Consider the following 142,348-nt stretch of genomic DNA (forward strand, 5'->3'; position numbering starts at 1 on the left):
TCTCGATAAGTGTGTGTTTGTGGAACGACTGGAGGGGCCACGCAGCTGCCCTCCTGCCCCTGGTGAGCAGCGGCGAGGTTGAGGGCTGTGGCCGCAGCCAGTGGGGCCCGGTGGGTGGCCTATCCATCAGCTTGGCTCTGTGCCTGACCAGATGGCACGAGCCCCTGGGGAGGGGAGAGGAAGAAAAGATCCATCACCCAACCGGCTGGTCTGCGGGTGTGTGGGTGTGTCGCACCTGCCCCCCCACGAGATCCCCCATTCATCATGCTGTCCCTGGGATGCTGGGACAGGATGAGCAGGCGGCACCCACCTCTGGCGGGCTCTGTGGGGACCCGAACCTTCAGGATGTCATCAGAGCTCTCCCAGGGCACGGGGGAAATTGAGGTCTGGAAGAGGGTGGCCGAAATTAAAAGTGGGGAACCTGGGGCCAGAATGACCAGTGTTTGAGTGACAGCTCTGGGACCCACTTCTGTGACCCTGGGTAAGTTCTCTGGCCTCTCAGAGCCCATGTCTTCATCTGTAAAATGGAGACACAGTAGTGTCCCCTCACCCAGAAGAGGAGAGGCTTCCCGGAGATGAGGCCCCCCGGCTGTCTCTTACCCAGCTGGCCCCCGCTCCTCTGGCTGATGGCAGAGGGGGTAGGCAGTAACTGGCCCACCAGATTCAGGTGGGACCCGCTCATTGTCTGGGCATCAGGGAGAAGGAGACATTGATGGATGTCCCTCTGGGCCAGAGGGGCTGGGGAGGGGGAAGAGGGGCACTGAGTGAGGACCAGGTCCCTGGTGATTACAGCTCAGCGGATGGGACCAGCTGGCTAGGGGACATCACGCCCCAGACTCTCTCCCAGCCCCCCCTCAGCTGGTTTGCTGGGAAGTCACAGCCGCCCTCCTCCTCAGCATTTTAATGACAAAAGCAAACACTTTCTGAGCTAACCTTTCATCAGAATCGCATAGCAGCCTAGGGAGTAGGGTAAGATCTTGGGCCTTAAGAGCTTCATTGCACAGACAGGGAAACTGAGACCCTTTCCCTCACTCAGCAAATATGGACTGAGCTCCCGCCTACTCAGAGCCAGGCACTGCGCTGGGCACGGGGAAAGTCGGACCAGGTTTTGGCCACCTGCTTGCAGCCGGGTATTCTGGAAGTTACAGGTGGATCAGGACTGAGTTTGGCATCAGTGAGGATGTGGCGGCAAGCAGCCCTTCGGGTAGCAGATACTGCCCCCGGCAGTCACGGGGCGCACTCGGTGCCTGGCGCCTGAGGTGTATTGTCTCATTTCCTCATCCAAGGCAGGCACTGGCGACCCTGTTTTTCAGCCTCAAGAACTGGAGCTCCAAGCGCTGATGTGACTGGCTTGGAGCCCCCCAGCTGGGATGAAGCAGAGCCCACCTGTGCACCCAGACTTGGGTTATTTCCACCCTCCCCCCGGGCCCACATATCTGGGCCAGGCCTGGCTCAATCAGGAGTTGCCAAGTGGGGTACTCAGGAATGAACTAGCCCCAGGCATCCCAGCAGAGCTAAACCCAGCCCGGAATCCTCAATTCCTCCTGTGCCTTGGGGGGGCTTCCAGAATGTGATCCCACCCCCAGACAGCCCTTCCCACACCTGTCCTGTCCTGGGCTTGGCCCCACTGCTGGGTCCCTTCAGATAGCACATGGCCACCTGGAGGTAATGTAAGGAGGGGTGGGGGCTCTGTTCCATCCACTCTGAGCTGGGCCAGGGGGAGGAACTCTCCTCTGAAATTGAGAAGCAGAAAGATCCCAATCCCTGGCTGGGGAGGGGGGAGGGGCAGATGGGCATCCTGAGCTCAGGCTCCTCCCATCTCACATGGGGTCAGTGCAAAGGGCTCTCTTGGGGCCTCATGATGCCACCTGGTATGCAAAGTGGTGAACTTGGCCCTCCTGGGGGCCACTGAGATTAAAGAGAGAAACCCACGGGGCACCTGGGTGGCTCAGTGGGTTGAGCCGCTGCCTTCGGCTCAGGTCATGATCTCGCGTCCCGGGATCGAGTTCCGCATTGGGCTCTCTGCTCGGCAAGGAGCCTGCTTCCTCCTCTCTCTCTCTCTGCCTGCCTCTCTGCCTACTTGTGATCTCTCTCTGTCAAATAAATAAATAAAATCTTTAAAGAGAGAAACCCAGAACGCCAAGCCAAACACAGATCAGTGCTATCCTTTTCACACTCCTTAGTGTCTGGCCAGAGCAGGGTCTCAGAGGACCCTGTGGCCCTGACCCCAGGCAGACAGGGTCGGTCACTGCTGGGATGGGGTTTTAGAATTTGCTCTCCTGAGCCAGGCCTGGTGCTGGACAGGCCCGAAGGAGGTGGGGGGCTCTGGGAGGGGGCTGTGCTTGGCCTGTGCTGACTACCCAGCGGTGCAGAGCTGGCTGTAATGAAGTGGGCTAGCCCCAGGCTGGTCCTGATTTCACGTCTCGGTGGTCACTTCCCAGCCTATAAATGTCATTGGAGAGAGCAGCCGTGGCACCTGGCATGCGACTGGTCGGGGGTGGGGGTGGACAGGCTGCCAGAGGGGCCGGGGATGCCCGTGGAATACTGATGCTGGCTTGGGGTTCCCAGACCCTCCAGACACCCCTCCAGGTCCCAAGGGGCTGTGCCAACCAGCTGCAGCTGTCACCCACTCAGGCACCTTTACCACCACCAGCACCTCTCCAGAGTCAATCTACAAATGGCCTGAGCTCCAGTGCTGGGAGGGTTCCCCCCGACCCCCACCCCTGCCATTGGCCCCCTCCCTTCCCCACCCCACACTTCTTTGGGGTAAGATCAGGAGGTTTGGAGAGAGGCACAGCTGCCCAGGACGCCTGAGTGAGAGGCTGAACTCTAGGAGAGCCTCTTCCCGCCCATGACAGCCCCTGCTGCCCTGAGCTGTCTCCTCTGATCACTGAGTCTAGAACAAGCTAATAGTAAAGGGCTATAAACCACACGGTGACCGGTCTTGTTTAATAAACTCTCGCTGCAGCAGGCACTTGCTCAGAACCTGGTGTCCGTGACCCTGTTTGTCCCCCACGATGACCCTGTGGTCAGTGGGAACTGATTCCACTGTGCAGGAAAAAATGTGAGAGAGCTAAGGAATGTGCCACAGGAAGCAGGATCCCACCCCTCCAGCTCTGCTGTGCAACCTGGAGTCCTCGAGGTACCCTCCCTCTGCTCAGCTCCCCACCCCAGAGGAGATGGGGCTGTCTGCCTCGCATTGCCTTCATCTCCCCCTGTCTCCTGGGGTTGCCAGGAAGCAGGAGTGAGGATGGGAGGTAACCTGCTGTACGGCTGTTCCACCGCTCATCTTGGACTCTGAGCAGCCCTCAGCTTCGAATCCGGGCCAGTGAGTGCTGTGGGTAGGAAGACGGGGCGTAAGTCCCTTCCAGGTCTGAACCCAAGGAGGAGCTGGGCTTCCTGAAGGACTAGAAAGCAAGAAGGGCTGATGTGTCACCACTTACTGTTCTCTGCCCCGTCCCTGTGTCCCCTTTCTCTCCTAGAACCTCCTTTGAAAAACCACAATCTGTCCAATCCACACCCAACCTAGACTCAACATTTCCTGGGTGCACCCACCCTAAGTTGCACAGATGGGATCCTGGCTGACAGGACATGGGGGTGGCTGACGCCAGGCCTGCTGCTGGAGGGTCTGGGACCAGTGCGCCTGGGGCAGACATGTGGCAGCCCCTGAGTCAGGCGTGCCTGTAATGCTGTGACTTCCACATCGTGACTTCTGGGGCCCTTCAGCCCTGTGGGAGCCACCCCCCGAGTTACCTGTATTTCCTGGCCCCCTTCCCTGCCCAGGGAGCTCCTCCTCTGTGGACACCCATTGCCTTCCCAGGCCTCTCCACCCTACACCCAGCACTGGCTGGCCTCAGCAGAGAGTGGCGGATGGGGGTCCTGGCTTTGGCTCAGGGAGGGGGCTGTCCCTGGCACGGGGTAGTCTCTCAGAGCGGGGGATTGGGGGGTTAGGGGGCAGCTCACAGGCCTGCTTTGTGGGCAAGCGGTGCCCACTTCACCTGGCAGCTGGTCCCTGCTCCCCCTTCCACCGGTTCCCTGGACGCTCCCACATGGGGCGGGGAGCCCTGGCATCCCCAGCCGCTCTCTCTCTTCCATGGGAAAGAGGAGGGAGGAGAGAAAAGCCGTATTAATAAAAGAATAGGATACTGCGGACTAACTCCGCAGCGTGTGCCGCTCAGAATAGCAATGTGCTTTCTCAAGGCAAACAGAACTCCCCAGGTGTTAATGCAAATTCACTCCAGTTAAGATGAAAGAGGGTTGTTTCCCCCTTTGCTGGCTAATATGAAGGACTTAATAGATTCAGCTTCGGGAACTTCAGGCTGGGAGCAGGAGGCTGGGGGAGGGATGGAGGCGTGGGCGAGGAACGGAGGTCCCCATGGGATTCAGGGCACCGCGACTGCCACAGCGCAGCGGTCCAGCTCCTGCCGCCTCATCCTCTCTCCCTGAAGCGGACAAGAGCCCGGGCTCAGGAGGAAGCCCTGGGAAAGCCCAGGGGGCCCTGCCCCGTGCCCGCTGCCCTTCATATTAACTTGGGGGCTTACGCCACAATCGTCAGTCCTTCACTTGTGCCAGAGGAGCGTGGAGCTTGGAGAAGGGACCGACTGGGGCGAGCCTGGCCAGCTGTGCAGGACACCCGGTTCCAGGGTCCAATCCAGCTCAGTTGGCTGTGACTGCCCCTGTGGGAGAGAGGGTCCCTCACTTCCCATCAGGCTCCCTGGGTGGTGAAACTGGTTTGACAGGGCCTGGGGAGACCAGCCTGAGGAATTCCTTTAGAAACATGCGGTTTGAAGACTATTGGAACAAGAAAGGGCTTCACCAGAGTTCCTCTGGCCCAAACCTGACTTTTTATAGCTAAGGACTTGGAAGCCCAGAGAGTAGAGGGACTTACTCAAGGCCACACAGCTGCAAGCAGAGAGCCTCTCAAGGACCATACTCCAGACTCTGCTCTCCTGGAAGCCTGAGTGGCCCTTGTGGCACACAGTCTGGGGGACTCCACCAGCCACAGGCCCCTTCATCCCATGATAGAGGAGGGGAGAGTGGGGGCACCCTTCTCCCACCCCGGGGTCCCTGGGCTAAGCTGCCTATCCCAGACCAAGCAGATTTGGCACACAGATTTCCCCCAGAATCATCCTCCATTGAAAATTGCCCGTGGTCCCAGCTGGGCCAGTCCAGGGAGGGAACAGGGACACCACACAGGGGCTGGTCTGAGGCTGGGACCCTGAGAGAGTGTCTCCTGGCTCGCCGGGGACAAAGGGCAACTTCAGGGAGATCAGGAGAGGGCGGGTAGTGGGGGAGCGAGGCTGCCCCCAACCAATCCTCTTCTCTCATCTGCATTTAACTCCTTTCTCTCGGGGCAAATGGCACAGCAGGTTCCTGAAAGGAGACACCTCCGCAGCCTTTTCCCTTTTGTTTACGGACTTAATTCCTTCGGATCAAAGAGTTGCCCCTTCCTCCCCTAGCAGGCAGGCGGGGGAATTACATTATTTATATTGGAAATGGGCAAGACTCCATGGGGACTTCTTCCTTATGCCTGATAAGAGAAAATCAGGTCACTGCCATGCCTCCTTGGTGTCTGCGGTTAGGTTCTGACAGCTCGGGCACCCACAGGCTGGGGAAGAGCGCCAGGTGCGGAGCCGGTGTGGCCCACCCAGCCCCTCTCTTGCCTTGAGCCTCCGGTAAATTATTGACCAGAGCAGCGGGCATTAATGTGACAACACTAGAACATCCTTTCCATGCAGCCCCAGCCTGGGTTATCTATCATCTCCAGGGCTTTGCAGCTGGCACTGGGCAAACACAGCGAGGACAAACAAGCCAGATGCAAGTTCATTAAAGCTCCCGGCACAGGTGGAGGGACGGCTCCCCCCACCCCCAACTGGGGGCAGCTGGTGGGCTTGACCCCTCGAGCCACAGCTTCCTCTGGTCACCACTGCTCTTTTCTCTGCTTCCTCCTTACAATGCCCACCCCAGCTCCCCCAACGCCCCTCCCCAAAGAGCCACCCTCAACCAAGTGGCACCGTGCTAGGAGCTCTCTTATTAATCCCCACAAAAGCCCTGTAATTTGCTTAGGGCCACACGGCTGGCAAGTCGCTGAGAAGGGATGGGGACCCAGGTCTGAGTTCCAAGTCAGGAAGGGCTGAGCCCTTCAGCTCTATGGTTTCCTTAGCCCTCTCCCCGGCTGGGTGTCAAGAAAAAAAAAAAAAAAAGTGCCGCTTCTATTACTTGTAAATAATGGTGACACTGCCCCATGTCCTCCCTCTTTTTCTTAGAAATCTGAGTACTGCTCAGAATCTGCTCTTCACGTTATTCAGACAACATTCCAGAGGTACCTAGAGAGGTCACTGTCAACCCTCTTTTTAGAGGGGAAAGCAGGTTTGGAGAAGCAGAGCCCCTGGCCCAGCAGGGACGGCAGGGACAGGGACGGCAGGGACGGGGGAGCCTCTTCCCGCTCTGAATGCAGCACTCCTCACAGGTCTGGATTTCTTCAGCTTGGAGGCAAGATGCCAGGTGCTATTCTGGGGCTGCTGCCCCAGTGAGACGGGCATCAAGTGGGCACCGGGAGAGGACCAGGCGAGGGCTCCGCTCTGAGTCAGCTCAGGGGCTGGTGGCGCTGATGATCCGCCCGAGCCGGTTCCCTGCAAGCGAGCTCCCAACTCCCCAGCCCATCGGGGACTGGACTGCGGCCGCAGCCACCTGCCATAATGCAGTCATGACAGGCTGCCAGGGAGCCCCGTCGCGGCGGGCCGGCCAAGTAGGGAGAGGAGAGGGAGACAGAGGATATGCGGACAGCTCAACGCTCCCTTCCCCGGATGTGCAAGAAATTGGATTTGACGCAGTTGCACCAATACCTTTCCACCCAGCGTCCAGGATTCACCGTTGTATGTGGGTGGCACGCTATCCATTCCTCCAAAGCGAAGGCTTATGGGGCAGGCAGCTCTAGGAGCAGCCACCAGGCACTTGGCTCTCAGGCAATGACCAAAGGCAGACCAAGTGCTGGCGGGGAGGTCAGAAGGGGCCACTTGGGGACCCCAAGGGACCCTGCTGCAAACGCTTACCATTGAGCCCTTGAGGTCCTGCTAGCGGCTTTGGGTTTACAGCACAGTCAAGACAAACAAACAAAAAAAGCAGAGTAGAACTCAACTGGTGTCCCCAGTGCCAAAATACCAGGTAATGTTATTGCTCTCACCCAATTTAATGGAGCTTTCAGGATCTGTATGGGAATATTACTATCTTTAGGAGGTTGGCTTTAAAAGGTCAGGTAAAAATATTATCTGGGCAGCTTCAAATGACCAGTATTTACGAAGTACTTTCTCTGGCTCACACTATAAGGGGCAATCAAACTATTTCCAATCACTGAAAATAACAATCTACATTTTTTAAGAAGTGAAGCACCTCCATATTATTTAAGTCTAATTAGCTACTAATTTTATAAATTTAAAACAATAAATATTTTTGTGCCACATGGCTCGGCATTTCCTGGACTTGGGACACACACACAAAATAAATAAAAATTGTGGCCATTTTCTAATTCTATGCCTTCAGACATATCTTTCCAAAATAGATTTTAAAAACTATACTTATCTCCAACTCCTGAAATTTTTGTGAATTGTGATAGCTTATTTTCGGGATTGGCCTGTACAACAGAGACCTGAAATGTATTCCGATGTGTGGCAGGCCCCCGAAAAGGCCTGATAAGGCATTGTACTGCCTGAATCTTTCATTTTAGGCTGCATGATTTGAGATAGAGCTGTCCCATGGTAGTTGCAAGTCCTTATCTCCCACCCCCTCCTCTAGTGCCCAGAATGGGGACACCTGGATGCAGAAGCACCTGAAGGGGCTGCTGAGTCTAGCACCCTAGTTGTCAGGTCTGGCATTGAGGACAGGCAGGGAGGAAAGGAAACACAACGGGACCCTGTCCAGGGCCCTCTCCAAGACACTGAGTGCCCCACGGGGCGTGGTAGGGAAGGAAGGGCATTCCCAGGTGAAAGTACAGTAAGGGGTGATCTCGTCGACCCGGAAAAGGTGATCCTTCTGTTACAGGTGAGGTCCCTGGGGCAGGCAGGGAAGGTGGAGGCCAGGTTTCCTCAGCGCCCACAAGAACGAGCCCTGCCACACCCAGGCTGGGGCAGCAAGCAAACCAAAGAAGCCCAAGACACTTTTGACAGCTTAGAATTTTTATTAAAACAATCATTTAAATTACAACAATCCCCCGGAATAGAAAATAGCTTTCCGTGGTCAGGCCCTGACAGGAAACGAGACTCAGACCTCACTGGAACAAGTGTGGTCTGACATCTTTGAAAAGGGATAGAGATTCCTTGGAAGCCCACGGGGGTAAGGGGAGGGGCCTGCCTGGCCCCAGGACAGCTGGGAGGGGCTGTCCCCGCACTGAGGTGGCCCCTGCAGCCCCAGCCCTGGCGGCAGCAGCGAGTAGCACTCCGTCCCAGTCCTGGCTGTGGGCTTCTGGATTTGCTGTTCTGATTGGTCAGAGAGAAGAGAGGGAGAGAGAAGCCTGTCCCCAAGATTACAAAACACTATCACTTGAGAAGTGTTACATAATGGCACAGGGTGTTGTCTAGCGGGGCCTGGCAGGTACGTGAATAACTGAGTGGACACCACAGGTCAAAGCGCTGCTGGAGCTGACATAGGGCCCCGGTCAGGACGAACGAGGTGGTCTGTGCACAGCAGCAAAGGGCCAACGGCGTAGCCACAAGCAGTGTCACCAGTGGGGCAAGGACCGTCAGCAGCGGCCAAATGAAATTGCTGCGGCTAGGGCCCTGCTCTCAGGGGGGGCTCAGAGGCCTCTACCTAATAAGATCCCATGCCCCCAAAATGTTCACTCGAAAAGAACAGTCACCTGAGCCACAGGCACGAGTCCCTGAAAACCACATTCCTCTTTCATTCCTTTTCCTTCTGCTGTGGCTCAGGGCCTTTCGGAGGGCCATCACCCTCTCCGCCCACCCGTCTCTGGGAGGTACACGCCAGCTCCCGCCTCCAACGAGGGCTGAAGTGTTCCTGGTTGAGCGAGGCTCTGCTGCCCACCGCACCCCTCCCCCCAGTCTGCTCTTGGGCCCGAGGGTGCTCCTGCCACAGCTCAGATGCCAGCTGGCTCCCTTGTGGCCACATGGCTCGGCATTTCCCGGACTTGGAAGACACACACAGCAGTTAAATAAAAAAAAACAAAGCCCGACAGCATTTATATAAACCACTACCATGCTCCTGTGCCCACAGCCACTGTTACAGATTCAATTTGCAGGTCGGAAAGAAAGGAACTCGTCATGGAAGTTCAGGGGTGGGTGGTGAGGCCAGGGAGACAAAGCCTCAACACGAGAGCCAGGCCCTCCCTACATTACAAACGCCTCAGGACTCGCTTTACTGGGACCACATCTAGGGGGAAGAGGGTTTTGAGGGACAAGGAAACCCTGTCAGCCACAGCCATCCACACTTAGCACTGGAGGTGGAGTTCTACCCTGCATGCCCCAAGCTTGAGTACAGACACGGTTGCCTTCCTCAGGGCAAGGGGGTCCCAGGTGTGTGTGTGTGTGGGGGGGTGGCCAACAGGGGACACCATCAGGTCAGCCTGACTATGTAAAGAAGGCAGGATCTTTGTGAGTTTCTCGAAACCACAGAGGACAATCACAGACGCCCCCCTCTCCCAGGAAATCTCCAGACCCTCACTCACATGTCTACACTTAATAAGCCTCTTCTTGCTGGTTCTGACTTATCTCCTACTCTGTGTAATACCCCACTGGAGGGATTTGAATGGCCAGTGGGTCACAGCAGCACCACCAAACCAGAGAAGAGAAAGTGGCCCCGAGCTGAGCAGCACGGTGCCTGGGGTGGCTCTGGGACCCGCTGTTGCCCAAGCAGCAGAAAGCCATGCACAGCCGATGCAGAGCACCAACAGCGAGGGGACACCTGGCTTGTGCACCTGGCTTGTGCTGGGACCCCGTACGGCCCAAGGGGGACTATAAGATAAAGCCTGGGCTGCAAGGGCAACACCAAAAGGAGGCCCAGTACAATCAAGGCTTAGGAAGGGCTTGCTGGCGCTGGCCAGGACAGGTGATCTGGGTCAGCTGCACAGACGGGGGGCTCAGCAAGAAGTACCTGGGGGGACTCGAAGCCCAAATGGAGCCTGGCTGGGCTACCAGGGGCTAACTACCAGTGACCAGGGAGCTCCCCAGCCTGCCACAGGCAGGAAAGACTAAGGTTGAAGGGGGGTGAGGAAGACACACAGCTCCCGCCTGCCTCCCTTGGTCTGGGGCGTGAGCGCGTGTTCTGTGGAGTAGATTCCCACACAGCTCTGCTGGCCTCCCTGCCCCTCTGCTGGCAGCCGGCCCGTCATCACAGCCTCAGCCTGAAGTCTTCCCCCCGTCACAGCTGTCTTCCCCCTTGCCCACCAGCTGGCAGCCAGAGCGCGGTCTCGGGGGTGCCTGGGCTGAAGACCCATTGTGTGGCCTGTCACGAGCCACACGCCAGCTCGCCGGTGACATGCAGCAGGCAGGCTGGCAGGCAGGTCGCTTCGGGCCTGGGCCTAGGCAAGCCACACTTCTTTCCATGCCAGTTCCTCACCAGTGGAGATGAATGTTCTGGGACCCAGGGTGGGGTGGGGGCAGAGGCACCAGCCTCCCTGTCTCTGGGGCTCCCATGCACTGCACTCCCTACAGCCACTTCCCTGGGTTGGGGAGGTCAGCGCTGGACAAGGACCCACATGCCCCAGGGTGCCTTTGACAAAGGAAGTATGGAACCCCACATCAGATGAGGAAAGACAAATACTTCTTTAAAAATTTTAAAAAGAGCTAGAACCCCTTAAGAGAGCTCTCTGCAGGTCACAGTTCAAGGCAATTGCACATGAAGGGGGTTGGGCTCTCCACTCAGCTGGGGAAAGTTCCAGAGCTCCCACAGAAGCTCCAAGCCAGCACACCTACGAGGACTCCCACGGTGTCTGACCCATCCCTCTGGCGCTGGGAGCAGCAGACGTGACAGATCCTGGGGTGGCTGGGCACCTGCTAGAGCTCTTCAAAGAAGGCCACTCGGGACTTGGCGCTCTGCAGGGTGAGCTGCAAGGAAGCAGAGAAGAAGTTGAAAGGCAGCTGGATTCCTGCTTTCGTGACAGGTGCCGTCCTGCCTTGGGCACTAAGGGGTCCAACCTCAGGGCTGGTTTGGAGTGAAAGGGAAGACTGCTCAGAGACACCGAAGAAGCTGGCGGGCAGTCCCAAGTAAGTTTCCAGATTTGCCCAGGAGCTCAAATGAGGAAGTGACAAATGAGGACATGCCAGGAGGGACGGCTGGTGGACAGAAGCATGTCAGCAGGAAAATGTCGTCAATGTCATCTTTTCACAGAGGGCAGGAGCTCCCTGGACACTCTAAGAGTCTCACGTCCCCATCTGCAGGAGTCTCTAATGTGCCTCTGTGAGGCCCTGCCTATGGTCATGTCAGCCTGGGATGCTCATAGTCTCCAGGGCTCAGAGGACCAGCTTGGCAGCACAAGCCTCAGGCAAGGCAGTCCTGTGTCAGACAAGGAGGTGTGTGTCCCTTCCACTGCTGGTTCCCCTGGTGGCCCCAAAGCAGACTTGCCCGTGACCCGGCAGCTCAGAGTGGGTTTCCATCTACAGGCTGGGAGGCAATGATCTTTCTAGCTGAGGCTGGTTTGGGCAAGGAGGATGGTGTTCAAGGGGCAGTGCTCTGTCTGGAAACTACAAGACCTTCCCAGGAAGGCTGCTGCCCTGAGATGCACAGGGTGGGGAAACAGCAGAAGGGAAGGGGAGGATCAGGGGTTGAGCTCTTGGCGTGCTGGCAAAGGCATGAGAGTTTGTGACCCCCTGGACTACTAAGCCCCTATCCCCGGACTCAGGAAGCCACCTCCCAGATCTCCCCCAACAGAAGCATCCGACTCCTGACATCACCCACCTGGGTGAGACTGTGCTTTACATCCAGCTCCTGGACTTGGCAAAGGGGGTCTTTAGGAAAGGGGGACACTGATCACCTTCATATCCCCTAAACCCAGTTAGCTTACTGTTTCCTACCTAGTAGCAGCTCCAGTGTTTGCTGAGTGAATCAGACATAGGCTAGAAAGGGTGGGATGCACAGGAAAGGCAAGAGCTCCACATGGGGCTGAGAAGATCTGGGCACTAATTCTCCTCTGTCACCAGCTTGCTGTGTGGCCTCAGTGGACCTCTCTGAGCCTCTTCCCGCTGGAGTTAAACCACAGAAGCCAGCTGGATGGTCTGGCCATTGCCTCGAGCTTTGGCAGTCTCTAAATCTGAAAAGTCCTTGGTACTATCTCTGCTCCCTAAAGGTGGGGGAGGAAGGCTCGAAACCCATCGCTTCGCCATCAAACACAGGCAGCGTCGGTGTGCTCAGATGAGACAGCTTGAGAGCCGGCTCTTTAAACCCTGCCAAATCTTGTGGCCTTGAAGTTCCTGACTAACAAGCTGAGTGTAGGGAGGCGTCTGAGCTGTCTTCTTTGGTGGAACCAATTTCAGAAGCCCTCTGGAAGAGCCAGCTCTAATAAGACTGGAGAGAGCTTTCATTTCTTTGCTTAAATGGAACTCCCTCTAGAAGGGAGCCAAGTTTGGATGGGTTTCTCCCTAAATGCAGTCAGAGGAGAACGGCCAGGAGTTATGTGCTCTCTGATAATGGGACTCACAATGGTAACCAGGAAAGAACGAGAACCCGAGTCTCACTGGGACAAAATCCTCTCAGAGGAGAATTTAAATCAAAAGGTGTGAAACCAGGGGCACCTAGATGGTGCACTCATGAAGAGTCCAACGTGGCTTCTACTTGGGTCCTGATCTCAGGGTCCTGGGATTGAGCCCCGTGTCAGACTCTGCAGTCAGGATGGAGTCTGCTTGAGACTGTCTCTCCCTCTCCCGCTGCCTCCTGCCTCCACTCATGCTCACATGCATGCTCTCTCACTCTCTTAAATAAATAAATACACTTTTTTTTCCCCCCTAAAAAAAGGTGTGAAAACCCCGTGTCTCCACTGAGGTTTCTTAGACCTCAGGTGGGCTCCTCAGGGGGACAGGGAGACACCCACAGCCCTTCCCCACACTGAGTCACACACAGGCACAGCCAGGCTGCCTGATCCAAAGGCACTGACCAGCTGGGTGGCCCTGGGCGGGTCACTCACTCGCTGTGCCCTCAGCAGTCGGCTGTGAAGAGGGGTGGTGGCGCCCCTTCCTCACAGGGGGACACGCAGTTACTGGGAAGCACCGTGAGGCACTCAGCAACATGCGTGAGGTGTGCTGAGAACTCAACAGCTGTTGTTACTCATCACGACACCCCGCTTTCCCCCAGCCCTGGCTCTCCTTCCAGGGGGGAGCAGGGCAGAGTGCAGGCTGGAGGTGGTGCAGGAGAGGGCAGGCTCAAGCTCTGTGCCGGCCCTCACAGCCTCCAAGATCGGGCACGAGGCTGCCCCCAAGAGACCTGGCCACTTCCCCAGGCAGGAAGCCCAGGCTGCAGGGGCCTCCGAGAGCCTTCCGCTCGTTTGTACGATGTTGGCTCCAAGAATTCCTGGATCCTCTACCCAAGTTGCATGCTGGCTGTCCCCTTGAGGTGCCAGGGGAAGGTTTTGGCAGCTCCGGCAGCACCACATTCCAGTTACTCAAGCCTGTGTTTGTTGGGATGCAAAACCCTGTTCCGGTGGGCCAGAGGCTTCCCTAGATCCGCACCCGACACTGCAGGCCAGGGACGTGGCCTGACTTCTTATCTTGCAAGAGCAGAAGTGGCACCCCAGTCCGAGGAAGGGTTTGGAGTGAAGTCAAATACTCTGGCCACACAGAAGTAGGAAAGCACCGTAGACCCATGCCCTCAGCAAGAGGAGAGAGCACCACGGTCTTCCATAAGGCACTAGGCTGCTACAGTGACAGGCAGACCCACCAGACCGAGGTGGCTGACCACACTGCTGCCACTGAGGATGCTAGGAGCCTCCCGCATCGGGCACAGGCAGACTTGACTGTTGTGTGGCTCCTGGCGGTCCTAATTCCATTAGGGACCCTGCTGTCTGAGGAAATTACCTCCATAAGCCCACTTATCTGCTGCTGGAACCCATCCAGTCACCACCCTGGCCTCTGCCTGCTCCCCCTTTAGCAGCATTCTTTCTCTTAGATATCAAAATGTTCTCCTCCTGAGTCAGCCAGCCAGTTCTCCCTGTGCTCGTGCAGGAAAGCAGGTGGGGGAGGCAGCCAGTGAGAGAAGGGTCTGCAAGGAGAAGCCCTGGGGTTCCTTCCTCTGGGCGGCAACTCAGAAGCCCAGGGGCAGAGGTCAGGAGGACCTCCTGGACACTGCCAACAGCAGCTCCCAGCTGTGCTCCGGCCTGCTTCCTCTCACCTGTGGGATCTGTCACCACCTGCTATTTCTAGAAACCTCACTGACTGTCACGTTTACTGTACAGCTACAGGCAGGAGGTATTCATAAGAGAGAAGGGGAGGGTTCAGAGGATCACAGCACAAAGCAAGCCCTTCAGAAAACAAACGGCCTCTGTGTGTCTTTGTGTGCTCATGAGAATTGGCTAACAAGCGTCCTGGTTTCCCTGCCACCCGCTCATGCCCTAAGGTGTATGAGCCCACATCAATGTTTGGTCGGCCTTGTCGCTCAGTGACAGGACCGGCTCTCTCCTCACAGCACCACGGAGCTGGCCTGACGAATGCCCTCACCTCGCTCCTGCGGGTCAGCTCCCATGGGTCACACCGTGAGAACCGAAGCCAGTTTCTCAGCTCCCCCACCACCACCCTGCACTCTCTTTAGCGGCCCAGCGCTACCCCTCCTCATCCTCCTGCCTGACCTGCTACAGGACAGGGGAGCACTGCCTCTAGGAGCCAGGCAAATTCCCCAAGGGGCATGGGCTCTATGACCACACCACCACGGCTTATCTCCACGTCTGACCAGGAAGAGGTCTCCTCCGAGCTTCAGTAGGTGTTGAAGCAGAAAAGCCTCAGGATGCCTTGCAGACAATGGCTGCATCATTCTGGAGTGGGCTGAATCTGGTCCGCCTTTTCAGATTCTTCCTGAGTACAGGCGGCAAGAGCTCTGTCTGAACACAACTAGTGACCGTGTCTGCCACGTGCCATTCAAAAGTCACACTGACTCCAGACAAGGGTTAGCCACGGGGCTCTTGGAGGTCATGCCCAGTGCCTTGGGGAAGCAGTAAACCACACAGGCCCTGCGCAAAGCCCCCAGCCCGCAGTGCTCTTGCCAGTTCCCTGAAGATGACTAAGAGAACATGAAGTTTCCTCACCAGGCGCTGGGCTGACCCGCTTCTCTCTTCCAGCTGTCTCTTCACATCTGATTAAAATCAGCCGTGTGAATAATACAGGAGGAATTAAGTTCTCTCTCGACCGAACCGGCTGTTCAAGTCTGTCACTAATCCAATTCCACTCGGAGGAGACAAACTTCCTCTGCTTTCCCTGCCGCAGATCTATACAGCTTGGTTTTTATCTTACAGGGGCTCTGATCCACCTGTTGGGCCTGGACCCTTCTTCCTGCCCAGCATCAACAGCTTCGAGCCCGGTAGAGTCCCCCTCGCCTCCTGCTCATTCGTCCCTCAAACTGCCAGTTGTCTGTGGCCACCAGGCTGGGAAAGGGCAGGAGAGGAAGCCACCCAGAGAGCTACACCTCTTCAAGCAATCACAGGTGTGTGTGGTGTCACCACGTGGACACGTCCACGTACTCCCAAGTTCAGATTCGGCAGACATATATGCCTCCTTAAAGAGACAGAGGAGGCTGGCTGCTCTCAAGCCTCAGCAGGACTGGGTGCCCAGCAGGCGCTCCCTAACCTGGGCATGCAGGCCAGATGCAGACTCAACCGGTTCCTGCTAGGGTGAGCATTTCGGGCAGCCCCTTGGGATACAATGATCTGGCACTTGCCCGCTCCTGAGAAATGGCTCCAGGGTCTGGGGACACCAAGCCTGGAAGGCACCTGTGACAAGCCCAGGCTCACCAACCCCCCAACCCCCCCCCCCCCCCAGGGGAAGGCTCCCAGCTACAAAGGATCCTCCAGCATCATTCCCAATAGTGCCCCCTGCTGGAAAAACACAACAGGAGGCGATCTGCCAACTCTCCTTCCAGCTCTCCTCTAAAAGTCCTTTTGGGGGAATCATTTCCCAAAGTGATGGGAGGGTAACGAAATGTATTCCGGCACGGAGCCTGCAGCAGCAAGGCTGCTTGATTAAGAATGAATTACACTTTCATCAGCACATAGGGAAAATTGATTCACAAGACTGCATTGTGATAATCTTGTTCCTAAAGCAAAAAGGGGTGGCGTGGGGGTGGGCAGGACACAGAGCCACTTCGGCTATCAGTGATGAGAGAAAGGAAGTGCTACAATTAAGCTGGGAGAACAAAACTAATCAGAGCGCCAGGATTCATCCAACTCGTCTCTGGAGGCCTTGCCTCTATCCACGCATCCCCAGGGAGGAGAAAGGAAGGTGGGAGGGGGACCGTCTAATTCATTTTCAACAATAAGACCCACAATGCTGAACCCATTTTAGGTACTAACCTAATAACTCTAGGCTCGGAGACTCTGCTTGTCCCATAAAAATGCAGTGGAATTGAAATGCAAGCCCTAAAATCATGTTATACTTCCTCTCCGCCACTACATATTGAAAATGAAGGAGCGGGGGAGGGCACAGATTCAAAAGGACATGCAGATTCTCTGGCGCTGGGATCCTCCAGGAGAGAGCCAACTCTGGAGCAGAAAGGTGACAGCCAAATCCAGCAGCGGCAAATTCCAACATAATCTTTGGTTTCGGGTATAATCAACATTCCCCCTTCCAAATCAGAGCTGAGGGAGCAGGGCCAGGGAAAGGGGACAGTTGCTGTAAGGTGGCCAGATTGAGCATTTCTGTCATCTTGCTAGTGATGGCTTGCACCCAGATGCCATCTGGCGATGTGCACGGGGAGAGAGCTGTGCGCACACTTACCCCTAAGCAGGGGTGGGATAAAAGGCCAAGTCCATCCCAATTAACACATTCATTCAATTTGCTATTAGCTTCTTCATCTGCTCTGGAGAGAAATCGGCCAGGGAAAACCCTGAGGGCCTCTTTCATACACTAATCCTTTAGGGACCTAAAGCAGGAAGATGCCTGGAAACTGATGCATGCCTGTGTCTTGAGCTGCCCGTGTGATGCTGGCAGGGCCCTTTGCTACCCCGTTCCTCTGTCTGGAAAATGGACTAATCAGCCTGATTGACCTCCCTGGGCAGGTAGAGGCTAACTCACAGCTAAGGCATACTCTGAGCGCCAAGTACCTCTGCAAGAAGTTGCAGATATCCTGGTGTTGTTTTCAAATCGCCACTATCAGAAGGGAAATCACGGCAAGGATTTTAAGAACAGAACCTCCAGCCCGCAGAATGAGTTTGCAGCCCGTCTCTTCCCTCCCACTGTTGCAGTAACAAATCAGGTGCTGGAGGAGAGCTGCACTGAAACACATCTCCAGTGCTGAGGGACCAAATGGGATGTTTTACTGCATCAAATAAGGCCCAATAATGTCCTCCGGCACTTCCAAACGGTTGTAAAATATCCTAGGAGGGCAAAGCAGGTTTTGTAGGCTCCTCAACGCCTCCCAAAGGGCAACTGCTTGACGGGGTAAAGTCTCCCAACCAAAAAGAGGATCTAGGTCATGGTCTTTTGGAAGAGAGGTTGACAGAACCTTCTACCTAGAGAGCTACCTGAAACAAGCAAGAGAACAGTAAGCCCACCCCAATGGAGAGGCCCGTGCACATCTAGTTGGTGCATGTATGAGGTAGGAGTGGCTCTGCTGGGGGGGTGAGCCCCGGAGCATCCAGGGAGACCACATTCCCTGAAACCAGGCTGAGCTTCCCAGCGCCTTCCCTGGGCTTCCCCCAGAGTGGGGAGGAGTTCGCCACTGCCCTCTCTTCCATGTGTTTTCTATCCTGCCTGCTGCTGGGCCTTGCTAATCCTTGCTTCCACCCTGTGCCCACCCCCCTTTCTTCTTCTGCTCTGCTCCAGCCTCTGCCACCCTTCAACAACAGCAACAATAGAAGATTCTGGAGCCAGGGAGCCAGTGCGCTGCCTCTTATGTCAGGGAGGAGGATGCTGCAGCGGTCAGGGCCCAGTCTGCAAAGCAGGCAGAGCCACTAGGCTTGAGCTACCGCGGTCACGGAAGGGCTGAACACATGAACCACACACCAGCAACAGAAACTGTTCAGAGGTGGCTGACCAGAGGTCACCAGGGAGGCTCTGGCCGTTTGTTTTAATTGTGGGAGACGCCTTTCACGCATACGCAGTCTTGCCCTGTGATTTATCACTTCCCCGGGTGTTTTAAGTGTTCTACTTCACTTCGCCAGCCCTACGTCTCCAAGGGGAGTCCGCGCAAATTGAAGATGACATTGGACTTTTATGTCTTCCTGATTCAAGAGGCAGCTACGGCTTCAGAGTACTGTCGGGGCTCCTCATTCCTGCTCCTCCACCAGCGCAAACCATAGCTGGACCTTGAAGGCTCAAACCATTTTACTAATAAAACAAGTGTTCTAAGCTCTATGACCCCCATGATTCTCATCTATCAATTTCCTTTGAAATCCCATGCTTCCTTGGAGATTGGGGGCACAAAACTGATGACAAGTCTGTGGGCACTCAGATCGGCTCGGGATCAGGGGAGTTGAAATGTGTCCCTTGAGAGGAGATGAAAGCAAGACCCTGAAGTGTGCAAGCTCCCAGACTGCATTTTCGCCTCCCAAGTGTGCAGCACAGCTGGCCACTGCTCACCTCATTAGCACTGTGGCTCTGAAGCCCATGACACCTGTGTTCCCCTCACCCCAGTCTCACTGCTAGACCTCGCTCCCTCACTCACAAGACTCAGAGGCCAGAAATATGTGTCACTGTCGCTCTCCCTGAGAATGAAATGAATCTCGGTTCGGGGGTGGGGGAGATGGCTTTTGATCACTACGTGCCAATCTGGGTCAGGCGCAAATGTCAAACCAACTGATTGTCAGTTGAGGGGGAAAATGTAGGGAGTTAAGATCGGCAGGAGGGGCAAAATACACCCTCGCAAACTCAAATCAGATAGTAAAAGAACCAGGGAAGTTAATTCTGGCTTTTTTAAGTTTTTACCTACAAATTCCTGGAAATTAATTGCTGAAGTCTTATGGTGAGCTATTTCCTGTGTATTAACTCATTTACTGCTCAAAACAATCCTGGGGGTTAAGGACTGTTTCATTCACTTTTTATAGTAGGTGAGGACACTGGGCTTTAAGAGTAAGTAAGAATTATGGAGAAAGTAAGTGGCAAAGCAGTGGTAAGCTCAGTTAACCAGACCAGACAGCCTCTTGGCATTTCTAAGGGAACACGGTAACCCCTGAACCAAAGGGTAAACCCCTGGAAATTAGCACCCCCGAGGGTACTGCGCAGACAGTGTCAGACACGGAAGCCTCACGGTTAGGAAGAAGAGCACTGAAGGCGAGGAGGAGGAGGAGGAACGTGCCCGGATCACGGTAGGTAGGTAGGCAGATCCATTCTTTCCTTGAAGAAATCAAGGACCAGAAAACATTAAAAACAAAACAAAAAGGAGGGCAGGCTGCTTTGAACCAAGACTCAGGAGTGAAACTCTCTAGTTCACCACCAGCCAGCCTTCCATATCCCGGACTTTGCAGATGGAGCTTTGCCCTTTACATTCTCAGTGGTCTCACTTCCAAAGCCCACAGTGGTGTTTTTTCTTCAGTTAGGCTCACTTTGGCCCAGTTGGGAGCAGGCACGACCCCAGAGCTCCCTCTGAACAGGCAGGTGGCTGCTCGGCAAGTGTAGTCACTGGCCCCAGGGACTACCGAAGTCCAGGCAATGGAAAGGGTATCAAACTTCAGGTGTAGCAAAAACTCCATTATTTCATCTAGTGATCCTGAGATAAGTCCAGCTGTATTAAAAGCCAAGTACATGCTTTTATTAACCCTTGAGTAATCAGAATCCTTGATTAACTGGAACATGGCAGCCTGCTTTGAAAACAAGTTCACATCAAGATGTTTTTTAAAAAAAGGCTTCTGTGAATGTCCTAGGAGCAGTACAAATTTGACTACAAATCAAACCTCATTTGTCTATAATAAGAGCTCAGTGAGAACTGATGGTCAAAATCAGGCCCCTGAAGAATCTAACCGTTCTGAATCATTACAGAAAGAAGAAAAATGAAATCGTCTCAAGGTGGAATGGTAGGGTCATATGCAGGCATAGCTGACAGCACCGGCTGAGACAGGAAGGGACTTTCTGCTGGGCCCGGTGCCAGCCACAAAGTCCAGGAAACCACAGTGGATCCACCCCATGGTCTTCTGGGCACCACGGGGTCATGAGAACAGATGATCCCCCTGTCCTGCCTAATTCTGGGGTTCGGTCATATCGCCCTGCTCAGAACATGCACGTCTTGGTTCTGGGCCTTTGATGTCAATGTGTGGTATGAAAGCTGAAGAAACAGGAGTCTGCTAACTCAAAGCATCACACACAAATCGGGTTCATGCTATGGGATCTTGGAGCCACTGACAGATAGAATCCATCTTGTAATGCGATCCATCTGGGACTTTAATAGCGAACCTCTCTTGCTTGGATAATAACCGCAAATAAGATCTATCTTATGCCAGATCTCGCTTTTTGGTAGAAAGCTTCCAATGTGGGGCGCCTGGGTGGCTCAGTGGGTTAAGGCCTCTGCCTTCGGGTCAGGTGATGATCCCAGGGTTCTGGGATTGAGCCCCATGTCGGGCTCTCTGCTCGGCAGGGAGCCTGCTTCCTTTCCTCTCTCTCTGCCTGCCTCTCTGCCTACTTATAAACTCTGTCAAATAAATAAATAAAATCTTTAAAAAAAAAAAGAAAAAGAAAAAAAAGAAAGCTTCCAATGAGCTTATTTTATTCTAATAGCAGAAACTGTGCTGAGGACACCAAAGGACATGTCCTACGTGACCGTCGGGTGTCAGTGGACTCACTGGCTTTCATACCGCTGGGGATCAGGAGCACAGGGAGGGTGTTATGTTATTCTGGGCACTAAAATGCTCCCCTACTGCTGAGGCATGTTGGGAGGATGATGAAGCACTGCAGAAGGAAAGCAACAATCATTCCACTAATTCACTCAACAACCACTGACTCTGCTCATGTGCTGGGTGCCGATGGCTGTCCCAATGTGAGTTCGTGCTGGCCACAGCTCTACCCCAGGCTATGGCGGAGCTGAAGCAGAGATGGCCTTTATGGCGCCGACGGACAGACGGTCCACTTAGACAGACTACAGATCAGACTGCTGTGCTGGTGGTTTGCTTGACTTGGAAAGAAAGAGGATGTGTACAGAAAGGGGAGGCTCTAACGGGAAACAAGGGAGTGCGGGCAGCCCCTTCATTCCACCACCAGAAGTGGCCCGCTATGACCATGGGTCTTTGGAAACTGTCACCACATGAAAGTCTTGATCTGGAGTTAAAGATGTCCCAATTTATCCCGTTTCCATGCTCGGGCTATTTGTCTAAGGACTACACCACTGAGACAAAGGACTTTTAGACAGACCTCACTAGACAAGAAGCCACGACCATCCCCAGCCCAACGATAACACAAGATGTGAAGGACAGCCAGTCCTACAGCCCCATGACATGCTCTTCAGAACGAGGCAGCCTTCTGGACCCCTGGAGGCTGGTCTGGCCCCACAGGGTGGACGCCTGCTCTCAGACTCAAAGCATGCTGCGGCCAGTACCCAGGTACCACCTGCCCTTGGGAGGGCTCAGCATGGCCCAGGGACAGAGACAGGCAAGCTCATGCATGGGTTAGTATCACAGAGGGTAGTACCATCACCACATACAGAGTACCTGGGAATAACCTACTTTGAGGGCTCAAATGCAGATAGGTCTTCTGCCTTGGGCTTGAGGCTAAACCAGCAAAATAAAATGAAGAAAAACAAAAACATACCCTGTGATATCAACAATGCCACATGTGCCATTTGCAAAATGCTCAGACAGGCCTGAAATTGTGACAAGTGACTTCATTTGTTTGTGTTTATGGCTGGGAAACAGGTCTCTCCGGCTTCCAGCACTCCAGGTCCCCGTGGCTGAGGGCCCAGCTCACCACAGCAGCTGCAAAGATGAGACTGCTTCGGGGGCCCAGACAGGGGATCCGGGGGCTGGGGAGGGGACGGTACTGGGCGGACTGGCTCCTTCAAGGGCGGACTGGCTCACTGGCCCAGGGGTCATTTTACCTCTAGGCTCCCTGCGTGAGGCCTCACTTGACCTCTCCTTCTGCTAACTGTTTAATAATTTCATTTCGGAAGGGAAACCCAGTAAATGACGGGAGCAGAGGAAAGCAGAATGTGCACTGGGGTAAAGTCTTTCCTTTCCGGTTATGCTAGTAAAAGGAATTCTCTACCGGGTGCCAATACTAAACTGGAGTTCGGGAGAATTCCGGGCTCCTGACTATACCCATCAACAATGGCAAGGAGGTAAGGAGCCCTTGGGAGTTTTCAGATACAGCTCAACTATTGAAAACAGATACTCCTGGGGCGCCTGGGTGGCTCAGTTGGTTAAGCATCTGCCTTTGGTTCAGGTCTTGATACCGGAGTCCTGGGATCAAGCCCCACAGCAGGCTCCCTGCTCAGTGGGAAGCCTCCTTCTCCCTCTTCCCAGCCCTTACTCGTGCTCTCTCTTGCTCTCTCTCTAATAAATAAATAAAATCTTTTTTTTTTTTTTTTTTAAATAAAATCTAAACAACAACACCAGATACTCCTTAACCTGGGACACCACTTTAAAGACTAAGGTAAAGAATAAAAAACCTATCTAAACCATCAAGATCGAAACTGAATGAACAATCTAATCTTAATGACACCTCTTTTACAGGCATGTGCCTGACCCTGGGCTATCAGTCAGAAGCAGGTGACTAGTAGGATAGGCCATTTCTGCTTTGCCCAATGTGAGAGAAATACACTCTTGGGCTGACATGCCTGTAAAAGAGGTAATGTAACCTCCTCTAAAATGTTGAAAGCTCAAAGTATCAGTAGAGAACGATCTGAAACTACTAGCAACATAAATGAAATTTCACTTTTTAAAACGTTAAGCTTCTTTTAGATAGTTACATGTTAAGTATGAAAAAATGTTAAAAATTCAGGATTTAGGGGGCGCCTGGGTGATTCAATGGGTTACAGCCTCTGCTTTCGGCTCAGGTCATGATCCAGGGTCCTGGGATGGAGCCCCGCATCGGGCTCTCTGCTCAGCAGGAAGCCTGCTTCCCACCCCCCTCTGCCTGCCTCTCTGTCTACTTGTGATCTCTGTCTGTCAAATAAGTAAATAAAATCTTAAAAAAAAAAAAAAATTCAGGATTTGGTTTCTTTAAAACAAGAACAGAATTTTTTTATAGTCCTTGCATTTAAAAACCCAAAAAGACCATTCTCAACAGCCTCTGTTTCGTTTTGCTTTCTCAAGAAGTAAGACAGCTCCCTGGGCAGAACTCCCCTTGGCTTAAAAGACAGAATCGCTTTACTGCTAAATGATGGATCAAAACCCATCTCGTAACAGTGATTCATTTCATCTGAGCTTTTAACACAGGCTCCCCTTCCATCAGGCCAATGGGTTCACAGTCATTGGTGGATTAAATTCCCTTTTTGGCATGAGTTAAAAAATTTCCTCAAGTACATATAAAAAATGGTAACAGTCTAATGACTCGGCTGCTCAGGAAACCAGATGCCAACCTCACATTTCATTAACAACCGTCCTGATCGGAGAAGGAATGGAGACTCCATACCTTTTTGATGGTATTGTGCTTGCTGCTGGTGCCACCCCGGTCGGAGTTCTCATTGTGCAGAATATCCAAGGCTGTCTCCCTCTCTTTGAGTTTCAGGGCCTCGATCTCAGTCTTGAGTTCATTTAGCTGCTCCTGCAAATGCTTGCTCTTCTCCATGTACTCCACTCTGTCAGCAAAAGGACAGTGTGTGTCACAGCTTTTGGTGGCCCTGAAACATGGGATTCAGGGGCCCATGCAGTCCAGGGTCCACGTCTCTGCCTAGCCACTCCCAGGCTGAGAGAGCCTGGGCCCATCACCTAACAGGTCGGGGTAATGCTCACAGAGTTATGGTCAGAATTAAGTAAAAGCAAGTGCAGGAAAGGCCTCTGGTAAACTCTCATAAAGTAGTCTCTACAAATACCCATGACGGCAGAGAGCTTTGAGTTCTGCACAAGCAACGACACATGAATCAACACTCCTGGCAACCAAGACAATTTCCTTGTCTCAGTCCTGCTCTGGTAAGTGATTCTGTTCAAGTGACCTCTTCTGATAGGCCCTGGCCACATCCCGACTTGTTTTGCGATGTCATCTCCTAAAGAGCATGCAACCCCAGGAAGAAAAAGATCCCCGCCATCGCCTGCAAGTAAATACTCTGTATCTGTGACGGTGAAAATCTGGAAATCATCCTCAAAGTGTCCGCCTTCAAGGGCATCAGGCAAACCACGCAACACAAACATAGGCACTTTCTGTAGCGATGCCCATGGCTGGCATGTGGAGTCTGTCATGTACACCGGTAATAAGGAAACTCAAAGTATAAAAAAACAGGACTCAACAGAAAGTAGCCTCACCTGCTCATAACCATGTAATGCTCCCTGTGCCTGGTCATCGGAGAAAGGCTGGAAGGGCAACTGGGACAGCAGATACCACAGATAAAGAGGCCATGGCTGCTCAGCCTGGGCCCCAAGGAGACACTGTCCTGAGAGAGCAAGCCCAAGGATACTGGACAAGGTGAGAACCTCACACAGGCCTCACACAGAGACTCACATAGGCTTGGAGCTGAATCCTCGTTCTGCCCCTCACCAGCCCTGTGATGCTGGATGAGCTCATTAAACGATGTAGATCTCATTTATAAATGTCACACTAAAACCTACCTCTGATGTCAGCTTGATGTTCGTTAGCAGGAATGAAATGAGACAATGCTAGAAAGCCCCGCCACCCAGGCACTCTATATGGTTCTCCAGCAAGCCGTGGCACAAGCGGCCAATTTGGGGGTATAGCTCAGTGGTAGAGCATTTGACTGCACAAGCGGCCAATTTACCTATGGCTGGGAACTGGGGGAACTGCAGCCGGATTTCTTCTGCAGCGAGACTCTTTGCTTGCCTCGGTTCCACCAACCGGGAAAGGAAGGAGGAGCGCACAGCAGAAGCCGCTACGAACAGGGCAGGCAGGGCTCAGTTCAGGGCTGCCCCAAGCAGCAGGGCTAGCCTGACCCAGATGTTTGCTTTCCTCCGACCTTGAACCCAAGTCTCTTCCCTGACCCTCATTCTAAACCTGGGAAGTGCCACCCGCGCCTGTCTCAAGCGCCAGAGAAGACAACCAGGAAACCTGTTCTGTTCCCGTGTTCGGACATTATCACAGGCTCTACCTCCATGCAAACAGCAGTCTGACTGACTTGGAGATCCCTGACAAGCAGTCCTAGACTGTAGATGAGGTTTCAAGCCGCCATAAACTCCAGGTCACCAATCAAGGATCATTGTTAGTCCTTCACTTCTGATGAGGAAATTCTTCCTTCAGAGGGTGGGAACAGAGCAACCCCTGCAGGGCTAGTGACAGGCTCCTATGGTGACCCTCCACATTCTCCAGGTCCAGATGGCCCCACTCTAGCTGGGGAGGGGACAAGGTCAGCGGGGAGGGGACAAGGTCAGGGGGGACTACGTACTTTTCTTTCTCTATCTCCATGGAAAGCCGCTTCATGTCAGTATCCTTGAAGTCGAAAGACAGGCTGTCACCAATGAGGTTGAAGCTTGGTATATCAGGAGGCAGTGGTGCTGGAATTGGGTTCATGGGCTATGAATGAGAAATCTCCAGTTAGGAGGGCCAGGTTCTATGAGAACTGAGTCACTGCTGTGTTTACCATCCCCTTCCAGCAGCCACAGAGGCAATGGGCACAGCTCGGGCCCTGCTCCCACCCAGCACCACCATGGCCTCGCATCACCACTGTCACTCATTTCTCCTCCTCCAATCTACCCATGTTGGCTGCTGCCAGGTGATAGACCCCAAAGATCTCAGATCCAGGTAAATCATTACATTCCTCTCCCCTCAAATCTTTAACAGCTCTTCGTGCTCAGCCAAATTGAAAAACAAACTCCTACTCACTTCTTCGTTGAAGAAGACCCCGGGCCCTGGGCTAGGAGCTGGAGAGGCAGAGAACAAGACAGAGTCCCTAGCTTGGAACAGCTGAAAGTATTATCCAGTCAACAGAGGTGCTCATAGACCATCATGGTTAGGTAAGAGAGATGCTGTAGCCAGAGAGTAAACAGTGGCCAAGGGAGCTGGAGAAGGCTTGCTAGAAGAGATGCTGCTTCTGCTGGCACCAGATGATGTGCCAGAGGAAAAAGCTTAACTGGCAAGAGGCATGGAACTGGGCAGCACAGAGAAGGCTCAGTGAGAACGCTGACGGAGGCAGGTGGGAGACAGAACCAGACCCTAAGGAGCTACCCTGCATGCTGAGGGGCTTGGGTTCAGATGGAGACAGAGGAGGGCTTGAAGCAGAGGATGAAGGGATTAGATGTGAGGACTTTCTCATCCCAAAACAAAGGGTCATCTCAAATATGGTCCCAATCTAGTCTAGCTTTTCCGAGGAACTGGTTGCCCTAACCAAATGTGAACAGTACCATTTCTGTTCCTTTGCTGAAATCACTGCTCTCCCTATACACAATCTCTCTTTCAAGGCCCTTCTCAAATACTAGGATTTCTCACCAAAGCCTTTCTAGACCCCTCTTGGCCAGATGGCAACTCTCTGCTATGCGTTAACATTGTGTTTCTGGTTCTGTTAGGGCACTTCCCTAACTCCGCCCTGTAAAAAAAAAATCCCTTTTGGCTATGTCTTCTTCCTCACTGTTGGCAAGTTTCCTAAGGGCAGGAAGATCTGCCTCTCTCTTCACCCTTGGATCCTTGGCTGAGTCTGGGACGGCATCTGGGAAAGGGGAGAGGCCCCGAGTACTCATCTGAGACGATGACAAGGCCTGAGGCAGACTGCCTGCGTGGGTGTTGAAGGTGGTGCTGAGAGGGGGCTTCTGGGGTACTAGAACGTTCTGTTTTCTGATTTGGGTGCTGGATGCATGGGTGTATTGAGTTTGTGAGAATTCATCAAGCTGTACACTTATAATCTGGGCACTTCTCTGTACATACGCTATAGTCCATCAAAATTTCCGAAAAGATGGGCACAGAGTGCTGCACTGTGGGTGAGAACAGACACTGGTACGACCCCTGTGGAGAGCATCTCGACGGAAAACCTAACCCCACGGCTCTATTTATGAGAAGTTATTCTACCAGTATATTCACCGTATGTGCGAAGATTTGTGCTCAGGGGTATTTTCTGTAGTTTTGTTCACAACTGCGGAAGAAAACAGACTAAACACTCATCCACAGAGAACCACTTAAATGAATTACAATCCATCCGTACTGCGAAATATGATTAAAAGACTGATATGAACTCCTCCACAACTTATTTATTTACTGCATGTAGAGTGTATACAGTTTGCTCCAGTGTGCGTTGTTTTATTTATTTCTAAGATTTTATTTTTGAGTTATCTCTACACCCAACGTGTGACTCGAACCTGCCATGGCGAGATCAAGAGTCACATGCTCTTATCGACTGAGCCAGCCACGAACCCCCCACATCTCAGGTGCCCAGCCCAGACAGTGGCAACCTGCGGCAGGACCAGCAGCCCACTCAACCCACCGGGCCGTGAGAGACAATAAGGAATGGCTGGCTTGGGGTAACCTAGAGAACCGGAGCAGATGACAGGAGCACACTGCTCACATTTCCCTCCACCTCAAACCCTGGGCTACTTCAGTCGCTGTGCACCTCTTCACTGCCTATGCCGTACGAGTGGCCAGTGCGTGTGTTTGTGCCTGTGGGTTACATGTGCACACCTGTGTGGTGGTTGAAAACACCCCCCCAGTCTCTTGCCCACCTAGCTCGTTCTGACATCCCCTCTAAGAGCCTGCCCAGGTGCCACCCTATGCCTCTCCTGCCGCTCCTCAGGCTGGGCTACATTCTCCTCCAGGCCCCTGTGCACCCTGTCTGGGTACAGACTGAGCATCTGCCTGGTATTACATGGAACAGAATAGTCTACTGAACTGAATGCACAGAGGAAGGGGCAGGGAAGACTTCTCTATTCACTGTGTGGCCCTGTTAAATTTAAGTCTGCCTCCTTGTCCCAAAATTGAGTCTGGAAGCTTGTTTTTACGTGACAATCATTCATTCTGAGGTACATGGGGTACCCCTTCCCAGAACTACAATGACAATATATGGTATATGCAGGTAGCTGAAGGTTACATTCAGCTTGGCATCCAGAGCCTATCCTCTTCTGAGGATAACCTGGGACTATACTACTTAGAATAAGAAAAACATTTCAGAGCTGGGAAAGGCCCTGCTGCCTGTTATCTAAGTAACTGGACAGGTGACTTGTCCAAGGCCAGACGGCAGACCAGGCATCCTCTCCAGTCCCCAGCTGCAGGCCCACAGCAGCACTCACTCTGCCATGGCCACCCAGGGAACCAGAGAAAGCAGGGGAGCAGAAGGGCTGGGAGGGAAGGGAAAGCTGTGAGGTCTGCAGCAGCTCAAGGCTGGCAGCCCCCAGCCAGGCTCACCGGGTATGTGGGCTTGGTGGTGATTTCCAGGAGCTTCTGCTTGGCTCTTCGCTCTGCCTCACGGGCTTCCTGCAGGTCCTGCTTCAGCTGATCAGCCTCCTTAGCCCTGCAAGGAAAGGAGGAGCCAGTCAGCAACACGAAGGCGACAGGTGGCAGAAAGCAAGCCCTCTGCGCCACTATTCCCCTGGAAATGAAGGTCATGGGTTAATCCTGAGGATGGCACCAGATCAGGCAAACAAGGCCAGTGGCTATGGGGGCATTTATATGAAAATCAGAACTTCCAAAGCAAGGACAACATTCCTGAGTTCTGTTCATTGCAACAGTAAATCTAAACCAGAAGAGCAGGGAAGCTAGTGGGCAGAAGTCAAGTTCAAACCTTTGCAGTTGGTGGAGTGGGAGGAGAAGTGGGGGAGGAGCTAGCAGCTTCCTCTGCTTCACTTCTGGGTGAGAGTGGGCTGGGCAAAGGTACAGTACAGTGGATCGGAGGTCTTATATTGGATTCTGAAGGGCAGCATGGGAGAAAACTGATTCTTCACAGCCCCTAAGTAAAACACCTGCAGGCCTGGGGCCAACCTCAAGCAAGATGACGAGCACCAACGCTGAGGGCGTCACACCTCACCCTGCAAGACACAGGACCCAGGGGGCCCGGCCCAACATGCATCAGTCAGCAGGGGAAGTGACCTGCACACAGAAAGAAAGGGGCCCAAAACAGGGCAGGAAACCAAGAACCATATTCCCAGAATGACATGCAAAAAGTGGAGAGGAAACTGTAGTGAATGCACCTTGGTAGCAAAAAGCCAAATTCAAGTGCTCTGAATCAACAGAGCCAAACACTGTGGGGAATGCGCCAGTGTTAATCTGAAGATAACAGGGCCAGAACAATCCCGAGCCTAGAATAATCTTTGGGAAGTAGAGACTACAGTTGCATCCTTCAACCTGGTTGTGAGCTGGCCACAAAGAGGATCCTGGCCCTCCCCTCCTATCTGCCTCAGGAGCCTTAGCACCAAGAAGGGCTGCAGGGAAGGGGGTTCCTCCTTACTTCGTTAAAGGTAAATAGCTGCTGTCTCCCCACAATTCCCCTAAATGAAAAGGGAAAAGAACCACATTTTTTTAAATATAAGAAGAGCCTGCTTACAGCTCCTCTGCTGAAAGCAGCTGGCGGCTGTGCTTGATGGCTTTCCTGCCAACACAACTATCAGAGGGACGGCGGTTTATCACAGGCCCAAGCATGACCAGAGGTCCACTCAACAAGAGAACTGTGTTCCTGAGCCTTTTTACTAATTCCAGCCCTCAAACCCTCTATCGGCTTAGGTACCAGTTCTCACCAACCTGTCAAGGGAGGAGCCTCCCCCCGCCCCAGAAGATGGAGAAGCGGCTTGCGGACAAGTGCAGTCAAGCTCTGCAAGACCGGATGGGCCTTCGCCTGAGCCCCAGGGCCCGGGACTCCCGACCTCTCACCTCCTCTCTGACTCCTCGGCCATCTTCAGTGCCAGCACCTCAGCCTCCAGCACCTTTTGCTCCATCAGGCGCTTCTCCTCCTCTGTCCGAATGGCTGTAGCCTTGATGCGCTGCATTTCCTGTTCAGCCTCTGCAGCCTTCTGTGCCAGGAGTTTGGCCTCCTCCTCTGTGATTTGGGCCTTTTCTGCCAACAGGTCAGCCGTCTCCTCAGACCGCATCTGGAGAAGAGCACTGTCAGCTGAGACGGGGACCACGTACCCATCATCCCCCTCCAGCTGTGGCCTCAGACATTCAGGTCAGCGAGAACCAGGGTCTCCAGGGCCCTGCCACTGAATGTCCCGTCAGAGGACACTTGGGCACGGGATGACAAGCCACACTTTCAACTGTTTGGAAAGGTTCTTCAGGTTCTGCCTACAGGGAGCAAGAAGAAAGTGCCTTTCTGAGTGTCCACTTGAGCTGAGGCATATGCTGTATGAGGAAGAAAACCAACTTTACCTTGTTTTTTCCTTTTAAATCAGTGGTTTAAACCAGTAGAGACTGCTCCCCTGGGAGACAGGTAACAATGTCTGGAGGCATTTTTGATTGTCACAGTGGTGGGGGGGGCCTGCTACTGGCATCTAGCGGGTAGGGGTCAGGGACACTGCTAAACATCCTGTGAGCCACTGGACAGCTCCCATCATAAAGGGTGATCTGCCCTAAGTATCAGCTGAGAAGCCCCGCTTTATTTATTTTTTTTTTTTTAGAAAGATTTTATTTATTTGACAGACAGAGATCACAAGTAGGCAGAGGCAGGCAGTGGGGCGGGGGTGGGGTAAGCAGGCTCCCTGAGAGCCCAATGTGGGGCTCGATTGTGATCATGACCTGAGCAGAGCTGAAGGCAGAGGCTTTAATCCACTGAGCCACCCAGGCGCCCCAAGAAGCCCCACTTTAAAGGCAAGGCCCAGTCAAAGTGGGGCTTGGCCGCACATGAACTTCACCAGTCCGCCTCCGCCGACACAGCTGGAAAGAAAGGCACTGATTTTTTTTTTTTTTTAGCTGAAATGTCAAAGCATATGTTAATAATCTGTGGTCGTTGGGAGGCTTAATTTCCTAAACCCACGCGAGTCCCCATGTAGCCTCCAGGGGCCCAGACCCCCAAAGCAATCACCAGAGCTTCGTTGGCCATTGTCGCCTCTTCTTTCATCTGCAGCAGCCTCCTCTCCAGCTCGTCCCTCGTGCGCTCTGCCTCCTCCCTCATCTGCTTCTCTCGAGCAAGTCGCTGCCGCTCCATCTGAGGGCCAATGACAGTGGCCACTGAGTCACGGAACCCATGGCTTGCAGTGCCACAGAGGCCCGAGAATGCCCAGTGTCCAGAGTCCCCCAAGGAGACCCTCTTCTCTCCCCTTTACTTTAGGTTGCCAGTGTCATTCTTGTCACCCGCCACCCTTTGTCCTTCGAAAATAGCTGCAGGATCGAAGGCTGTGTCCCTTGAAAAAACGTCTAGAGGTGAGAGAACAAACACAACAATAAAAAGGCAAGCCCTGTCAAGTGTACCCAGATCGAAGGTGCCATTCTTCCACACTGTGTGCTGAAATGGCCACCCTGCCAATATCCCTTTTTGTTGGGAGACCTCACGTGGCTCTGCCCTGCGGCTGACAGGACACAATGCAGGTCCCTTCTCCCTGAGACGGAGCCCCAGAAACACACCACTCACTTCTGGCTGGAAGAGCCACTTTGCCATTTCTCTTCCACACGGACCCCTCCCACATCTCTAATTTCTTCCCCAGTCGCTCCTGCCGCTGACCCACGGAGAAGATGGAATGGTTCTACGTGAGACATCGGGAGTTCACACAGTGTGTGTCATGGTGGGGAAGCTGCAATGCCACCATACAGGGGCCCAGCCTCACGCAGAGGCAGCTCCTGGCCAGGACTGTGACAGGAGGGAGCTGAGCAGGGAACACAGCAACCTCCCCCAACCCCGTCCTTAAGGCACTGGTACAAAGCCACTGCTGCCTCCCATGCCTTCTGGATCACTGTATTAATTGGGCCACATGCAGAGCTTAATAAGGGGAACAAGCACAGGACAAGTGCTATTCTCTGTGATCGCAGGGTATTAACTGAGTTCAGAAAGCAGAAGCCAGAAGTGACCACAGCTCTATTTTCTTCCTTATATAGAGCACATTTAATTACTTCTTGCTTCAATCTTCTCCCAAACACAAGATTTTTAAGACTGCTGCCTTTTCTAAACACTGAGCCAAAAAAAGGGCATTGGGCCTCGAAGGAATAATGCAAAGACAGCAATAAAATACTGTAAATTCTTCTCCAATTTTCCACCTGCAGATCAGTGAAAAGCTTGGCCAATTTTTTTTTTTTCCTAATTTCCACTGCATTATGATTTCCATTAGGTAGATTACTGTACCTCCATTATTCTCCACTTGAAAAAAATCCCAGGAAACCACCTTCTGTTCCCAGCACTGCACTTTCCTGAGACCGCCACCCACTAATAAGGGGCCTCCTGCCTACAAGGTCGTTTCGGTCTGCAAAGGCTTTCAGGGGCAATGGTCCTTTGATCTGAGACCGAGAAGACATACCATTAGCTCCACTGGACAGATGGGAAAACTGAGGTCTGGGAGGTAAGTCATTTACTAATGTCACATACTAAGTTTCCCATCTGGCTCCAAGGTCTGTGTCTATTCCACTGGGCCATGAAGCCCTCAGCCTGTGGCTGCCAGATGCCAGGGACATGTCTCTGGTGTTCTACAAGCAGTGCAGGCCAGGGCCGTTTGCATTCTATTCTCTGCCAACAGCTCCGAGGCTGTCGCACTCATTGCCATTTTCAGATCTCTCACTTCTAAGCTTTGCTTGTCTGAAAAGAGGTCAAAGAAGGCTCTTCTTGAAGTTGCCACCTAGACCTGTGCTGGCTCAGGAGTATTTCTTTGTCCAAGAAAACCCACTCCACCACCGTGGCCCCCCAAAGCAGCCCAACAGTCTGTCGTCTCACAGAGCAAAGGGATGGAACGCTGAAGGCATGCTGGCTAAAACTGGGCATTTCGTTCCAAATCTCAGGGCAGGGAGCCAGCCTCACTGGAGTTCCCACATCAGAGAGCTGCACACAGACTAATGATTACACCTCTGAGCCTACAAGTCCTGAGGGCAGCTGACTGCAGCTGCTGCTACTCTGTCTAGGAGTTGGTCCAAAACCACAGTGGATATTCTCGGCAGCGAGGCTCAGATTAGTTGTGTGGATTTCGGTGAGTCAACATGATTTGTGAGTAGAAAACAATGATGCGGACTGTCCAGTCTGCTGATAAGCACTCCCAGCACCTCCCACCATGGGCAACATGCCGCCTGGGCTGACCTGTGGCAGGGAAGTGGGGCCGGAGTCTAATTAGCATTCCCTCAGCAAGCATGAGACGCTGCTGTGCATTCTATCACCATCTAATTAGAAAAGGACAAGGCTGGGCAAAGGAGACAGGCAGGCAGAAAGAAAGCAAGCTAGCTAGGTGGACAGACTATGGGTGGACGGATGGATGGATGGATGGATGGACGGACAGACGGATGGACAGATGGATGGACATAGGCTTGCCTATCCCTTCCCAAGCCTGCATTAATCACACTTCACTTACTTAAGTGGGGAAATACTAGAAATGTTTCTTTTACATATGCTGTCAGAGTTTATTCCTCCTTTCAGAGCAGACACCCCATTGGCTGGGCATCAGCCAGTGAAGATCCAACAGAGATAAAATGAGAGAAGGTGTACCTATGGCTGAACGACACCTGTCAGCCCATGACCGCTGCTCACCTCCCAGGCCAAGACCATGAAGCAGCGACAAGGGTGGTTCAGACACGGTCTTGCTCACCTGCTTTCTAGCCTTCTCCTCCCTGGCCTGGGCTTTCATCTGCTGAACTTCCAAAGAATCGGCCTTCCTTCTCCTCATAAAAAGGTCATGGTTCCCAATACAGAGCTGGAGAATCTGTGGTTGGAAGCAGTGGCAATGTTAAAGCCAGAAGTTTACTTCACTGCCTACCAGCTCACTAGCCCTATGGCGTATTGGTTTCAGGGCTCTTGGGGTCAGCAGAAAACCTGAGAAATAAAGCACGTAGTGAAACACTGAGGCCCTCCCTACTACCGGCCTCCAGGGCTCTCTGCTCCGGAGATAGGCAAAACGGAGGTGCCTTAAGGATGCCAGGGGGGGCAAAAATCACAAGTGAGGAGAGGAACAGATGACACTTCTGCATGTCTTCTGGCTGCATCTCATTCTCCTAAGATGTAGCTCTGCAGAGGAGGGAGGGTAGGAAAGTTCATTCAATAGTTTGGGCTGGGACAACAGGTGATTCACATGGAGAAAAAGAAGCTGGGCCCCTCCCTTACACCATACACAAAAATCAGAAGGATTAAACATTTATTTATTTTTATTTTTTAAAAGATTTTATTTATTTATTTGACAGAGACACAGCGAGAGAGGGAACACAAGCAGAAGGAATGGGAGAGGGAGAAGCAGGCTTCCCTCCAAGCAGGGAGCCTGATGCGGGACTCGATCCCAGGACCCCGAGATCATAACCCGAGCCGAAGGCAGATGCTTAATGACTGAGCCATCCAGGCATCCTGGATTAAAGATTTATATATTTATTTTATATTAAGATTTTATTTATTTATTTGACAGAGATCATAGGTAGGCAGAGAGGCATGCAGACAGAGAGGGGGAAGCAGGCTCCCTGCAGGCTCAATCCCAGGACCCTGGGATCATGACTTGAGCTGAAGGCAGAGGCTTAGCCCATTGAGCCACACAGGTGCCCCGGATTAAAGATTTAAATGTGAAGACTAAGCCCTTGAAATTTTTTTTTTTTTTTTTTTTTAAGATTTTATTTATTTATTTGACAGAGAGAAATCACAAGTAGACAGAGAGGCAGGTAGAGAGAGAGGAAGGGAAGCAGGCTCCCTGCCGAGCAGAGAGCCCGATGTGGGACTCGATCCCAGGACGCTGAGATCATGACCTGAGCCGAAGGCAGCGGCTTAACCCACTGAGCCACCCAGGCGCCCAGCCCTTGAAATTTTTTAAGAGAATGTAGAAGAGGGGCGCCTGGGTGGCTCTCTGCTCAGTGGAGAGCCTGCTTCCCCTTCTCTCTCTCTGCCTGCCTCTCTGCCTATTTGTGATCTCTGTCTGTCAAATAAATAAATAAAATCTTTAAAAAAAAATGAGAGAGAGAGAATGTAGAATATCTTTATGATCAGAGGATAAAAAAAGATGTCAAACAAGACACAAACAGTACAAATGATTAAGGAAAAGATGTATATATTTGTCTATATTAAAATCAAACATTCTTTGTTAAGACCTTAAAAAGGGAGGGAAAACAAGCCACAGGATGGGAGAAGGTATAACCAATAAAGAGTACAAACATCCCTGAAAATGATGACCAAAGGGCATCAAATGCTTGACAAAAGAGACAATGAGCTCAGGGAGGGCATGTGTTGTAATAAGCACTGGGTATTATATACAAGACTGATGAATCACAGATCTGTAGCCCTGAAACAAATATATGTTAATTATTACAGACAAATTATATGTTAATTAATTAAATTTAAAATTTTTTAAAAAGACAATAAGCTTGATCAAAAAATATACAAAAAGATGTTCAATTTCATTAGTAAATAGATAGATGCACATTAACTTGCACTGAGATACTATTTCATATGCACAAGAGTGACAAAAAAAATGTTAAAGGCTGATAATATAAGCACGGAAGATTCAAAAAAGGAAGTTGCACCCACTGCATGGGATCTGCCAATTAATTCACCTTCTTTGAAAAACAACATGGTGTAATCCTGAATTTGGACATACACTACAGCCTTGCATCTGTACTCCTAAGCAGATACTCTCTAGAGAGACTACTGCAGGAGGCAGGTACAAGAATGTTCACAACAGCCTGGTTAAAATGGCAGAGAACTAAAAGCAATTATTCATTAATAGAAGAATGACAAATACACACACACACACACACACACACACACACACACACACATATATCCATAAAAGGAATACTATATAGCAATGAAAATAAAGGGATCGTATCTTGAAGCATCAACAGAGATACACCTCAGAAAATAATAATGTATGAAAAAAGGTGACAGAAGAACACAGACAGTTGATAGCACTTGGTATACTTCAAAAGGTCACAAAACTTAACAGTATATTCATTTTGCTATATATGAAGTCAAGTTCTGAGGAAAAGCAAGGGAATAATAGGCACACAGCTTAGAATGGTGATCACCCTTGGGGAGGTGGGTGGGGGAAGCCAGAGGGATGCTAACATGAAGGGTTCTAACAGTACTGGAAGTGTGTGGTTTCTTAAAGCTGGGTAGTGGGTACATAGATGTTCATTTTTGCCCCTTTTTATACCTAATACACATACTTATCCTTTTATATGTATAAAGTACCTCCATAAAAATAATTTTTAAAAATTTCACATCATGGGCACCTGAGTGGCTCAGTTGTTAAATGTCTGCCTTCGGCTCAGGTCATGATCCCAGAGTCCTGGGATCGAGGCCTGCATCAGGCTCCCTGCTCAGCAGGAAGCCTGCTTCTCCTTCTCCCACTCCCTCTGCTTGCATTCCCTCTCTCACAGTCTCTGTCAAATAAATAAATAAAATATTTTTTAAAAAACTCCACATCATAAAATCTAGGTTTGACTTGTTAGGTTAAGCTAAAGGGAAGAGTCTTTCAAGGTCTACTGGAAAAGCGTGTAGCAGGTGAGGTATCCTTCTACACTTCACTCGAGGTTATGGGGCTCTCTGCTCGGCTAGAAGCCTGCTTCTCTCGCTCTTCCACTCCCCCTGCACTCTCTCTCTCTGTCAAACAAATAAATAAAAATCTTAAAAACAAACAAAAAAAAGCACTCAGAAAAAAGTATCTCAGAAAAACTACAGTTATCAGTAACAAAAACCGGGATCTCAACTTACCAGCTTATTAACACGAAGCTTTGACGAGTTAAATTTGAAGACATCGATTTTCTTATCCAATGGTTTAATAGTAAACTGAAAGAAGGAAGCAGAAAACAGTTTCAGTCTCACAGCCTAGAGTGTGAGCACCAACTGGGAAATTCCACAAAAGCAGCAACCAAGCTGGCAAAGATCCAGCATGAGGCTGCTGTGCCTTGTCCTGGCTTCCTGGTGCCTGGGCACTAAACCATGGTAAATTATAAGCGGCTGAGGGCGCCAAGTCTGGGGCTGTGGAAGTCCAGGATCCTGGAAGGTGTGCTGTCAGCACCATCTTGGGCTTTGTAACTTGAAACACCAGCCTTCAGTGGGCCCCACTGTGAGGCCAACAAATGGGAAGCCTATTGCAGAGCCGCAGGCCCAGTTCTGCCTTCAGGAAGCTCAACACCTAGCAGGAACCAGACTAATGACGGTCAGTTACTCGAGAAATTACATCATCTATTAGTGCCTCATTGGGAAGCACAAATCACAAATGTCATGGGGGTTCAGCATCAACCTACCATAAGTGGGAGGGGAACTTCAGCTGGTCAGACACATAGAGTATGAGAGGGAAGTTAAAAGGTTGGACGGAGGGCCATTCAGGACAGGGCAAGCAACAAAAATGAGGGAGAGATAAGGAAATGAGGTGTGTGTGTGTGTGTGTGTGTGTGTGTGTGTGTGTGTGAGAGAGAGAGAGAGACACACACACACATACACACTATTAGCTCTCTGATGACTAGCTGTCATGAGCTCAGACTGGGAGGAAGGCAGGGGTAGGCTGGGGTTTGATAGGGCAGCACACAGGTCATCACTCCAGGTTCTGAACATGGGGATTCTCAGCTAAAAGCTATTAATAAAAGGAATAAAGTGTGAAGAACAGACTGTGGTAGAAGAGGGAAACTGGTCCTGAAATCAAAGGGGAGAGAGAGCTGAGTAAGGACAGAGTGGTAGCCAAGTAGGAGATCCCAGGACCAGACTGCTAGGCACAGAAGCATACGAAGAACAAATGGTAACCGCTGTTCTCAACCATTCCTGATCAGACCAGTCGGATCCTCAGTTGCAAAGATGCACTGAGAAAAATGAGTACCTATTCCCAAGAAAGATGTGCTAAGCAGATAAATACGTCTGTGAAGATAAATTCTTGGGTATGTCTTTTGCATGTTATTTTGTCCGGGGAGGAGTCAGCACATGGAGGAAAATGATCCTTCGGTTAGCTTTTGGTCAAGCCAACTTGGAAGCACTATTGCTTTCCTGTAGGTTATTTGTAAATTTCGTGAGCTTATTTTTGGCTTTGAAGTCAAACCCCGGAGCTGTCAGTGGGAAACCACAAGTAGTGGGGAAACCACAGGCTATGTGCTAGGTCCGGACATGCACAAAGAATCAATGGATCACTTAAAATAAACCAACATTTCTGTTTTGACAGCACAGCTGTCATGCATAACTACTAAGACTACTTCCTATTATGTCAAGTCAGCTTGAGGTCCTCTTACTGCCTGAGTTATTGACGTGATGGAACATGATGGCACCCTGCCCCTGGAGAGGGTGTATTAGGGTTTATTGTGTCAGGCTGTACTAGGGGAGACTTTAAGCCTTGGATTCTGTGAAAAACGAGTGTCTTGGGAGCCTTTGTTGGCCTTTAGAGATAAAAAACTACCACACCATAGCATACCTACTGCTTTAAGTCACGGGGATCATTCAACTGAAGTACTTTAAAAAAGAAACACCTAAGTGCTGCTCTTCTGGGCTACTTACAGAAAATTCGAGAGCCAGCATGTTTTGAATTACGCAGCTCGATCTGTCTCATCAAGCATGGCTGAGGAGATCTCAACCACATTACTGGAAACCAGGGGCCTGGGGTTCCCTTTCTCGAGTTACTATTAGGGAAGGGAAAACAGGAAATCTGTTCCGGTGGGGGCTCCACACAAGCCGTCACCGTTCCTCACTCCACATTTGGCTTCCCAGCTCTGCGGGTGCCAATACGTCACTGAGCACCATCCGGGCCCGCTGCCTTCTGCCCAGTTCCCTGTGTTCTCAGGACTCATGCTCTGCACCCCCACTACCAAAGCCCCCCACCCCACCCCGGGGCCAGGACTTCAGGGAACATGGAGCTCAGCCCCTGCTAGTCCCTTCACAGATCACAGCTTGCCTGATTCCTCTGCAGCTCCGCTCCCTGATACAGCACAGACACCCCAAACCCGGCCCCTAATCTTGCTGCATGTTTTTAGGAGAAGGAATCAGAGTTGGGGTGAGAGCACCTTTGAGTGGTAAAACAGAAACGTACTGGGTCACCATCACCTGCACCATCAGTCAGGGCCTTGCTTGACTCTAACGTCCCTGGGGGCTGAGACTAGATTTCCTATATCTTTGTTATAAAACCTAACACAAAGCAGATGCTTGATAATTCCTTGAAAATTAACAAAGAACAAACGAGTGAAGAACTGAACATAAGATGACAGTGTTTGGGAAAGGTCACCATTCTGCATTGAAATATCTGACTTCTAACTTAGCATGTACAGCCAAGTTATTCGAACTGAATTATTCTCAGATAAGTAGTTCTGATAGCCTTATTTGTATCATTGCTGCGACACACAGAGATAGACAGGTGGATAGATAGATTAGATAGATAGATATCCCCACATGTATCAAGCACGGGACACTGAAAGAGGACTTAATGTCCCCCACACTTAAATGCACATAGCGAATTTCTCACTAGAAATAGCAAGGCAAGTAACAAGAAAAAGTTACTTTCTGGTTTGTTCACTATTCTTTGGAGGTTCTTCTGGACAAGCTGAGCTCCCCAGCCTCTTGTTAGTCAGCAGGAGGGGTTTAGTGATGCCAGTTGAATAAAGGATGCTGATACCATTCTCTAAACAGAAAACAACAACCCCAAACCCAAAGCCTGGGGATTAAAGGATTTTACTGGTAACAAGGAGCAGTCTGGCTGGGGACCGCTACAGCGAGGAGAGATGGGAAAAGCCCCAGAGCGGCACTGCTGGTGGGTCTGCATGCAAAGCACGTCCTACCTCCTTGTCGCTGTACGAGATGTTTCGGATTTCATTCCACGGGAAGGAGATCTTGGGGGTCAGCCTGTTCTCAGGGTCATAGATGTGAAGCCCCAGAGCATCCACTCCAAGCAGCAACTCGGTGCCCTTTTTATTCTGTAGATTTAATCAAGAGCAGCTACCATCAGCTCCAGCGGAAGTCTGAGATTTTATTCAACTTCCCAAAGAACCTGGCACACACTATTATATGTGACGAGTTCCAAGAGGTCCCAACAAAAGTCACAGCTGCTGTGTAACCCAGGGGGCCTCCAGCTTCCTGAAACTGGGGCAGGCAGAGACAAAATACCATTCTCATGACTCGTGTCCCAGAGAGGGATCACGGGGGGCTTCTGTTACTGGCTCAATGGCTTTAGTCGCAACCTAAGCACTGTTACCTCCAGTTAAACACAGTGGTCGTCCCCAGCCCCCTTATCTGTGGTTTGGCTTTCTACGGATTTGGTTACAAGGTCTGGAGGCAGATGATTCTCCTTCTGAGTTACTGTCAGGTCAGTAGTAGCTTAATGCTGCACTGTAACACCTAAATCAGTCATCTCACTTCATCTCATCACGTAGACACTTTATCATCTCACATCATCCTAAGAAGGGTGAATACTACAGTAAGATGTTTTAAGAGAGAGAGAACGCGGGCGCCTGGGTGGCTCAGTGGGTTAAGCCGCTGCCTTCGGCTCAGGTCATGATCTCAGGGTCCTGGGATCGAGTCCCGCATTGGGCTCTCTGCTCAGCAGGGAGCCTGCTTCCTCCTCTCTCTCTGCCTGCCTCTCTGCCTACTTGTGATCTCTCTCTGTCAAATAAATAAATAAAATCTTTAAAAAAAAAAAAAAAAAGAGAGAGAGAACGCGTTCACATAACTTTTATTAGAGTACACTGTTATAACTATTTTTTATTGTTATTGTTAATTTCTTACATTGTGCCTAATTTATAAATTAAACTTATCACAGGTGTGCATATATAAGAAAAAAAGCCATAGTATATATAGGGTTTGGTACTATTCACAGTTTCAGACATCTGCGGGGGAGACTATTAAAACCAGGTTATCATAGATGTAGAATAAAGACCTGTAGGATTGAATCTCTCTTACATTAAAAGAAAATATTGTACTACCAGAAAGAAAATTCTTTTTTTTTTTTTTTTTTTAATTTTAAAGTATGCTCTATGCCCGAAGTGGAGCCCAACATGGGGCTTGAATTCATGACCCTGAGATCAAGACCTGAGCTGAGATCAAGAGTCAGAAGTCTCAGGGTGCCCGGGTGGCTCAGTGGGTTAATGCCTCTGCCTTCAGTTCAGGTCATGATCTCAGGATCCTGGGATTGAGCCCCGCATCAGGTTCTCTGCTCAGTGGGAAACCTGCTTCCTTCTCTCTCTCTGCCTGCCTCTCTGCCTACTTGGATCTCTGTCTGTCAAATAAACAAATAAAATCTTTGGGGGGAAAAAAAAAAGAGTCGGATGTCTAACCAACTGAGCCACCCAGGTGCCCCACCAAAAAAAAAATTGGGATCAAAGTGCTGGGATCAAATGGTTTTATGTTAAAATGTATTCTCAGTGTGATAAAGCAAATATAGTAAAATGTTAAAGAACTCAGAAGTGGGTATATATGGGTATCCACTGTAAAATTCAACTTTCTTATATGTTTGAAATTATTTATAATAGGATGTTGGAAAAAAATTTAAAAAATGAATTGTATATAAATGATACCTTGGGGTGCCTGAGTGGCTCAGTTAAGCATCCGACCCTTGGTTTTGGCTCAGCTCATGATCTCAGGGTCCTGGGATCAAGCCACAGGTAGGGTTCTGTGCTCAGTGGGGAGTCTGCTTGAGATAGTCTCCCTCTCCCTCTGCTCCTCCCACCATGCTCTCTCTCTAATAAATAAATAAATCTTTAAAAAATAAATTATACCTCAATAAAGCTCTATGAAAATTTAACTGCTGGCATATACATTGGTCGGCAGTCAGAGTAGACAGAGGACAAGTGCCCTTCACCCTCAGGTCACTGACCCAGCTGTGGGCCTGGAGGCTACCTCCTCAGGCTGGAGGCCCAGTCACCTATGCTGTGTAGTGTGTCCCTTGTGTGGTGGTGGAAGGAAGCTCCCTGCACAATGACCTAAAGCGCCTGACCCATTGCTGACAACTAGGACATCGAACCAGTTTCAAGGATAGCAAAACAGGTCTGCAAACCAAGAAGATGCTCAGACTGTGATGAGAAGGACCAATCGAAGAGCAGAGGTCAGGTAGACAAGTGAGCGCTCCAAGATACATCTTTTAGTCCTTCTAACACTCCTTAAGTCAGGTGCTGTTACCAAACCCTAAAAGAGATTCCTCTTAGTCTGCAAAGCTCTTAAAAGTACTGCATTTACATAAGTGAGGCTTTGTACTTTTAAGTGCTACAGTAAATTTTGGAAAAGGAGATATTTCATTATGTTTGTGTCTGGTTTAAATTATTAAAAAAAAAAAAAAGGGTTCTACCCTTTGATTCCTATCATGACCCCCAACACTTCTACAGAATAAACAGAGAGGCAAAGTTCAAGCAGTCTCTTCAATTGTTTTAAGCACTTAAGTTCCTTAGTTGATGTGAAATCACAGGAACTTGAACACAAAAGATACTAAAATATCTACCAGCTATGTCTACTGTGTAACACAAAACACACACACAATTGTGTATTTTAGTCTGACTACTGAGAAAAATTTCCTAATACACTGTTTTTTAAGGGCTGTAAAACACTACTTTTCTAAAATCTAGATGGTAGACATATGGGCCAAGAGGAGTTATGTTGCCAAAACCACAGAAATGTGTTAAACTAGCCTGCCCTTAAACAAACCAGACAATTAGCAAATAGAAATTAGTAAAACTTAAGAAAATAAGTTTTGCATTATTATCGAAAATCTTTTTTTTTTTTTTTTTTTTTTTTTTTAATTTATTTTTTATTTTCAGTATAACAGTATTCATTATTTTTCACCACACCCAGTGCTCCATGCAATTCGTGCCCTTTATAATACCCACCACCTAGTACCCCAAACTCCCACCCCCCACCCCTTCAAAATCCTCAGATTGTTTTTCAGAGTCCATAGTCTCTCATGGTTCACCTCCAAATACCCAACTTTTGTAGCAGTATTATCGAAAATCTTTTAGGCACTTGTTTACTATGTGAAATAACAAAACTTACCAGTGTAATTTTATACAAACTAATCAGTTTTTTAAAAGTCTATATTTAGAAAACAAATCAGGGGCGCCTGGGTGGCTCAGTGGGTTAAAACCTCTGCCTTTTGCTTGGGTCATGATCCCGGAGTCCTGGGATCAAGACCCACATCCAGCTCTCTGTTCAGCAGGGAGCCTGCTTCCTCTTCTCTCTCTGCTTGCCTCTCTGCCTACTTGTGATCACTGCTGTCGAATAAATAAATAAATAAATAAATCTTAAAAAAAAAAAAAAAAAAAGACAAATGAGGTAGAAAGCTATTATTTAAAATGTATTACAATTTACTCAAATTTCATACAAAATTTTTTTTAAGATTTTATTTATTTATTTGACAGAGAGAGCACAAGCAGGGGGAGCAGCAGGCAGAGGGAGAAGCAGGCTCCCGACTGAGCAGGGAGCCCAATAGAGGGCTCAATTCCAGGACCCTGGGATCATGAGTTAAGCTGAAGGCAGATGCTTAACCCACTTTGCCACCCAGGTACCCCTCATACAAAATTTCTGCAACCCAAAAAAGGAAAGCAAACCATAACTATGGTGAGAAAGGTGGACCACAGGGGCACCTGGGTGACTCAGCTGGTTAAGCATCTGACTTCTGATTTTGGCTCAGGTCATGATCTCTGGGTCCTGAGATTGAGGACCACCACCCTACCCCCACCCCATCCCAACCCCCACCCCATGTCTCTGCATTGGTCATGGAGTCTGCTTAAGATTCTCTCTCCCTCTCCCACCCACCTCCCCACCCTAAAAAAAAAGAAGGAAAAAAGGAAGGAAGGAAAAAAGGAAGGGGCGGGGAGGGAAGCAGGCCAGCCACTGTGGGCAACTGTTCAACATCTACTTATCTGCAGTATGGAACCAGCAAAGAAATGGCTGAGCCAATGGCCTGAATTCCTTTAGAGGGAGCTTGTAGGTCCTGCATCTAGCAGCAGAACCTTGGGAGAAAGATGCTGAAGGGGCCCACCCAGCCAGGACTGAAAACTGAAGCCTCTGGTACAGAAGCAGTGGGCTCCCAGAGGACAGTGGGACCATTAATGGTCGGAATAGAAAACCAATTAGCCTGCTAGTGAGAAGGAGAGTCCCACCCACAAATCAGTAATCTATAAAAGCAGCTTTACTAGCCTTGTGCCCTGGAGGAAGAAAGTATTTACAGGTGCTTCCTGTGGGCCTGATCTCACAGAGCCAGAAATAATCAAACATTACACTCAGAGCATTCAAACAGGTTTCTGCTGAGCACCGGACAGGCCCAAGTCCCCCTGGGGGCTCAAACGACAATTAATTATCAAGGATCTAATTAAAGTCCAAAAATAGAAAATGAGGCTGTAAGACCCTCTCCCCTTCCTCTTCTCTTGTCCTCCACTGAACCATTAAAGAGTGTCACTCTGGAATAAGGAAATAACCCACTTTAGCTGTCTGCCTCTGATTCAGTTTCTGTTTCTACACAGGGAACTCCAAGGGGCTTCAACACACCCGGATTGCAAAGTAGTTCACACCGTACATCTCCAGGTCCTGAGCTATCTTCAAATATTCCATTTCAGCTTCGTCCCTGAGAGAAGAACGAAAGACAGTGTCACCAGAGCTAAGTGAGAAAACAGAGGGCGGGGGCACACCAACCTGCACGCCGGAACATGCCAGCCAATGCAGACACCAACACGGCTCTTCCGAGCCCTGAGTCTATGAAATACACTGAGGTCAAGCAGAATTTCCCATCCCCATAAAAGCCAGAGAACAGATTCATTACAGCGTCTCTTGGCTTCAATTTCACGCTTTGCCCTTGGTAAATAATGACACCCGGCTCAAGGATTCAAGAAAAGCACGTGGTGTTATGTTCTTCCCCGGAATGGATTTGTACATGCAGATGTGATTTAAGTTGTTGCTTTATCTGATCGTGAACTTTCTTCACCTAGGTTTTGGTATTGAAACAATTCTCTCTGCAGGCTACCTGAGAGCTACCTTCCTGATTTCATTTCTTTGGGTGCTGTCAGAGGTCAGGCCAAGAGCTATCTGGGCTGTAAAACTCAAGCCACATCACCTACTTGTAAGCTGTGAGTCAAATTTAAAGTAAGCTCTTAAAGCAGCAATGACTTGCAGAAAACTCCCAAATAGATACACTCTTGAAATATTTTAACTGGATCTCCTGATGACCTTGCTCTTCTCTCTCTCCAGTCTCAAAATGCTCTCAAATGAATTTTTTAAAAAATTCAACCTGAGAGAGAACACACAGTGTTGGCAAGCATGTGGAGCAACTAGAAATCACACACACTGCTAATGTAAATTGGTACAATTACTCTGAAAAACTGTTTGCTGCTATTTATAATAGCAAAAACCAAGAGACAGCCTGACACCCTCAAGATCCATCAACAGTGGAGTGGACAATTCATGCCTTAATATAGTGGAGTTCTGCACAGCAATGAAAATGAACATTTCATTGCTGTTACATACTACAAACCCGAATCTCACAATATGATGAGTAAAAGTGAGACACAAAAAATAGAGGCTGCCCCCCTGCATTCATGTAAAGCTTAAAACAGGTACCACTACTCTGTGGAGTTAGGGATCAGAAGAGTGGTTAGCTTTGGGGAGGAAGGATGTGGAGTTATGGCTGGTGGCGGGTGGGGGGGGTGTCACATGCTATCTTGTCACCTGGTGTTACACAGTGTTTTCACTTTGTGAAATTCACTGAGTGGTATGTTTATGTATTGTCCACTTTTCCCTATACATACTAGGAAGTTGATTTGAAGAAGAGGAAAGTATTTTAAAGGCTAATGAAAAGATGATCAATTCCTACAGTGATCAGGGAAATGCTAACAAATACTTAAGATACATTTTTTAGATTACAAAAATTAGATTGATAAAAATGAGTGTTGGGAAGAGAAACAGGGGAGGGGGGAAGACACGCACATACACTGCTGGTAGAGGTAGATAGGTATGACCTTTACCAAGGGCAATTTAGTGGCACCTGTCAACACAAAATGCTCACATCCTTTGACTCAGCAAGTCTTGTAAAGAATGTATCCTCAGAACTACTCATCTAATTATATAACAATATTAGATTGTATACTGCAGGAAGCAACAATCTATAGCTACTGCAAATGTCATCAGTAGAGGAATAGACACAAAAGCTATGGGATATCCATACATTCTAATTCTTAACATGAAACTGAGTCACCAGTGGAAGCAGTGGGGCTGTACATCTGGACAGGCTGTGCTCCTGCCTATCTTACACCATATGCGCTTGAGGGAGGACACACACAAAACTGAAGAGAGAGCTACTCCCAGCTCTCCCTTTTCCTTCTAACTACCTCGGGTACTGCCTTTTGTTCAACAAGCATGTCCTAATTTTGTAGTTCTTTGGAGAAAAAAAAAAGCCCATATGGAACTGTAAACCGATAATGAAGCAGCCTCACCTGGCTCGTCCTCGGTGCTCTGCATACCAGGCTGTAATTCTCTCCTCCCACATTTCTGGAGTCATTTGATACAGATTTATTACCTACCAAAAAATAGAGCAAAATAAAAAACCCACACACAAAAAAGTTTGGGTATTGTTTGCCATTTTTATAATTATGCATCATTTTTACAGAACAGCAAAGCTATTTGTTACAAAGCCACATACAGGAAGAGCCAGTCACATTGCAGGGGTGGGCGTGTAAACAAGGGCCATTCAATATGAGTCACAACTTAGAAGGGTGTACCCTTCCTTGGGCCTAGGTGCAACCCTCACCCAGCTGAGGCCCCTCTTGCCTGGGCTGCATGTCCCAGAGGGAGGAGCTCGGCCAAGCGGAGTGTGCTGCTGCTTCCTCCCGCAGGAAAGCCATCAAAGGACCAGGGAAAGTCAGGGAGAGGTGAGAAGCAGGGCTTCATTACACAAAACAGATGAGTGGGACTATAAAATCAAGAGGAGTCAAAGGGTGGGAAGGCCTGCTTCTGCGGCTAATGAACAAGATGAACAGCACCAAGGATTAAAAACTACAATATCCCCCAATTCATCTCTTACCCTTTTTGGAAGCAATTCCTCTTGGGCCAAAAATCCACGCTTGTGAACAGAGGGGTCGTAGTCACCGTACTGGAAGGAGAAGAAAGGGAGGGCAAGCGATTGAGATTCTCGAGACAACTGCCATTTCTGAAAAGAGCTTGACTATGTCTTATCCCCTCCTGGCTTGGGGAGCAATTCCATTACAATTCAGTTCCGATGACAAATCAAGATTTCAACCTTGCTAGTTTGTTATCCTTGAATGAAAATACAAAGCTGATTATATCTATGAACAGCGTTGCATAATCCCAAGAGGGATGGATGGGTGATGTGCTCATGTGACATTTGTATGGAAATGTAGCTGTTTTCTAACCCACAAAGAAAGCAGTCACTGCCAAAACATTAGCTTTTGAAAGGAAATAACAAAACACAACTGTGAAAGTTGTAATTAGCAATGTGTGATAAGAGTCTTACCTACAAATCCTTCTAAGTGGCTGGTAATTGGAGCCAATTGCTAGGTTGGGAGTTGGTAATAACGCAGGCAATAGTTTTAATACCTTTCATTCAGGCTCTGAAAAAAGCTTTGGAGAAATCTGATGCCAACGTTGTCATTCCCATTGCAAAGACAAAGAAACGAGTCAAAGGTTTAATGAGTCAAAGGTTAACTGATTTTCCCAAAGCTGCAGAGCAAGTCACTACTGGGTCCAGAAATGGGCCCTGTATTTGAAGGTACCCACCATTTAGGGATAATAACTTGGAAATTTGCTTTCTGATTTAAGAAAAAATATCCTCTCTTTCCTAGAAAACTTAAGTCTGACCAGGAAATAATAAAAATGAAGGGATCTTTAGCTCTTTCTTTTTTTTTCAGAGAGAGAGTGAGTGTGTGCATGAGCTTGCAGTGAGGAGTGGGGGAGCAGGGAATCTTAGGCAGACTGCATACCCAGTGCTGAGCCCAACACTGAGCTCAGTCTCACAACCCTGAGACCACGACCAGAGCCAAAATCAAGAGTCAGACACTTAACTGACTTAGCTTCCCAGGCGCCCCCTAAAATAAAGCCATTTTTTAGAAGAAATTATAAACATATAAATGTAAAATCAAAGCTTATCTCTTGGGATAGAACAATGTTTATCAGCAACTTTAAACTGTGCCTCATTCCCATACCACCCTGCTAAAAAAGCACTGTAAATTTAATGTTTTTTAAGAATCTATGGGCGGGGGGCGCCTACGTGGCTCAGTGGGTTAAGCCTCTGCCTTTGGCTCGGGTTGTGATCCCAGGATCCTGGGATTGAGCCCTGCATCAGGGCTCCGCTTGGCAGAGAGCCTGTTTCCCCCCACCTCCGACCCCCGGCCTCTCTGCCTACTGCCTACTTGTGATCTGTCAAGTAAATAAATAAAATCTTTAAAAAAATAAATAAATAAGAACCTATGGGGGGGCGCCTGGGTGGCTCAGTGGGTTAAGCCTCTGCCTTCGGCTCGGGTTGTGATCTCGGGATCCTGGAATCGAGCCCCGCATTGGGCTCTCTGCTTCTTGGGGAGCCTGCTTCCTCCTCTCTCTCTGCCTGATCTCTGTTTGTCAAATAAATAAATAAAAATCTTAAAAAAAAAAAAATCTCATCATTATCTTTCAAATAGCAGAACTGCACTGCATCATTTTTTGTGTTAAACCAATTAATTCACCAAACTTAAATATTTAAAATATGCCAGTTTCTGTACCCCTGTCTAGGCACGTCATTTAAAAAAACCTGAAGGAACCTGGCCTCTCTTGATTTCCCAAAGGCCTAAGGGATGTGATGAGTTAAGTAACTAGATGGAGTTTTAAGGGCACTCTCTCAGGATGGAGCTGCAGGACACAGGTAGGAGCCTGACTCTGGAGGCAGGCTGCGAAAAGTTCAGTCCCAGCTTTTCCACTTTTCAGCTGGGACCTTGGAAATTTTTGTGTCTCGGTTTTCTCATCTATTAAATGGGGGATAATAACAGTATTTGTCTTATAGGACTCTGGGGGGATTAAATGAAATAATACCGATTATTAAATTAAAATTGTGAAAATATGCTTGACACAACACTCGATACAACCTGATACCAAAAGACAAAAACTCAGATTGTATTACCTCTGAGTCTGTTTCCTCATCCATCACGTAAGAGCATCAGTCATAGCGGATTTTGAATGGGGAGATGCTCTGGTATCCCTCTGAGGCCTTAAGTAAGGATTCCTCTCTCTCAACCTCAGCTTTCTCATCTGGAAAGCCAGGGTCATAAGCGTGGCTGCCTCCTAAGAGGGTAACAAGGATGAAGATGATCTGGAGAAGCATTTTCCATACTGCCTGGCTCATGTAAATGTACTAGCGCTACCCTCTGCATTATTTATGACATTGGTCACTGTTTGCTTCTCTGATTTCTGAAGGGGTAGGATGCTAACGCAAGCCCTTGTTAGTCACATTTGCAAACCTCTTAATGGTGCTGACCAAACTCTAAATGCAGAAGTAAGCAGATATGCAAAGTTAAAGTTGTAAATTTAGGTTTCAAAGGCTTACGAGATTAACGACCCACATTATCATACTGAGCTCCCAGCTACTTCAGTGATCAAATGATGCACATCTGAGCAATGCGGAGGCAGCAAAGACCCTGCTTAAAGAACTTCTGCCATTGGACTAACTCCACTTAAAACTTTAAAGCCTCCTTGATGCTTGTGTCTGCTCTCAAATGTCTCTTTAAAAAATAAAAGAAGGAGAAAATCCTTAAGTGGTGGCAGTTGGTTAATATAAAAGAAAGTCATACCACTCCATAGACAGAGATGGCTGTTCCTCATCCTCGCTGTACAGATACATTCTTATAACATAACCAGGAGTGAATTTATTTATTTATTTATATTTCTTAAAATATTTTATTTATTTATTTGACAGAGAGAGACACAGTGAGAGAGGGAAACCAGGGGAGGAATGGGAGAGGGAGAAGCAGACTCCCTGCTGAGCAGGGAGCCCAACATGGGGCTTGATCCCAGAACCCTGGGATCATGACCTAAGCGGAAGGTAGACATGACTGTGCCACCCAGGCACCCCATAACCAGGAGTGAACTTACTTTGAAACTAATGAAGTTTGGGTGTGAGGTCTCTGTATCTGTGTGGGCTTGACCCTAATTTTATATTCACAATTTGGTATTCTTACATTGAAAAGAAGACCCCTAAGTTCTATCAATGTCAGGCACCACAAAACCTGGATCCACCCCTGATATAAACCAATTGAATTTAAATTCAAGAAGGGAGTTCACCATTTAAAGGACTCTTGAAGTCAATTCTTAGGTTAAACAGATGCTCTTTCTGGTTATGAAATACTATCCTCTGCCAAATACGTGAAATATCAGACCAAATGCTCTGAAAAGGATTTCACAAATCTTTTAAGATTTGATCAATACATACACAGAGTAAATAGTCAGATTCCTACCCACGCACCAGTCTACTAAATTCCAGGTGGATTAAAGGTCCAAACCTATAAATGAAAATCCATAAAAATACCAGAACAAAATACAGGGCATGTGTATAACAAAACGGCTGGTGAAACCATTCTAAAATCACTCAAAACACAAAAATATTGACAAGTCTGATACGTGTAAGAAAAGACAAAAGGTTAACACCCATACTATATGGCACTCCTACAAATCAATTAGAAAAAGATAAACAATACAGTATAAAAATGGGCAAGCTGCAAAAACTTGATGCACAGAGGAAAGAAATACAATCACCAGTAAATCTGTGAAAAGGTTCTCAGCTCACACGGTTATCAGGAAATAAATACTTAAAAAAAAAAACCTGTCAGATTAGCAAAAATTTTGAAAGACTGATAGTATCCACTGTTGATGAGGATGTAGAAAAACAGGTATTCTCACATGCTGTTGTTAAAGGTTAAATTAGGATAAAACTTTTCAAGGACAATTTGGCCATACATATTTAATGTTTTTCATTCTGATAAATACACAAAATTCACCATTTTAAGCAAACAATTCAGTGGGTTTTAGGATATTCAAAATGTTGTACAACCATCACCACTCTAATTACAGAATATTTCTATCACCCCAAAAAGAAATCCCATACCCATTAGCAGTTAAGTCCTGATTTCCTCCTCCTTCCAGCCCCTAGCAACCAGTAAATCGACTTTCTGTCTCTATAGATTTGCCTATTCTGGACATTTTATAGAAGTGGAATCACACAACAGGCAGCCTTTTGTGTCTGGCTTCTTTCATTTGGCATTATTTAAATTTTAAAGGTTCTTACCCTTCGGCCCAGTTATGCCATTTCTTGGTATTCATCCTAGAGAAAGACTGTTCATATGTGCCCAAAGAGGCATATGCAAAGATGTACGCTGCATTCATTTAAATAATAGGAAGAAAAACAAACGTACATATCTACCAACAAAGAGACATTTAAATAATCCAGTCCCTCCTTTTCAGGAAATACTGTTCGGTACTTTAAAAATGAAGTGGGACGATCTCTTTTGATGGTTTTCAGTAAAAATGACAGCTGTATGGGAGTTCCTCTGGAGTAGCCAGAGGAACTAGAACCAGAGCTAGAAGTGGGATTTCAGAGACTCGGAGATGGGGTATCCCCTCTTCTGATGGGTTCTTACTGCATCCATCACTCTACAGAGGTCATGCCAGTTCATAGTCCTTTTCCACCAGCACATGAACTCAAATGCTGCTCTCCTATTTAGAAATCCTGTCAACCTTATGGGTTTGAAATGGTATGTTGGTGAGGCTTTTAATTTTTCTTTTTCTTGAGTACCAGTGAGATTGAAAATCTTTTTGTATTTACTGACCATTCTCATGTTCTCTTCTATAATGTACCTGTTATGCATGCCCTTTGTACCCACTTTTTTTGCTGTCTTTTTCTCATATACTCAAGAGTTCTTTATATTCAGGGATATAGCCACAATTCTGCTAGTAGAAATCAACCTTAAGCGGAGAAAGCTTTTGCACATGTACACAAGGACTCATATAAAATGATTTTCAGTAAAGCACTGTTTATGATAGGAGGAAAAAGGAGGAACTAAACCTACCTCTTCCTTAAAGGGGGGATGGATCAGTAAATTAGGTTTACTCATCAATGTCCACCACATAACAATTTAGATCAACGTACATCTACACATACAACATAATACATCTCAAAATCAATGCTAAGTGGGGAAAAAATGTCAATGTCTAAAAGCACAAGCCAAAAAGTGGGGAGGGATATGCAAAGTATAGCACCATTTATATTCAACTTTTACATCCTGGATATTTTCAAGTTGGTCTCCTCCCATCCAACTGAACAATGCCTGAGGTGCGACCCCAGAACCTCTTACCAGTTCGACCACGATATAGCCTTCTAACAGGTCTCCCTGCTTCCAAACCTGCCTCACTCCAATCTGTCCTTCACAGAGCCACCAAAGGGTCTGTCTAAAATATGAACCCTTCACTGACTCTGCACCACCCACATGATCAAGTTAAGACCTGATCATAAGACTTTATGACCTGGCCCCTTACAGACCTCTCCAGCCTCAACTCTTCACCTATACTTTACATATACCCAACCTTTTTTTTTTTTTTTTAAAGATTTTATTTACTTATTTGATAAAGATCACAAGTGGGCAGAGAGGCAGGCAGAGAGACTGGGAAGCAGGCTCCCTGCTGAGCAGATAGCCTGTTGTGGGGCTTGAACTCAGGTCCCTGAGATCATGACCTGAGCCAAAGGCAGAGGCTTAACCCACTGAACCACCCAGGCGCCCATATACCCAACTTCTTAATTGCCTTTTGGCACTCTGTCCCTAACTGGCATCAAAGAGTACCAAGAAACACTAAGCCTCTTCTCCCACCATTCATTTCTCTCTCTGAACCCTAGGAGTCTATAGGCCAGTGCTACATAGAACTCTCTCCCAAAGTCATTTTTAATAAGAAAACATTTCAAACACCAAAATCCAACAGGTGGCTTAAAACATTGCAAGATGGCTTGCTGTGTCATATCAATGGACCCAAAAAAACCCCCCAAAAAACAAAAACCAAAAACCCAACAAAACCCAGCTCAAACATTTTGATTCAAACATTCAAACATAACTCAAACTCTAACCAAGAAATACGGTTCTTGTTAACTGAACCATGTGATTAATATTTGTATTTATACTTTGAGGGTAATTGTTTCTTTATGCCTTGGAATTAGCTGTGTCTGTATCATTCGAACAGCTGAAATACTGTAATGAATACATTTGTGCATAATTACATTCCATGTGTTAATGAGCCCGATTCCCTTTCCGCAACCACACTTCTAAAGTTCCTTTCTGTTTCAGAAAGGTTGTGGAAGAAAACAAACTGAATATGATGGAAGGAAACCAGTATGGTTTGCTGAAAAGTTTGGATTTATGTGACCCTATAAATGAATTGGAATTTGGTACGAGGCAGTGCGTGCTTCCCAGAGACCTCCCTCACACGCTACACAGGGAGGCAAGAGCCGAGTGCTGAGTTAGGCAACCCGGATGTTAGGGTTCTCATCCTGGCTCCACTCTCACGTTCCATTCTGCTTCAAATCCTGTCCATCAAGAAGTGGGCTATAAATTCCATTAAAAAGGAATTAACATAAAGTATTATGACATTAGACAAATTACTAATCCTTTCTGAGCCTTCAATTCATCTGCAAAACGGGCATAATAGTCTCAAGCTGCGGCTCATGGAAAAGACGACGCTGAGTACAGCACGAAATATTCATGTGTAACACTCTGTAAAACTGTAAAACATTACAGGTGCGTCAGATCATATTAATACTGTAATCAGAGGCACCTTTGTAATATTAACCAACAGTCCTAGAAACCGGAAGCAAGCTATAATAATCTTTTGCAGACTTGAAGCCATAGATTACCTTTATTTGTAAGATCCTGAAAATTTACACCGGAAAAAACAGTTAGAACATCCTCCTCCATATGAACCACATATGCTGTCTGTGAATCACTTTCATCTCTAAATTAGTAGGATCCAAATTAGTAGGGCTTTCCTACAGTGAAATCTGTTTAAGCAAACATCTGCTGGTTCCCTGAAAAGTTTTTTTTTTCCCACAGGTGGCCTTTGAATTTGTGGCCCAAAATCCATGCAAAGGAAATGTAGCCTTTGAGGCTGAAGCCCTTCAAAGAGAGGTAATGTCCTTGAGAGTTTGGGTCTCTTCTCAGCTGGGGAGAAAGCGTGCTAAAAAGGAACTCGGTTCTGGGCCAGGAAGTGCTCGGATTTGATGAGAGTGACAATGACTGCTTCATCACTGTCGGGGCAATACTGATTGAAAGGACACATTTTTCCTGTTATTAATATTCTTAATCAAAGCATAAAAGGAAGCATATGTTTTAGTTGAATCAAGGCCCATTTTCTGTTTTTTCAATTACTCATTTTTCTGGGCAGCAGAAGAGGGGAGGCACAAAACACAATCCCAAAGCCATGAATTCTGCCCTTAGCATTACCCAAGATTGTCCAAATGACCTTGGGCAAATTGCTAAGAGCAGATACTCGCTTTTGTGTCTGTATCTATGACAGAGTCAACAATCCCTCCTCAGGCCTGATGAATACTCAGCAAATATTAGACGAGTCATCAAATCATTGAATTGATTCTGGTGCTTCTGTTAGTCTAACCAGCATGAACAGACTCTTTTTTTCCCCCCAAATGACAGGCCAGTCATTTCCTGGCTTTGATCTGAAATTTTATTAAGCTACCCTAAAGAAGTGGGCTAAGAAGTTAAGAGTGTCTTACTAATTTTTATAACGCCCCAGGGAAATGGCTTTGTGGACACCTCTAACAAAAAAGGAAAATAAAAATGGAAAAGATTATGCAAAATCACAAAAGTAATGAAAGTGCCCCAATTCTGGGGACCTTTCCTTATGCTGCCGTGGGAGACAGGAAGCAGCAGAACCAAATACAAGGGGTACCTGAGGGACGTGAAGCGCCCCTGACTGCCCCTGCAGTTGGTCTTTTTTTTTTTTAACTTTATTTTTTATTTACTTTTATTTTATTTTATTTTATTTTTTGAAGTTGGTTTTATGAAAACAGAGAGGATAAAACACAAGAGCGGTGTGATCCTTCACAACTCCCAATCCGTGGTTACTTCTTCTCTGTGAACAACACCCCGGCAGCTCCACTGGGCTCAGGGCATCAAGGGGCCTGCCGTATCCAGCCAGGCAAGCGCGTCCGTCAGGGACCGATGAAGGAGGGCATTCTCTAGGCATTAGTGTGGTTCCCGCATACAGGGTGGCTGGTCCTCGAAAGATGAGTTTGGGGCCTTTCTGACCTAAAGGTTATAGTGGGGCCCAAACTGGAGACCATAAGTTCATTTTCCCTGGTTAATAAAAAGTCCTGTGACTGTAATTAATCACATGTGCATAATGAGATTACACAGACAGACTTCTCACAAGAATTCTCACAAGATTACACAGAATCTGGGACAGGGATAATGGTTTCCCCCAGCCCACAAGTCCTAAACCTCTCCCTCCTGCAGAAAGTTTCTCTGAAGCCTAGAAAACCCAAAGAAACAAAAGATTCAGTGATTCCCATGACACACATTAATGCCAAGGAGGGAGGCACTTGCCTTCTTCAAGCCTACCTTGGCCTGGACGGCGTAAGAAGCCAGGAGCACAGAAGCCTCAGGAGGGCAGTAGATCTTTTCATCTAGAATCTGCTTCTTTACCTAAAAGGGGCAACAAGGGAGACATGACACTATGTGCGCGGAAGTGAGCTGTGCATGCTGGTCACGGCAGATGGCTGCAGGGTGTTCTAACGAGGGCTGCCAACCCAGCCTGTTAATGATTTTCTGACAAAGGGTACAATTTTTTTTATTGCTGCAGACAGGTTGGGAGTTCAGGAACTGAGAAGTTATTGGTAAGATGACTACGCATAAGAAAAACCCTTATCTCTTCTGTGCCTGATCAAATGCTGAAGAGGAAAAACACTTTTCTGTGGTTAAAACAGAGACTGATCTCCGGACTATGACAGAGGGGAGCTGTGAATTCGGGAAGTGTGAGGAGCATCTCTGGTGGTGATTGTGGCCTTGGCCCCTGCTGAGCGCACACAGCACTGGAGGAAATGGAGTCTACTTTAAAGTCTTAACATAAGAGAAAAGTCAGCAAGGCCACTGAGTTATGACTGCGGGGTGGTGGTGGGGAAGTCTATCACATTCAAAATGCCTGCTCTAAGGAAAAAGGAAGCAATAAAGTTTGATTGATTAAACTTTTAAGTACATGTGAGGTCCAGGAAATATAATTCTTAAGCTATAACGTCGAATTAACATATCTCATTGCATTTAACTTCTTAGAATGGGGCAGCGTGTGATGTTCCAGACACAGAGGCAATGAGAGCCTCATGGCGGGGCGGGGGGCACAGTGAAATAAACACAACAGGAAAGCCAACTTCCTTGTTACAGATGTCAACAGTCACCAGATTCCTAAGAGTAATAAATTTTGCCTTGCTCAGCCACGAAAACACTCCAGTTTTTCAGTATGAGGGAAAATTAAGCCAAAGTCACATGTGGGATGGGCACTGCTTCTAAGGAAGCACTAATAAGAAAACCATCTCTGTAACGCTAGCACATTCTGGGGCCTAGGAGATCATTATGTGGTTTTAGTCAAAGCACTGCAAGTTTCTAACCCCTTGGTTTCTTTGCAAAGGGGGAAAAAAATCCATACTACAGAAAAACTGCAAGGGTATCCTTTTGAAGGAAAATATCAGGGAGAGGGATGTATGCATATATGTGTGTATATGTAAATATATATGCACTTGTGCTTTTTTTTTTTTTTAATTTGACAGACAGAGATCACAAGTAGGCAGAGAGGCAGGCAAAGAGAGAGAGGAAGGAAAGCAGGCTCCCTGCTGAGCAGACCTGAGCCGAAAGCAGAGGCTTTAACCTCTGCTGAGCCACCCAGGCGCCCCACTTGTGCTTTTTTTTTTGCAAAATAAATTATTTGGGGGTTTTACTACCTTTAACTTAATATTTACTGGACGTAATAATCCAAGGCTCAAACTAATTATACGAGGACTCTGTGACAACACACATACATCCACTTTGGGAAGTCATGTAACTTACGCCCCGGGCAGTCTTTTCTGTCACTGACAGCAAGCACCTTTGGGCACACGGGCAGCTCCAGCATCAATCACTACAACTACCCATGAAACCGGAGCAGCGCTCTGATCAAGCAATAAGAACACCAGCAAAACTGACAGGGTTTTCATCCTCCCACTAACGCCCACTCACTGTGCCCCCAACGGCCAACTAGCAGTCTTTGAACCCACAATTACAGAGCTCCGCCTTTCTTCAATTTGGTTGAGCAGTTACTTCTGGAATGCCCACTGGGCACTCGGTGAGCCTTGCCTGTAAGGGGCTTACACTCTAATGAAGGAGCGGGAAACGAATAAGACATTTATAGATAATGAGTGGCATTAAGCACAGTGTTTGAATTTCCACCATGTGTGGGATTAGCCATATGGAGTTAAACTCCAGCTTACTGGCATTGTGAAGTCCTGTTTCAATGACAGCAGATTTCAAACTTTTGGAAGAACTACTCTTTCTAAGACCCTCTCTTTGGACTTCCTTTGTCACTCCCAGGTACTTTCCACTCAGTGACAAGAAAAGAGGAACCATCCTCAAAGATGCTTCTGGTCAGGTACCCCTTCGTACGTCACCACGGTTTTGCCATCTCCTCTGACACCTATCAACATCACTTGAGCATAGCTCTAGCCTGAAGACTCTTCCCCATCACTACGGAACCAAACGGACTGACTTCCCAGAGGCAGAACATCTTCACACCGCAAAGGAGTCTGTGGTCAGCTCTGAGGGAGCCATCCAGGCTGTCCTGGCGACCAGGACTAGGGGAGTTCTCGCAGAATGAGCAGGACTAGCATGCACTTGTGTACCTGCAAGAAGAAGAGATGCTGCGTGATCTCCTGAACCAGCTCCTCCTCTGCATTCTCAGGATAAAATTTGGCCAGGAAGTGAAAAGTGACCGGCTCTTCCTTTGAAACATCATGATCCAGTACCTGCGCGGTTACAGAGCGAAGGAAGAACAAGCTGTGTTGGCACCTGTTCCTCCCCTGCCACCACCAAAGAGCCTTTTACAGGGAGCATATAAACATTTTTCCCTCTCTAAATTCATCACATTTCCCAAAGGTTATGATCTTACGGTTTGAACCATTCACAAAGCCATCTATAACAAGGGGGAATGTTCACCTCCCATGGCGTTTCTGAACCAAATTAATCAATATCCCCGAGGGGTGAGTGTAACTGAGATTATTAAGGCACAGATGTTCTCAAGGCCACAGAGATAGTTAAAAACTAGAAATTTTTAGCTCAAAGGTATTGGGCACTATCTTTTATAGTAGAATGAAGGGTTTTTTAATTTTCTAAACTCATGGAATCTTCCTTTTTTCTTTTTTCTTGCTGCTAACCCCCAATGTTTAGGTCCATATTGGGAGCGAGCTTAGAGATGATGGACCTTATCTTTGTGAAATCCCCTAAACATTAAGTGAGCAACAAAAGACAAACGTGTCCGTGGTGGCAACCCTTTGCTTCAAGGAACCTCTAGAGATGCCCTACGAAATACTTGAGCACAGTCAATAAACCATGCTGCCTTTAATCTTCCAACAACTTCATCCACCCACTGAAAAGCCTGGACCATCTGCTCTCCAGAATGAATTTCATTTCAGGACATAAACATGCCATGTGACAGGCTACAAGGCTCCATTAACATGTGTCATAATTTATTTCCTTTGAGCAGCAAGGTTCCATGGCTCCTGATGCCCCCAATCTAATATCCATTTGGCCAACACTCAGGTATGATTTAAAATTTACTTTGCGAAAGAATCACAAAAACATACAGAAAATTCTGCTGTCTTAGATAGGTAGCTCTTTGTGCCCCTACCCAAATTCTATGGGGCAATGTCCAAGAGACCCACAATAAGCCAGATCTAGGACACGCTCACTGACATTGGCACATGGTGGCACTCTGATGTTCATGATCGTTGGCAATTACCATAGGAAATTTATTATCAGCGGAGAGTCCAACATGAAGATTCAGATTACTGTGTACATATGGAAACACAATTTGAACATTTGAGCTTAGAGTCAAACTTGTAAAAAAAAAAAATAGGAAGCATTCATGGTCTATCATGCCATGCAGCGGTTGATAAAAATCAATTGCTGATGGTACCATTTGGGGTAAGGATTAGACACTGACTTACTTTGAGAGGGGTCTTTTAGTGGCTACTAACAAAAACAAATGGCTCCATTCCCAAATATCTTCCCGGTTAGGTAGGCAGGTAAGTAGGTAAGTGTGCCTCTGTGTGCACATGTGAATCCACACAGACAGCAACAATTCCCTATTCCCAGGCAATATCCATTTTTAAGCCACATTAGAACTGCCAGGAGCTCCAACTTGTCTTTCAAGCCTTAGAAGCCCCAGAGAATAATAAAGAAAAAATGGATAATTTCTTTCTTCACCACAGGAACCAGGGCACTCTCTATTCCTTAGATCATGTGAATGACTAAATTGAGTTGGGCCACAGTATTTCTCAAAGACTTAAAAACATTCCCTAAAGAACATGAGTCCCAAGCAAACCTTTCAAAGATATAAACTATTAAAAAAAAAAAAAAACAGGTTATCATAGTAATTTTTATTCATAAAATCTGACTAGTGGTTCAATAAATTGAACAGCATAAAGCCAGAAGCTTTAGTGATGATGAGTAAAGAAGCCAGGGAGGGCAACAGTTTCCTCCTGGTTGGTTCTGTGGGCCTAGGAGAGTGTGTGAGGAGCAGAAAGCCTGTGGCGTCTCAGGGACCTGTTTTCTACACGACTTACTTCAGGACTTGCCCCCTTCTCTACTGGGTGTTCCTAGTGCCCCATGATGAGCAAAGAAGCTAGGCATATGCTCAGGGAAAAACCGGAGCACACACTAGCCTCACTGATCTCATCAAGTTCCAGCCCAACCTTCTTGTCCATTTTGAGCCAGGCCACGGTGTCCTTGATCGTGTACTGCAGTCCAAAAAACCAAGTTTCCCGAAGCCCCAGAGTCCGGCATACCAAGTCGAAGAGGTCCTTCCCTTTCCACTTCATCTGGAATGTAACAGACCAAAAGGGAGGGTGTTGTAAGCAAAAGTCATAATCCACTTGAGCAAAAACCTTTTTTCTCTGCGCTCCCTGCTCTCAGGTTCCAAAACATGGGGATGACACTAAGACGAGCACAGCAGAATCCCTCAATAATTTTAAAGCTTCCTACACAAACCATGAGTGGGGAAAATACCAATTAGAGCTTAATGGCTTAATCACTGCAAAGCATACACAATACCTCCCTTGGATAGTTCCTTATAGATCTTAATATCCCCAAAGCTGCTAATTTAGGAAAGCTGGTAAATAAGCACCTTCATTTAGGAGAGTCCAGCCTCTTGAGTTAACCCAGGGAGATGGCTAGCTTCTAGGACATTAACTGATTATTTTTTTCAATTGATTAATTGATTTTTTTTTCCCTTTTAAAATCATGACACTGTCCTTTGATAAAAAGCTACCAGGGGGACGCCTGGGTGGCTCAGTTGGTTGGACGACTGCCTTCGGCTCAGGTCATGATCCTGGAGTCCCGGGATCAAGTCCCGCATTGGGCTCCCAGCTCCGTGGGGAGTCTGCTTCTCCCTCTGACCTTCTCCTCGCTCATGCTCTCTCTCACTGTCTCTTAAATAAATAAATAAATAAATAAATCTTTAAAAAAAAAAAAAAAAGGCTACCAGGTTTTTTGTTTTGTTTTAAAGACTAGACTTCCTGCAAGTTTTTTTTTTGTTTTTTTTTTTTTTAAAGCAACAGAGGAGAGGAAATGGTAACTGAAGTCCTAAATCATGCACAAAAAGAACCATTAGCGACCAGTCAGCCGGACCACAGGTCTCTCCTAACCCAATGAAGAACTGAGGCTAAAGGAGAGGGGACTCAGCCACAGTCACACAGAGCAATTTCAGACTCTTGGTATTTAAACTTGGGGATGAAGAGACACCAATATACTGCAGCAAGCTTACCCCATAGCTTCACTTTCAAAAGAACCTAAAGCAAGCCTGCTAAACCCTTTTCTCAGCTTCAAGCTGAGAAAATGGAAAAGCAAGTTCAACATCTCAATAAGAGAGGAAAATGCCCAGCCGTCTTGGTAAATGTTGCCACCTTGTGGTTTCCAAGTTCAATCACGCAGGATGTTCCCACACTAGACCCAGGCTTGCCCCTGAGCCCCCAGCTCCATTCCCAACCCCTCCATCTGGTGGACATTCAGATACACACCAGCTGCAGCTGTGAGCACATGAGACACATCCCAGAGATGGAGGTCACAGAAAGAATAATTTGGGGATTCAAATGCAAAGTCGCCAGACACCGGAAGGGCAAGACCACTTGGGTGCAAAAGCATCTCTCCTTCTGCCCTCATTAGAAATCTCCCAATGTCCTGGCACACGGAAGATGCATAATGAAAAGGACTGGGAGAAAATCTAGGGGTTAGAGACAGGTTATAAAAGCAAAAGGAATAAGTAAGTTAGACCTCTGATACCAGATTGACTTTTGCCAAAACCTGATTGTACAGATTTTTCAAGTAGGCCTTCTATTTTTAATATATATGAATGAACAGTGTCTTCTTTATGAGGTACTCAACAGGAAAGCCCATCCCTTCTCTGTGTTTACAAAGAGCAAAGTAGCAAGAGAGATGGAAGGGCACCAAAACCGCAGCAGACAAGTGGCTGAGATATGAATTGGCTTTTGTCCTTCACTGGGGCCATTTCTACTGTCTGCCCTTCCAGCTCCGCCCCATCAGCTCCCGTGACTTCAGTGAGGCCCCTGGAACACTATAAAGGTTGAGGTCTTTAGAAATGATTTTGAGTAGAATAAAATAAAATAACAAGTTCTATGTATTAAAAAAAAAAAAAAAAGATCTGCAAGGCTACGTAATGTTGGCACACCCATTTCTCCAGTTTGATAACAGCCCAAAGGGTTTTTTAATTCACGGCAGGTTTTAGTACCTACAGGCAGACTTCACTGAAGAAATGTTACTTTGGAAAACTAGAAGCTTCGGGACGCTGATTATCCTCTTGTCTCTATTTTAAGCCAGTACATAGTACATAAATTATAAATGACTACCTTTCTACAAGATAATGTAGCGCTAAAGAACAGACATTAACTTGGAGAAGTTGAACACCCAAGGGCCAGGAAGCTCATGGCGTCGATTCCCAGGCTGCCATAACTCACAGCCACAGTGGGGCCCAAGCTCGGCCATGGAGGGGCTGTCTGCAAGCAGGACGGACACTGCATCTCAATCAAGGCTTCAAAGAGGATGAGTGAGTGAATTTCTTGACATTGGGGGAGTTTAAATTCTCAAGCATAGTATCATATGAATGCAGTTTTCCTGTATTCCTTTCTACTTCTTTGTTTTTAAAATGCAAAACAATCCCTGCCAAATGCAAACAGACAAAGTCTTTGTTCTCAAGAAGCTTCCAATACTGGGGGGGGGGGGGGGGATTCTCCCACCAATTCAGAATGCCCTATTTAGATTCTTAACTTTGACTCTAAGGATCACAGAATGTCAGAGTCAGATGTGACAGCCAGAGTAATTACCTACTGTTAGACCCTTCCCTTTAATTATAAATAAGGAAACTGAGTCACAGGTTCTTTGGCAGCTTTCTGAGTCAGACACTGGTCTTCTCCCTGGTGATCTAAGGTGGGCAACCCCTCAGTTCCTCAGTGGCCTCTCTGCCTGCTCTGAAGGCTTCCATTTGTCTGGCTCTCCACCAGCACTTCCCAACCACCTTTTCCAGTAAGAAACTCATGTTGTAAACTCTTCTCCTGCCCTGAAACCAAACCCATTCTTGGAAGAGCCAGATACTGCTTCTTTACAGCTCAATATGAATTAAAACCTCAGCTATCTCTTACTCTTTCAATAAGCACTACAGAGCCCGTCCTCTGTGCCCAGCAATGCCAGACACGGAGAATGCAAAATGTTGGACTCATGGTCCCTGGGAGACACAAGGAAGGACACTTAAGTGAGAAAAGGTGTTAGAGAACAAGTGAGAGCTAGACGAAGGAGGGAAGGAAAGAACTCTAAAAAAGAAAATCATGATATCTACAGGGAAATTCAAGTCATCTGATAGAGCTGAGACAGACAGCCTGAACTCAACATGGGGTGTGGTGGGAATTCGGTGCCATGTGGGGCCAGGTGGCTCGCCATGGAGTCCTTGAAGACTCTTGGGAAGAGAGGTGATGGGATCAGATCAGCGTTCTGGAATGTGCCTCCATCAACAAGGCAGAGAATGGGTTGGAGGAAAGGAGCCTAGAATCAAGAAAAGAAAAAACAGAGGCCAACTCTGCCTGGATGAAGGAAGTGGGAGAGAGGGAAGACAGACTGAGCACTGGAAAGGAGGGAGTCGCCGAGCTGACTCCTGAGTGCCGGTGGGGACTGAGGGAACAAGAATGACGAGTGACACCTGCATTTCTGGCTTGAGCATGAGAGATGGCAAACAGGAGGAACTACATGTTTCAGGGGGAATAGATAAGCAACCAAGTGTTAGGTTAAGTTAAAGTGCTGGAGGAAACCAGGTAGCAATGTGCTAAAGACTTTTGATTGTAACTCTTATTAGCTCTACTTATAAAAGAAGATGCTCTATCATTAAGTAATTACAAAGTTTTTCTTTTGGGTTAAATCTAACCTCCAACATGTTGTGTAACTACATGAGCTTCTACTTTTCAATATGTCCTTCCCCAAGTGTATGAGGTTTGCTTAGTCCTCCTAATTTGGGCTTCTCCTTCTTCACAAACAAGAACCACTGGTCACAGTTACTTTAGGTGGTTCCCATGACACTCTGTGAAGAGAGGTCCTAGGTTGTGAATGGGCTTCTCTGGTGCCCGCTGACTCACCAGAATGTGACCGTGCCTGTCTTTACAGTTTTATCAGTGACCCCCTGCACTGTGCTGATGCTGTAACATGATCTGAATATCTCCTAAGATTGTAGGCGCCTCAGAGCAAGAGGGACATCGGTCATCCTCTGTTGCCCACAGCACCCAGCTGATTTTGTATATACAAGACACAGCAACCAACGACCATCCAACAGAAGACTTGTCTAATTCAAAAACCCAAAGCTCAAAAACTTAAAGCAAAAATTAGCCCCCATAAGGGACACCTGGGTGACTTAGTCAGTTAGGTGTCCGACTCTTGATTTCGGCTCAGGTCTTGATCCCAGGGTCATGAGACTGAGCCCCACATTGGGCTCCACACTGGGCATGAACCTGCTGAGGATTCTCTTTCTCCCTCTCCCTTTGCCCCTCCCTGGTTCCCCTCCCTCACAGCTCACACACGCTCTAGGCCTCTCAAAAAAATAATCTGGAGCACCTGAGTGGCTCAGTAGGTAAAGCATCACCTTTGGCTCAGGTCATGATCCCAGGGTCCTGGAATCAAGCCACACAATGGGCTTCCTCCTCAGTGGGAAGCCTCCTTCTCCCTCTGCTCTTCCCCCTGCTTCTGCTCTTTCTCTCTCTGTCAAATACATAAAATCCTTTTTTAAAAAAATGATTTTTTAAAAATCCTTCAAGAAATACTTGGTGAACACAGATTGTGTCTAAGCACCACCCAAGGTACAGGAGATAGAGAAAGAAGACAGTCTCTGCTCTTACAGAATAGGACTAGAGCATGAGTCAATCAGGAACAGATAATCACCTCCCTCACCCTACACACAATAATCAACTCCAGTTATGAGAGCCAAACAGGGACCCTCAGAGGGTGTAGGGACCCCTGAGAAAGAACCCTCTATCCTGGAGGGGTGGGAAATGGTATCTAAATCAACTATCACGGTAGGAGAGAAGCATCAAGTGAACACTGGGCTTGGGGAAGGAGCGAGCCGGGTAGTGTGTTCCAGGCACAGGGAATAGCATATGCAAAAGTCTAGAGGCAAAAAGCTCAGATGAGGGCACCTGGCTGGCTCAGTCAGTGGAGCATGTGATTCTTCATCTCAGGGTCGTGAGTTCTAGCCCCACACTGGGTGTAGAGATCACCTAAATGAACTTAAAAAAAAAAAAAAAAAGTGGGGGGGCATCTGGGTGGCTCAGTGGGTTAAGCCTCTGCCTTCCGCTCAGGTCATGATCTCAGGGTCCTGGGATTGAGCCCCACATCGGGCTCTTTGCTCAGTGGGAAGCCTGCTTCCTCCTCTCTCTCTGCCTGCCTCTCTGCCTACTTGTGATATCTCTCTGTCAAATACATAAATAAAATCTTTAATTAAAAAAAAAGAAACAGCTTAGATGATCCTTGTAGGAAATGAAAGCATTTATAGTTCAGTTTGACTGGAGAACACTGCTGTACTTCTAAAAAGACCAAAAGTACCACCTAAAACCAATTCTTTGTCAAAAAACTCCACCTCTTGTTCTAACCACAGAAAGTGGTTACCTACCAAAAAGTTATTCAGGTGACTGTTTTCTCCTTTTTTTCTTCCAAAGGATGGAATATAACCATATCTAGATATTCTAGATACACGGGAGAGAAGTGAAATCATTACTAAGATGGCTGCCTCTGTCTACTAGGGTTTAATTCTTTCCAGGAGCCGGTCTAAGAGGCAAAGACAGGCGATAGTTACCTAACATCAGTATGAATCTCAGCGCTGTCACTGTGTGACCTTGGGCAAGTTATTGAATTTCCTTGTGCTTCGCAACGGGGCTGATAAACAGACCCTGTCTTAGCAGACTGATCTAAGGATTAAGTGCATTAATATATTTTAGAAGCCTAAATGCTTTAGTAAATATAGTGCCCAGCCCATGGCAAATACTCAATAAAGGCTGGTTATTATTCACTCTAAGCCCTCCTCCTCTCCTTACATTCTCAAGTGGTGCCGTGTCAAGCCTCCCGGTCCTGTTTCACTCCAGGGATGATGGATGACAGATCAGAAAGGGCACCATCAATTCTCATCGAGCTACCCATGCTATCACTCATTTGACAAACATTTATTGAGCACCCACTACGTCCTAGTCATTGTGCTCGGCACAAGAGATAAATGACAAGACACTGTCCCCATTCATGTCTGACAGGGAAGAAAGGTAGGTAAATGAATAACGAAAACGCACCCTGGGAAATGCTAACAGAACAGGGAACACAGTTCGAGCCTGAGGGATGGGGGTCAGGGGCTTCACAGAGGGGACACTGTCTGAGCTGGGTCTGGGGAGCCAGGCAGTAGCTGGTACCCTGGTGAAGGGGCTAAAGAAAGGGAAGTCATGCCAGCTGGAGGGAACAGCATGTCTGCCACTCAGGTCCAAGCTGTTGCAAAGTGAAGGAATGTTCTTTGCACTTTTCTGGTATCTGATGAGCAGCCTAATTACGCTATCTGCAGTACTGAATGTTCAATGCGGTACTGAACATGCTTCTGCCCGATGCATGTGACGCTTCGGACTCCACAAGTTGATGGCGAACTACGCTGCTCGGTCCCCGTTCTGAACAACCATGCATCCCGTAACAATACCCGCCAGGTCTCTAAGGAGCTATGGCCAGGGGGATGAGGCTCATGTTTATTTTGTTACTAAAATATTTCCTTACCTGATACCTTTTAGCCCATAAGCCTTTCGGGATTTGCACTTAACACTACTTAAAGGTCTTCTGCCAAAAACAGAACAGCTCCTGGGTCTATTAAGTGTTCACTGAGGCCCACGTCTCCACCTGGCCAGAGTGTTTGAACTGCTCCACACACACCAACACTGCTCCCCTCTCAGCCCCTGAAGAGCAGGGACGCTCACAGGCTGGTGATCATTTTGCCGACAGAAAGAGAGAGACAGCAGGACTGAGAAAGGCGATCTGCAGGGAGAAGAGCAGGGAGGAGCGCAAATCTGGACTCCACAGTGTGTCAGCTCCAGCTCCGTGGGCCTCGTCCTCAAGGTGCCCTTCAAGCCGGAGGGGGCTAATGGTAGTGAGCCTGGAAGTACAAGGCTTCTCACTTTGTGCCTCTGCTCTCCCATTACTTTAACAGGCTGCAGTGCTATTTCATAGATATATACTTGTGCCTGTATCAGAGATAGATGCGTATGAACTTTATAAACAGGACTAAGTGCTATCAGCTTGTTATTTTTCGTAGGGGCTGGATTTATGAGCTTTACCCAAAGTGAAGTGCTTATAATTTATCAACCTAGAATGTTTTAAGTAAATAGCACTAAGCACTCACCCTCTGCAGCAGGGAACAGAGAGCTTTTCTGCTGTAGGAAGCAACTGGCATCAATAAACTACAGTGCTGATTGGGGTCTATTACCCCAGGAAATGTTATGAATAGCAACCACAACGGTCGTCTTACAGTTGGCCAGGTTTGAACACACAGCCCTAAAATTTCTTTCTTTTGAGCCTTCACACTGCATTCTCCCACTCCTTTCTCTGGGCCATGCAGCCATCAACAATCAAATCCCTCTCCTTCTTAGGGATAGAACCAGGGAGGGTCAACAGGAAACCAGCCAGCCACATGGTGGGAAAAGGCCATGGCTGAACAACACGATTAAACGACAACTTTTTTGAAGAAAGAGAATCGAATTTGGCCGCCATATGTGAAATGCCCGAGAATTAGGCCACAGAGAAACTTCGACTTTACAGAGAAGACTCAGATCTGGGAAAAGCTACAGAGAAACAATACTCCATTTCATAGAGGTCTGGGGGACTACATATTTTGGCCACACAAAGAATGCTATTCGATTAGCTATCTATTACACAAAAGATGAAAGAGAACAACAGACCAGACAAACCCAGCATTTACTTCTTAGGGTTTAGCTCACAAGCTGCCCTAGTATTTGCCATAAAAACTGTAAAGAGGCTGGCCCCCTTACATATAGAGTGATGAAGGAACTGGGTCTCTCTGTGCTCAGGATATGTGCCACGTGTCTACCACTTTCAGAAACAGAAAACCAAGGATGACTGTGATTTCCCCTCTCAATATTTATCCCTGACCGACTTCTGCAGTCATGACTAGCCTACAAGAACTGGTTTATAAAAGTCTAGAAAACTTAAGATGTTACCCTAAAACAACTTTTATTTAACCATTTTGGAGGGAAAAAAACCTAGATGACAAATACTTCTATTTATAAGATAAACAAAATGGAAAAAGTTACAAAAAGGATTCTGCTATGCAGTAAGTGAATGAGGAGCTCCATTAACATCTATTCTGGTTAATCAATGAGGATAAAAAAGTGTAGTAATGCAGAGGTAAAACCGACAGGACCCATTTCAGGATGTGGTATCATTACACTACAGAAGCGGGTTCTTGTGTTTCATGAGCTGAAATTGCAAAACTATCAAGTCATGTCTTGGCACAAGTAAAGGATATCCCAAGCCTAATCAGCCATTATTTCCCAACACAAGGGAAAGGGGGATCCTCCAAAAAAGAGACTAATTTCTTTGCTCTATCAATCACAACCCCTACATCCCTCATCTAAATCCGAGCAAAAACCTCTTTGCAAAAAACCCCACCTCCAATCTCTTGCCTGTCAGTTTCTGTCTTAACCCCAGCCAGTAAATTTCCTCTCCCAGTCCTTAAATCATCTGCTGTTTGCCAAATCCATTTAAATTAATGGTTTCAAGGCCCTCCACCAATTACTTCCTCCCTGCAACCAATTACCCTGCTTGTTAAAACCCAGCCTGTGCCCTCCCCAGTCAGCAGACCTACGTGCTTCCATTTATCCAGAACCAGATTCTTCTAAAGTCCATCCCTCACCTCACTACTGTCCCCTCCCCCATCCAACTCCAGATAAGAGAGTCAGTATGTACTTTACATACACAGAAAAAGGAGGTGTTTGTCTTTCCCCAAGGTTCCTGTCTTTCCTCCAGTCTTACAGGTCACAAACTCCTTGAAGGCAAGGGTTACTACGCACACATCACACAGACACACACACTTTAGGTCTCCCAGAACCCAAGCAGGTGCGGCATAACCTGTGGCCACCCTGTGCATGCTTCCGGTTGCCTGATGATGTTGATGGTGATGATGATGATGATGACCAGATGAGGCTTCTGAGGGGAACAGTCTTCTAAGTCATGATTGTAATGAAGAAGCAAGAAATTTATGACACTCCGTGTTAAAATTCAAACTGCAGAATTGGGCCTTAAGGTATGTATTTTCCCCCCTTTGGTGACACATACTAATTTCTTCTCTCTAAAAATTCCTTGGCAAGGAAATCCAAATCTCAGAGAACCAACCAAGAAAAATTTCCACAGAACCAAAGAAACGAGTAAGAAACAAGTCACAGACCCTTGGGAAGCCACAAAATGGAGGTTTTAAACCCTCAGTCTTTTGAAACTAAATGAATGATAGTTTTCTAGGGGAAAAAAGAAGTCCTTATTTTTGTAGCTTCTGGCATGTTTCCTGCTACAGTGGAGAGAGGTTATGTGAGCAGCAGTGAACCTAGAGAATGGATCTGGATCCTAAACTCCCTCCCTTTACCACACACACAAGCCCATATATAATCCTGAGTGAGCCACACAACTCCACTGGGCTTCGGTTTCTTCTTCTGTCAATTTCTTATGCCCCATGCAAGGCCCCAATTCTATGATGTTATGAAAAAAGATGAGGCATTTCAAAGTCAGCTGACAGATGACAGAGCGAAAAGAAACAATACAGTTATAGTGTTATAAAAGCAATACAGTCCCCCAAAAGCCAAGGAGACAATCTCTATCTTTGGAATTTAGCTCACAACATGAGAGCAATCACAGCCTTGTCAAATAGCTACAAAACCCCCAAACCTGCTGTGTTGGGAAAGTCACTTAACCTCTCCGGGTCTCAGCTTCCACAGTCATCAAGTGGTCTTGGAGGATTAACACCCTCTGAGTCTATGAGCTCGAGATGGTTTTGTATAAACCATGTGGCACTTTGTCCACTGCTGTAATAATTTTCTGGGGGCTTTTTTTTGTGGTTTTTTTTTTTTAGATTTTCTTCATTTATTTGAGAGAGAGCAAGCGAGAAAGCATAAGCAGGGGAATGGCAGTGGGGAGGGAGAAACAAACTCCCAGCTGAGCAGGGAGCCCTCAATGTGGGGCTGGATCCCAGGAGAGGATGCTTAACCAACCAAGCCACCCAGGCGCCCCAATACTTTACTTTTAATTCTGTAACATTCCATTCTGTATCTTAAAGTCATTTCAGGCATGTAAATGACACTTGACACTTAATTTATGTGTGCTTTCTATGTGCTTTTTCCTTACTTAGGTCCTACTATTGCTGCTGTGTTTCTTACTCATAATAATCAAGAGCTGACTATATTAAGAATAAACTCTCTAATGTAACAAAAGTGGTCATTGTAATGCTGCTGAAAAATAACCTTCTTTTTTAGCACCTAGCACCCTGCTGATATTCAGCAAATATCAACAATCACAAATGTTGAAATACTGAGAATAATTCCGCAGAGAGCTACAAATAGGAAACAATCGTAGATTCAATGCAGGTAGACACAGAGCTAAATTTTAAATGTCTAAATAGGTAAAACCAACAGACCGAAATAAAACCCATGATAAAGTATCAACCAATTGATTAACTCCTCCTGCCCTGGACATCACAAAAATTACAGTCTATATTTAAAAGAACATTCTTTCAAAAAACTTCCCACCAAAACAGAGCTAGAGCATTAATCCATTCATGCAAACAGGCTCATGAAGAACCCCAGCTCTAGCCTGGAAAGAAATTTTTTAAAAAGATTTTATTTATTTGACAGAGATCACAAGTAGGCAGAGAGGCAGGAAGAGAGGGGATGAGGGAAGCAGACTCCCCCCTGAGCTGAAAGCCCAATGAGGGGCTGATCCCAGGACCCCAGGATTACAACCTGAGCCAAAGGCAGAGACTTTAACCCACTGAGCCACCCAGGTGCCCCTGGAAAGAAATTTTAAACATTTGGGTTCCATCTCTAGGTTGACTTTTTAATTCCATTTCATAGTCATTGGCGATGTTGACACTGGTGTAACAACGCTGGAAGGATTAGGTATGAGTGCACAGGGCTGGTAAACATGTCTGCAAATGGATGAGAACTACTGTGAGTTGTAAATTTCTTTAATACATTTATGAGACCTTTTTTTTTTAAGACTTTTATTTATTTGACAGAGGGAGACACAGCAAGAGAGGAAACACAAGCAGGAGTGGGAGAGGGAGAAGCAGGCTCTCCGCTGAGCAGGAAGCCCGATGTGGGGCTTGATCCCAGGACTCTGGGATCATGACTCTGGGACTCAAAATGATGACTCAAAGTCCAGGACTCTAGGATCATGACCTGAGCCAAAGGCAGACACTTAACTGACTGAACCACTCAGGAGCCCCTCTGAGACTCTTTTTTAATCTCCAGTCAATCGCCAATCAATACACTAGATAAAGAAACTGTTGCTGAATTTAAAACTTTAGATCAGTTCAGATAAGTTTAATAATGACTCTGGGCTTTGGTTTTAAGTTTTACCTGAAAGTCAAATGATCAAAACAACTACAACTAGGAGATTAAAACTGGCAAGGTGGATGGGGAAACTGTAAGTAACGTAACTCACTAACAGAGAACTTTTGGAAATTTCCAACGCTCAGTCCAAATTTGGCAAAGAAGGAAAAAGTCGGATGGTAGTGAGGGCTGGAAGAGGAAAAGGACCCAGTGACTTTATAATGTGCTCTGACCCCACCTAGTGGCGATTGGAGTGATTTCTAACACCTTCAGTCTCCGCACTAGTGACTGAAGACTTGATTCGAGATTTTTTTCCTCCTGAAGTCAGCACTAGTTTGGTAATAAATTTTTACGTGCTAAAAATGTACTAAAACATGTGGATTTAGAATCTAAATTAAACAAAGCATAGACAGGAGGATGGAACACATCATCCTGTAACAAACCAGAGAAGCCTCATCACCAGCTGGCTAAAAAGATTAGCAGCTCTGAGAAAACTCAATTCTGGGTTTTTAAGACCTCAAATGCCTTTAACTTCTAAAATTGAAAATAAACAAGCACCAAAAATGTTCTTGGACAAGAATGCAAAACTAGCAGGAATAACTGGAAAAGTCATTAGAAACAAAAAAAGGGGGGGGGGGGAATTGACACACTGGGGACAAAAGAACAGGGAGTAAAAATGGCAGAAGAGAATCCTGCTATCACAGTGGATATCAAGCTAGACAGAGATCAATTACAAATAAATCTTTAAACAGAAATATGGTGTCAGGGGCGCCTGGGTGGCTCAGTGGGTTAAGGCCTCTGCTTTCAGCTTGGGTCATGATCCCAGGGTTCTGAGATCGAGCCCCACATCGGGCTCTCTGCTAGGCAGGGAGCCTGCTTTCCTTCCTCTCTCTCTGCCTGCCTCTCTGCCTACTTGTGATCTCTGTCTGTCAAATAAATAAATAAAATCTTTTAAAAAATAATAATAAAATAAAATCTTAAAAAAAAAAGAAATATGGTGTCAGATACAGTTTATAATTAGAGTCGAAGAGTCTACAATTGCAAAGGCATGGATAATCTGAAAAAGATTCAAAGAAAATGAAGATGATTAAAGGAGAAAATTTAGGGGCGCCTGGGTGGCTCAGTGGGTTAAGCCTCTGCCTTCGGCTTGGGTATGGTCTCAGGGTCCTGGGATGGAGCCCTGTACTGGGCTCTCTACTCTGCGGGGAGCCAGCTTCCCGACCCTCCCCCTGCCTGCTGCTCTGCCTACTTGTGATCTCTCTCTCTCTGTCAAATTAATAAATAAAATCTTTAAAAATAATAGTAAAAATTAAAAATAAAGGAGAAAATTCAGAGTGCCTTTTAACATGAGAGCCTTCCGCTTTACTCCCACACTCCCATCTCATGATAACATGAGAAGCTAGTATTTACCAAGAGCTTCCTAGACTCAGGCCCTGGGATAAGTGCCCATAAAGGTCCACCTCATTCATTCACACTTTAAACAATCCTATATGAAAAATGGTATTTTTCTCGTTTTATAGATGTGGCAACTGAGGCTTAGAGAAGTAAGTCCAAGATCACTCAGACAGCAGGTGGCAGTGGTAGGACTTAAACTCAAACCAACATACCCCTTCTATTGGGATGCCAGCTCTTGTTCCCTAAGCAATATCCTTCCTGTCCTCCAGCAGATTTTTCTCACACCTACATGCTCAAATCCTGAGATGGTTTCCTACTAAGAAGGAAATATGAAAGGGGGAGTTGTGCAATGAGCTTCTTCCGCCCAGATCACCTAAAATAGGATGCTAAAGCAGAGGGCCTTTGGAAATCAAGTTCTTTCCTCTCATTTTTCAGACTAGGAACTGAGGCCTAGAGTTGGGGGAAAGAAGAGACATGGCCAAGATCACACAGAGGAGCTCTGCCTAGAAGCTAGGGGTTGTTCAAATACCAGTTCAGGGCTCTCAACGGGTTTATACAAGTAACATCCTGATTACACACCCAGACCAGATACAGGAAGTGTGCTGACCTCCTGAGCACTATGCTGGGCTAGGCTTGACTGAAAAATTGCCTCCTGCTTGGCTGGCCTTGAGGCCTGAGGACCGGCTCTAGACCTTGGTACCGCCTGAATCTGGGGCCTAGAGTTCCCCTACTCATTCTTTGTCACAGAAGGCCCTGATCCCTGGCCTCATCCTCCTAGTGCCCAGGCCTTTGGATTCAGTCCAGTTTTGTCCCAGGCCCTAGCTAGTTCAGGTTTTGGCGTGACACCTGGCCCAGAATGTTTGTCTTCTAATTGGGCTCTTTGTTTCTAAACTCTTCCCATTCCCACCCCCAAACATTTCAAGTCAATCTGCATGGAGACCACTTTAAATCACCATGATCACTATGGAAATCTGGGACCTTCCCTCTTAAATATCTTTCTGTGTGCCGGAATGCCTTAAATATTGGCTATTCTAAACCTGAACTGAAGCAGGGGGTGGGGGAAAAGGAGGTGGATTTCAAAGTTAAATAACTTTTCAAAACACATAAAAGGTCTCAGAATAGAGAGGTTAACCAATTGCTATTTATGTGCACACACCAAATTTAAAAAAATATCAGGCTGAATAATAGGGAAGAATATTTGGACCACAAAGCTTATTAAATATGCAACCAGATAATACTGAACTGTTGCAAAAGAAGGTCAAAGGCAAGGAATTTTAAGCCAAAGGCAAGGAATTGCAAACAGGATCATGGCAAGTGAAAAGGATTCACTTATGGAAAGTGTCCATCTGATTCAAAGGAAAACCAGACACTGATCCAATGCAACAGAGGTCATCAGTAACATCATCCACTGGCCAAAATTTAAGTCCACTGGCAAGTTCACAAAATGTTTTGAAATGGTATCTTATGGCAAATGCAAAAAAAAACAAATAATAATGCCATAGACAAATGATTGAGTTAGAAAGTCTAAGTACTTTACCAACGACTCAGTTTTAATCCCTGTAACAATCCCTTGCAGGAAGAATTATTATGCTCCCCATTTTACAGATGAGGAAACAGGCATCTGAAGAGGATTAAGGAACCTGTCTAAGGTCATTGAGCTGGTTAGGGCAGAGCCAAGGATCAGGCTCCTGAGACCAAGCTCTCCCCAGATGCTCATAACCTCCAGGCTGTGCTGCCTGTCTGTCAGAGTCCAGACAAGTAAACTGGAACTTGAGCTAAGACCTCTCCAACTAGGGCGCCTGGGTGGCTCAGTCATTAAGCATCTCTCAGGTCATGATCCCAGGGTCCTGGGATCAAGCCCCGCATCGGGCTCTCTGCTCAGTGGAGAGCATACTACTCCCTCTCCTACTCCCCCTGCTTTGTTCCCTCTCTCGCTGTGTTTTTCTCTGTCAAATAAATAAAAACCTTAAAAAAAAAAAAAAGACCTCTCTAACTGACTTGAAAACTTCGTTGTGAGGTTCAAATAAGCACTGGTCATTAGTGAGATTCTCCCGCTGCTGTCTAACAGTCCCTGTCCTCTTCTTTCTCTTTCAGAATAGACAGTGGCTCTGCGGGGACTTTAAGCAAGCTATGTACCCTGCTGGAGTCTCCAATTCCCACTCTGAAAATGAAGCCAATGACAAGACCTCCATCCTAAGTAGGTCTTGATCACTGCTACGTCCACACGGGTACTCAGTAAATATCTGTTGAATGAATAAGTGAACGAGTCTCTGTTGTATCAAATGAGATAGTATATGTAAAGCATTTAGCATGGGACCTGGCACACAGTAACTGTTACTCCCTAGCCCTTCCTCCTACAAAAGAGCAGACATGGGGACCAGCAGATGGCAGCACCAGCCAGTGTATGTCCAGCTTCCTTCTATCTTCACCAGCACAACTATATCCAGCATTCACCTGACTGCCCATGTCCCATATCCGCAGACCCAGGCCATCTGCGGGCATGCAAAAACCCCATGGGAGAATACGGATAAGGCAGAAACAATCTTTCTTCTGAAATAAGAAAAAAGGTTTCTCGGGGAACCTGGGTGGCTCAGTGGGTTGAGCCTCTGCCTTCAGCTCAGGTCATGATCTCAGGGTCCTGGGATCTAGCCCCCCATCAGGCTCTCTGCTCAGCAGGGAGCCTGCTTCCTCCTCTCTCTCTGCCTGCCTCTCTGCCTACTTGTGATCTCTGTCAAGTAAATAAATAAATAAAATCTAAAAAAAAAAAAAAGAAAAGAAAAGAAAAAAAGGTTTCTCAGTGCCCTCATATGGAGTCCCATTACTATACACAACTAGCAATGAAATGACCACCACTGCCCTCCAGAAGTCTGCATCCTTAGAAGGGAAGCATCTGCCTAAATCTTCAAGTGTCTGGGTTGTAACATCTAACTGAAAATACCAGGGTCGTTCTTTCTGTTTTCCCCTTTCAAAGGTTTCTACTTTTTGTCCACTTGTATGTTGGAATGATCTGTAATGCTGGTATTTAATCCAGTCATATTCCCACTTGGGTATGTGAAAACATTTGGGATGTCAACCAACAGAAGAAGGAGGCTTTGTTTCCAATATAAGATGGTATTAGAATCTCTCACAACTCAATTCGGAGAGCTTTTTCATATTTGGCTCTTCTTACTGATAGATTGAATTATTAGAGTAAAATTCCAGCCTAGATAAGAAATAACATAACCGTTTAGCCTCCTGGCAAATTACGTTCAGCACCCACTTTCTCAAAATGACAAATATCAAATCTCTCAAGTGGAAAAATCCTCTGAAACAACAAGCCAACTGTGCAATGCAGCAAGTAGTGCAAGAAAGAGATTTATTCCCTATCTCTGCAGCAAAAAAGTCTGAACTTATTAGCATAAGGTAACATGATTCATATGTTAACTACCACTGATTCTGAAATTGAATCCTTAGACCATCACCTACCCTTGACCTCAAAAAAGTCAAGAATTCATCAAATAACATCTCTCCTCTTTTTTTTTTCCAAATGCATCTGTCATCTCCTTGCATTAGTACCTTCCTCAGTTAATATACAACATAAAACTAGCAAGAGAGAAAGACTGATAGTTTCTTAGAGCTCTATGCTCATAAATCAAACTACTGTTACTGGCTTTTTTTTTTTTTTTTTTTTTAGATTTTATTTATTTGACAGAGAGAGAGAGAGAGAGATCATAAGTAGGCAGAGAGGCAGGCAGAGAGAGGGGGGAAGCAAGCTCCCCGCTGAGCAGAGAGCTGATGCGGGGCTCCATCCCAGGACCCTGAGATCATGACCCTAGCCAAAGGCAGAGGCCTAACCCACTGAGCCACCCAGGTGTCCCTACTGTTACTTTTTAAACAGAATATTTGAACATACTCATTTACAAACAGGTATTTACACTGAAAAGTCACTGAAATGCAACGGCTTGACAAATCATAACAGGGCAGTAACCATGGTGACCTGAGCTGCCTCCTACTTTTAGCCAACTATAGTCCCTTCTAGTTCTTACTTTCTGCCTGGCACTATGCATTCCATGAATCCTTATAAAATCTTGCAAGGCCAAATAAATAAATAAAACAAAAATTGGCAGGGTCAGTATTACTAGTTCCATTTTACTGACATGGAAACTGAGGTCCAAAGAGCTTAGGTATCTTATCTAAGCCAGGAGTAGGTTAGCTGGAATTCAAGCCCAGACCTATTTTATTTCAAAGCCTATACACTTTCCACTAATGCTTTGCTACTCAAGGGGTGGTCCCTAAATCAGCAGCCCTGGCATCATTTGAGAATGTGTTAGAAATGCAGAATTCTCAGTCATACTATAGAAGTACAGAGTCAGAATTCTCATTTTATCAAGATCCCAGGTCATTTACTGGCACATTTAAGTTTGACAGACTCTAAGCTATACCATTCTGACTCTCTAAATATCACTACTCTTACCTTCTTCTATAGATTAGTGGTTCTCAACACGGTGGCAGGGAGAGGGGGAGAAGGAAGGGTACTCCTCCCCCCCAGGGACACTTGATGATGTCTAAAGACATTTTTGGTTGTCTCAGCTGGGAGGGTGGGGAGGTGCTACTGGCATCTAGCGGTGCTTCTAAACATCCTACAGGGCACAGGACAGCTGCGGCCCTGACAAAGAATTATTCAGCCAAAATATCAATAGTGTCAAGGTTGAGGGGTGCCTGGGTGGCTCAGTGGGTTAAAGCCTCTGCCTTCGGTTCAGGTCATGATCTCAGGGTCCTGGGATCGAGCCCCGAATCAGGCTCTCTGCTCATCAGGGAGCCTGCTTTCTTCTCTCTCTGCCTGCCTCTCTGCCTACTTGTGATCTCTGTCTCTGTCAAAAAATAAATAAATAAATAAAATCTTGGAAAAAAAAAAAAAATAGTGTCAAGGTTGAGAAGCCCTGCGATAGTTGGTAATATTGTACATTCTCTTTGGGTCTGGGGTCTGTTTAAAGAAAAAAAGAAGGGTGCCTGGGTGGCTCAGTGGGTTAAAGCCTCTGCCTTCAGCTCAGGTCATGATCCCAGGGTGCTGGGATTGAGCCCCGCATCGGGCTCTCTGCTCAGTGGGGAGCCTGCTTCTCTGTCTCTCTCTGCCTACCTCTCTGCCTACTTGTGACCTCTGTCTGTCAAATAAATAAATAAAATATTAAAAAAAAAAAAAAAGAAGAAGAGATTTTCATGGTAGAATTGTGGCTGAAGAATTCTCATACAAAATCCCTTTCCCTACCGGTCAGTCTCTCATAATCTCTCACAGCATTTGCCAAACAGAAACTTGGATCAGGGGGTCAAATGGCTGGCTCAGTTGGTAAAGCATGTGACTCTTGATCTCAAGGATGTGAGTTCAAGTCCCACACTGGGTATGGAGATTACATACATACATACATACATACACACATAAATAAGATATATTAGGGATCAGCAAACTATGGCCCACAACACAAACCTAATTTGCCCTCTATTATTGTACCATCTGAGAGCTGAGACTAATTTTTCCATCTTTAAATGTAAAATTTACTCATTTATTTATTTTTAAGATTTTATTTCTTTATTTGAGAGAGAGAGAGCACAAGCAGCGGGAGAGGCAGAGGAAGAGGGAGAAGCAGTCTCTCCGCTGAGCAGGGAGCCAATGTGGGGCTCAATCCCAGGACCCCAGGATCATGACCTGAGCCGAAGGCAGATACTTAATGACTGAGCCATCCAGGTGGCCCCTTAAGTGTAATTTCTGAAACGTTTCATCACTTGTGAAAATTATATGAAATTCAAATTTCAGTGTTCACAAATAGTTTTACTGGAACAAAGTCATGTCTTTTGTTCCCATTTAGTCAAAGGCCACATCTTCCTTAACACAGCCTGAGATTTAACTCATGTACCTTAAAAATTCACCTATTTAAAATGCACAGTTCAGGGAACCTGTGTGGCTTAGTCAGTTGGGTGGCAGCCTTCAGCTCAGGTCATGATCCCAAGGTTCTAGAATCAAGCCCCACATCGGGCTCCCTGCTCAGTAGGGAATCTGCTTCTCCCTCTCCCTGACTCATGTTCTCACTCACTCTGCTCTCTCTCTCTCATAAATAACCTTTTTTTAAAAAATGCACAATTCAGGGGCACCTGGGTGGCTCAGTGTGTTAAAGCCTCTGCCTTCGGCTCATGTTATGATCCTGGGGTCCTGGGATTGAGCCCCGCATCAGGCTCTCTGCTCGGCGGGGAGCCTGCTTCTCTGCCTACTTGTGATCTCTGTCTGTCAAATAAATAAATAAAATCTTTTTTTTAAAATGCACAATTCAATGGTTTCTAGAATATTCACGGTGTTGTGCGACCATGGCCCCTGTCAATTCTGGAATATATTCTTCACTCCACAAAGAAACCTTGCATCCCCTGGCTATCACTCCTGTATCCCTGTACCCTTTTCCCAGTTCTAAGCAACCACAAATCTACTTTTCATTTCCCTACATATCCCCACTCCAGACTTGCTGATGAATGAAATAATAAGTGCACTTTTGTGATTGCTGCTTCCACTTAGCAATAATGTTTTCAAGGTTTATCCATTTGTAGCATGTATTTATTATTTCATTCCTTCTTAGTGCCAAATAATATTTCATTGTACTGATATACCACCTTTTATTTACCCTTTCATTAGCTGATGGACATTTGGGTTGTTTCTACCTTTTGGCTCTTATAAATGTTGCTATAGATACCTGTGTACAAGTTTCTCTGTAGATACACATGAATTTCTCTTGAGTAGATACCTAGTAGTGGGATTGCTGGGTCAGATGATAACTCTATATTTAACTGTTTGAAGGAATGGCCAGACTGTTTCTCAAAGTGGCTGTACTGTTCTACAGTCCCATCATCAGTGTATAAGGGTTCCAATTTCCTCATATTCTCACCAACATTTATTATTATATGACTTTTTTAAAAGATTTTATTTATTTATTTGACAGAGATCACAAGTAGGCAGAGCAGCAGGCAGAGAGAAAGAGGGGGAAGCAGGCTCCCTGCTGAGCAGAGAATCCAGTATGGGGCTCGATCCCAGGACCCTGGGATCATGACCTGAATCAAAGGCAGAGGCTTAACCCGCTGAGCCACCCGGGCGCCCCATATTATATGACTTTTTGATTCTAATCATCCTAGTGGTTGGCTCTTATTGTGGTAAAGTGGTATCTCATGGTGTTTTTTATTTTCATGTCCCTGAATACTCATGATGTTGAGCATTTTTCATGTGCTTATTGGCCATTTGTGTATCTTCCTCAACAAAATGTCTATTCAGATCCTTTGCCCATTTTTTTAAAGTAAACTCTATACCCACCATGGGGCTTAAACTCACAACCCTGATATCAAGACTCATGCTCTACTGAAAAGCCAGTCAGGCACCCCTCAGTTGCCCACTTTCTAATTGAGTTATTTGCCTTCTTATTACTGAGCAATAAGAGTCCTTCATATATTTTAGATAGAAGAGCCTCATGAGATACATGATTTCCTAATATTTCTTTTCAGTTCTTTTTTTTTTTTTTTAAAGATTTTATTTATTTATTTGACAGGCAGAGATTACAAGTAGGCTGAGAGGCAGGCAGAGAGAGAGAAGGAGGAAGCAGGCTCCCTGCCGAGCAGAGAGCCCGATGCGGGGCTCGATCCCAGGACCCTGGGATCATGACCTGAGCCGAAGGCAGAGGTTTTAACCCACTGAGCCACCCAGGCGCCCCTTCTTTTCAGTTCTTGATGGCATCCCTCAAAGCATAAAAGTTTTTAATCTTGATGAAGTCAAGTCTATTACTTTTTCTTTTGTTACTCATGCTTTTGTTATATCTAAGAATCCTATGCCAAATCCAAAGTCATGAAGGTTTATCCCTATTTTAACGGTGTTATAGTTTTAGTTCTTATGTTTACATCTTTGATGCATTTTTAATTTTTGTATGTGGTATGAAATAAGGGTTCAACTTCATTGTTTTGCATGTGGCTCACCAGTTGTCTCAGCACTGTTGGGAAGTCTATTCATTCCTCCATTGAACAGGTAGTAAGTTTTGAAATAAGGAAGTAAGAGTCTTCCTACTTTCCTCTTCTTTTACAAGATTGTTTTAGCTATTGTAGATCCCTTGCAATTCCATAAATTTTAAAATCAGATTTTCAATTTCTACAAAGAAATAAACTGGGATTCTGATAGGGATTATGCTGAATGAGTAGATCAGCTAGGGGAATACTGCCCCCTTAACAATGTTAAATCTTATGATCTATGAACAAGGGATACCTTTCCATTTCTTTAGGTCCTTTAATTTCTACCAACAATGTTTTAATAATTTTCAGAGTATAAGTTTTACACTTCATTGGTTAAATTTGTTCCTAAGTATTTTATACTTTTTGATACTATTGTAAATAGAATTTTCTTTTCATTTTCATATTGTTCGTTGCAAGCATATAAAATTACAAGCGATTTTCATGTATTGCTCTTGTATCCTGCCACCTTGTTTAACTCATTTATTAGTTCAAATAGTTTTATAGGAAAATCCCTATAGGGGATTTCTTAGGGTCTCTATATGTGATCATTATCTCTGAATATATTTTTATTTTCTTCCTTTCCAATATGAATGTCTTTTATTTCATTTTCTTGCTTAAGTGTCCTGGCTAGAACCTCTAGCACACTGTTGAACTGAAGTGGCAAGATAGAGGCGCCTGGGTGGCTCAGTCAGTTAAGTGGCTGCCTTTGGCTCAGGTCATGATCCCCAGTCCTCAGATGGAGCCCACATAGGGCTCCCTGCTCAGTGGAGAGCCTGCTTTTCCCTCTCCCTGCCACTCTGCCTACTTGTGTCCTCTCTCTCTGTCAAATAAATAAATCTTTTTTTTTTCAAATAAATAAATCTTTAAAAAAAAAAAAAGTGGCAAGATAGGGGCACCTGGGTGACTCAGATGGCTAAGAGTCTGCCTTCAGCTCAGGTCATGATCTCAGGGTCCCAGAATCAACTCCCACAGCAGGATACCTGCTCAGCAGGGAGTCTGCTTCTCCCTCTCCCTCTGTCTCTGTCTTTCCCCTTGCTCATTTTATGCGCTCTCAAATAAATAAAATCTTAAATTAAAAAAAAAGTAGCAAGATATCCTTGTCTTATTCCTATTCCTGATCTCACTATTAAGTATGATAGTTAGCTGCGGGTTCTTCACAGATACTCTTTATCAGGTTGAGGAAGCTACCTTCTATTCCTATTTTATTCAGTGTTTTTTTCATTAAATGCTGCTTGATTTTGTCAAGTGCTTTTCTGGCATGTATTGAAATATGTGATTTTTTTTTTATTCTATTGATATGCTGTATTATGTTAATTGATTTTCAGATATTAAACCAACCTTGAATTCCTGGAATAAATCTCACTTGGTTATGATGTACGATATACATATGTAGGTATATCATATAGATAGATAGAGAGATGCTAGATTCAGTTTGCTAATATTTTTGTTAAGAATTTTTGCTTCCAGGGGTGCCTGGATGGCTCAGTTAAAGCCTCTGACTTTGACTCAGGTCATGATCCCAGGGTCCTGGGATCGAGCCCTGCGAGCCCCTGCTTTCCCCTCTCTCTCTCTGCCTGCCTCTCTGCCTACTTGTGATCTCTGTCTGTCAAATAAATAAATAAAATCTTAAAAAAAAAAAAAAAGAATTTTTGCTTCCAGGAGTACCTGGGTGGCTCAGTTGGTTAAGCATCTGCCTTCAGCTCAGGTAGAGATCCCAGGGTCCTGGGATTGAATCCTGTGGTCCTGCGTTGGGGCTCCCTGCTCAGCAAGGAGTCTGCTTCTCCCTATGCCCCGCCCCCCAGCTCATGCTCTTTCTCTCTCACTCTCTATAAAATAAATAAAATTTTAAAAAATAAGAATTTTTGCTTCCATATTTTTTTCTAAGTAATCTACACCCAACATCGCTGGAACTCAAAACTCCAAGATCAAGAGTCACATGACCTACTGAGACAGTCAGGCACCCCGTTTTGCTTCCATATTCATAAGAGATCTTAGGCTCTAGTTTTCTTGTGATTGCTTTGTCAGCTTTTGGTATCAGGGTAATGCCAGCCTCATAAAATGAGTTGGGAAGTAGTCCCTGCTCTCCTTTTTTTTTTTTTTTTTTTTTTAAGATTTTATTTGGAGCGCCTGGGTGGCTCAGTGGGTTAAAGCCTCTGCCTTCAGCTCAGGTCATGATCCTAGAGTCCTGGGATGGAGCCCCATATCGGGCTCTCTGCTCGGCAGGAAGCCTGCTTCCTCCTCTCTCTCTGCCTGCCTCTCTGCCTACTTGTGATCTCTGTCTGTCAAATAAATAAATAAACAAAATCTTTTAAAAAAAAAGATTTTATTTATTTGACAGAGAGAGATTACAAGTAGATGGAGAGGCAGGCAGAGAGAGAGATAGAGGGAAGCAGGCTCCCTGCTGAGTAGAGAGCCTGATGTGGGACTCGATCCCAGGACCCTGAGATCATGACCTGAGCCGAAGGCAGCAGCTTAACCCACTGAGCCACCCAGGCGCCCTCCTATTCTTTTGAAAGAGCATGTGAAGAACTGCTATTAATTATTCTTGAAATGTTTGGTAGAATTCAGTAATAAAGCCATTTGGGCCTTTAGTACATACAGTCTGGACATTTCTTTGTGGGCGTTGTTATTACCAATTTAATCTCTTCACTAGTTATAGGTCTGTTCATATTGTCTGTTTCTTCTCGAGTAAATTTTGGTAGTTGGTGTCTTTCCAGGAATTTGTCCATCTCATTTGAGTTATCTAATTATTTGGGGTACAGTTGTCATTTTATTTTTGTTTTCTATGTGTTTCATGTTTTTGTTTCTCCATCCCTCCTTTACTACTTGTTTTTACATTAGGTGAATATTTTCTAATGAAGCATTTACATTTATTTAGTGATTTCTTCATCATACTTTTTAAGTGTTTGGGGGGAATTTTTTTAGTGGTTGCTCCAGGGTTTACCAGATAATCTTATCAGAATCAGCTTGAGATTTATACTAGTTTAATTCCAGTGATATATACATCCTATATATCTATATATAGAGATCCTATATCTATATATACCTATATATCCTTTCACTTTTCACCTTTTTTGTAGATTATTTATATTTGAATATTAAAATTATATATGTTGACAAGTTTTTTCTTTGAGCACTTTAAATATGTTATCCCATAGCCTCTGGCCTCCACAGTTTCTGCAGAGAAGACAGCTGTTAATCTTACTGGGGTTTCCTTGTATGTTATAAGTCCTTTTTCTCTTGCTTTCAAGATTTTCTCCTTGTCTTTGACTTTCTGCAGTTTCCCTTTTTCTATTTGTGGATCTCTTTGTGTTCATCCTCCTTGGAGTCTACTGAGCTTCCTAAATGTCTACGCTATTGTTTTTCAATAAATTCAGAAAGTGTCAGCTACTGTTTTTTAAAATATTTTTTCTCTCTCTTCTCCTGGTATTCCCATACATATGTACACTTATGATTTCCCACATTTTTCTGAGGCTCTGTACATTTTTCATTGTTTTTTCTATTTTTCAGCTTGCATCATCTCTATCATTCTATCTTCAAGCAGGCTAATTCTTCAATCTGCCTGTTTGAATCTACTCCGAGCCCCTCTAATGAATTTTTAACTTCACTTGTGGTGCTTTACAACTCCAGAATTTTCATTTGGTTCTTTTCTGTAATTCCTACCTTTTAACTTGATCTTCTCTACTTGATGTGAAAATGTCATACCTTCCTTCTTTAATCATGCTTTCCTTTAGTTCTGAGAATGTATTTGTAATGGTTATTGGAAATCTTTTCTGCTAAATCTGACATTTGGTCGCTCTCATGGCAATTTCTACTGCTAGTTTGTTTCCATCGTCTGGGTCATATTTCCCTACTTTTTTGCAAGTCTCACAATTTTTTTGCAGGAAACTGGACATTTTAAGTAATATATCATCTAAATAATATAGATACTGGACTGGTTCTCCCTACCCCAGCCCCAGGGCTTTTTATTGTTCTTTGCTTATTTAGTGATGGGCTGGAATGTTTTAGTGAAATCTATTTCATTCACACAGTGTTAAGGCCTATGATGTTGTTCCTCAAAGACACACAAATTGTGGTTTCAGCGGGGCACTTTCTCTTCCCCTGATCACACCTAGCTGTTAAAACTCCTTTAATGGTGTCTTACTATTCTATTATTTTCAACCAGACCCTGGGGCATAACTTGGTCTACAAAATAATCCAATCAAAGGTGACTCTTTTGAGGGAACAGTTTATTCAATCCCATGAGGGATCTTCCCCACCCCATCTTAATCTTTGACTCTCTCCTGCAAAGTAGTGGGTCTACAGCCTAGGCTGTATCTTCATTATAGCCATAATCTTCTCCCAACTCCCCTTTTTGTTTGTTTGTTTGTTTGTTTTCAAGATTTAATTTATTTGACAGAGAAAGAGAGAGACAGCGAGAGAGGGAACACCAGTAGGGGAAAGGGAAGGAAGGCAGCTTCCTGCCCAGTGGAGAGCCAGATGTAGAGCTCAATCCCAGGACCCTGGGATCATGACCAGAGCTGAAGGCAGACACTTAACACAGACACTTAACAACTGAGCCACCCAGCTGCCCCCAAATCCTCCAGTTTTTAAGAGTTCCCTTAGTCATAAACTTCTCCACATTTTGTTGCAAATGAAGTAACTGTCTTTGGGAAGAGAGCAGGAGCCACAGGTTTTAAAGCCTTCTTCTCCTTCTAGGTAAAATCTCTGAATCCTTGATGGAAGGGGTGGGATGGCACACAACAGCCTGAGATTTTCTCAGTTTGCCTCCTCTGGCATGGAACCACCATTATGCAAGCTGGGTCTGGGATGAGAGCAACTGAGGAGCCCCAGCAGTCATGTGCCATGCTCAAGGCACAGCTCCCATTCTGTGAGTAGGAGCTGGATAGAAGAAGGAAGACTCATATTTCAACTACACACACCTGGGACTGTCTCAGCAACAAGTAGGCTTGAGCAGGATAAGAAACACTGAAGTACTGCTCCTCCTGGGAAGAAAGTGGTCTGACAGGGAGCTAGGGGAAGAGGGAGCCCTGTGTTCTGGACTGCAGCAGTCTGGAATGGAATCTCCACCTTGCTGAGTTGGAAGTGGGGAAGAGAGGTAGCAGCCTTGGTTCAAATACTATAGACTCTCACCTTTCTTAGCAAATTTTCGGATTTTCTTGAATAGATGTTTAATTCGTTTGCCCTTAGTGCCATTTCCAGATGGTTTAAATTGTTGAGTTTTTTTAAGTAATTTTCACCAGTCTTACAGACGAGCAACATCAATGACACCCCTCACACTGTCATGCTGGAAATGAATCCTAAGCTGCTTTTGTGCTATAATAGCTGAGCTGAAGAGCTAAGTGGTTGTAACAGAGATCCCATGGCCTGCAAAGCTGAAAGTATTTACTACGTGGCCCTTCACTGAAAAAGTTTGTCAATCCCTGACTTAGGTCACTACTGTCAATGCTGCTGTTTCACAGACCACTTTGTACTAGCCAGGACTTAAATTACTTGAGAGACAGTACTTTTGGCTAAAAGTTTGACTTAAAATCCCACTTTGTCACTTACTAGATGATATATGGTTTGGGGTACCTACCTCATTGGGTAGTTGTGAGAATTAAATGTAGAAGCATCTGACACTTAGAATATATTCAACAAATAGTAACTGTTAATCATCATGATGTAAACTGCATCAAAAGTATTAGTCATCAACAGTTTCCTTTAAGGCTTTTGGAAAAGGGAAAGAAGTACAGACTTTCCAATATACAAGATGCAACTTTTAATGCCTGGGGCACATAACAATATCTAATGAAGTTAAATAAATAAATAAATAAATAAACCCACAGAGCTGGAACTTAAGCCTGACACTGGAAACCAGAATTCGCCACCACGGATGCTTCCAGCCTCTTGAAGCAACAATGAATGAAAACCTTCAGGAAGTGCTTCCAAACCCAAAGCCCTATGAAAAATGAGCAGCAATTATCTTTAACGTGAGTGGGCCTAGATGGCTCCTTCCGGTTCTGGTCACCTCTGTCTATGCTCAGAGATGATATAAACTGAATCCCTCAAGCTTCCACCTTGACTGTCAACGCGGCAGGGGCGCCCCAGTTGGTGCCCGACCCACGACGGGGCCCGGCGAGCGGGGATTCCGCCGGATTCCCCCAGGCTCCCCCTTGCCGCAGCCCGTCGGGGCTGCCAGCCGGTTACCTCGCAATTGAACTCCATCTCGGCGTCCATGGTGACGATCCGCACGGTGAACGTCTTGGGCTGTTTCCTCTTGAGAGAGCTGAAGCTCATACGGGAGGCGATGGCCCCGGCCATGGCGCGGGGCTCAGACCCGGGACCCTCGCGCCCCGAGGCCTGCGCTCTGGACCTGTTAGCCCCCCTGGAGGAGTCGCACAGGCCTCAGGGCCACCATGGTAGCCAACTGGCCGGCCTGGGAGCTGTCTGGTCGGCACGGGCCCCCAGCGGCCAGCATGGGCCGTGAGGACCCTGCCCCGGGAGCGTAAAGGGGAGTTGGGGGGCGGGCCCTTATGGCCACGGAGACGAAACACGAGCCAGGACCGACGGGGTGGGCTCGGCCCGGCGCTCAGGAACTCGGGCCCGGGACGCTGGGGACGCCCCGGGACGGGGCCCCTAGACGTAAGCAGCCCAGCCCCCGCGCGCCTCTCAGCAGCTGGTGAAGGTCTCGGGGCCGCGCTGCGGCCAGGCGCGCACGTGCGCGCGTGGCTGTCACCGTCTCCGCTCTGCGCGCCCGCAGGAAGCGTCCCCTCCCCACAGACCCCGGCCTGCTCCCCGCCCCGCCCTCAGGCCCCAGATCATTACACACAGCGCAACCGAACAGGCGGCTGCCGCCCGGACTCTCCGGTTGGCCGAGAACCCCTAGGGGGGCGGGACTTTTCCCTCCCGTCCGCCCCACTTCAGAAAGGCCTCACCAATTGGAAGTTCCGCTGTGATTGGAGGCGCGGGCCTGGGCTAGGCGTTGAGTGGTCATAGCGGCAGTCACTCCGAACGCTTTTGTTCGCAGGGAGTACGCCTACTCTAGCAAGATTGGTTGAGGCATCGGAACTCGGCGCGCCTTCTCCCGGGAACCACGTAGCGGCTGGTCAGCAGTTGCGTGTAGGTCAGTGAGGGACTGCCGGTCAGACCAAGTACCTGCCGAGTGTGGCGCCCCAGCAGACTGTGTTTCGGACACCCGGCGGATAATCCTCCTTGGCACTTAATTGCATATACTGAGCTCTGTGTTTCTCAACTTTTAAATCACGTGGAGGCTGCTTAGGTTGCCGGTGCTCTCTCCCAGATCCTCTTTTTGGGAGAAATTGTATTATTACCAAGGGAGGATAATAATTTTACCTACCTCGTGGGGTTGTGGAGGAATTTAAGGTAGTTAAAACATATAAAGCTTTAAAGCGGTGGCTGGTACTTACTAAATTGAAACCCATGAAATTGCGCTTTTTTGTAGGTATAAATTGGTCGAAAAATGAAAGCTTTTCTCGTTTTGTACTCTGACTTCCATTTTCAAACCATATATGTGTTTTCTTTATTTCTTAAGTGTCACCAAGTTAAAATGGGTGTGTTGTGAGATGGGGAATATATAGTTTTCTGTATTTAAAAAAAAAAAAAGCTTACTTTTAAATAACTCTTTTTTTTTTTTTTTTTTGACAGATAGAGGTCACAGGTAGGCAGAGAGAGAAAAGGAAGCAGGCTCCCCGCCGAGCAGAGGGCCCGATGTGGGGCTCGATCCCAGGACCCTGGAACCATGACCTGAGCCGAAGGCAGAGGCCTCAACCCACTGAGCCACCCAGGCGCCCCTTAAATAACTCTTAATGGTTGAGTAGAGACAATTTCCTCTGTTTTGACTGAAGAATAAGCAGTCCTTAAATGTTAACTATCATTAGCATCACCTCAGTACAGTTGGGAAAAGTGAGAGAAGCTCAGCAGGACAGAGCCATATGCTATTATCTAGATAATGAGAAGCAAAGATGGGACTGGAAACCCAGATTTATCTCATCCAGAGCGTGCTAGCATTACTATTTAAAAAAAAAAAAAAAACGATTTTATTTATTCATTTGACAGACAGAGATCACAAGTAGGCAGAGAGGCAGGCAGAGAGAGAGGAGAAAGCAGGCTCCCTGCTGAGCAGAGAGCCCAATGGGTGGCTGGATCCCAGTACCCTGGGATCATGACCTGAGCCAAATGCAGAGGCTTTAACCCACTGAGCCACCCAGGTGCTCCAGTGTTACCATTTCACTGCCCTGCTTCCCTAAGTGTGGCTGCCCAGTTGCTCCCTGTCGCAGCCCCCCAAACCATGAACTACCATTCTGGAGCTCGCAGCAGACACCGTTGCTGTAACCATACCATAGCATAAATCTAGATCTCTACAGGCCCCTTTGGGGCCATGAATCACCAGCGTGTGCTGCCCTACCCAGCAAAGCTGCTGTGGGGGAACTTTACATCCTGTCTACTGCTAGCAAATTCTCCCCACCAAAATGATTGTTCAGAGTAGTGTGGACTTGAAGCGAGAGTGTCTTCATTTTAATTGCTTCAGTTCTCCCCCATAGGTGGGAGAATGAGGGTGGATTCTCCTAAGGGCTCCCTGACACATGGTCAACGACTCAGGGCTTTAACCCAGGGCCAGGACTGCTGACAAAAAATAAGTGATTCTGGGATCCTACTGAGGAGTAGAAAGAGGATGTAGATCAGATGGCAGGGGTAAAAATGACATTGATGGCCAGTAGTAGCTCCTTTTTATGGAAGGCTTACTAGGTGCTAGGCACTGGGTTAATAGGCCAAACATGCCAGATTTAAACATTCTTGGGGAGACCCCAAGATAGATACATGGGTCTGGATCTCAGAAAGGAGGCCAGGATGAGAAATAAAAATAGATGTAATGGAATATTATGCTAGCATTAAAAGGGCCAATCACAGGAAATAAACACAAATGATAATACCTACCAGCTAAGGGCTTGAGAAGGAATAATTCAAGCAGAGCTCATTAAGAAAGATCTGGGGGACCCTGACTGGCTCAGTCAGTAGACCATGCAACTCTTTTCTTTTCTTTCTTTCTTTCTTTTTTTTTTTTTTAAGACTTTATTTATTTATTTGAGAGAGAGAACACAAGTGAGGTAAAGGGCAAAGGGAGAAGCAGACTTCCCCACTGAGCAGGGAGTCTGATACCCTGAGCCAAAGGCAGATGCTTAACCAACTGAGCCACCCAGGTGCCTTGAGCATGTAACTCTTTTTTATTTATTTATTTATTTATTTATTTATTTATTTGACAGAGAGAGACATAGCAAGAGAGGAACACAAGCAGGGGGAGTGGGAGAGGGAGAAGCAGGTTTCCCGCCAAGCAGAGAGCCTGATGCGGGGTTCCGTCCCAGGACCCTGGGATCATGACCTGAGCTGAAGGCAGATGCTTAATGACTGAGCCACTCAGGCATCCCCCTGAGCATGTAACTCTTGATCGTGGGCTTGTGAGTTTGAACCCCACATTGGGAGGTAGAGTGTACTTAAAAAAAAATTTTTTTTTAATTTTTTTTAAAAGATTTTATTTATTTGACAGAGACACAGCAAGAGAAGGAACACAAGTAGGGGAATGGGAGACAGAGAAGCAGGCCTCCTGATGAGCATGGAGCTGGATCCCAGGACCCTGGGACCATGACCCAAGCCGAAAGCAGGTGCCCAACAACTGAACCACACAGGCGCCCCCAAAATATATGCATACTTTTTAGAAAAATAATTAAGGGGCCCCGGCTGGCTCAGTGTGTGGAGCATGTGACTTTTGATCTCAGGTCATGAGTTCATGAGTTCATTGGGGTTAGAGAATACATTAAAAAGTAAAACCTTGAAAAAGAAACAAAGAGGGGCACCTGGGTGGCTCATTGGGTTAAGCCTCTGCCTTCAGCTCAGATCATGGTCTTGGGGTCCTAAGATCGAGCCCCTCATCGGGGTCTCTGCTCGGCAGGGAGCCTGCTTCCTCCTCTCTCTCTGCCTGCCTCTCTGACCACTTGTGATCTCTGTCTGTCAAATAAAGAAAATCTTAAAAAGAAAGAAAGAAAGATCTGGACACACAGAACCCAGTTAGTAAATACATGTTGAATGAAGAAATAAAGGACATAAGGAAATACCTAATGGTCTCACCTATGGAAACAGTATTAATAGCTACAGTATCTTAAGTGCCTACCATATACGGTACTCTGCAAAGGGCTTTGCACACTTTATTTCTTTTGATCTTTATCAAAACCCTGTTTGGGGGCGCCTGGGTGGCTCAGAGGGTTAAGCCTCTGCCTTCGGCTCAGGTCATGATCTCAGGGTCCTGGGATCGAGTCCCACGTCGGGCTCTCTGCTCAGCGGGGAGCCTGCTTCCTCCTCTCTCTCTCTCTGCCTGCCTCTCTACCTGCATGTGATCTCTGTCTGTCAAATAAATAAATAAAATCTTTAAAAAAAAAAAAAAAAAAACCCTGTTTGGTAGGTACTGTATCCTCAGTTTACACATGAAACTGACTAAGGCTGAAAGGAGGTAATTTACCCAAGATCATAACTGGAAGAGATGCAATTTGCATCCAGGTCAGTTTTTTGTTTTTTTTTTTTAAGATTTTATTTATTTATTTGACAGAGATCACAGGTGGGTGGAGAGGCAGGAAGAGAGAGAGGGGGTAAGCAGGCTCCCCGCTGAGCAGCGTGCCTGATGTAGGGCTCAATCCCAGGACCCTGAGACCATGACCTGAGGTGAAGGCAGAGACTCAACCCACTGAGCCACCCAGGTGCCCCTCCAGGACAGTTTCTATCTAGATTTCACCTTAGTTACATTTGGTTCCTCCGTTCTTCCAGAAGATCGGTGGCTCTCAAAGTAAGGTCCATTCTCTCCAGGAGACATTTGGCAACATCTAAAAGTTTTTTTTTTTCCTTTTTGATTGTCACAAGTAGGGGATGTTCCTGCACTCCATGGTAAAGGCTGAGAATGCTCTTAAACATTGAACAATGCACAAGACAACCTCCCACAATGAAGAATTAGGCAACCCAAAGTATCAATAGGGTCCAGCTAAAGAAATCCTTCTCTAGAGCAATTACTCTTTTTTTATTTAAGATTTATTTATTTGAGAAGAAAGAACACAAATGGAAATGGCAGAGGAAGAAGGAGAGAGAATCTCAAGCAGACTCCGTGCAGTGCAGAGCTGGACACTATCATGATCTGAGTTGGTGCTTAACTTACCATGCCACCCAAGCACCCCTAGGGCAATGGTTCTTTAACTGTTTTTGTGGCCTTTTTTTTTTTAAGTCAAAAATACTCTAACAAAAATCTGATAAAACCATGGACTTTCTCCACAAAGTACTACACACACACACACACACACACACACACACACACACACACATATATATATGCACAAAACTTTAGAATGTTCATAAAAAGACTCCTCCAAAGCATATATTAAGCCCCAACGTAAATCAGCTCATCACCAAGATCGAATCAACTCTTACCAGATGCTGCATGTGAATGCAAGATTATAAGCTGTCTGCCAAAAATTGAACTTTGTTGTTTCTGGAATTACTTTTACTGTAACTTGGCATAATGCCATTGTCCCGTGCCGTTGTTCCCATGAGGAACAGCCCCGTGGAGCTCTGTCTTCAGTAGAGATTTAACTGACAAAGGTACATGCAGCATCTTTTCTAGGAAGACTTGCAAGAGAAATGTCTCTTAAACTCTGGCACTTATATTTCTCATGGGAGACTGGTTTTCTTTCTATTTTTTTAATAACATTCATGGTATTTTCCTTATCTCAAAAGTAATCCATATGTGTTACAGAAAAGAAATAGAAAGTGCAGATAAGCAGTGTGGTAGACATAATTCTAAGATGTTCCCCACTGAGGCACCTGGCATGGTTCAGTTGGTTAAGCGTCTGCCATCAGCTCAGGTCATGACCCTGGGATCCTGGTGTCCATTGAGCCTGGACTCCTTGCTTAGTGAGCATTCTGCCTCTTCCTCTCCCTCTGCCCCTCCTCTTGTTTGTGCTCTATCTCTCTCACTCAAATAAATTTAAAAAATCTTGAAAAAAATAACTAAAATTTTTTAAAAAGCAAAAAACAAAATGTCCCCCATTGATCTATAGACTTGCACAATCCTCCCCATTGGCCATGGGCAAGATCCAATAGATATGATGGAATATTATTCCTGTGATTATGTTGCTTTATACAGCAAAGGGAATTTTTGCAGATAAAATGCCCTAATCAGTTGTGTTTATCAAAAGGGAGATTATCCCAGGAGGATACCGAACTCATCAGGTGAACTCTTTTTTGTTTTTTAATTCCAGTATAGTTAGCATACAATGTTATATTAGTTTTAGGGGTAGAATATAGTATCAGGTGAATTTTTTTTTTTTTAAGATTCTATGTATTTATTCAAGAGAAAGAAAACAGAGTCAGGGGCAGGGGCGGTGGGTGGTGAAGAGGGAGAGGGACTAACTGACTGTGCCCTGAGCACAGAGGCCTAAGCAGTGCTTGATGCAGGGCTCGATTCCATGACCCAGAAATCATGACCTGAGCTGAAATCAAGAGTTGGACACTTAACCAACTGAGTCACTCAGGCACCCCTCCAGGTGGACTCTTAAAAGGAGATTTAGGGATCAAAGATAAAGGAAGTCCAAGAGGGGCGCCTGGGTGGCTCAGCAGGTTAAAGCCTCTGCCTTCGGCTCAGGTCATGATCCCAGGGTCCTGGGATCCAGCCATCCATTGGGCTCTTTGCTCAGCAGGGAGCCTGCTTCCTCCTCTCTCTCTGCCTGCCTCTCTGCCTACTTGTGATCTCTGTCAAATAAATAAAAAAGTAAATAAATAAATAAATACAGAAATAAAAATAAAAAATAAAAAAAAAAAAAGAAGTCTAAGAGATGAGCTCCTCCTGACCTGGAAGAAAGGAAACAATATCTATGCTGTGACACTGCTTATAGGGCCTCATAGCAAGGAACTCTGGGTGACTTCTGGGAGTGGAGAGTGCCAGCTGTTGGATTTGACAGCTAGCAAAAAAACAGGGAATTGAATCCCACAGCCGTAAGGAGCTTACTCCCGAGTAAGCTAGGGAGCAGGATCCTGAGGTCCTTGGCAGAACCACAGAATGGCTGACAGTTTGATTTTAGCTTTGTGAAACCCTGTATAGAAGATCATACAAAGCCATGCCTGCATTCAAGACCCACGATCACTGTCAGATAATAAATGTAATTACCACTAAGTGTGTGGTAATTTGTAAACACAGCCGTAGAAAATTGACACCAGCAGAGAGAAATAAACAAACAAAAACAACTAATGAAATGTTTTATTTTGAAGTAATCAGACCTCTCCCATCATGTCCTCTACCCAGTTTCCTTTTTTTTTTTTTAAAGATTTTATTTATTTATTTGACAGAGAGAGATGACAAGCAGGCAGAGAGGCAGGCAGAGAGAGAGAGAAGGAAGCAGGCTCCCTGCTGAGCAGAGAGCCCCATGCAGGGCTTGATCCCAGGACCCTGAGATCATGACCTGAGCCGAAGGCATCGGCTTAACCCACTGAGCCACCAGGCGCCCCCCCCCCTTTTTTTAAAGATTATTTATTTGAGGGCGCCTGGGTGGCTCAGTGGGTTAAGCTGCTGCCTTTGGCTCAGGTCATGATCTCAGAGTCCTGGGATCGAGTCCCACATCGGGCTCTCTGCTCGGCAGGGAGCCTGCTTTCCTTCCTCTCTCCTGCCTCTCTGCCTGCTTGTGATCTCTCTCTGTCAAATAAATAAAATCTTAAAAAAAAAAAGATTATTTATTTGACAGAGAGAGGAACACAAGCAGGAGGAGTGGGAGAGGGAGAAGCAGGCTTCCCACCGAGCAGGAAGCTCCATGTGGGGCTCAATCCCAGGAACCCCAGATCAGGACCCAAGCCAAAGGCAGACACTTAATGACTGAGCCACCCAGGCGTCCTTCTACCTAGTTTCCTTGATGGCAAAACCATCAAGGAAGCTAGAACTAGAGCCAAGGCCACAACTGGGATCAACAGGCCTTTTCAATGATCAGAAACACATAGCAACACCCAGCAGATTTAAGTTACAGCTAATGATATAAAATGTGCTGGTACAAACCATTAAATCCTTTAAAGACTAATTTTCCCCCCGAACTCCCTCTCACCAAATTGTTTGGCTAAACTAACACGTGAGTGATAGTTGCTCCTTTGTACTGCACACATGGGATAATTTCCCCCATTCATTTCGTTTGCAGTTAAGTTATTAAAATAATTTCAGGGGCACCTGGGTGGCTTGGTTGGTTAAGCACCTACTCTTGATTTTGGCTCGGGCCCTGATCTCAGGGTTGTGATCTTGGATCAAGCTCCACACTGGGCATGAAGTCTGCTTAAAATTCTCTGGGGGCACCTGGGTGGCTCAGTGGGTTAAGCCTTTGCCTTCTGCTCAGGTCATGATCTCAGGGTCCTGGGATCAAGGCCCATGTGGGGCTCTCTGCTCGGCAGGAAGCCTGCCTCCCCCTGGCCTTGCCTGCTTCTCTGCCTACTTGTGGTCTCTGTCTGTCAAATAAATAAATAAAATCTTTAAAACAAAACAGAACAACAACAACAAAAAAACATTCTCTCTCTGCCTTAGGCATCTGGGTGGCCTAAGTTGGTTAGGTGTCTGCCTTTGGCTCAGGTCATGATCCCAGAGTCCAGGGAATTGAGTCTCATATCAGGCTCCCTGCTCATCTGGGAGTTTGCTTCTCCTGCCTGCCATGCCCACTGCTTGTGCGCTCTCTCTCTCTCTCTCTTTCTGTGTCAAATAAATAAAATCTTTAAAAAAAATTTTTTTAAACATATTTTCTCTCTCTTTCTGCTCCCCCAACCCAATAATAAAAAAAATAATAAAACACAGCCCATGGGGTGCCTGGGTGGCTCAGTGGGTTAATGCCTCTGCCTTCAGCTTGGGTCATGATCTCAGGGTGCTGGGATCAAGCCCGGCATCGGGCTCTCTGCTCAGCCTCACTGCCTGCTTGTGATGTGTCCGTCAAATAAATAAATAAATAAATAAAATCTTAAAAAAAAAAAAAAATACAACACATCCCAGATCTCATCATAGCCATATGTGTGTGGTTGGCACAATGCCCTCCGGGGTCCTGGGCTGATGCTGAGAGGGGGCAGATGCAGAAAGAAACAAATTCTAACTTGCATCATCCCCTGGCTAACCTTTCATATAGTCCATATTGTTTTGTGATTTGCTAATTGTTACTCATCAATATGTTGTGAATATTTTCCATATCATTACATATCCTATAATAAAGTCTTCTAAGGGCTGCATAGGATCCTATGTATGGATATAATTTAGTTTTTCTCTCTTAATACACATCGTATATCGTGTAACCAATCCCGTTTCCTTCTTGGAGTTTGCTGTTAGGAAGCTCAGAGTCAGATTTACAGTCAGCCTCTGGCAATTGCACAGGCCTTGCCTTATCTGTGGCTTTCCTGCCATTATTCCTTACTTTGCAGTAACTTTTTCCCTACCCACTCACTGTTTATTTGTTGCACTATTTGTTGTATTTTTACTCAGTTATGGATCCCTTAACTAAAGCTTTTTTCGATTATTTTTCTTAAGTTAGTATATATAATATAAAATTATATTATATATTATATAAAATTAATGTATTATATAAAATTTATAAATATATATAAACAAAGTATTGTTTACATGTATCTAATTTTTTAAAGTAAGCTTCATGCCTAACATGGGGCTCGAACTCACTACCCGGAGATCAAGAGTCATGTGACCAAGACAACCAGGCACCCCAGCATCTAATTTTTTAACTTTTATTATTTAAAAAATTTTTTTAAAATATTTTGTTTATTTATCGGAGAAAGATATGCACAAAGATACACACACAAGCAGGGGGAGCAGCAGGCAGAGGCAGAGGGAGAAGCAAGCTCCCGGCTGAGCAAGGAGCCCCACAAGGGACCTGATCCCAACACCCCGAGACCATGACCCAAGCCAAAGGCAGATGCCCAACAAGCTGAGCCACTCAGGAGTACCTACAAATTGTTTTATTTTTTTAATTTTTTTAATTTTTTATTTTTTTAAAGATTTTATTTATTTATTTGACAGAGAGAAATCACAAGTAGACAGAGAGGCAGGCAGAGAGAGAGAGAGGGAAGCAGGCTCCCCGCTGAGCAGAGAACCCGATGCGGGACTCGATCCCAGGACCCCGAATCATGACCCAAGCCAAAGGCAGTGGCTTAACCCACTGAGCCACCCAGGCGCCCCCTTACAAATTGTTTTTAAAATTTATTTTACTTTTTAAAGATTTTATTTACATTTTTTTTTATTTGACAGAGAGATACAGCGAGAGAGGGAACACAAAGCAGGGGTAGTGAGAGAGGGAGATGCAGGCTTCCCGCTGAGCAGGGACCCCCCAATGAGGGGCTCTATCCCAGGAGTCTGGGATCATGACCTGAGCCTGTAAGGGCCTATTTAGCCAGAGTGACTCCATCTCGGTTGAACAGCCATTTTGTTGTTTATGCAGTAAAACTTAAACTGACCCTGCTCCCCCCACCCCCCCAGGGGACTTACTTAAAAGAAAGTCCGGGAAACTAGTAAAATATGGTCAACCAGTCCCAGGTAACAGAGCCCAAATACAAGGGCGGGTCAGGCCAGGTGGAGACATCCAATTAGTGGGGCGTGCATACTGTCATCCTAGCTACCAAAGAGTGTGGGCCCTGCCTTTTGGGCGCTTTTGGGGAGCCTTTTGGGCACCAATACTGACCAAGGTGATAGGCTAGTTCAAATAGCTACTATGAGGTGAATTGTAATTCAATTGGCCACCCATGTGTGACCTAGCATGACTATGCAGCTTTCTATGTGTGTTGCAATCTCATTGGCCACCTGTGTGTGGCCAGGCTCAACCACATGGCCCTTGCTCTATAAAAATTAGTCTGTGAAGCTGGGAGGGGTCACCCTCTCTGTAAGAGGTGGCCCCGACCCGTCGGTTTGATTCTCGATGCTTGGCGTGAAATAAAGCTTTGCTTGACCTTTGCTTTGTATCAGTCTTGCTCCTTTGATCATGGACCCATCAAGCCTAAGGCAGACGCTTAAAGACTGAGCCACCAAGGCACCCCTAAGATTTTATTTTTAAGTTACCTCTACAGCCAACCTGTGTGTCAAACTTGCAACCTCAAGACCAAGAGTCTCACACTCTACCAACTGAGCCAGCCAAACATCCCTTAACCTTTTGAAAACTAATATCAGACTTAAGGTTTGCAAAAATAGTAGTTTCTCCATATCTCTCACTCAGCTTTCCCTAATGTTAATATGTTACTTAATCATAGTACAATGATCAGAATCAAGAAATTAACACTGATGTACTACTATTAACTACAGACCATGTTCTAGTTTCACCATTTTCCCACTAATGCCCTCTTCTGTTCCAAGATCCCAGCCAGGATTCCGGGTAACATTTGGTTATATCTCTTATTCTCCTGCAGCCTAGAACAGTTCCTCAGCCTTTCCTTGTTTTTCATGACCTCGACCCTTTTAAAGAGTATTGGGCAAGGATCTATCAAATGTCTCTCAAGTTAGGTTTGTCTTAAGTTTTCTCATTCCAGATATATTTTTGTAAGCTGCACCATATTCTTTTTGGAGTGGGGTGGAAGTCAAAATCCAAACAAACTGGGGGGCCTCGGTGGCTCAGTTAATTAAACATCTGACTCTCGGTTTCAGCTCAGGTCATGATCTCAGGGTAGTGAGATCAAGTCTCGCTCAATGGGGGGTCTATTTGAGATTCTCTCTCTCTCTTCTCCCTCCCCCTTTAACCCTCTCCCTGTTCATGCATGTTCTCTCTCAAATAATAAAATAAAATACAAAGAAAGAAACAGAACAAATGAACGGGTTCTGGCCTGTCTGCAGCCTGAGGCTCAGGGAGGTGATCTGATTCATGAAAATCACCCTGCGAGGTGATCTGAGACCTAAGACTTCTGAGGCCATGGCCAGGAACCAGTGTTCCAAGGTGCCATCCTGAGGCACTGAGCCTAAAGACAGGCAGACTGCAGGGAACAATCCTATCTGAAATAATAACAGGGGAAGGAACCTGGAACAGCTTAGGAAATCACTAGCACTCATCCTATTCCCTTTGGGCCCAGAATTGAAGATCTTCGGATTTTCCCAGGATGTCCCTTGCAGTGTTAGAGAGGCAGGCAAACCTGAGTCAGAATTTCTACTTTTCTGTGATCTTGGACAGCATAGCTTCTCTGAGCTGCAGTTACCTCATCTGTAAAAATGGGCATTAATAATAGATGATTTATTTAAGAGCCCTTTTAAAAATAAGAATTGATGGGCACCTGAGTGGCTTAATAGGTCTTGATCTCAGGGTCCTGGGATCAAGCCCCACATCAGGGGCTCTGCTCAGCAGGGAGCCTGCTTCCCCCACCACCCCTGCCTGTCTCTCTGCCTACTTGTGATCTCTGTCTGTCAAATAAATAAATAAAAATCTTAAAAAAAATAATAAGGGGTGCCTGGGTGGCTCAGTGGGTTGGGCCTCTGCCTTGGGTTCAGGTCATGATTTCAGGGTCCTGGGATGGAGCCCCGTGTCTGGCTCTCTGCTCAAAGGGGAGCTTGCTTCCCCCTCTCTGCCTATCTGTGATCGCTCTCTGTGTCAAATAAATAAAATCTTTATTTAAAAAAAGGAAATAAATAAATAAAAATTTAAAAATAAGAATTGATAATTATTGAGCGCCCTCTAGGTCTAAAGTGCTGTGTCACCTTGCAAAGGTGTTTTATCATCTCTGGAGCTCCATTTTACCATCACTTAAAATGGGAGAATAGAAAATGGGGTTGCAAGTAGCAAAACCTCAAAGCACACATTTATTGCACTTTTACTGAGTGATCATTTCTGTACCCATGCATTCTCATTAAATTCTCATGGTTAAATAGGTTATTATGCCCATGAGACAGTTAAGACAACTGAAGAGCCCAAAGCTGGCCAAACATAACAGAGAGACTGGATCCTAAACCCAGGTTTCTAGCTCCCAGCCCATGGTCTTCCAAGGATAGCATACTGCCGGTAGCAAGCATCCCTTTGTCTATAGCAAGTACTGAAAAATGGCCGTTGTCTGGCCTAAAATTTATAACTTGCCTAACTGGCATTTGATGCTGTTTCTGTGTTCCTTCCTGCAGTAGATACTTTTGAATCTCAAGCTAACAGTATGTATTAACTTCCCAGAGCTGCTATAACAAAGTAACACAAACCAGGCAGCTTGGAACAATAGAAATGTATGGCAGCATTCCTCCAGCCTGTACATGGCCTTTCTTTGTGTCTGCATATCATCTTTCTTCTGTGGATGCCTGGCCCATGTTCAGATCTCCCTTCTCCATGTAGACACTGGTCATGTTGGATGAGGACCCTCCCTAAAGACCTCATTTTAACCTGATTACCTCTGTAAAGACCTTATTTCTAAATAAGGTCACATTCTGAGGGCCTGGGAGTGGGACTTCAATATCTCTTATTTAGGGGGCATGAATGGGTAAACACTCTTATGTTTCTCCTTTACTGTCACTCTCCCTATGCTTCTGACACTAAATCTGGGGCTTTTCCACACCAGGACACCAGCTGGATGTCCCACAATTCAATTCAATTCAATTCTGACACTAACTAGAGTTAACGCAGACCCTGTTGGGTAAGGACACAGTCCTATGAGACTACTCCTCATTCAGACACCAATTCTAAGTCCTGGTTGTCATCTGTACTTCTAACTTATTGGCTACAATTTGGGGTTCTTGTGACCTCCTCCTTGGACTTGGTAATTTGCTAGAGGCTTGCAGAATTCAGGGGGAATACTTGGGTTGTTTTCTTATATAATAAAGGATACAGATGAACAGCAAAATGAAGAAGTATATAGGGAAAAGTTAAGAAGGATCCAGGGAGCAAGAATTTCTGTTTCCACAGAGTTGGGGATATATGGATATGTTCACCAAGCTGGAGGCTCTCCTAACCCCTACTTTTGGATTTTTATGGCAGTTTCATCTTGTAGGCATGTTTGGTCATTAACTCAACCTCCAGCCCCTCTCCCCTTCCAGGAAGGAGGGGGCTGGGGCTCAAAGATTCAAGTTTCTAATGATAGCTTCATCTTTCTGACAACCCACCCCCATCCAGGATCCCACAAGGTATTGCCTCATTAGAACTCACCCAGAAAGTTCCAAGGGATTTAAGAGCCCTGCATCAGGAACCAGGGTCAAAGACTAAATATTTGAACAAAAGGCGCTCGTAGCACTCTTATAACTTAAGAAATAACAAGGGAGCTTTGTGCCAGGAACTGAGGATACAGATGAAACATATTTTCTATAATCTCACAGGATGCAATTCAACCCTTAAGACTCCCCTTCCAAGGAGCTGCATTTAGGCCAGTATAGCTGGGAGATCCAGGAAAGTCACATTTTCCAGGAAGGATGCCTTCTGTAAACTTCTCATGATTCAAAACTTCATATTCCAAGACCCGTTTTCCCACCCTGGGAATGAGTGTAAAGTCGGTGATGGAATGTGCTCCACAGTTCATTAATCTAGGACCGTCTTACTAAATATTAGTTTTTGATGCTGCTTTGTATCTTTGCAGCATTCTCTCTACCAGTGAGGACTCTTCTAAATCAACAGCAACACCTGTCCAGGAGGTGATTAAGTCTTCTTTTGTAGTGTTTTTACATATCAAGTGTCTACTCCAAAGGTATTGATCTGAATGTGTTTTTCAGCACTAGTATCTCTACTATGTAAATGCTTGGATGATGTTGTTACAGCTTTTTCAAGTGCTTTGTAGGGGCGCGTGGGTGGCTTAGTCATGAAGTGTCTGCCTTTGGCTCAGGTCATGATCTCAGCGTCCTCGGATGGAGCTCCGCAACAGGCTCGCTGATCAATGGGAAGCCTGCTTCTCCCTCTCCCACACCCCTGCTTGTGTTCCCAACCCCAGGTCTCTCTCTGTCAAATGAATAAGTAAAAATCTCAAAAGAAAATAAAGTGGTTTGTAATGACCGTTATGGCAAAAATAACAGTTTAATGGGCACAAAAACAGTTGCTAGAGTCCAAGACATGTTAACAACAGTGTGATTTGCTCCATAAGGGCGCACAAGGTGGTGATTTGTTTCACCACCACACCCTCCGCCCCCACCCCCCCACACCCGCCCCCCTGAAGTGGCGCCTCCTTGTGGCAGCAGCATAAACAGTTTTTCATTCATTCTATCCCCCGTGGCTTTGATGTTGTTCAATATCTAAGGAGTAAAAATGTTTTCTTTTTCTGGCATATGTGTGATTTCCAATTTACACACGGAGTGGCATTTTCATTTTCATTTTCATCTTGTAGGCATGTTTGGTCATGTGGCACTGTGTCAGAGTCACATAATTCCTATCTGCATATGATGGCTAGAAATGGGCAGTGTGGCTCGTGCCCTCGATGAAACATAAAAGCTTTCTTATACCTGTCCTTCCTGTTTGGGGTCCCATAGGAGCTAGGGGATGCAGTTCTCAGAGAGCAGTTGGGCCTGAGCAAGAAGCCCATCAATAAGGAAGAGGTGACACTGCCACAGCTGGGTAATTTGTCTCTTTGCTCTTCTGCAGCCCATTTGGCGATGATGTATTTGTCCCAGAGAATAGATGATGGCAGGTTTGTTCATATTTTACACTTATGAACCTGCCTGTTCCTCTCTGCCTGCCTCTGCCCATTTGTCTTTGTCCCTTGCTCCTCTCATTTTATTTCACAGATTGGGCAGCAGGCCTTGGCCATGAGTTATGAAGGTGCATTCTGTGAGGGCAGCTTTGGGAAAGGAAGGAGGAGAAGAGATGGGTCAGCTCTCTGCAGAGAGGGGAAGGATGGACAGGTCTGGGAGACAGAGATGTCACAGACTTGATGGTGGGCAAGAAGGGAGCTCAGAGAGTAAGAGGAGGGAGAGATCCTAGGACAGAAGACAAGGATACTAGGGTGGCCTGCTCACAGAGGATGGTTTGGAATGCTAGGTCCAGTCCCAATAATTAATTTGGGCCTAGTACAAAACCTAATCACAGTAGCCATCCTCCCAGGTCGCCCCCATGACTCTTGCATCTTGATATTTATACCCTTGTAAAACCCCCTCCCACACTGAGCAGGACTGACATGCGTAACCAATACGACAGGCAGAAATGAAAAGTGCGATTTCCAAGGTCACAAGAGTCCTTGAAGGTTCCACTTAACTCTCTCTTGGACCACTTGGTTTAGGGGAAGCCCACTGCTATGTAGTAAAGATACCCAAGCAGTGTCTAGAGAAGTCTATGGTCAACAACCAGCACTCACTTGTCAGGTGTGTGAACAGCCTACTTGGAAGTAGATCCCATAGCCCCAGTCAAGCCTTCAGATGACCACAGTGCAAGCTGACACACATACATATTTAACAAATACATATTAGTTATTTATTTATTTAAATAACCCCTATACCCAAGGTGGGGCCCAAACTCACAAATCCAAGGCCAAGAGGCCATGCTCTTCCAGTTGAGCCAGCCAGCTGCCCCAACAAGCTGACATCTTGTAGGCGAACACTGCACCTTTGTGGGAGATGCTGAGCCAGAACCACCAGCCCAGCTAACTACTCAATTCTGAATTATTTCTGACCCATTTGGAACCATGTGTGATAATAATTGTTTATTATTATCACACATGGGAGGGGGTTTTACAAGGGTATAAATATCAAGATGCTAGATTTTGGGGGTGATTTATTCCACAGTAATTAGAAATGGTCTAATTCCTTATTTGTAGAATTGTTGCCCAACATCTACCTGGTTTGCTGCCCAGAATGCCCAGTCCGTGGGTCAGGGACTCACTCCCATCAACTGCTCAGTTAACCAGCACTGCATGTCACTGAATGTCACAAAGAGAAACCCTCTGCACCACTCCTTCAAGCAAGGTAAATAGAGTTAGTTAAGCAAGGAAAAGATTCTGGGATGAAGTGGGCATGTGTTATGAAGAGAGGGATGGGTGCCTGGGTGGCTCAGTGGATTAAGGCCTCTGCCTTCGGCTCAGGTCATGATCTCAGGGTCCTGGGATTGAGCCCCACAGCGGGCTCTCTGCTCAGCAGGGAGCCTTCTTCCGTGTCTCTCTCTCTCTCTGCCTGCCTCTCGGCCTACTTGTGATCTCTGTCTGTCAAATAAATAAAATCTTTAAAAAAAAAAAAGAGAGAGAGAGAGAGAGAAGGATAGGCCCACAATTGGGATGACCAAATCTCCTAGTTTTCCTGGGATGGAGGGGTTTCCTAAATGGAGGTCTTCCAGTGCAAAAACGTCTAGGGTAAACTGGAATCAGTTGGTCATCCTAGCTGGGGTTGGGGTTGGGGTCTCGAAGCTGTACTTCCAGTCAACTCCCACGCTGTGGTTCATAGGATGTGGGGAAGAAGATCTATCTCCCATCTCTCCTGGTCTGGGGTGGGAGATGCTCCTGGAACCACCTGCTGTTATCTTCTTGCCTCACTTAAGTGGATGGAGATGGGGAGACCCTCTTGGAAATGTCAGACCAGTGTGAGGAGGCTACAGGTCAGCCCTCCTTCTTGCCAGCAGATGTGGCCAGAAACATCTGGAATTTGGTGAAGACTCACCCTAGACCAGGAGGGCCAGCCCCTTCCTGTCCACGGGTTCTGGCTTCCCATGGTTTCATTACCAAATGCCCTCTACCGCTTGGCCAATGTATTGCTCTGTAGTCTCCCTTGGCATAATTCAGTCATAGGTCACCAAGGCTGCCCCCTCCATCATTTGAGAGCTATTCTTTGTACTCGGTGATAAGTTGGCTCCACATAATCTCTACCCTTTGATTATATATGATTGTGCTAAACATTTCTAACCTGTTTCAGCCTGGCACCCTTTTCACATACTATGCTCACATTGCTCTCTCTGCCCAAGTTTCCCCTTGCCCTGCTCCCTTCTCCTGCAAACTCTCTCCACTTATCCTTTCAACCATAGGTTCAAAGTCAGGCCTCCTGGGAGGCCCGTTGGGACTCCATTTCTGCCTCTCCAGGTCTACCACACTCAGAGCCTAAGGGAAGGAAAAGTTCTACCACATGACGCAAGTGACATCCCATTTGTTTCACCTCCATCTACCCATCTGGGCTTTTCCTGAGTGACTGGGACTGGGGAGCTTCTGATCACACCAGCTTCCAGAAGGGGAAGTTTATTTCCTTTTGGTCCTTTGGATAAACCCAAAGAGCCAAGGGGCACAGCTATGTCCGAGTTCTTCGTCTTTGTTTTCGTTTTGATTTTTTAATTCTTTTTTTTTTTTTAAGATTTTATTTATTTGACAGAGAGAGAGAGAGAGAGAGAGAGAGAAAGCCCGTGCACAAGCCAGGGGAGCAGCAGGCAGAGGCAGAGGGAGAAGCAGGCTCTTTGCTGAGCAAGATGCACGACGGGGGCACCATCCCAGGATCCTGGGATCATGACCTGAGTCTATGGCAAACACTTAACCAATTGAGCCACGCAGGTGCCCCTCGTGCTCTTCTTTGGTAACACAGAGAGAAGGCCTCAGACTCACAGCCTTCTGCCCTAGCTATAAGGCAGTGGTCACAGTGCTGTGTCCACAACATAATTTCGATGGTTCTGCCTATTTATGACAGGTTTTCCATTTATCATGAGATTATAGTTTCCTTTTTAAATAAATCACAGATATATGTTCTTTTAGAAAGCAGAGGGGAAAAAATTACAGTGCAAGCCTCACTTCCTTATAGAAGTCATTACTGACCCTCAAGTGTATATAGGATGATCTCCCTTTTCCTCTTCCCCACCCATTGTTAAGTCCTCACAGCCTCCCATATTTCTCCCTAGTCTGCACTGTAACTGACAAAATACTTTTGTATATATTTTTCACTTATTTAGTAAATATTTAATGTATGTCAGGCAGGAGAAGTGAGGGGAGAGCAGCCTAAGGCATCTGTCCTGAAGGGGCTCAAAGTCAGTGATTTTGTCTCCCTTACCAGATCTCGAGTCCCAAAAGGGCTGGGGGCTTGTTTGTCCTATCCATCTTTAGTGTCTCAGAGCCTAACACAGAGCCAGGCTGACTCAGTATTTGCTGAAGGAGTAACAAAATTAATGCCTGCCCTTCACCCCCCTTGCCGAGTGTACGAGAAGGGGGCCAACGGTCAGTGGGTGGATATTCTTTCAGGGGTATGTATGCAAGTATCCATGCATGCACCCAGGAACCTGGGCCCCTCCTGGGGTCTGCAAACTCCCTGCTCTTGCTGAGATCTGTGACCTGGGGGATTGTGGACTGAGAAAGGATTAGTTTGGAAGGCAGGCAAAAGAGCCAGGACAAGGCCAGGAGAAGGCATGGGGCCCAAGATGCCCAGGTAGAGATGGTAAAACGGGATGAAGATAGAAAAGGAAATGAAGAAAGTACTAGTGGCCCAGAGCCTAGTCCAACTGTATTCAATTGTTAAGGGTTTGTTCTTTTTTTCTTTTTTTTTTTTTTTTAGATTTTTTAATCTATTTATGAGAGACAGAGACAGAGGGAGAAGCAGGCTCCCTCCCGAGCAGGGAATCCAATGCAGGACTCGACTCCAGGACCACGGTATGAGGACCTGGGCCAAAGGCAGGCGCTTAACCATCTGCGCCATCCAGGCGCCCAAGGGTTTGTTCCTTTGATAATGTGCTAAATACTGCCCGTAGATCCTTCCTCCCCAGAAAAACGCACAACTTCAGGGGACCTACTGACTGACCCTCTGCTACTAATCTTGAGTGCCCAATTAAGAACCTGCAGTATCAATGTTCGACGCTTCCATTTTACCGAGGTGAACACTGGGGCCCAGAGTGGATAAAGGCCTTCGTCAAGGTGACAGAGCAAGTCAGTACCAGAGCTGCAGGGACTCTGAGGACAGGAAACTGTCTTCAGCCCAGCCGTTGTGGAGTTGGGGGATGTCCCGCGGCAACGCCCACCTGACTGCTCGCGGATGGAGGCGGGCTAGCTGGGTGGGGCGGGGATTAATCACGCCCCGCCCTACCTCCGGGTTCGGGGGCGGGACCTTTCTCCAACCTGCGCCGCTCCAACATGGCTCCGCGGCTGTGCAGCATCTCTGCGGCGGCGCGGCGGCTGCTGGGGGGCCCGAGGCCGGGCGCCGGGGACTTTGCGGCTGCTGCGCGGTGAGAGCCGGGTGGAGGGTGGGGGAACGGCGCGCGCGCGAGTTGGGTGCAGGGGCGGGGGCCAGGGTCTGGGTTTGGGGGATGGGCAGGCTCGGGCTTGGAATCTATGGGTTAGAGGCGGGGGCAAGATATAGGCCTGGGGAGGAGCTCTCGGCAGGGAATGGGAAGGATGGGTAAGATAAGCGCAGGGTCTTTGTCCTAGTGGGTACTTGGCTCTGGGTACAGAATGAAAGATGGGGTGAATGGGAGGGGCATTTCCTGGGCCCTGGAGAGTAGGAACCGGGCAGAGGGCAGGAGTGGCTCCTTCTTTAGGCCTTTGGGATGATTGTGAAATAGCATCCACTGGGGACTTCTAGGAGAGGCAGCTCCAGCTTCGGGAAGTTCTCGGAGGAAGAGATATGGGGAGCAGTGGGGAACCCCCAAAGGCCATGGTTGCACAGACCCTTTGCTCCCCAGTCCTGAACAGTACAAGTGGGGCAAAGGAGGCCTGGAAAGGGATGAGAGTTGCCCAAGGTCACTCTCTCTGGTGTCTCGAGGTGGCACTGGGTCTGGACACAGGTCTCCTAACAACCAGTGCTCTTTGCACCACAACTGGTGGCCTCCTGGGAGGAGGAGGCTGGCTTGACCATGCCCTCAGCCTGGGCTTTTTTTGGGACTGAGGCAGGGCTTGACCTCCCTCACCGGGCCTGGGGTGGCCCCTCCCTCCTCTGTCTCCAGGACCCTGTACTTTCCCCATCTCCTCATCACCCTGTAGACACATTTGCCTATCTCCCCGAGTGGCGTGTCACATCACTTTTCTGTTAATCCAGCCCCTAGCACAGGGTTCAAGACAGTATGCTCAAGAACATATTGCTAATGAAGTGAAGACACCTGTCTCCCCACCTGTGGAAAGGAAGCAGGGGGCTCTCCTGTCCAGCAGCCCAGCCAGGCATGAAGCTGCAGAGTTCTGTTAGGCCTTGCCATGGGATCTCAGAGCATTGTGCAGTGTGGCTCTTGGGCTGTTGGGAAAGAGGAGCCAGACCTGCACCCCTACTCTGACTGCCCAATAACTGGGGAGAACCTTCCTAGCATGAAAAGAGCCTGGAGTTTGTCTGGCATGGGCAAATTTAACTCAGCCTGTTAGTGTGGTGACCTTGGGCAAGTCATTTGGCCTCTTGAAGTATCAGCTTCCTCATTTGTAAAACAGGAGTGATAAAATGGTATGTATGTCATAGAGCTGTTGAGGGCTAAAAAGCCACATCACATATGTGAGGCTTCTAGCTCCTGGTGAACATGCAACAGATGTTGCCCTTGTTCAGACAATTTCTGCATGAACCCCTTATGACAGCAGGGCTGAAACGGGCTTGGGGAGATCATCTTCTATGAGGCTTTTGTTTTCCAGATGAGAAAATTGAGGCTGGGGACCGGGATCTCACTTCCTCAGGGTAAAAGAATCAGTAGGTGGTAGAGCCATTTGTGTGGCAAGTGTCCAGAGGCTGCAAAAGGAGCATGGGACATAGAGGCCACCTGAAACTCCTCACTTAATTCACTTGGATGAAGCGCTGAACCGCTGTAAACCTTGGTTTCCTTTTCTGTAAAGGGGGGATGATAATCCCAGCTGGGAGTTTCTGCGGTATTGCTGTGAAGGCACTTGCGTTGATACTTACAAAAATCACTCAAAAACTGCATCTGAGTTACTTATGCCCTGATCTCAGTTTGGGTACCTGGGAACATCCCCTCCTACTGACCTTTAGCTGGTCCCATATCTCCCTGGAGTCACTAGAGGGTCAAGCAGCAGCCTTTCAGGCTCTGAGGTTTGGGGGCTGCTGGGATGGAGACAGAGTGTGGGCTTTGAAGTCAGATGGATGTGGATTGGAGTCCTCTTGGCCATTAATGAACCATCTTTGAATAAGGCATGGAAAACTTCATTCTTCTCAAAAACATACTGTGGGGGGGTGCCTGGGTAGCTCAGTGGGTTAAAGCCTCCACCTTCGGCTCAGGTCATGATCTCGGGGTCCTGGGATCGAGCCCCACATGGGGCTCTCTGCTCGGCGGGGAGCCTGCTTCCTCCTCTCTCTCTGCCTGCCTCTCTGCCTACTTGTGATCTCTGTCAAATAAATAAATAAATCTTAAACAAACAAACAAATATACTGTGAGGATTAGTTCTTAGCACATAGTAATTGTTCAATAAATAGAGTTGCTACTCTTTTTTTTTTTTTTAAAGATTATTTATTTATTTATTTATTTGTCAGAGAGACAGAGACAGTGAGAGCACGCACAGGCAGACAGAATGGCAGGCAATGTGGGACTCGATCCTAGGACGCTGGGATCATGACCTGAGCTGAAGGCAGCTGCTAAACCAACTGAGCCACCCAGGCGTCCCAGAGTTGCTACTCTTGCACCAGTAATCCTGTTGATAGAACTATAGTTATTTTATTTTTATTATTATTAAGTAAGCTCTATGCCCAGCATGGGACTTGAACTCAGGGCCCTGAGATCAAAAGTCCCATGCTCCACGGACTGAGCCAGCAGGGCACTCCAGAACTTCAGTTCTTTTAGTTCTCCTGGTGTGTCTTCTCAATATACACTTCTGCAACAGTAAGCAGAAACATGGTCCCTTCCTGCAGTCAGCCATCTCTAAACAGAAGTGTATTTCAGATTGTGCCTAGAGCTGAGTTTCCTAGCATATAAATCTAGAGAACTTTCTGGAGCAATTTCATGTTGAGGGGGGCAGGGCATCAGACTGTTGATCCCTGTCGAGAGTGCAAATGTGACATCTACTGAAAAGTTCTCATCCGGGACAAACATTTGTTGAGCAATTCCCATGCCAAAAGCACTGTGCTGTGTACCATGGCAGGGGCTTGGGGGAAGACATTAACTAGTGACTTCTGGTGTGCCTGGGGAGATTAGACAGATGAAAACGATAAAAAGGCTGATGGGGAAATGTGAGGGGTGTTTTGTGGAAGGGGCTAAACTGGTCCATGTGGGGCAGCTCCTTACCATAGATTGGGCAAAGCTGCATGGTGTTTTTCTAGGCCTAATGAGATACCAGAATCTTTGGCATTCCTGAGATGACATGGAAAAAAAAAGAGGAAAGAAATTGGGGACTGCTCGAGATCAGTGATTCTTAAACTCGAGCAGGAATCAGAATCCCTTGGTGGGCTTGTTAAAACCCAGATTGCTAGGCCCGCCCCCAGAGTTTCTGTTGCCATAGGTCTAGGATGGGGCCTGAGAATTCTTCAGGTGACATTAATGCTGTGGGTTTCAGAACCACTAGGATAGTGAATTCTGGCTCTGTGGAAAGCTTGCCAAAGTACACAAGAGCTGGAATTCCAAGTGGAGACATCCAGCCTTCGTTTTGTTTTTGTTTGTTTTTTGTTTTTTTAAATTTTATTTATTTATTTGACACAGAGAGAGAGATCATAAGTAGGCAGAGAGAGAGGGGGAAGCAGGCTCCCCGCCGAGCAGAGAGCCCGATGCAGGGCTCTATCCCAGGACCTCGAGACCATGACCAGAGCCCAAGTTAGAGGCTTAACCCTCTGAGCTACCCAGGTGCCCCCAGCCTTCATTTTGTACACAATGGGGAGCCACAGAAGACTTTTGAGCCAAGCAGTAATAACGTTACCAAATTGTGCTTTACAAAGACAGGTGGGCAGATTAGGAAAAGTGGGAAAAGAGAGTAGGAGCTTGGGGATCTGTGAGAAGTTTGGTAGGAACTGTGATACTAGCTGCACTGCCATGTGAGGCCCTTTCTCTAGAGGACCTATCCTAATGCCCCTATTTTACAGAGAAGGAATATGAAGCTCAAAGAGACGAAGCTGTGCTGAGATTAGAACCTGGATTCATCCAGAATTTGTTCTCTTAAGCACTAATTCTGCTCCTGATGGTGGGGTGGGGGCGCGTAAGGGGTCCTGAGCCCTGCATCCACGCTCTGAGCCACCCTTTCTCTACTTACTTACCTTCCAGCTTTTATTGTCTTTTTTTTTTTTTTTTTTTTTTTTTTTTTTTTTTTTTTTTTTTTTTTGCACATCAGTTACTATTTATTAACACTAAATTTTCCAGCTTTTATTGTCTTTAAGCAGCTTTCTGTCTTAGCTTCCCCGCTTCCCCCGCCCCACCGCCTTCATTTATTTCCCACATGCAGACTGAGCATGCGCCAGCTGTCCAGCACTGTTCCAGGCACTGGGTTACGTGGGGCAGACAAGATCCCTGTCCCTGTGGGGCTGCTTCTGATGGGCAGACGATAAACCAGGCACATAATCAAAGGAAAAAGCCAAGGTATAATGTGTTAGAAGGAACTATGGAAAAATAGAGCACAGGGTGAGAGGGGTTGGGGAGTTCAAGGGAAGGAGGATGTTGTGATTTCACTGAGAAAGTGAAATTTGGATTCTTGAGAATGTGAGCCTATGAACACTGCCTTAGAGTTCAGACCCTGACCTGGGATCCTGGACAGGTCCCATCTTGGGTTTTACCTGGAGAAAAGATCTTTAGAGATAGGCTACTCCAGTTTGCTCATTTGACACACGGAGAAAGAGGCCTGTAGGCATGACAGATTAGGGAGTGGGGAGAAGAGATGGGAGCCCATCAGAGCTCTGGGACCCCCTGCCATTCCCCCGGAGTGGAGAACATTCTAGCCCCCCACTCTTTCTCCAGGGGCTGGCCTCCTGGCTGTTTATCTTGGTCAGTACTGATGTTAATAAATTACTCAAAGCCCAGTCCTGGAGCAAAGGTCTTGGCTGACAGTAAGTCGGAGCCACTGTTTTCCCTGCCACCACCCCTTCCAAGGGAAGCATCCCCCCCTACTTTCAAACCAAAGGTCAGATCTCTCTGCTGGTGGCTTTGTTGAAATACCTGGTTCTTCCCCGTATGTGCCTGATGCCCCCCCAGGTCAGTGCTCAAACCCAAGTTGGGGGCTGATTTAGGAGGAAAGAACTCTGGGTGGGTTCTTGCCTCAGCTCTGCCCCTGATTTACTATGTGACCTTGGGCAAGTTCCTTAAACCTCCTATTTTCAAGAGAAAATATCAAAAATGGCAATACTAATAGTTATCAACACTGTGTCAATACTACATAGAGCATGTCTGAAAAGCTCATCACAGATCCCTGACAGAAGATGTCCTCAGCTGAAGTACGGAGAGCAAAGCTCCCTTACTCTGGTAGCCAGATTTCGCAGAACCACACTGATGATCAGAAGATAATCATCTTTTTGGTTTTTGTTCGTGAAACAGATACATGCACAGTGACAGAACACCTATGAATTCAGAAGCACTTAAAGTGGTTTTTTTTTTTTTTAGCTTTACAAAGAACTATAGTGAATAAATAAAAATTTAACCATCTCCCTTTCCCCTTTCCAAGGTAAGCAATATTAGGTTTGGGACAAATCTTCACTCATTTTTCTCCATGTTCATACAACTGTTTTACTACTTTAAGATACTTTTTTTTTATTTCATCAGTCTCAGTGGCTGCTCCATATTTTGAGGAAAAAAATAATACTTTGATTTGCAACACAATTCTTTTTATTTTAGTCATAGAAAAGGATTGAAAAAGGAGAGGACTTGCGGGCCCTTAAGGCTCCCACTGCCAGGCTCCCTGGCTGGAAATCATCTAGCAGGAGACTGGTCTTCAGGCCTAACTACAAATTGTATCACTGCTGCTAAGCAAGAAGTTTTAGAGCCTCTGGCAGTCTAAAAATAAGCCCTGCCCCTGCTGGGACCTTGTGTGGGAAGTATAATTCCAGCTGGCAGGACGTGCAACAGGTCCCCTGCTCTGAACAAAATTTTTTTTCTTTTCTTTTCTTTCTCTTCTTTCTCTCTCTCTTTCCCTTCCTTCCTCCCCCCTTCCCTCCCTCCCTCTCTCTCTCTTTCTCTCTTTCTTTCAAAGCACCTTAGCCAGGTTCATAGGGTAGACATTTGTCAATTAAGTGTGGCCTGGATGAATGAATGAATCTTGCCGTGGAATGCCTTTTTACCCCCTCTGTCTGCTGTTATCTGCCAAATCAACCCTGGAGATTCAGAGACTGGTCAGATCACCTCCTCTGGAGAGTTTGCCTAGATTGCCAAAGGCTTGCTGACCTAGGCTCTCCCAGATCCCTCTGGCTACAATTATGTTTCAAAGCCTGCTTCTTGCAGTGGACTGTGACTTCCTCAAGGACAAAGTTTATTTTTTTTTGGCTTTCCATTTGTGGAGGCTGGGAAGGGGTCACAGGCCAAGTGGAGTGTGAGCCCTGGAGAGGACAGTGAGTATAGGCTTCTGCCAGAGGGAACAGAAATTACAAATAAAGCACTGAGGAAGAGAGTCTGGTATGTTCGGGGAGGAGCAGATCTGGATAGTAGAGTACACAGGTTGGGTGGAGGGGACAGCAAGGAAGGCTGGTAAGATCAGACGGGCTGTTAGGGATTTTGAAAATCTGGCAAGGTGGGTTTGGGGTTGAGCCTCTTGTCAGAGGGCTGCAAATATGTGCCCCAGGTGGAGAGGATGTGGCAGATAAAGGGAGACTGGAGAGAGGTGGGAGGTAGGGCTGCTTTTTCTGGCCTCCTGAGGCCCTTGCAAAGCTTTAAGAAGCAAATTGGGCAACCATGATCTTGAAAAGGGACCACTCTGCTCGGCTGGCTCCAGTGATGTTTTTGTTTTGTTTTGTTTTTTAAAGTTTTTTTAAAAAAGATTTTTATTTATTTATTTGGCAGACAGAGATTACAAGTAGGCGGAGGAGATAGGCAGAAAGAGAGGAGGAAGCAGGCTCCCCGTCGAGCAGAGAGCCTGATGTGGGGCTCGATCCCAGGACCCTGGGACCATGACCCAAGCCGAAGGCAAAGGCTTTAACCCACTGAGCCACCCAGGCGCCCCTGTTTTTTAAAGATTTTATTTTATTTATTTGACAGAGAGAAAGACAGCAAGAGAGGGAACATAGCAGGGGGAGCAGGAGAGGAAGAAGCAGACTCCCCACTGAGCGGGGATGGAATCAGGCAGGACCTGAGCCAAAGGCAGCCGCTTAACAACTAAGCCACCCAGGCGCCCTCCAATGATGTTTTACACCCTGGAGCCGCCACTGGATTCCATGGCCCCGTTTCTAGAGACGTGGGTCATCCGGCTATCTGAGGGATGGGGAGCAGGATATCTGAGCAGGTGGAAGAGCCAGGGCTATCCCCACCTTCTTTTTGTCCTCTGCCCTGCAGCTTCTATTCCAAGGACAATGAAAGTAGCTGGTTCCGCTCCCTCTTTGTGCACAAGGTGGATCCCCGGAAGGATGCCCACTCCACCCTGCTATCCAAGAAAGAGACCAGCAACCTCTACAAGATTCAGTGTGAGTGGCTGCTGAGGCAGTCTGCCCTCCCAGAACCTCCAGGGGGCATGTGAGGCTTCGCTGGGACACGAGAAGGGCTGGGATGTCCTGAGCTCTCCTGGGAGTCCTGCCCCTTGGGGGACAACCTCCCATCCCACCTCCCCACAGGAACACAAGCCCCTTGCTTCACCTCCCACTCTCTTTCCTCTGTTGCAGTTCACAATGTGAAGCCTGAGTGTCTGGATGCCTACAACAGCCTGACGTGAGCACCCTCCTCCGTGTGCTGATCCCACCCCCTGCTTGGGCGTGAGCCTCCGTCCCAGCCCCATTCTCCTTGCAGAAATCTAGGACACATAGATTTCAGAGCCAAAAGTCCTAAGAATGAATTGTCCAGTCTCTGCATCTTAGAGATGGGGAGACTGAGGCCCAGCCCTGAGGGCCTGAGTTGGAACCCTTATCTTAGGGGCCCTGGTGGCTGGTGCGAGCCCTTCCCACCTTCTCTGTCACCCTCCCCCCACCCCAGGGAGGCTGTGCTGCCCAAGCTGCACCTGGATGAGGACTATCCCTGCTCGCTCGTGGGCAACTGGAACACATGGTACGGGGAGCAGGACCAGGCAGGTGAGGTGCCCACCTTCCCAATGCCATTGCCACCCAGCCCAGGTCTCTGGCACCCCTCATGCCTGGCCACCCACCTCTCCCTCTCCACAGCGCCCTCCAGAGGAATCTTTCTAAATGCAGTCCTCATCAGCTCACCCCACTGCTCTTTCTTCTCAAGGGCCTAGGTGCCCTGCCTGTAACTGTTCCTGTTGGTCCTCAGTATGAGGTTTATCCCTTTTCCACCAGTCTTGGTAGACTTCCATCCATACAGTATTGTTGCTGTTTCCCTTGGGAAAGAGGTCTTTAAGCTCTAGGGGCAGACCATATTGCAGGTAGGAAAATCAAGGCACAGATGGAATCAGAAGGTAGGTAAGGGACAGGCCAGGGAGGGAAGGAAGAGAAGTCTGGGCTTCCAAACTGCTGGTGAGCCAGCTGCCCTCAGCTCTAGCCTGCCTGACTCACCCTTTGGAGACCTTCCTCCCTCAGCCCCAGCCAGGCTCCCAGGAATGGCAAGATTGTTTCCTTTCTTCTCTTCCCCCTTGGTTATTGGAAGGAATAGTAGTTTATGGGACTGCCATAGCAAAGTTCCAACTGCTGGGTGGCTTAAAACAACAGAAATCAATTCTTTCAAGTTCTGGAGCCCAGGAGTCTGAAATCTAGGTGTTGGCAGGGCTTTGTTCTCTCCAAAGGCTCTAGGGGAGAATCTTTTCTTGCCTTTTCCAGCTTCTGGCAGTTGCTGGAAATGTTTGGCTTTCCTGGGCTTGTCGAGGCATCCCTCCCATCTCTGACTGTTGTCACAGAGCGTTCTCCCTGTGTGCCTCTGTCTTTACATGGTGTCCTGGTGTCTGTGTCCAAATCACCGTCTTCATATGAGGACACCAGTCACTGAATTTCGGGCCTACCCAGTAGGATGCCATCTTAGCATGATCGCATCCATGAAGACTCTGTTTCCTATTCTGAGGTTCTGGGTAGGCATAGAACTTCGGGGGAAGGGGACATCATTTGACCTAGCAGCACAGAGAATTCAAACAACACAAAGAATTTTCAGTGAAAAACAGGCCTCCCTCCTTCCCATGAGCCCCCAGGCCTCAGTTGTCTTCCCCAGAGGCATCTCCTGTTACAGTCTTTTGGGTCTCCATTGAGAGATGGTGCATAGCTTAACATCACTGAATATGTCCCCTTACCCCTAGACAGATGTGCTAGCGCACTGTGCGTCCTTTTGTGGTCCTTGTTTTGTTTTGAATTCACTGTTCTAGAATGTTCCATCTTAGCTTATCAGATCTACGGGCCCTTTTTTTTTAAGATTTTATTTATTTATTTGACAGAGAGAGAGATCACAAGTAGGTAGAGAGGCAGGCAGAGAGAGAGAGGAGGAAGTAGGCTCCCTGCTGAGCAGAGAGCCTGATGCGGGGCTTGATCCTAGGACCCTGAGATCATGACGTGAGCCGAAGGCAGAGTCTTTAACCCACTGAGCCACCCAGGTGCCCCTCTACTCATCGTTTATCCAACCTATCCATCCTAAGCCTCGTGGTCAGGTTCATGTGTGCTTTTGTACTTTGGGTACAAGGACACATCTGATCCTCTTGTGCTATTTAAGGAAGGTTGGGTGGAAATGTTATTCCCATTTTTAAGATGAGGACGTCGAGCCTGGAGGGGGTCAAAGGCCACCTGGCAGACCTGGAGCTCAAACTCAGGCCTCCTGGGTTTGTGTCTGGGGTTATCCCCTGCCCAGCGCCATCCCCCACCAGGGCAAAGGGAACTCAAGAGAGTCCTGGGGCTAAGGAGACCTAGCTAGAGACTGCCCCATTTCATATGCCCTTAGCTGGCCTTGGGGTATGCAGGGCAGAGTCCCGGCAGCCCTCTGACCTCTACCTCCTGTTTTCTCCCCCATGTAACAGTACACCTGTGGCGATTCTCAGGTGGCTACCCAGCCCTCATGGACTGCATGAACAAGCTCAAAAGCAACAAGGTATGTTGGCCTCTGCTCCACAAACCTCTCTGAACACTGGCTCTGGCTCAGCCCTGTGCCAGGGGCTGCCAGCACTACCCCATGGGGACAGCCGCTTGGGAGGGGGTGCTCTTCATGGTCATCACGGCCAGACTGCCGTGCCCGCAGGAGTACCTGGAGTTCCGAAAGGAGCGGAGCCAGATGCTGCTGTCCAGGAGAAACCAGATGCTCCTTGAGTTCAGCTTCTGGAACGAGCCACAGCCCAGAGCAGGCCCCAACATCTATGAGCTGAGGACATACAAGCTCAAGGTGCCTCCCCCCACTGGATCCCTGCCTGCCTCCCGCTTTCCCTGCTGTGGTACCCTGACCTGGGGAGAGGGGGGTCCTGTGCCCAGCACCTAGACTGGGGCTTCTGGCCTCTCCCTCCCTATGCACTCAAACTTTGTGCACACATGCACACCCAGGTGTGAGCCAGGGCCCCTGAATGAGGGCAAGTGGCCCCTGGGGCTGGGGAGACAGGATAGTTTGCCATCTCCACCTAGCTTGACATTTGGAAACTGAGATGGGGGCTCATTTCCATTCTTTGTTCTGGTTCTCTTTCAGCCAGGAACCATGATTGAGTGGGGGAACAACTGGTGAGTGGGAATGCCAGGGGTTGGGGGACCCTGCCTACCTGCCCTGCCCAGTTCCCTGGCATGCCGCCTTTCCCAGGGCCAACATGGCAGGGAGCCTGGCATCCTTTGCCCCTCATGGATCCAGAAGAAGGATCCAGCCAGGAGGTGAGGACCTCCTAGAGGATTGTGAGGCCTCCCCTAGTGGCGGAATATCCAGCCCCTGGTTGTACCTTTGTTACCCACTTCCCTGATCATCTCTGAGAGCTGAGGGTCCTATCTCTGGCTCCTCCTTTGGGGAGGAGTGTGGCTGAGAAATCAGGCGAGGGACACCTCAGAGGGCCTTTTGCACTGGCCCCAGCCTCTGTTTGACACTCTTCTTGCCATCCCTAGGGCTCGGGCCATCAAGTACCGGCAAGAGAACCAGGAGGCAGTGGGCGGCTTCTTCTCACAAATAGGAGAGCTCTACGTTGTGCATCATCTCTGGGGTAGGCTGAGGACCCTCCAGGGGCCCTCTGCTAGCCCATTTCCCCACTGTCACTCTGTATAGATAATGCAAATACATTAGTGCCCTTCTGGAGTTTGTGTTCTAGTAGGGAGAGATACCACCTCAGGCATAAACTAACACAGAAACATAATTTCCAATTACTACAATTAATAAAAAGACAGGGGAAAAATGATAAAGAAATACATGGGAATGGTTTGGATAGACAAAGACAGCCTCTCTGAGGAGGTAAAATGTTAACTAAGCTAAAGGATGAGAAGGAGCCAGCTTGTGAATTGCCAGGGAAGGGCATTCTAAGTAGAGGGGACATGTGCAAAGGCCCTGAGGTGGGGAAAAGGCCTTTGAAGAGTACAGAGGAGGCCAGTGTGGAGAGAGTGAAGAGTGTGAGGATATAGGGACATACCAGATCAGGCTGGGCCTTGCAGGCTGTGGGGATGCGTTGGGATTTATCCTAAGTGCAACAGGGGACTGATGTAGCATTTTAAGCAGCATGACATGACCTGATTTGTCAAGCAGGATTCCTCTGCTTGCCATGTGCTTTGCCAAGAATGCTTTGTAGGGGAGCAAGAGAGGAAGTGGGGCATCAGGAGATGGTTAAACTTTTTCAGGCAGATGAGTTTGGGAGGATGGTGGCCTGGCCTAATGTGGTGGCAGTGAGGATGCTGAAAAGGCCACAGATAGATTCATTAGTCTGGAGGTGGAACCAGTGGGTCTTGTGGATGAGTTGTCTATGTGGGGCGAGGCAGGGAGAAAACTCTAGATTCTTTTTTTTTTTTTTTTTTTTTTAATTTATTTGACAGAGAGAGAGAGATCACAAGTAGGCAGGGAGAGGAGAAGGCAGGCTCCCTGCTGAGCAGAGAACCCAATGCGGGGCTTGATCCCAGGACCCTGAACTGAGATCATGACCTGAGCCAAAGGCAGATGCTTAGCCATCGGAGCCACCCAGGTGCCCCAGAACTCCAGATTCTTGCTTGAGCAGCTGTGTGTCTTTTACTGAGACCCTAGGTGGACCAGGTTGAAGGGGTCAAGAGTGTAATTTTGGCCCCCGGAAATGTTGCATTTGAGATGCTGACCATCCAAGTGGAGACGTCAAGTGGGCACTGGATACATGGGTACAGAGCAGAAGAAGAGTTCTGGGCTGGAAATAGAAAGTTGGGAGTTGTCAACAAATGTACTGATGGAATGAGATTGTCAAAGCAGACAGTGTTGGCTAACAGTTCGAGACTGGGAAGAGACAGAGGGACAGGGTTTGGGGTAATGATAGGAGGGCCCTGTGCTAGGTATAAGATCAGATCCTCTATTTCCCCGGAATGAGCCAATGCATTTCCCACAGCCTATAAAGACCTGCAGTCTCGGGAAGAGACTCGAAATGCTGCCTGGAGGAAGAGGGGCTGGGACGAAAATGTCTACTACACAGGTGAGTGCTTCCTCTGAGGGGTCAGTCTAGCCCTTGGAGGTCATCTGCCCAGAGCCTAATCTGAGGATAGAATCCCCTCTGCAAGGGGATCAAGCCACACTTGATTACCTCCAGTGACGGGGAACTTACTCTGAAGACAATGAGTGGGTTTCTATCTGGTGGCGCGCTCCACATGATCTAGGCAGTGGGTCTAGGAAGGTGCTCGCAGTGATGAAAACACAGGTAGTCCCCAGGCACTGACCTCAAGCGTGGTTCTTCACCATACCAAGGCTGTTTCTTCATCTGTAAGATGGTGACAGTGGTAGCGCCTCCCTCAGAGAGCTGAAGGGAAGATTCTAGGAGCTAAGTTAGGAAAAGTGCTTCACCCGGACTGGCACAGAGGAAGTACACAGCGCATTTTTTTGAGAAGTTTTCGTTGTCTTGTGTTTGCCACCGTGCTGGGACCCCTGAGAACCGCTTGGAGTCAGTGGGTGTTGACTGCAGTGGGTGGGTGGCTAGAGGACACAGAATGAACAGGAGCTCCTTGAGGAGCTTACAGTTAAGTGTCTGCACTTACCAGCTGGTGCGGGGGAGAATGCTTCCTGAAGGAGTTAGTGGGAGCCTCACTCTTGAAAGCGTGATGTTGAATGATCGTATCAGGATCTCCTGGAAGCTTATTAGAAATGCCGACTCTCAACTCCCACCCCATTTGCTGAATCAGAATCTGCACTTTAACAAGAGCTGTGGGTAATTTGTATGTGTGGTAATGTTTGAATAGCTCTGAGCAAGAGTAAAGAGTCTGACCTCCTGGGTGACCTTGGGCTGACCTCTTGTGGGCTGCAGCCTCCCCATATGTAAAGTGAATAATTTGAACTAAATCAGTATTTTTCAAATCTTAGCCCCTTGAAGGACACCCTCTTAGCTTTTGTCCTACCAGTATACTAGGGCTATAATTATTTTCTTGATATTTTTCTTTAAATCCTCCTACTTTCTTCTCCACCTAGCTTTGTCCTAAGCAATATTATCTGTGAAATCACTTTTTGCTATGCTACTTATTCTTTCACATCATAGAAACATAAATAGATAATAATGAATATTAAAAAATGTTGTATCTCAGCGACGCCCAAGTCCCCTCATATCCCACAGTTGGCTGCTCTCCATTCTAGGAGGGCAGAGGGGCTTTCCCCACCTCAGCATCCCAGGCCTACTCCTTCAATGTCCACTTTTGGGATTCGCTTGCTGCTGCACCCTCTGTGACCTCTGCCTCTCTTTCCACAGTCCCACTGGTGCGACACATGGAGTCTCGGATCATGATCCCATTGAAGATCTCGCCTCTCCAGTGATGCTGCCTCTGCCTCCTTCCCCTTCTCCCTCAGGGCAGCCATGGACAGCAGAACTCCCAGTTCTGCTGTCTTGGTTTTCTCTTGGATTTGGGAAGACTCTGGGGGTTTTTGCTCAGCTCAGACAAGGGGAAGCTAAAGGATGACAGGGTTCTGAGGACTTGCAGCTCCGCCCAGACCCTTCCCACCTTCCCTGTTCACCCCTTCCCCTGTGCTGGAAGCAGTGTTTAGTTTCTCTGAATGAAGAACAGCAACCTTTTATGTCTTCCTACATTCCCCCCTAAGATTCCTCATCTCAAAGCCACCAGTCCCCATTTATCACCATGGAAGCCCTCTGTTTAGCTTTAGTTGTGCAAAAGGTAGGATGTTGAGTGGTTAGGGAGGAGATGGGAAGGGAGGTCAGATCAGGCCTGGCTGTCTGGAATTCCCTGGTCTCCACTGGACCACTCACTTGCTGAGTAGTCTGAGCCAAGGCCCTCCGTCAGGGAAAAGCCTAAAACTGCCTCAAAAAGAAAAGGGGAAAACTGTCAAGGTAGCACAGCTGGGGTGAGGTCCGACATATTCCACTCAGACTGGGAAAAGGGATGGGACCTGGAAAGGATCTGGGTCACGGAATAGGACATGAACCTAGAAGGTAGAATTCAGAACTTGATTTGAACTGCAGAATTTGGAATCTGGAATCAGGAATACAGAACAGAGGTTATAGAAGACCACCTGGGGAGGGGTTCCTAATACAAGACAGTTGGAAAGGCTCATCTCTTTCTCCCTAGGTGAGACTGAGAACTTGACTGTTTCAGCCCTTTTGTGTAGGGAGAATCTCCTGCACTTTCTTTTTCATTCCTGCAGGCAAAGTAAAAGGCCAGGGCCTATATTCCCCTCACCCAGCATTCTTTTTCTCTCTTCATATTCTATCAGCCGAACCCCCATTCTACTGTGCCACTGGGTATCTGGAGTGGGATAGTGACTTTGGGAGGCTCCTCGGTGATCCTTACACCTCATGAACCTCTAGGTTGCTTGATTCTGTCTCCCTTTCAGGAAAACTTGTGCTGGAGTCACCGATGGAACCAATTAAATATTTACTATAAACTATGATGTTTTTTCTTCATCTGCAAGGAACTTAGGTGCTAGAGGCAGAGCCACTTTCCTAGTTCCACCTGGCTAATTTACCTCCCCTGCCCTGTATTGTGTTCCCTGAGCCACAATGTTGGAGGGCCTCCCCCTAAGGCAGAAGGCATTCGGGACATCAGTGTTTCTACCTCCAGATAAGCAGAATTTACATGAAAAGTCCTGAACTCTGTAGAATTCGTGCCAGGGGTAGAAAACACTTGAGGCTGTCAAATGCTGCATTAGAATTGTGACTCTGCCCTAGGCAAATGGGGAAACCACTGATGCATCCGTGGGAAAAAAAAAAAAAACAAGTGTAAGAGAATTGAATACCTTCCCTGACTTGCTACCCTCAGTAGTGTGGTATGTCTGGATGAATATGACAGTGGTTAAATATACATATTATAAAGGCAAATCCACAGGGTTTCGAGTCTTGGCACTACTACGCCCTCGTGTTATCTTGGGCATACGACACTCATTCAACTAATAGTAAGCAGAGCGCCTACTAGCTGCTGGACGTTGCTTTAGGCGCTGAGAAAGTTGTAAACAAGGCAAAGAATCGGTCCCTGAAGTCTCAGTTGCCTGGTTCTAGAGGGCAGCGCGAGGATGCTGGCCGCTGATTCTCGCCCTGAAAACCTCAGATCTGCGACAGCCGGTCGCAGCTTTCACCACGCGCCAGCGGCGGTCCCAGACCTTTGTGCTTCGCTTCCGGCCTCCGCGCCTCGCTTCCGGCCAGCCGCTCTTTCCTTCCGCTTCTCTATGGTGTGCGGGAAGACGTCTCTCAGCCGCCGGAAGTGGCTGTCTTGCGGCGGCAGGTTCGGGGCTTGGATCCGTGAGGGGGCTGCTGCGCAGCGTGCTGGTCGGAGAAGCGGTGCTGGGCCCTCCGGCACTGAGGTGCAGACCTCCCGGAGGGCGTCTCCGGGCTGGGGACCGACCCGATTCTCCGTGCTCATCCTCCGGGGTTTCCAGCCGCTGAGCGCGGTGCGCTCAGTCTCTGCAGGTGAAAATACCCGCTGCTGCAGCAGCGTCGGGCCCCACAGGGTAGCCTCTAGGTGACGATGTCTATGTCGAAGGTGGTGGTGATGATAGCTCACATTTATTATGTGCTTGCGTGTGCCAGGCTGTTTTTACTAGGTTTTCGAAGTCAGGATTTCCCACAATCCGGCTTTTCGCTTCCCAACATTGTGGGGTTTGTACAATTTACCGTTTAAGACTTTGCTAAAGGTTTTTAATCGAGTCACCTTTTACATTTTAAACGTGAGTTTCCTTTAGGAGAAAATTTTAAGTCTCTCCCCTAAATGGAGATTTGTCCTATATAGGAGATAATGATTAAAAACTAATGTATTTAACATGAAAACATTTTAAATTCTGGCTAGATTTCATTGTCTAAGGCTCTCAGAGTCCTTTTGTTAACAAAGGATCATTGTTGTTCACGGGTGTTAAAGACAAGCTAGGGAAATGAGATATTCTCCTTGAAGCAATCAGAAGTTTCTAAAAATAATTGGTAAGGGATGAACTTTCTCTTAGGTGTTCAACATTATTTCAGATTACCCATGTACCACCTAAAGCCCCAGTCATCTTCATCACCCTCCCCGGTGGAGTGCCTCCTGTGTCAATGACCACGGCAACCCCGGAGGTAGGGACTGTAATTCGCATTGGATCTGTAAGGAAGCCTGCCCAGAGAACAGTGAAGCAACTATGAGTCCCAGGACTCATAGCAGTAAAATAGAGTGGAGACTCCCAACTCTGGGCTTCTCTGACTCACTGCTGTGAGCCATTGGTTCCTTCAGTAAGCGTTTGTGACTGATTTTGGGGGGTTAGAGAGATTGTGCTGCCTACCTCGGGGCTGTGGTGACAACCAGGAGAGGTAGCAGAGGGAGGATGCTTTGTGACCCCAGTCCCATGAAGTGTAGGTTCTATTCTTTTGAGTTTTAAGGCCAACCAGAGAGTTGATGGCATTGCCCAGTGAGATGGCAGCAAGACACACTGGTGTTACAATAATGTAGTTGTCAAGAGCACTGATGTGGTGTCAGATGGACCCAAGCTTAAGCATACCAGCTGTGTGACCTTCAACACCTCGTTTGCCCTTTTTTTTTTTTTTTTTGAGATTTTATTTATTTATTTGACAGAGATCAGAAGTAGGCAGAGAGAAAGAGGAAGGTACTGAGCAGAGAGCCCGCTGTGGGGCTCAATCCCAGGACCCTGGGATCATGACCTCGTTCTTCTTTCTGAACCTCAGTGTTCTTATCCATAAAATGGTACTTGTTTTAATCTGAAAAGTTTCATATAAGGATCAAGTAAGAACATACCCTTAAGGTGCTTAGATCAGATCCAGCGTGCAGTGATCAATCAGTAGTACTGGGAATGGGTATATATGCTAGGCAGAGGAGTTTAGTCAGAGATGTGCTTGTGGTGCCTTTAAAGAAGGTAGAGCTGGAAAAGATGAGTTCATTTTGTACAAGCTGAGGGATGATTCCCCCCTTTTCTTTGAGATACAGTGTGCCAATGGGACGCCGGGGGCGGGGGCAAGGGGCAGAGGGAGAGAGAATCTTGAATAGGCTCCACACCTAACGCAGAACCCGATGCAGGGCTTGAACTCACAACCCTGAGATCAAGACCTGAGCTGAAATCAGGAGTCAGCCACTTAACCAACTGAGCCACACAGGTGCTTCATTTCCCCTTTTTATTTTTTAAAAGATTCTGTTCATTCATTTGAGAGAGAGGGAGAGATTACAAGCAGTGGGGAGAGAGAGAAGTGGTCTCCTCACTGAGCAGGGAGCCCAACAAGGGACTCGATTCCTAGGACCCTAGGATCATAACCTGAGGTGAGGGCTTCACCTTAACTGACTGAGCCACCCAGGCATCCCTCCCCCCTTTTACAGAGGATTAAACTGAGGCTTTGGAGGGTTAAGTGACCTTTTTTTTTGAGCTAACAAGGGCATACGTGGCCAGAACTACTAGTTAGACTTCACTATTCTGACTCCAGGAAAATCTCCCAATTCCAGCTCTGAAAAATCTTTAAAGTTTCCTCCTTTTAACAGGTCTCTGCTATTTCCTCCTGACGTGATCAAACAACCATGTCATCAGAATCAAGCAAAAAACGGAAGCCCAAAGTGATCCGAAGTGATGGAGCACCCGCTGAAGGGAAGCGTAACCGTTCTGATACAGAGCAGGTGAGGTCAGCCAGGATTGCCACACTGCTAAGAAATTATAGCTTGTGGCCAAAGCACCAGGCTGAGTTTGCAGCAGCTGAGTGTCACAGGGACTGCCACCCAGATGGCCTCTGCTTGACCAGGTGCTGGGACTTCCCTTGGTTCTACAGACCTTAGTATTTACATCTGATTTAGCTGCAGCATCCCAAGAACCTACCAGCCTGTATTAGACATAAGTAGTGTGTGAACAGAGACCTCATTCTAGTATGGTGTATGTCTCCATTTTTCCTGAAGGTCAGAAGAAGCCAGTACACCAGAAGAAGCAGCACACCACTGATGACTGGAGATGTGGCATCCCTGGTCTGCTGCTGAGTTAGTATCAGAACAGCATCCCCACAGAATCTCTTCTGTGGCCTGAGAGCTCATGTGGTCAGCAGGTTCTTTTACTGTTTCTTTCTCCTTGACTCTGTCAAGCTGATTTATGAATTAATAGTTTTGGTTGGTTGGTTGGTTGGTTACTTTATTATTTAATTTTAAGATGCTATTTATTTATTTGAGAGAGAGTGCAGGAGAGAGAGAGCAAGCACAAGTGGAGATGGAGAAGCAGGTTCCCTGATGCGGGGCTCTGTCCCAGGACCTTGGGATCATGACCTAAGCCGAAGGCTGATGCTTAACTGACTCAGCCACCCCAACACCCTACTTTTTTTTTTTAAACTAGAATAGAGAAACGTAAGAATTTGAATTTAAGTGAAAATGATGTTTTCCTCAGATTTAGGAACTCTAGACTAACAAAAATACCTTATCCACTGCAGGCACTGGTTCTTTTTTTATTGAGATATAATTGATATATAACGTATTAATTTAAGGTGTACAACATTCAGTATCTGTATATATTGTGAAATGATCACCACAAAAGTCTAGTTAACATCTATCCCCATGTATAGTTAAAATTTTTATTTCTTCTGATGCGAACTTTTTTTTTAAAAGATTTTATTTATTTATTTGACAGAGATCACAAGTAGGCAGAGAAGCAGGCAAAGAGAGGGGAGGAAGCAGGCTTCCCGCTGAGAGAGAACCCTATGCTGGGCTTGATCCCAGGACCTGGGATCATGACCTGAGCCAAAGGCAAAGGCCCTAACCCACTGAGCCACCCAGGCGCCCCGAGAACTTTTTTTTTTTAATTAAGTAGACTCCACGCCTAGTGTCAAGCCTGACATGGGGGTTGAACTCACAACCCTGAGATCAAGACCTGAGCTGAAGTCAAGAATTGGACACTTAACTCACTGAGCTACTCAGGCACCTCTGTGATGAGAACTTTTAAGACCTACTCTCTTAGCCACTTGTAAATACACAGTGCGGTATTATTAACTATAGTGGACTCTCTCTTTAAGAAATGCATTCTGTTCACTTTTAAGGCTGAGTGACCAATTTTGATTGGCCCACATCAGGTTGAAGAAAGGAAGAGATCAGACCCATGAGGTAGAAATTGAAAGTTTTAATCCTCCTCCCCTCTCTTCCCCACATTCCCTTCTTAATTTTAATCTCTGCTAAAGCTTTATTTGATCATCTAAACACTCATCAGTAGGAACTTAGATAAATGAATTCGAGTGGATTATAATGCAGCCATTTTAATGGATATTTAAATTTATTGGGATGAGAAATTGCATGAACAGTATGATCCCATTTTGTTTAAAAATAAAATTTGTGTTTATCCGCAGTATTAAAAATAGTTATTTCAGGCTGGGAGGTGAGATTACAGGCAAGTTTTCATTTTGCTTTTGATACTTCTCACTGTGTTCTGAGTCTCTGACACCAAGCACGCATTACTTTATGGTTAGAAATAAGAAAAGAGGAATGAATTCTTTTCCATTTTGAAAAGAACAAAAACCTTTGATTTGAGGACCAGATTTTTTAGACACCTGATTTGGGGTTTCATTGTTAACTGATTTCAGCCCAGTGTCCCTGGTCCCAGCAGGGCGACTTTTATTCCCCACCTAAGGCCTGTTTCCTTCTCTCCACAGGAAGGTAAATACTACAGTGAGGAGGCTGAAGTGGATCTGCGGGACCCTGGCAGAGACTATGAGCTGTACAAGTACACATGCCAGGAGTTGCAGAGGCTCATGGCTGAGATCCAGGACCTGAAGAGCAGAGGAGGCAAGGATGTGGTAAGGAGTGGGACTGGGATTGGGCAGACAAGAACCTGGTGGGTTTGAATGGGTGGCCTGGTTTTGCACCCATCAAAGCCTTTCCTCATCATGGTCTTCTGTCCTAACCGTGATCAGGGGGTTGAAGTCTGGGGGCTCCAGAGACGTGCCTGTTAACTCATGGGAACATGTCATCACCACCCAACTCAACTACCAGTTACAGTAACAAAAGTACAGGACAACTGATTTTTCTCATAACTGTAATTTGATAATTCATCTAACTGTATTACATGTTGGGCATTTTGCTAGGTTTTAAGAAATGATATGTGTAAATTCCTTTGCTTTTTAAGGATGAATATGTACAAGTATGTCATTTCACAGTAATTTCAGAAATGAAATTATTTAACATTAAATGAATGGAACAGACTTTGGGTCAAAGAAACCAAACAGTGGCTAAAAACAAAACCCATATTTTTCCAAGAATCTCACTTATTTGTGCTTATACTAGCCAGTATTGTTACGATAATTACATCATATTTTAATGTAGCCAAACTTTTCATTTATGGTATTCTGTAATGTTATTCTCAGAGACCAATAGTATGCAGGGTGTTGCTATTGTTAGGATCTCTGTATACAATACATAGGAACAAATTAATTGTTCATCGGCTGTACTTGCTCCGTCTTCAATTCCTGTTACTTCAGTCCAAGCAGAAATTGTTTTTTGGCCCAGATTTCCCTTCTACAGTCATTCTTGCATTTCCCACTTACATTTCTCTTGGTTCTGAGTTCCTTCCAGTATTTGTTTTTGGTCCTGGATGGGGATGGGTCAGAAGTGAGGTGCTGAAGGAAGCTAAGCCAGCACCTGTTGACAGGATCTTTACCAGTTTTCTTTGCCTACAGGCGGTTGAGATAGAAGATCGGAGGATCCAGAGTTGTGTGCATTTCATGACCCTGAAGAAGCTTAATCGATTAGCCCACATCAGGTTGAAGAAAGGAAGAGATCAGACCCATGAGGTAGAAATTGAGAGGTTTAATCCTCCTCCTCTCTTTTCCCCACATTCCCTTCTTAATCCCCTTTACCTCTTCCCTGAGTTTGTTTCTCCTCTGTCTGACCTGACTTGACCCACTCACCTCTGACCTTGTCCTCCTTTCAGGCCAAGCAGAAAGTAGATGCCTATCACCTGCAGCTGCAGAACCTGTTATATGAGGTGATGCACTTGCAGAAAGAGATCACCAAGTGTCTGGAGTTCAAGTGAGTTTCAGAGAACAGCCTTTGGCAAAATAGTCTGTTAATAACTGCTTTTCTTACATAGCTCAGTGTGAGCTACTCTCCTTAAAAAATCAGATGGGCTTGGAGACTGCAGGATCTGGGACAAGGGTGAGTAGATCACTTTGATTGGGAGAATTGGAGGCAGTGTTTTCAGGCTGCACAAAGAACCTTGGAAGCCTTTCTGACTTTTCAAAGTTTTGAGCTCTGCACCTGGTCAAAAGCAGTTGTCTTTCTCCAGCAGGGGCCTTTACATTACCAGTCTGATTCCTGGGCACCTTGCATAGGAGCAACTGCCTTCCAGCCAAATCCTTTTAACCTTTGGCCCATTTTTTCCTCTCTAAAGTTCCAGCCGTTCATTTTTGCAACTGGATTTTATTCTTCAGAAGCTGAACTTCTTGCCACTTAGCTGCTTTCAGGTGAACAAACTATAATCTGTCAGTGTCTGTCTTAAAATGTAATGCCTCTTGGCAAATCCAACCTGAGAGATGAGAAGGAAGGAGGAGTAGACAGAGGAAGAGAAGGGAATATATTCTTGCTTGGTCAGACCTACTTGTGCAGATTGAGAAGAGGCAGGTGTTTTGGGGTTTGTTTTGTTTTTTGCGTAGGGGGGCACCTGGGTGGCTCAGTAGTTTTAGCGGCTGCCTTTGGCTAGGTGACGTCATGGTTCCAGGTCCTGGGACTGAGCCCTGAGTTGGGCTCCCTGCTCAGCAGAGAGCCTGCTTTAACCTCTCCCTGCCGCTCTGCCTACTTCTGCTCTCTATCTCTTTGTCAAATAAATAAATAAAATCTTTAAAAAAGAGAGAGAACAAGCACGAGTGGGAGTGAGGAGCAGAGGAAGAGGGAGAAACAGACTCCCTGTTGAGTGGGAAGCCCAATGCAGAACTTGGTTCCAGGGCCTTTAGATCCTGACCTGATCTGAAAGCAGATGCTTAGCCGTCTGAGCCACCCAGACCCCCAATGTAGGTTTTATTTATAATAAACTTGGGATAAGAGGGGCATATCAGTCATTGAGTCTGGTGTATTTTTGACAATTATGCTGATTTGGGGGAGGTACCTTTATCTGCTGTACAAATTCATGTAATAATAGTTAAATATTAATAGAGGTGAGATCTGTGTCAGGCTTGTATCTCAGTTAATAATATTGTGTCATTGTCAGTTTCCTGGTTTTCGTAATGTACTGTGTATAGATGTTATCATTGGAGGAACCCAGGGGAAGGGTACACAGAGGAAATAAATTCTCAGTACTATTTTTGAAACTTCCTGTGTATCTTAAACTGTTTAAAAATAAAAGGGTATTAAATACAAAAGAATGTGATGCACCAGGCTGTAACCATCACTCAGATGAAAGCTGACAAATGCAGAATGCAGTAGAACCCTGGCCTATGGAGAGGTGGGTGACCACCCTTGGCCCCTGTCAGACAGCCTGGATTTACATTCCAGATCTGCCACTCACTAGCTGTGTGATGTTGAGCAAGCTGCTCAGTTGTAGAAGTCTTCATCTCATTTCAGGTATGGAGATAGAAATCCCCATTTGATAAGAGTTATCATGAGAAATAAGTGAGATGAGGCTGGCATACAGTGGGTGCTTAATACCTGGTAACTGCTGTTACTATCATCTTTTGTCCACAGCCTGTGCACTACTGTGTTAATGCAGGAAAAAGCATTAGGTTTCTTTTCTTGTGAGTCACTGTATATGAAACAGTTGAAGCTTCTAAATCATTATACCCTGCTGGATCTTCCCCATCCCATGCTTAATGCAGTTAATATTTTGAACTTAAATGCAGTCCCTTACTTTTTTTTCCTGTCTCTAATTCTTGGTTTCAACCTGGCAGTCTAGGTCTAGACTGTAGTGTTTTTTGTTTGTTGGTTGGTTGGTTGAAGATTTTATTTATTCATGAGCAAGAGAGAGAGAAACAGGCTCCCCACTGATCAGGGAGCCTGATATGGGACTTGATCACAGGACCCAGGATCATGACCTGAGCTGAAGGCAGATGCTCAACCAGTTGAGCCACCCAGGCGCCCTATAGTATTTTTATTCACCCTTCAGTTCTTAACCTCTTTTGCTAAGCTTGGACATCTGTAAGTTTTATAAGCATCCCTTCCAGGTCTTCAGCTAATTCATGGATAAAAACGTTAGACACGATGGATAAGGATCCTATCGTATGTCACCAACTATATTTCTTCAAAATGAAACATTTACTAATGAGCATTTGCTGAGAAGACTGGGTTCTAGGTTCCTGGATATTTGTAAAACAGGGTTGAGTAAGCATATGTGGAGGGAACTGTGGGCTCACTTAATCCATGGTTTGGGATCCTGAGAAGAGCAACCTGACATGTAGTTCTTCTCTGCAGGTCGAAGCATGAAGAAATTGATCTGGTCAGTTTAGAGGAGTTTTATAAGGAGGCTCCTCCAGATATTAGCAAAGCTGAAGTCACCATGGGAGACCCTCACCAGCAAACCCTTGCACGTCTGGACTGGGAGCTAGAACAGCGAAAAAGGTTGTGTATCCTTCCTGACCTTGTTAATCTGTGCTGACACAGACCTTTATGGGGATGGTGCTTTGTGATGCATGACCCACAATCATACAGCAGAGTTCTATGGAACCAGTGGACTGGTTTAAGACCAAATTAATTTGCACCTGATAATTCAAACTTGACCAACAATATAATGGGTGGGGCTGGAATTGGTTAAGGCTGTTAATAGAAGATTGGAGTAACTTTTCCTTTAAAATTTTAACATTTGAGATGTAACCTTTTGTACTGTAAATTTAATTTTTTTCTTTTTCTTCTGCCTCTGTGGTACTTTAAAGATTTGCAGACATTATTTTAGAAGATTATATACAGCATTCCTGTGCATAGACAAATTATAATTTACATAATCTTTCCTCTGTTGGATCGGACTTTCAGTTATTTTTTTGCTATCATAAATTATACTTCAAGGCACACCTTTACATGAAAAATCCTGTATTAATAAAGATCTTTTATTTATTAATTGTAAATAGAACACATATACTGTGTAATCTAATCGAGGTCTTTTTAAGGGGATAGTGTATTTTTCATTATCAGATCTTTCATGGTTGTATTCCTTCATTAATAGTGACTTTCTTCCCCATATTTGTATAAGAATAACAGGGCTTTTGTTGACACATTTGCTCTGTTTTCCATTGAAGAAGCAGGTGTTTTTACTTCTTTTTCTTTTTCCTGTTATAAAATGTATTTTATGCTTTTGGTCCATGTTATGAATTTAATAAGCACTAAGTGTGGTTCTTACGGAATTAGTGTCAGATGTTGAGCAGATGGGGCTGGCCCATCACTCCCCTGTCCAGTACATGGCTTGCCTTGGCACAGGCTAAATCATGAGTGTTCTATTCCTGTGGTCCACAGTCCATCACCACTCTGCCCCACTCAGGCCAGTTTAAGTGCTTCATTTGGGTTCTGTAGTTGCTAGGTCCACATGTTTGTGAAAGTTTTGGCTGTAGACCCTAGAGGCAAGAAAGGGAATAGAAAATGATACAGGGATATTCCCTAGTGGTTAATGGGCAGAGCCTCTGGAGCCAGACAGGTATGGATTCAGAGCCCAGCTTTGTACTTGCTTTTAGCTGAATGACCTTGAGCAAGTTGTCTACTTGAGCCTTTGTTTCTTCCTTTGGGGAAAAGAAGAGTCCCTACCTATCTTCCAGGATTTTTATAAGGATTAAATGCAATAATGCTTATAAAGAGTTCTCGAAGTGTCTGACACAGAGTAAGTACTAGGTAAACATTAGTTAATCATGACTAACTGTCATTAGGTGGGTTGTAACAGTCAGTAGGTGTGTTGGGAGATCTCTGAGGAGCTTCGAGTGATAGTGGTCTGTCCTTTCCCAATAGGCTGGCGGAGAAGTACCGAGAGTGCCTGTCCAACAAGGAGAAGATCCTTAAGGAGATTGAGGTCAAAAAGGAGTACCTAAGCAGCCTCCAGCCTCGCCTCAATAGCATCATGCAGGTAGGACTCTCCCCCCATCCTCCCCAACACTGGCCTTTTGCTTTGCCCTCAGCACCCAGTGAGACCTTGCTGACCTGAGGCCTCCAGCAGCCTGTCTCCCTTTGGGTTTTGCCAGGTATGTTACTCTAGTGGGTGTCAGAGCCCAGTGCGAGGATGGTCCTGTTTGGAGTTTCTGCCCAGCTAGTACGGTAAGGTTGTGTCCTGGGTGGAAGAGATGCTGGGTGGGTTCAGGAACATACACACACGTTTGTCTGGAATTTTTTCTTTTCACCCAGAGCTGCTTCCAGGTAAAATACTTTTGCAAACTCTGGGGGGTTTTTTGTTGTTGTTGTTTTAAGATTTTATTTATTTATTTGTCAGAGAGAGAGAGAGGGAGAGAGAGCGAGCACAGGCAGACAGAATGGCAGGCAGAGGCAGAGGAAGAAGCAGGCTCCCTGCCGAGCAAGGAACCCATTGCGGGACTTGATTCCAGAATGCTGGGATCATGACCTGAGCCAAAGGCAGCTGCTTAACCAACTGAGCCACCCAGGCGTCCCACAAACTCTGGGTTTAATTTACCCAGAACGGTTTCCACCAGCCCCACAGCCTCCAGGCCTCTAAGCCTGCTTCTGTGGATGTCTGTTAGACTCCTGACTGCACCTTGGGGGCAGATGTTCAGTAGAGGTACTCTCTCTGAAAAGAACTTTACTCATATTTGAAAGCTGTTAGGTGCCTTTGGGAGGAAAGTCCCCACTTTAGAATATAATGTAAAATGTCATGTCTTTCTGCATAGGTGACCTGATTTTTATTTGCTCCATGAGGCCAGATTTGCTCTAAATCCTTATAGTTGTTTTTTTTTTTTTTTAAAGTAAACACTATACCCAATGTGGGGCATGCATTCAAGACACCAAGATTAAGAGTCACAAACTGGCTCTACTGACTGAGCCAGCCAGGCACCCCTCTAAATCCTCATAGTTTTATGTAGCAGAGTAAATGGTTAATAAGGAGGAACTTTGCAAAAGGACCCTAGAGAAATCAGAGATTCCCTTTTTCTAGGATTTGGCAAGATCTGCATTTCCTCCCTTCAACTCTCGGCATAGAATTAGAATTGTTAACAAATATTCTGAGTAGCACTTCATAATAGGACGAAAAGAAAATGCAAAGTTTGTACTTAATTTTTCCTGATTGGTTTTTGTTTTTGTTTAAGATTTTGTTTATTTATTTATTTGAGAGAATGAGTGGGAGGAGGAGCAGAGGGAAAGGGACTACCAGGCTCTACCTCCATTGCAGAGTCCAGTGCAGGGCTTGATCTCTTGACCCTGAGATCATGACCTGAGCTCAGATCAAGAGTTAGATGCTTTATGGACTGAGCCACGTGGGCACCCCTTAATTTTTCCTGTTAATTAGAGTTTCTCTAAACATGCCTAAATAGGATGCAGTTTAAATAAAAAATTTTTTAAAGGATTTTATTTATTTGACAGAGTAGGCGGAGAGAGAGGAGGAAGTAGGCTCCCTGCTGAGCAGAGAGCCCGATGTGGGGCTAGATCCCAGGACTCTGGGATCATGACCTAAGCTGAAGGCAGAGGCTTTAACCCACTAAGCCAACCAGGCGCCCCAGGTTAAATAAATTTTTTGTATGGTACAGTCTTAATAGCTGTGATGGAAATAGAGGACCTCATACCACTGATCAAATAATTGGACAGAACAAAGATTTATCATCTAATTAAACAAAACAATGCCTATTGTAGGACATAGAGTACTATTTGATTGTATACCTTTGTTAACAAAGTATCCATATGCATATATATGGTATATACATATATACATATGCATATATATATGCATATGTGAGTCCAGTGTATGCTTAGAAGAGTCATTATTTATACCAAACTATTAACAATTACTTTGGAGTTTGGGAACTGGGATGTTTGTTTGTTTTTAAAGTACTTTACACCCAATGTGGGGCATTGACCCTGAGATCAAGAGTCACATGTTCTACCAATTGAGCCAGTAAGGTGCCTCTGGAGAGTTTCTGCTTTATAAACTTGAATACAATCTTTTTAAGTAGATTTCACACAGTTCTTGAACTTAAAACCCTGAGATCAAGACCTGAGCTGAGATTAAGAGTTGAATACTTAACTGACTGAGCCACCCATGTGCCCCAGATATAACTTTTTAAAACAGTGCACGTATATTACATTTAAAAAAATAATTTTGTGTATAGAAAAGCATATCGTTCATAAATGTATAGCTCAGTGAATATTCACAAGTGAACACATCTCTGTAACTGGCACCCAGATTGAGAAAAAGAACATTGATTTTTCAGAAGCAATTTTATTTCCCCTTCCAGTCACTATCTCCTCTCACCCACACAACCCCCCCCCCAGTAACCATTATCTTGACTTCTAATGTCATAGGTTAGTTGGGCCCATTTTTGAACTTAAACAAATGGAATCATATAATATATACTCTTTTTTTTAAAGACTTTATTTATTTATTAGAGAGATGGAGAGAGGACACAAGTAGGCAAAGCAGCAGGCAGAGGGAGGGAGAAGCAGGCTCCCTGCTGAGCAGTGAGCCCAATGCGGGGGCTTGATCCCAGGACCCTGAGATCATGACCTGAGCTGAAGGCAGAGGCTTTAACCCACTGAGCCACCCAGGCACCCCATAATGGTATCTTTTAATGAGCATATGTTCTTAATTTTTATATGATCTGATGATCAGTTTTTTCCTTTATGGTTAGTGTGTCCTATTTAAGAAATTGATCTCTGTCCCAGGGTCATGGAGATACTGTCTTATTTTCTTATAGACGCTTTATTGTTTGTCTTTCACATTTAGATCTCTAGGCTTCCTGGAAGGGAATGTTGTACGTAGTGTGAGTTAAGGGTCAGATTCATCACCCCCCCCCATGTTGGTATTTGGCAGGGTCATTTATTGAAAAAACCATTCTTTCCACACTCTGCTGTGCCACTTCTGTCTTAAATCAAATGTCCCTGTAGGTTTGTTATGGTCTATTTGTCTACCCAGGCACCAGTACCACACTGGCTTATTTACCATAGCTTTTTTTTTTTTTTTTAAGATTTTATTTATTTGACAGAGAGCGCAAGTGTGAGAGAGAAAAAGCACGGGTGGGAGAAGAGACAGAGGGAAAGGGAGAAGCAGGCTCCCCACTGACCAGGGAGCCCAATGTGGGGTTCAATCCCAGGACCCCGGGATATGATCTGAGCCAAGGGCAGACACTTAAACAACTGAACCACCCAGGCACCTTGGCCCTTTGCATTTAACATAATCAATTTTAGAATCAGTGAGTCAATTTTCACGTGCTGGGATTTAGACTGGTATTGCATTGAATCGGTAGATCGCTTTGGGGAGAATTGATTTCAAGAAAATATTGAGTCTTACAGACCATTAACATGGCGTGTATCCATTCATTTAGACCTTTCATTCTCAGACCTTTGTGTGAAGCTTACATACCTTTCACTTACTTATTCATAGGTGGTTGATGTTTTCTTGATGCTATTGGAAATGGCTCTTTATCTAAGTTCATTTTCTTACTGTTTGCTGCTTGTTTACACTTGATCTTAGCCAAAAGGCCGAGAAGCGATTGCTGCTTGTTTAAATTGGGTTTTTTTTGTGTTGACTTTTTGTCTACCTATTTTAGTTTATCACATATTTTTAGTAAGTAAAAAGCTATTTATTAAATAAAAAGCCACCCCTTCACATGTGGACTGCCTAAGAAGAGAAAACAAAAACCCTTCTTTTATTGCATGCAGGCTTCCCTCCCCGTGCAAGAGTACCTGTTCATGCCATTCGATCAAGCTCACAAGCAATATGAGACAGCTAGACACCTGCCACCTCCCCTCTATGTCCTCTTTGTCCAAGCCACTGCATATGGGCAGGCCTGTGGTGAGTATGGGGGTTGGGTAAGGAAGAGGGGCTGTGGGAGCAGCAGCCTTGGCCGTTTGAGTCATTTGGAAGCCCTGCCTGCTGAGGAAGGCTCCCTGGTCCTGCTCAGAAGCCCACAGGTGACAGATGCTACTTCCCCGCCACACTACCCAGCATGGCTGCTTTGACCAGCTGGCCTGAGGCTAGACTAACCTGGTGGGCATTTCAGAGTGGATGGCTTTGAATCTTTGATGAGCCTGGCTGGGCAGCTGTTGGGTGCAGTGCCCCGGCAGCTTGTCTGGGCTCCCAGACACTCACTCCATCAAGGCACGCTTGGCAGGGGGATCGGCACCTCTTGCTCTGCTTCAGAGGACTTGGTGAACACAGGTACCAGGCAGCTTTCCCAGACTTTCACCAAGCCCAAACAAGCTGCATGCCATTATAGTGATTACTAAGTGGGAAGATGTCTCCGCTTTAAGCTTAAGGGCAGCCCTTCACTTCACTAGGATTTTGAAAAGTTTTTGGAGACCCTAACTTTTGCCTTAATGCAGCTTTTACCCAGCACCTAAACTTTTCTTCTTCACCCCATCGCATCAGACAAATATGTATCGCACCAGTGCATGCCTCTCCTCCCAGCCATGGGCACCAACACATTACTGTCTCTCTTCTTGTGTTTTCCTGGTCCTTCTGGTCCGCTCCCTCCCTTTTGTTCTCCTCCTTGTTTCCATCATCAGCTCATATGAAATCCTCCCAGCCCCCTAGACAGGGTGAGTAATTTTCTTTTCTTTTGTGTTTTAACCCATCCTGTTTCCTTTCCCATTTTACTGTAGAATTTCAGGATTAAGTTACCCAAAAGAACAGTTAGGCATTTGCCAGTGGTTTGTGAGGGCAACCACCTTATTTGGGGTGAGGTATGTTAGTTTATGAAGGGCTGTCAGCAGTAGCCAGCCACCTGGGAGGATTATCTCAGTGGCTTGCCAGGTAGAGGAAGTTTGCCATCCCTCCTTAGTACAGTTGGGCAAACCATTTCAGGCTCCTGTGACTATCTGTAATCTGTATACCCTTTTGAATGGAGCCAGAGGGGTGGTGGGCTGTCTCGACCTCCCAGCACTAGACCTCTGGAGTTCCACAAAAGCAGGCCAAGTGTGACCCAGGGAATTGTCAGTCGGGTGCACAGAACAGCCCACTTACATTTGTGCTTGAGACACTGGGCTCAAGTTGAGTAGACCTGGTCTTGAATCCTAGCTTAGCGACTTCCACCCATTATATCCTGCAACTCTGAGCCTTAATTTTCTCATCTCATAACTATAATAATTGTATGGCTTTCATAGGGTTGTTGTGAAAGTTAAACGTTAATTTGAAAAAAATAATTTTATAATTATAAGGATGAGCTCATTTGGTCCTCACCACCCAACTGGACAGCTGCTGTCTGTCAAGACAGAACTTCATTGTTGCAGAAAGTGGGGCTCAGAGCAGTGACATAACTTCCCAGATGTTTAGAAATTGGGGCAGAGACTCAGATTTGGGACTAGACTGCAGGGTCCAAGTTCCTATCCACTGTCCTGCCTCCCAGTTAAATGTGACGGTACCAGCGAGATGCTTGGTGTAGTACAGAATGGAGGCTAAGCACTTAGATGACAGCAGTCATTTCCAGGATGTGGACAGTGGACAGGTTCTGGATGAGAATCCTTAAGACAGTTGTCAGCAAAGTATTCTGTAGCTTTAGGCCCTAGGTTGGTATTGTGCACTGGGATAAGCCTGAAAAGAGAGGAGTTCACTGTAGTCTCAGGTAGTGCTGGTCCAGAAGTTTGCACTTTGGGTTCTTTGTTCTCGGTCAACACTGGAAAAAAGACTTAAGTATCCTCTCAGGTCCCTCTTCATTTGGAGAAAGGGCTTTTGCCCTTCCACCCCCCAGTCAGTAAGGACCTGTGACAAACGCAGAAGAAATGCATTCCCAGAGCTAGCCTTTTTATATAGCTTAGCTCCTTCCCTCAGCAGCTATCATATGAAGCCTTTTTCTTGCTCACAGATAAGACATTGTCTGTGGCAATAGAAGGCAGTGTGGACGAAGCCAAGGCTCTGTTTAAGCCTCCTGAAGACTCCCAAGGTAATGTAGTCAGATTCTTCCCCATGTTTCCCGTAGCTGGTTCCCGGGACACAGGGTCGCCACTCACAGGCAGTGCTGGGTCTTTGGAAATTAGCTGTACTAGTTTTCAGTATCACGGAGCTTAACTTTAACGTCCTAATGCTCCGGATAGACAAGAAAAAGCAGTGCTTGTGGATTTCAACCCTGCTACTCACTAGCTCACTGATCCTGGGAAAGCTCTTTATCATTTCTGAGCCTCAGTTTACGCACCTGTCAAAACAGGATAATAATTACTTGTGTAGGATAAGTGGATTAAGTGAACTCATGTGTGCAAAGTCCTTAAGCATCATTCTAGGCACATAGCAGCCCCTCAAATTGTATGACTGCCGCTGTTGTTGTTATTTATACTACTGTTACTGCTACCACCACCACTACCAGTGGAGGGGCTTGTGGTCCACAGGATGACAATAAAAAGCACTTTCAGAAATAGGAGGAAGGGGGTAGTGGGATTATGAGGCATTCCTCTTTTCTTTTTCTTGGGTCACCATGTTTTCTGTACCACATAAACAGCAGCAAATCAGTTCATCGGGTATTCTGATGAAACGTATTTACAAGTGACACAGAGTCTTGGTGCCTATATGCCCCCTCACCTCTAGATGCCTTCTCTTTGTGTTTGCAGATGATGAGAGCGACTCAGACGCTGAAGAGGAGCAGACCACGGTGAGAGCTGTTGCCCCACAGGAGTGTGCCATGCAGCCACGCCTGGGGTCTGCTAGTTGGCAGGTGCTATTATCCCTAGAAGCAGAAGAAAGAGGTTGGAAAGAAAGGGCTCCTGGGGGCCTGGCAGCCAGATAGTTGAAGCAGCAGGTCCCAGGCAGAAGTCCATGGCCTATAGGGAGAAGGAAGGGGGAAATTCGTAGGACTAGTGTTTATCTGCTTTGATCTTTCCTTTATCCAGAAACGCCGGCGACCCACACTGGGAGTTCAGTTGGATGACAAACGCAAGGAGATGCTGAAGAGGCACCCGCTGTCTGTCATGCTGGACCTGAAGTGCAAAGGTCTGGCTTCCCTTGTTCTGGGCAATCCCATAGCTGCAGGTGCCCAAGGTCCAGCAAGCCAAGTCCTGTTTGACTAAGAAAAGATTTTGGTTTCATATTTCTCTATTTTTCCTCATTGTTTGGCATGAAGTTTGTTTAATTTTTCCCCCCTAAGCCATAACTGTAACAATTCAGTACAAAACTAGACACATAATGGATGCTCAGTAAAATTACACCAGTTTCTGAATTTGTTAAATCAGATACACAGAACAAGTTGCAAGAGTATGCTGGTTTTGAGTAATATGACCAAAGTGCTTAATATAACAAATGTAGGTAGAGGTTTGTATTCTGTAGAGAATGTATGTTTTGAATCTAGTTTTGTTTGGATAAAGAAGCATATGATAAGGCATTCTAGCAGGGTGAGAGTAACCATTACATGTAAGTTTCCCTCTTCACCTGAGACTCCCAGACTGTGGTCCTTGGTCTTACCTCCAGTGACAACCATTGTGATAGATTTCTATGTGTTTTCTAGAACTATTCATGCATTTGAAAGCTCTTATACTAGTGTTTGTATATCCCCTTCTATTTTTAGTTTTTACACAGGTGGAAACATATTCTACTCACTGGTCCTCTCTTTACTTTTTTTTTTTTTTTTAAACTTGTTATTTTGAGATAATTTTAGACTCAGTAGAGTTGCAGTAGTAGAGTTCTCATGCTCTTCATCCAGCTTGCCCTGATGTCAGCATATTACTTAACTGCCGTGTAACCAATGTTAATTTTACTGGTATAATATTATTAATTAAGCTACAGATTTTATGCGGGTTTCCCTGGTTTTTCCGCTAATGCTCTTTGTTCCAGGATCCAGTGCAGGATCTCACATTGCATTTGGTTTTCTTGCCCCTTCCAGGCAGTGATAGTTCCTCAGTCTTTGCTTATCTTTCATGACCTTTGCAGATAGGGTCTATTACGTAGAAGGACTCAGTTTGGGTTTATCTGGTCCTTTCTCCTGATTAGACTGAGGTTATGGGTTTGGGGAGGAATACCATAGACATGGTGTTCATTATGACATCATATCAGGATTAAATGGTGTCACTCTGTCTTATTACTGATCATATGAACCTGGATCCGTTTGATCACTTCCTTTCATATTGTTTTTGTTAGAAGCAGCTAAGTCCAGCCCACACTAAAGAGGTAGGAAATGAAGCTCCCTGTCATGGAGAGAGAAGTTGTAAAGAATTTGTAGACGTTCTTCTTTTTCAACCCAGTATGAAATTAACATTGAGTTTTTGTTCAGTAAAAGCTCTTAAAACCCTTGCTGCCTTTCTGTTCCCTAATACTATAAACTCTGCTCTCATGTCCAGATTGTACATGGTTTTCTTTTCCTCCTCTCGCTCCAGATGACAGCATGCTTCACCTGACTTTCTACTACCTCATGAACCTCAACATCATGACAGTGAAAGCCAAAGTGACGACTGCCACGGAGCTGATCACCCCCATCAGTGCAGGGTATTGGGCGGGCGTGGTGGAGAGTGGCGCATGGGGGTGGTTGTAAGAAGAGCCTCAATGTGGGCTGATCTTGGTTCCTCACACTCGGAGGAGGTACACGGCTGTGTTGATTTCTGTTGTCGTGTCCACATGGCCTAGGAGTCCTGGCACATCACTGGTATTTAGGAAGCACTAACTGACTTTAGTTGGTCCTCTAGCTACACAGCAGATGATGAAATGACTACAATGTATGGCAAATTGAGTAGGTGGGGCAGAGCTCCGCTTTTTATGAACAGTGGAAAAGCATGAATGGAGAAGTGGAGTTTGGCACACATTATTAGGTTGACAAATTTAGGCCGCCCTCTCCCTTTACTTTTTCTGTCCCAGATTGTTCTTACCTGGAGATGAGAGAAGATTTTGAGGAGGGTGAGAGGAAGCAGAGTAATCAAGGACACAGGTCGGGAATCCCCAGGAAGCCCCTGACTGTGGCAGTCTTGTTTCACAGCTAGGAGTGGGAAGAAGGGAGGAGGACCCAAGAGATCCTGGGGTTCAAATAGCCTCACTTACAAACGCACTAGCCTGGCCTGGCACTCCAGCATACTGAGTCCTCGTGCTGGCTGTACAGAGACCACTGAGGGAGGAAGCACAGGTCTGGTGCCTGGTGGGCTGGGGCTCTTCCCATGGCTGTCTGGTGGTGCCTTGTCCCTGGGTTCTCTACCCTGCACTTATAGTCCACGCCCCCTTCAGGCTACAGCCCTGGTTCCCTAAGGCACTCTAGATAAAATTGACCCAATTCTCACCAGACCCCAGCAGAGGGAGCCCAGAGCATTTAATTACACTGCCCAGCTAGAGCTCTCAGTCTGGCAGCTTGAGGCCATGGTGGAGCTCCTTGTCACCAGCATTCTGCCTGCTCGCCTCTCAGACGCCATACTTACTAAGAACAGGGCTGCTGGCTGGCCTCGGTGCACACTTCCACACTCCTCGGTGCACACTCCTCATAAAGCTCCACATGTGCCACAATGGGGGCAGTGCTGCTGACTGGTTACCAGCTGGGCTCCAAACTCCAGCCTGTCCTGTCTGCCACTTAGAGCTGTGTGTGCACCTTGAGTCAAGTGTCCTGGCCTCTGAGTCAGCTTCCTCACTCTGGTCGTTTAACTGTAATATCTCCTTCAAGGGTGTTTGTGAAGGACCAGGTCCAGTGCTCAGCATAGGTGAAGCACTTGATAAATGACAGCTGTGTTTATCATGAATTTGCTTAGCTCTTCACAGTAACTTTACAAGGGGAGGAAACTGAGGCCTGTGTGACTGACAGTGAAAGATAGGCTATGGCCCCAGAAGAGGGAGGAGATAAGAAAGAAAGCACTACCCTGAAACCAGGATTATATCTTTATGGGCCTCCAGGTGTAGTTTTAGCTCATCCCCCAGTTTTCTGGATGGAGAACCTGAGGTCCAAAGAGTATGTGACCAGTTATGGATGCCCCAAGCCTCGCACTCTGGACTTCTAGCCTACAGGCCT

The 142,348-nt window shown here is 46.7% G+C and overlaps 3 protein-coding genes across 8 annotated transcripts in view; 2 read left to right on the forward strand and 1 right to left on the reverse strand.

Moving 5' to 3' along the window:
- Positions 1-8,153: 8,153 nt before the first annotated feature.
- Positions 8,154-87,819, reverse strand: NF2 (NF2, moesin-ezrin-radixin like (MERLIN) tumor suppressor). Of its 3 annotated transcripts, XM_082698100.1 has the most exons (17): positions 87,158-87,802; positions 60,143-60,268; positions 58,073-58,195; positions 55,770-55,853; positions 47,198-47,266; positions 46,611-46,693; positions 44,674-44,749; positions 39,984-40,118; positions 36,946-37,020; positions 33,848-33,961; positions 31,156-31,278; positions 30,009-30,226; positions 28,551-28,656; positions 25,612-25,739; positions 23,694-23,859; positions 21,788-21,832; positions 8,154-11,054 (listed from the first exon to the last, which is right to left on the reverse strand). In XM_082698100.1, the coding sequence occupies exons 1-16, from the start codon at positions 87,269-87,271 to the stop codon at positions 21,797-21,799; spliced, it is 1,776 nt and encodes a 591-aa protein (XP_082554226.1). In that variant the 5' UTR covers positions 87,272-87,802; the 3' UTR covers positions 8,154-11,054; positions 21,788-21,796. The 3 variants fall into 3 exon arrangements, with proteins under 3 accessions (XP_082554226.1, XP_082554225.1, XP_082554227.1); XM_082698099.1 differs by lacking the exon at positions 21,788-21,832 and having other exon boundaries at positions 87,158-87,819; XM_082698101.1 differs by lacking the exon at positions 8,154-11,054 and having other exon boundaries at positions 21,629-21,830; positions 87,158-87,795.
- Positions 87,820-106,753: 18,934 nt separating this feature from the next.
- On the forward strand, positions 106,754-121,794 carry NIPSNAP1 (nipsnap homolog 1). The gene is made up of 10 exons (XM_082698153.1): positions 106,754-107,055; positions 114,205-114,332; positions 114,528-114,573; positions 114,835-114,929; positions 116,807-116,877; positions 117,025-117,165; positions 117,460-117,491; positions 117,861-117,955; positions 119,306-119,389; positions 120,647-121,794. The coding sequence occupies exons 1-10, from the start codon at positions 106,964-106,966 to the stop codon at positions 120,709-120,711; spliced, it is 849 nt and encodes a 282-aa protein (XP_082554279.1). The 5' UTR covers positions 106,754-106,963; the 3' UTR covers positions 120,712-121,794.
- Positions 121,795-122,550: 756 nt separating this feature from the next.
- Positions 122,551-142,348, forward strand: part of THOC5 (THO complex subunit 5) — a 34,618-nt gene continuing 14,820 nt past the window's right edge. The window contains exons 1-14 of one of the 4 annotated variants that reach the window (XM_082698051.1): positions 122,578-122,812; positions 124,854-124,985; positions 125,259-125,336; positions 126,986-127,129; positions 128,009-128,122; positions 128,263-128,360; positions 130,731-130,877; positions 132,246-132,360; positions 136,113-136,245; positions 136,959-136,991; positions 138,254-138,331; positions 138,990-139,030; positions 139,269-139,368; positions 140,745-140,853. In XM_082698051.1, the coding sequence (XP_082554177.1) occupies positions 127,085-127,129; positions 128,009-128,122; positions 128,263-128,360; positions 130,731-130,877; positions 132,246-132,360; positions 136,113-136,245; positions 136,959-136,991; positions 138,254-138,331; positions 138,990-139,030; positions 139,269-139,368; positions 140,745-140,853 (1,013 nt within the window). In that variant the 5' untranslated portion in view covers positions 122,578-122,812; positions 124,854-124,985; positions 125,259-125,336; positions 126,986-127,084. Of the gene's footprint in view, positions 122,813-124,853; positions 124,986-125,258; positions 125,337-126,985; positions 127,130-128,008; positions 128,123-128,262; positions 128,361-130,730; positions 130,878-132,245; positions 132,361-136,112; positions 136,246-136,958; positions 136,992-138,253; positions 138,332-138,989; positions 139,031-139,268; positions 139,369-140,744; positions 140,854-142,348 lie in introns of all 4 variants that reach the window. The other 3 variants (XM_082698049.1, XM_082698052.1, XM_082698050.1) reach the window with 3 other exon arrangements.

Source organism: Mustela nivalis, assembly GCF_964662115.1.
Source record: "Mustela nivalis genome assembly, chromosome: 14".
Lineage (NCBI taxonomy): Eukaryota > Metazoa > Chordata > Mammalia > Carnivora > Mustelidae > Mustela > Mustela nivalis.

Bases quoted from the DNA above. Each gene is read 5' to 3' on its own strand.
- NIPSNAP1 (XM_082698153.1), top strand. From the start codon at position 106,964: ATGGCTCCGCGGCTGTGCAGCATCTCTGCGGCGGCGCGGCGGCTGCTG. The intron at 114,574-114,834 runs GTGAGCACCCTC...CCCCCACCCCAG, and splicing joins GATGCCTACAACAGCCTGAC to GGAGGCTGTGCTGCCCAAGC. The intron at 119,390-120,646 runs GTGAGTGCTTCC...CTCTTTCCACAG, and splicing joins CGAAAATGTCTACTACACAG to TCCCACTGGTGCGACACATG.
- NF2 (XM_082698101.1), bottom strand. From the start codon at position 87,271: ATGGCCGGGGCCATCGCCTCCCGTATGAGCTTCAGCTCTCTCAAGAGG. The intron at 31,279-33,847 runs GTGAGCAAGACC...ATTGGCCCTCAG, and splicing joins AGGAGAAGGCTAGAAAGCAG to ATGGAGCGGCAGCGACTTGC. The intron at 23,860-25,611 runs GTACGTAGTCCC...TTTTGCTGACAG, and splicing joins ATGGAGATAGAGAAAGAAAA to AGTGGAGTACATGGAGAAGA.